Consider the following 144,179-nt stretch of genomic DNA (forward strand, 5'->3'; position numbering starts at 1 on the left):
TAACCTAACCTAACCTAACCTAACCTAACCTAACCTAACCTAACCTAACCTAACCTAACCTAACCTAACCTAACCTAACCTAACCTAACCTAACCTAACCTAACCTAACCTAACCTAACCTAACCTAACCTAACCTAACCTAACCTAACCTAACCTAACCTAACCTAACCTAACCTAACCTAACCTAACCTAACCTAACCTAACCTAACCTAACCTAACCTAACCTAACCTAACCTAACCTAACCTAACCTAACCTAACCTAACCTAACCTAACCTAACCTTTTTTTTTTTTTTTTTTTTTTTTTATAGTGGAGAATGCATTTAGGCATACCCAGAGCGCTCGGGGAAAGGGCCCTGGGTTATGTCGGACTCACACCGCAGAATGCGGCGACTACCGACTAAACTCCACTGTGTTCCGTCGCTCCGCTATATTGGCAGGGTCGCGGGTATTTGGTGTAACCGCTTCCGTAACCCTGTCAGCGGCAGCCTATTTTTTATATAGGCCCATCGCGATTTAGACCTGGCTAGTGTTCGCCAGTTCCTCCTTCCTGGGGGGCGGCGTGAACGGAACACGTCTCACGCCGCCTCACCGCACCGGACGATGGATTATGTCCCCGTTCCACCGTCCGGCACCCAACATTAGGGAAGCAAGTCGCGACCGTGTACAGCGGTCGCGACTCGGCGACTGCGCCCAATAAGACGTCGCCGCCGAATAGGATCCGCGTTGGGATCTCCCTCGCGGACCCGCTCTGCTTCCTCCTTCTGCGACATCACATCTTCACAGAATGTGATAGCCGCGCGCCACGTTCTGTCGCTGCCAACCATTGCGCGAGCTATGGAAGGCAGGGAGAGATCAGGGCCGACGACTGCGACTAGGTGAGCACGGGGCTCGGACCACGCGGGGCACACGGCGAGAGTGTGGTCTGCCGTGTCCTCCGGACTGTCACACCAATGGCAAGCCATTTGCGGCTCCCGCCTGGCGACTTTGCACAAGTACCACCCGAAACAGCCGTGTCCGGACAGCACCTGTGTCAGGCGGAAGGTAATTGCCCCATGCCGCCTGTCGCACCACTCGCGTAGGACCGGTCGAATAGCTTCGACCGTCCTCGCTCCTGCGCTGGGCCTCTCGAGCCGGCGTTCCCACTCCCTGAACCGCCGCTCGAGAGCATCAGCCCTCCATTGCTGGACTTGCTCCAGATATGGATTAATTCCATGCGATCTGGACGCCGTGACGCGGCGATAAACGTCCGCCAGCATCTCGGCATCCAGGTCCCACGGGGGCGTCCCAGCCATGACACACGCGGCCTCGAAGGACACTGTGCGATATGCCCTCACGACTCTGAGCACCATGACCCGCTGCGGTCTACGCAAGTATGGTCTGGTACGGACGCTCAAAGAGTCGGCCCAAATGGGCGCACCATAGAGGGCCATGGAGCGAATGACGCCGGTGTATAGACGACGACACGCACCCCCAGCCCCTCTTAGATTCGGGAGCAGACTTCCAAGTGCCCCGGCCACCCCAACAAGACGGGGGGCGAGGCGACGAAAGTGCTCCACAAATGTCCACCGGCTGTCCAGCACGATGCCCAGGTAGCGCAAAGTGGAACCGACGCCGATGGACGTGCCACCCACCTGGATAGCTGAACCAGCAGCCTGCGCCCTTCGACGGCCGCGAAACAAAATTGCCTCTGACTTGTTCAGAGCGACCTCTAAGCCAAGTCGTTTGATTCGGCGCACAACATCCGCCACACCAGCGGTCGCAATGAGGGCTGCCTCCCTGTACGAGGCCCCGCGTGCAGTTACCAGGGTGTCATCCGCGTAGCAAAGCACGCTGACACCCGGTAGATAAGTGGCACGCAGGACCCAGTCGTAGCCGATGTTCCACAGAAGGGGCCCAAGAACCGAGCCCTGTGGAACACCGCACGTCACTTCCTTTTCTAGCCACCCACTACGCGCGGGGTACGCCACAGCCCTCTCCGATAAGTAGGACTGCAACAAGCGCACCATATACCCGGGCACGTTGTGATAGCGGAGCGCTTCGATCACGCAACTCCACGGCAGAGTGTTGAATGCGTTGGCGATGTCAAGGGACACCGCCAAAAGCACTCCGCCTTCATTATCTGCATGATCAGCGAGGTTCCGCAATTCAGCAATCGCATCGATAGTGGACCTTCCCCGGCGAAATCCAAATTGGTTCTCGCTTAGGTCCGGCCCCACTCCCTCCAGATGGTCGATGAGGCGAGCTGCGAAGACGCGCTCAAAGAGCTTGCTCACCTCATCGAGCAGCACGATCGGCCTATAAGCCGAGGGCGAGTCGCGCGGGCGTCCCTCCTTCTGCAACAGGACCAAGTTCCCGGTTTTCCACCTACGGGGAAATTGGCCCTGTTGGAGGCATTTTGTGAACAGCTGTTCCACCCTGGGTCCAAGAGATTCTAGCGCCAGCACCCAGGCCCGCCCGGGAACACCGTCAGGGCCGGGGGCGGCATTCTTCGCCTTAAGGCGCTCTACTGCCACAGCGAGCTCGTTGCGAGTGACTGGAGGGACATTTTCGTTGTTGAGCTCCTCCTGCGCAGTCATCGTGGGTGCCATCGGTGGGGGAGAATGTCTTCCCCGACTTGGAAACAAGGACGTCACCACTTGCTCCAGAAATCGTGGCTCGAGACTTTGAGACAAGGGCGGGGCCCAAGGGCGAAGCTTTTGCCTCACCCTCTTATACGGCCGACCCCAAGGTTCGCGGTTCAAACTCTCGAGCATCTCTTCCCATGCACGGGTCTTAGCGCTGCTGATGGCGTGCTGCAGAGACACAATGCAGTCCCTATAGACGGCGTATAACCGCGCTTCCTCCTCTTCGTCACGCCGCCTACGGCGCCTGTGCCTGGTGTACGCCCGCCTCGCAGCCACGCATGAAGCACGCAGCTGGGCAACATCGGCGGACCACCAGTACATTTGGCGCCTACGTGGAACCGACCGCACCCTCCGCATGCTCGCGTCGCACACCTGAGACATAGCTTCGGCAAGCCAAGTGGCCTCCTCCTCTACGTTTTCGCCGCCATTCTGCTGCGACGGGAGCCAAGCCTGCACTAAGGCAGCCTCAATGAGGAGCTCCCTATCGAGGCTACCAAGTGCCCAGCGTGGACGACAATCGCCAGGGGGGAATTGACTGGGAGCCGTCGAGGGCGTGGAGACGCTAAACCGGATATAACGGTGATCCGAGAGCGTCTCCACGTCCAAAAGAACCCTCCAGTCTTGTATACGACGAGCGAGAGGGGGGCTCGCAAACGTGACATCCACAATGGATCCACCCCTCTGCCGAACACACGTTAATTCTGCTCCACAGTTAACAACCGTCAGTCCCGACGCAACTGCCCAGTCAGCGAGTGTCGAGCCACGTATATCACTTGCCACGCAGCCCCAAGACACCGACTTGGCGTTCAGGTCCCCGGCCAGAAGTACAGATTGAGGTTGTGCGAAGTCTAGCAGATCCCTCAGCTCAACCAAGAACTGCTCGAAATCGGCGAGGCAGCGGTTCGGCGAGAAGTACGCCCCCACAACGGTGAAGCCATTGACAACCGCCGAGACGCATCCCCGTCGCCTTATGATTTGCTCAAGCTGTGTGTCGCCTTGAGCAACCAGCGCCACCAAGCCATCCAGATCGCCCACCCAGTTATCCCGGGGGGGCAGATTGTATGGCTCAGACACTACCGCCACGTCAATCTCCCACTCTGCCAGACTCTGATGTAAAAGGTCCTGGGCCCTGGCACAGTGGTTGATGTTGGCCTGTAGAAAACGCAGTGGGGCCATTACTGCGTTTCCATGGCTGCCTCCGTTTGCGGTACCTCATCAGGCACCGGAGCAGAGCGTGATGGCGTTGGAGCGCCATCTTGCTTCCGCATTCCACCTCTTTTAGGCTTCGGGGCCTTACAGGCTGCGCTTCCAAGCCGATGCTCTGCCGGTAGCTTTGCCTCCGTGCATAGGGCACAGCGAGCGGAGGCGGCATCGCATCCACCAGTTTTATGGCCTGTTTCACTGCAGCGGAAGCAAGTGGCACTCCTGTCCGTCGGCGAGGAGCACGTGGCGCTGACATGGCCCACCTCCAGGCAGCGGTAACAGCGCAGGGGCTTCTGCTCGGTGAGAGAGACTTTCGCCGAAGCCCACCCAACCATTACGCGCCCCGCCTGCGCCAGCTTCTTCGCCGCAGTCACCGGGCAACTAACCCAGGCTGATACAGCACCTCGGGGGCCCGTGCGCAGGCCACCACACTTCACATGCTCCGCGGTACACTCCCCTGCGCGCGATACCGCAGCCGCAATGTCCTCGACTGTGGCCGAGTCATCCAGGCCAGTGATTCGCAGGTCTGCGCACTTGACCGGCCTGGACACCTTAACGTTATCCTCACCGAGGACCTCCCGCAATTTGGCGGCAAGGGAGTCCGCTTCCTTGGTGCTGGTAGCACCGGGGATCTCTAGTATCCTGGCACCAGTGACAGCGCGCTTAAAACGCATTGCACTGATGCCAATTTCGGCGAGGTCTATTCCACGCCGCGCCTCCGTTAAAACACCGGCGTAGGTTACGCCACGCTCCTTCGCACTCGGCTGCAGGGTAAGGACGACAGCCGAGGAATTCGGAGCGTGGAGCTTTCGCGACTTCTTCTTGCGGGACTTAGCCGCAGGCTTCTTCCCTTTCCCCTTATTTTCTTTTCCTCGCTTTCCGACCACAGTCCACTCTCCGACCTTTGACGGCTGCTGCGGGAGGCCGGATGACGTGGCCAGCGTATCTTTTCTGGGGGGCTTTGAACCCGCCGGATCAGGCTGCACGGGGACCCTTTCCTTCCCCTTCGCCAATTTCTTTTTCCTCTTCTTCGAGGTTGCCTCGATCTCCAAAGCTGGGACCGCCGTCTGCTTCGCGGTTTTCTTAATTGCGGGCCCAGACACCGATCTACCGGGTTGCGATGAAGCCGCAACACCTGCATATGTCCTCGCCTTTGATGGAGGGGGCGGTGCGAGGTCATCAGCCATCGCTTGTTCAGCCGCCTTTGCCGCTTTCCTGCTATCTGCCGCCAGTGGAGGTCTTATGCGCTTTTCCGGCAGCAGACGCTCCTCTAGAGCCTCAAATCTCGCGTTAATCATTGCTCCGACCTGGCGCAAGATATCCGAATCTTGGGGCTGAGCAGGCAGCGACGAGCCCTGAGAGGCCTTCACCTCTTGGAGTTCCCTTTTCAGGGAGTCGAGCTCCGCCTGTAGGCGGGAATTGGCTGCCTGCAGCAATCTCGTCTCCTCAGAGACAGTGTGTTTCTCTAAAAGAGCTACTGACTGCTCAATGTCATCGTGGGCCAATTTCAAGGCCTTTTTGAAAGTGCCCTTGAGATTTGATGACTTGGTCATCACCTTCACGATTGCAGCCAGGTCATCGGCAATGCGGCGACTGAGAGCCTCCGACGTGTTTGTCTTTGCTGGAATGGGAGGGAGAGGAGCGCTAGCTTGCGCCACTTCAATGCGCTCGGCGCACTCAGCAACCTCCTTCTCGGCCTGCGCCTCCAACTCCCTCTTACGCAACCTCGTCATATCGAATGTGGCCTCGCGCCGAGTGGCGCTTGAACCCGATGGGCGGCCCTTCCCTCTTTTTGAGGTGGTCTTAATAAATGGGGATGTAAAAACCCCTGTGCCATCCTCTGTGTCGGAACCAGAACAGCTGGTGTCCAGCGTCCGCTTCCGCCACAGCCTGTCTTTTCCATCCGTTTCTATGATGCTGTTGACAGAGCTGGAGCTTGAACGCAGCACAGCCCTGCCCCGCCTTGTCTCGACACGCGCCGGAGACATACTTCCGTCAGTGTCTTCGAGGTCATAGAAGTTTTCAGTGTCCATAATTGTGTGTTTGCTAAAGTCGTCGTTGATCGGTTCAGAGTTAAAGGACATTTTTGTTCCCACGAGTATGGGGGATATAAAACGTCCATCCGGGCGGTGCCCCCTGCACCCGGATAACCCTTTTACACCATGGAGGTCGGGCGGTATCCATGGGTGTACACAGCTAAAAGCTCACGCTCTCCCGAGCCAAACTGTCCAGGAAGGACAGGAAATCCACGCCGCTGGACTACAACGCGGATTTGAGGGTTTTTGATGAGGTGTCCTTCCTCTCAGGCCAGCCGATTAAGGCAAGCCTCCTGGTCCGTCGTAGCTGCTAGACGTGACAACAACACTACGACGGATAACAGGTTGCCCGACGGGAGGCCGAAGCCTCTAACCAGGCGACAGAAAAGCCTGCCGCCCAGCCCGCCGCGCCGCGATTGATACAACCGCCATCCATCGCTGCAAAGCAGCCCGTCGTCCAGTAGGACTAAATCGTCCGCAACCACTGGTCGCCATACCTCGCCGCAAAAGCAGCACTGTTCGAAAACAAACCCAGCAATTTCTCTGCAAAGCAGAGATTGCAACGAGGACGTGGTAGCCCTCGAGTTCCTCCACGCTGATTTTGGTCCGCGCCGGCAAGACCACCGGTACCCCCCATATCTGGGAGGCCTTCCCCTATCCGCCACCTGAGGACGCGCCCGATGGGAGACCAGAAACTCCACACGGGAACCTAACCTAACCTAACCTAACCTAACCTAACCTAACCTAACCTAACCTAACCTAACCTAACCTAACCTAACCTAACCTAACCTAACCTAACCTAACCTAACCTAACCTAACCTAACCTAACCTAACCTAACCTAACCTAACCTAACCTAACCTAACCTAACCTAACCTAACCTAACCTAACCTAACCTAACCTAACCTAACCTAACCTAACCTAACCTAACCTAACCTAACCTAACCTAACCTAACCTAACCTAACCTAACCTAACCTAACCTAACCTAACCTAACCTAACCTAACCTAACCTAACCTAACCTAACCTAACCTAACCTAACCTAACCTAACCTAACCTAACCTAACCTAACCTAACCTAACCTAACCTAACCTTTTTTTTTTTTTTTTTTTTTTTTTTTTTTTTTTTTTTTTTTTTTTATAGTGGAGAATGCATTTAGGCATACCCAGAGCGCTCGGGGAAAGGGCCCTGGGTTATGTCGGACTCACACCGCAGAATGCGGCGACTACCGACTAAACTCCACTGTGTTCCGTCGCTCCGCTATATTGGCAGGGTCGCGGGTATTTGGTGTAACCGCTTCCGTAACCCTGTCAGCGGCAGCCTATTTTTTATATAGGCCCATCGCGATTTAGACCTGGCTAGTGTTCGCCAGTTCCTCCTTCCTGGGGGGCGGCGTGAACGGAACACGTCTCACGCCGCCTCACCGCACCGGACGATGGATTATGTCCCCGTTCCACCGTCCGGCACCCAACATTAGGGAAGCAAGTCGCGACCGTGTACAGCGGTCGCGACTCGGCGACTGCGCCCAATAAGACGTCGCCGCCGAATAGGATCCGCGTTGGGATCTCCCTCGCGGACCCGCTCTGCTTCCTCCTTCTGCGACATCACATCTTCACAGAATGTGATAGCCGCGCGCCACGTTCTGTCGCTGCCAACCATTGCGCGAGCTATGGAAGGCAGGGAGAGATCAGGGCCGACGACTGCGACTAGGTGAGCACGGGGCTCGGACCACGCGGGGCACACGGCGAGAGTGTGGTCTGCCGTGTCCTCCGGACTGTCACACCAATGGCAAGCCATTTGCGGCTCCCGCCTGGCGACTTTGCACAAGTACCACCCGAAACAGCCGTGTCCGGACAGCACCTGTGTCAGGCGGAAGGTAATTGCCCCATGCCGCCTGTCGCACCACTCGCGTAGGACCGGTCGAATAGCTTCGACCGTCCTCGCTCCTGCGCTGGGCCTCTCGAGCCGGCGTTCCCACTCCCTGAACCGCCGCTCGAGAGCATCAGCCCTCCATTGCTGGACTTGCTCCAGATATGGATTAATTCCATGCGATCTGGACGCCGTGACGCGGCGATAAACGTCCGCCAGCATCTCGGCATCCAGGTCCCACGGGGGCGTCCCAGCCATGACACACGCGGCCTCGAAGGACACTGTGCGATATGCCCTCACGACTCTGAGCGCCATGACCCGCTGCGGTCTACGCAAGTATGGTCTGTTACGGACGCTCAAAGAGTCGGCCCAAATGGGCGCACCATAGAGGGCCATGGAGCGAATGACGCCGGTGTATAGACGACGACACGCACCCCCAGCCCCTCTTAGATTCGGGAGCAGACTTCCAAGTGCCCCGGCCACCCCAACAAGACGGGGGGCGAGGCGACGAAAGTGCTCCACAAATGTCCACCGGCTGTCCAGCACGATGCCCAGGTAGCGCAAAGTGGAACCGACGCCGATGGACGTGCCACCCACCTGGATAGCTGAACCAGCAGCCTGCGCCCTTCGACGGCCGCGAAACAAAATTGCCTCTGACTTGTTCAGAGCGACCTCTAAGCCAAGTCGTTTGATTCGGCGCACAACATCCGCCACACCAGCGGTCGCAATGAGGGCTGCCTCCCTGTACGAGGCCCCGCGTGCAGTTACCAGGGTGTCATCCGCGTAGCAAAGCACGCTGATACCCGGTAGATAAGTGGCACGCAGGACCCAGTCGTAGCCGATGTTCCACAGAAGGGGCCCAAGAACCGAGCCCTGTGGAACACCGCACGTCACTTCCTTTTTTAGCCACCCACTACGCGCGGGGTACGCCACAGCCCTCTCCGATAAGTAGGACTGCAACAAGCGCACCATATACCCGGGCACGTTGTGATAGCGGAGCGCTTCGATCACGCAACTCCACGGCAGAGTGTTGAATGCGTTGGCGATGTCAAGGGACACCGCCAAAAGCACTCCGCCTTCATTATCTGCATGATCAGCGAGGTTCCGCAATTCAGCAATCGCATCGATAGTGGACCTTCCCCGGCGAAATCCAAATTGGTTCTCGCTTAGGTCCGGCCCCACTCCCTCCAGATGGTCGATGAGGCGAGCTGCGAAGACGCGCTCAAAGAGCTTGCTCACCTCATCGAGCAGCACGATCGGCCTATAAGCCGAGGGCGAGTCGCGCGGGCGTCCCTCCTTCTGCAACAGGACCAAGTTCCCGGTCTTCCACCTACGGGGAAATTGGCCCTGTTGGAGGCATTTTGTGAACAGCTGTTCCACCCTGGGTCCAAGAGATTCTAGCGCCAGCACCCAGGCCCGCCCGGGAACACCGTCAGGGCCGGGGGCGGCATTCTTCGCCTTAAGGCGCTCTACTGCCACAGCGAGCTCGTTGCGAGTGACTGGAGGGACATTTTCGTTGTTGAGCTCCTCCTGCGCAGTCATCGTGGGTGCCATCGGTGGGGGAGAATGTCTTCCCCGACTTGGAAACAAGGACGTCACCACTTGCTCCAGAAATCGTGGCTCGAGACTTTGAGACAAGGGCGGGGCCCAAGGGCGAAGCTTTTGCCTCACCCTCTTATACGGCCGACCCCAAGGTTCGCGGTTCAAACTCTCGAGCATCTCTTCCCATGCACGGGTCTTAGCGCTGCTGATGGCGTGCTGCAGAGACACAATGCAGTCCCTATAGACGGCGTATAACCGCGCTTCCTCCTCTTCGTCACGCTGCCTACGGCGCCTGTGCCTGGTGTACGCCCGCCTCGCAGCCACGCATGAAGCACGCAGCTGGGCAACATCGGCGGACCACCAGTACATTTGGCGCCTACGTGGAACCGACCGCACCCTCCGCATGCTCGCGTCGCACACCTGAGACATAGCTTCGGCAAGCCAAGTGGCCTCCTCCTCTACGTTTTCGCCGCCATTCTGCTGCGACGGGAGCCAAGCCTGCACTAAGGCAGCCTCAATGAGGAGCTGCCTATCGAGGCTACCAAGTGCCCAGCGTGGACGACAATCGCCAGGGGGGAATTGACTGGGAGCCGTCGAGGGCGTGGAGACGCTAAACCGGATATAACGGTGATCCGAGAGCGTCTCCACGTCCAAAAGAACCCTCCAGTCTTGTATACGACGAGCGAGAGGGGGGCTCGCAAACGTGACATCCACAATGGATCCACCCCTCTGCCGAACACACGTTAATTCTGCTCCACGGTTAACAACCGTCAGTCCCGACGCAACTGCCCAGTCAGCGAGTGTCGAGCCACGTATATCACTTGCCACGCAGCCCCAAGACACCGACTTGGCGTTCAGGTCCCCGGCCAGAAGTACAGATTGAGGTTGTGCGAAGTCTAGCAGATCCCTCAGCTCAACCAAGAACTGCTCGAAATCGGCGAGGCAGCGGTTCGGCGAGAAGTACGCCCCCACAACGGTGAAGCCATTGACAACCGCCGAGACGCATCCCCGTCGCCTTATGATTTGCTCAAGCTGTGTGTCGCCTTGAGCAACCAGTGCCACCAAGCCATCCAGATCGCCCACCCAGTTATCCCGGGGGGGCAGATTGTATGGCTCAGACACTACCGCCACGTCAATCTCCCACTCTGCCAGACTCTGATGTAAAAGGTCCTGGGCCCTGGCACAGTGGTTGATGTTGGCCTGTAGAAAACGCAGTGGGGCCATTACTGCGTTTCCATGGCTGCCTCCGTTTGCGGTACCTCATCAGGCACCGGAGCAGAGCGTGATGGCGTTGGAGCGCCATCTTGCTTCCGCATTCCACCTCTTTTAGGCTTCGGGGCCTTACAGGCTGCGCTTCCAAGCCGATGCTCTGCCGGTAGCTTTGCCTCCGTGCATAGGGCACAGCGAGCGGAGGCGGCATCGCATCCACCAGCTTTATGGCCTGTTTCACTGCAGCGGAAGCAAGTGGCACTCCTGTCCGTCGGCGAGGAGCACGTGGCGCTGACATGGCCCACCTCCAGGCAGCGGTAACAGCGCAGGGGCTTCTGCTCGGTGAGAGAGACTTTCGCCGAAGCCCACCCAACCATTACGCGCCCCGCCTGCGCCAGCTTCTTCGCCGCAGTCACCGGGCAACTAACCCAGGCTGATACAGCACCTCGGGGGCCCGTGCGCAGGCCACCACACTTCACATGCTCCGCGGTACACTCCCCTGCGCGCGATACCGCAGCCGCAATGTCCTCGACTGTGGCCGAGTCATCCAGGCCAGTGATTCGCAGGTCTGCGCACTTGACCGGCCTGGACACCTTAACGTTATCCTCACCGAGGACCTCCCGCAATTTGGCGGCAAGGGAGTCCGCTTCCTTGGTGCTGGTAGCACCGGGGATCTCTAGTATCCTGGCACCAGTGACAGCGCGCTTAAAACGCATTGCACTGATGCCAATTTCGGCGAGGTCTATTCCACGCCGCGCCTCCGTTAAAACACCGGCGTAGGTTACGCCACGCTCCTTCGCACTCGGCTGCAGGGTAAGGACGACAGCCGAGGAATTTGGAGCGTGGAGCTTTCGCGACTTCTTCTTGCGGGACTTAGCCGCAGGCTTCTTCCCTTTCCCCTTATTTTCTTTTCCTCGCTTTCCGACCACAGTCCACTCTCCGACCTTTGACGGCTGCTGCGGGAGGCCGGATGACGTGGCCAGCGTATCTTTTCTGGGGGGCTTTGAACCCGCCGGATCAGGCTGCACGGGGACCCTTTCCTTCCCCTTCGCCAATTTCTTTTTCCTCTTCTTCGAGGTTGCCTCGATCTCCAAAGCTGGGACCGCCGTCTGCTTCGCGGTTTTCTTAATTGCGGGCCCAGACACCGATCTACCGGGTTGCGATGAAGCCGCAACACCTGCATATGTCCTCGCCTTTGATGGAGGGGGCGGTGCGAGGTCATCAGCCATCGCTTGTTCAGCCGCCTTTGCCGCTTTCCTGCTATCTGCCGCCAGCGGAGGTCTTATGCGCTTTTCCGGCAGCAGACGCTCCTCTAGAGCCTCAAATCTCGCGTTAATCATTGCTCCGACCTGGCGCAAGATATCCGAATCTTGGGGCTGAGCAGGCAGCGACGAGCCCTGAGAGGCCTTCACCTCTTGGAGTTCCCTTTTCAGGGAGTCGAGCTCCGCCTGTAGGCGGGAATTGGCTGCCTGCAGCAATCTAGTCTCCTCAGAGACAGTGTGTTTCTCTAATAGAGCTACTGACTGCTCAATGTCATCGTGGGCCAATTTCAAGGCCTTTTTGAAAGTGCCCTTGAGATTTGATGACTTGGTCATCACCTTCACGATTGCAGCCAGGTCATCGGCAATGCGGCGACTGAGAGCCTCCGACGTGTTTGTCTTTGCTGGAATGGGAGGGAGAGGAGCGCTAGCTTGCGCCACTTCAATGCGCTCGGCGCACTCAGCAACCTCCTTCTCGGCCTGCGCCTCCAACTCCCTCTTACGCAACCTCGTCATATCGAATGTGGCCTCGCGCCGAGTGGCGCTTGAACCCGATGGGCGGCCCTTCCCTCTTTTTGAAGTGGTCTTAATAAATGGGGATGTAAAAACCCCTGTGCCATCCTCTGTGTCGGAACCAGAACAGCTGGTGTCCAGCGTCCGCTTCCGCCACAGCCTGTCTTTTCCATCCATTTCTATGATGCTGTTGACAGAGCTGGAGCTTGAACGCAGCACAGCCCTGCCCCGCCTTGTCTCGACACGCGCCGGAGACATACTTCCGTCAGTGTCTTCGAGGTCATAGAAGTTTTCAGTGTCCATAATTGTGTGTTTGCTAAAGTCGTCGTTGATCGGTTCGGAGTTAAAGGACATTTTTGTTCCCACGAGTATGGGGGATATAAAACGTCCATCCGGGCGGTGCCCCCTGCACCCGGATAACCCTTTTACACCATGGAGGTCGGGCGGTATCCATGGGTGTACACAGCTAAAAGCTCACGCTCTCCCGAGCCAAACTGTCCAGGAAGGACAGGAAATCCACGCCGCTGGACTACAACGCGGATTTGAGGGTTTTTGATGAGGTGTCCTTCCTCTCAGGCCAGCCGATTAAGGCAAGCCTCCTGGTCCGTCGTAGCTGCTAGACGTGACAACAACACTACGACGGATAACAGGTTGCCCGACGGGAGGCCGAAGCCTCTAACCAGGCGACAGAAAAGCCTGCCGCCCAGCCCGCCGCGCCGCGATTGATACAACCGCCATCCATCGCTGCAAAGCAGCCCGTCGTCCAGTAGGACTAAATCGTCCGCAACCACTGGTCGCCATACCTCGCCGCAAAAGCAGCACTGTTCGAAAACAAACCCAGCAATTTCTCTGCAAAGCAGAGATTGCAACGAGGACGTGGTAGCCCTCGAGTTCCTCCACGCTGATTTTGGTCCGCGCCGGCAAGACCACCGGTACCCCCCATATCTGGGAGGCCTTCCCCTATCCGCCACCTGAGGACGCGCCCGATGGGAGACCAGAAACTCCACACGGGAACCTAACCTAACCTAACCTAACCTAACCTAACCTAACCTAACCTAACCTAACCTAACCTAACCTAACCTAACCTAACCTAACCTAACCTAACCTAACCTAACCTAACCTAACCTAACCTAACCTAACCTAACCTAACCTAACCTAACCTAACCTAACCTAACCTAACCTAACCTAACCTAACCTAACCTAACCTAACCTAACCTAACCTAACCTAACCTAACCTAACCTAACCTAACCTAACCTAACCTAACCTAACCTAACCTAACCTAACCTAACCTAACCTAACCTAACCTAACCTAACCTAACCTAACCTAACCTAACCTAACCTACCACCTAACCTAACCTAACCTAACCTAACCTAACCTAACCTAACCTAACCTAACCTAACCTAACCTAACCTAACCTAACCTAACCTAACCTAACCTAACCTAACCTAACCTAACCTAACCTAACCTAACCTAACCTAACCTAACCTAACCTAACCTAACCTAACCTAACCTAACCTAACCTAACCTAACCTAACCTAACCTAACCTAACCTAACCTAACCTAACCTAACCTAACCTAACCTAACCTAACCTAACCTAACCTAACCTAACCTAACCTAACCTAACCTAACCTAACCTAACCTAACCTAACCTAACCTAACCTAACCTAACCTAACCTAACCTAACCTAACCTAACCTAACCTAACCTAACCTAACCTAACCTAACCTAACCTAACCTAACCTAACCTAACCTAACCTAACCTAACCTAACCTAAACCTAACCTAACCTAACCTAACCTAAACCTAACCTCACCTAACCTAACCTAACCTAACCTAACCTAAACCTAACCTAACCTAACCTAACCTAACCTAACCTAACCTAACCTAACCTAACCGGAGTTTTGCCGGAAACAGGATAGGGAGGGGGTCTGGGAGGGCATCTACAGGGTGCTTAATAGAGCCACAGGGAGAGAGGAGGATCTGCCCCTTTCGAGGGGCGGTGAGACCCTCGATGCCCGAAGCTCGGCAGAACTGTTGGCGGAGACCTTCTACCCCGAGGACCAGGAAAGTGGTGAAAGTGAGGGACATCGTCGGGTGCGCGGGTGTGCGGAGTCCTTGGACACCGAACCACCGGCGGGCCCGGATGACCCTCACTTTCACCACTTTCCAGGTCCTTCAACCCCAAGAAGGCCCCCGGGGCGGATGGCCTCACGGCCGACATCTGTCAGCACGCTGTGGATTGTAGCCCGGGATGGTTCCTTGCCTTGCTCAACAGATGCCTCTCTGCCGCCTACTTCCCCGCACAGTGGAAGTGGGCGACCGTGGTTATACTGCGAAAGCCGGGCAAGGAATCATATCGGGTACCGAAAGCCTATCGACCGATCGGCCTCTTACCTGTTCTCGGCAAAATCTTCGAAAAGATGCTGGTCGGCCGACTCAGGTTTTACCTGTTGCCCAAAATAAGCCCCCACCAGTATGGTTTTATGCCACAGAGGAGCACCGAGGACGCCCTCTATAGACTAGTGAACCACATCAGAAATATGAGGGAGGAGAAGAAGATTTCTGTAATTGTGGTATCGCTGGACATAGAGGGAGCCTTCGACAGCGCCTGGTGGCCAGCCATAAAGGTGCGGTTGGCTGAAGTTGGGTGCCCGGGGAACGTGAGGCGGGTGATCAGCAGCTACCTGAGTGAAAGGGGAGTGAAAGTTAGATATGCGGGCGTGGAAGTGAGTAGGGGGACCAGCAAGGGGTGCGTGCAGGGATCCATAGGTGGACCAATCCTGTGGAACCTCTTGCTGGACCCTCTGCTATGGATGCTAGAGGAGATGAAAGTATTCTGTCAAGCGTTCGCCGACGACATTGTGTTGGTCTTTGAGGGTGATACGGCCCTTGAAATAGAAGGAAAAGCGAACCGTGTCCTAAACGTAATACACGAATGGGGTAAAGATAACAAATTAAATTTTGCACCACACAAAACTTGTGCCCTCCTTTCGACGAGGAGGTTAAAATATGACGTGCCACGGCTCGCTATGGGGAGTGTGGAAATTAAATATTTTTCACATATAAAAATACTGGGCCTTACAATTGACAGCGGCCTTACTTTCAACGCCCACGTCGGGACGGTATGCCAAAAGGCAATCGCCCGGTATAAACTCTTGGCTAGGGCAGCCAGAGTTGGTTGGGGACTTAGCCCAGATATTATTAGAACTATTTATGTAGCAGTTATCGAACCGACTATTATGTATGCATCGGCAGCGTGGGCACCCACCGTGGAAAAGATGGGGGTCCAAAAAAGGCTGAACACCGTGCAACGGGGTTTTGCCCAAAAAATCTGCAGAGCATATCGGACCGTCTCCCTGAACTCAGCTATGCTGTTGGCTGGGATACTCCCCCTTGACCTCAGAATACTCGAAGCCTCGAGATTATATGGGATCAAGAAGGGGGTGTCGCACCCAGCGTTGGGAGACAGGGAGGTGGAAAGAATGGCTCCGGCGATTGAGGACCCACATCCGGCAGAGCAGGAAGGGCTGGGGTTCGGGCTGGTGGACGAGGACTCGTATTCCGACGTGGCTAATAGCCACGTACATAGGATCTACACGGACGGCAGCAAGATTGAGGGTCGAGTCGGAGCCGCCCTTTCCGTATGGGAGGGGGAGGCCGAGACGAAGGCCGTCAAGCTTGCTTTGCCGCCGTATTGCACCGTCTACCAGGCCGAACTCCTAGCGCTCCAAAGAGCAGTAATTAGAGCCTGCAAGAGTGGAGTGTCGAAGGTCGGCATCTTCAGCGACTCCAGATCGGCCCTCCAGGCAGTCACACTCGGTTCCCCCCACCCCCTTGCTGTGCAAACAAGGGCGGCCCTCCGAAAAGCTGCTTCGCAGAGGCGGGAGGTCGCTCTGTTTTGGATCAAGGCGCACGCAGGGCTAAGGGGGAACGAAAGAGTGGACCAGTTAGCCAAGGAGGCCGCTCTGGGGTCGAAGAAGAAACCCGACTACGATCTGTGTCCTGTTTCATTCGTCAAGCGTATCCTGAGACAGGATACGATCGGGGAATGGGACAGGAGATATGATGTGGGGGAGACGGCTGGAGGCACGAAGCTCTTTTTCCCAAGCGCTGCTGCTGCATACAAAATAGTACGGAAAATAGACATCACACACCACACCACACAAGCACTGACTGGACACGGTGGATTCGCCTTCTACTTGAACAGATTCAAGCTGAAGGAGAATCCATCGTGCCTGTGTCAGCCCGGAGTCGACGAGACGGTTTCTCACCTGTTGCTCGAGTGTCCGATTTTTGCAAGAGATAGATATGTTATTGAGCAAAAATTGGGCATCGCGATGACGGGTGAGAATCTGCCTGCGGCCCTGGGGGATGAGACGAGAACTGAATTCTTGGAATATTGTAAATACATTGTTGGGGTGGTTAACAAACGAAACTGTGATAAGCTGTGATGTTAGGGTTAAGTTTTATTGTTGTGCCGTACTGTTTCAATTGTATTTTATTGTAATGTCTTAATTAATGTAAGTTTTAAATGTACTTTTAATTGTATAAATTTATTTTATTTCTATTTTATTATTTTCTTTGTAATGTTTTTAATTAATGTAAGTTTTAAAGGTAATATTTAATTTTAGTATTTTATTATTAATTTGGAAATGTTATTGTAAATTGTTAAATTGTATTTTCTATTTTAAATTGTATTCATTTAGGCCTAATGTATTAATAAATAATAGTGTGGTAATTATTTGATTAAAAGCAAAATAAACATCTCTGGACAATATTCCAGAGGAAAGCACACAACACCCTGTGATGGCGGGTGCTTTTTAAAAAAAAAAAAAAAAAAAACCTAACCTAACCTAACCTAACCTAACCTAACCTAACCTAACCTAACCTATATTCTTATAAATTTTGTTTTCATAATTGAACACCAATCAAGCAAACACGTGTTTACGTGAGTCATAGATTTATTATCGTATACTCCTAAAATGTTTTCTAAGAAACAATAGTGTACTTACATTGTCTTAAAGGCGGTAACTTATTTTTGTTCGAACAATAAATTCCTAATGATCAAGTTGTAAAGGTTGTAAAAAAAAAAAAAAAAAAAACAAAAAGATGGCGCGTAATGCAAAAACGTTACACTAAATTTTTTTTTTTTTTGTCCAACCCCGATAAAGAAGTTTCACTTCAAAAAATTTTCGCCGGCGCCATATTGGATTTTAGTTTTGATCTCATATTGCTTAATAGCTACCCCAAAAACCATGAAAATGACACCCATGACGAAAAGATGTAAAATTTTCGCCAGCGCCATCGTGGATTTTAGTTTTGACCTCATATTGGTTAATAGCTACCCCATAGAACGGAGAGAAAGCAATAAAAGACTAGCGTGTCGTTATCGGTTTATTGGGGCCTAAATAAAGTTTATTTACAATGCGAAGTGTTCGCGGGGCATAGGGTCACAGCGCCAACGCGACGTGGGGCGCCCGCTGGTGGTGCGGCGCTTGCTGTTGGTGCGGCTGGTGCGGCACGTGCGGCTGGAGCGGCACGTGTGGCTGGTGCGGCAAGTGCGGCGGCGGGTCGGGCTCGTCCAGGTCGAGCGCGGCGTCGATCATGGTGGTGTCATGCAGCAGGCGCAGGCGCGAGGCGCTCAGCGCGCCGCCGCTCGCCACCGCCGCGCCGCCCGGCCCCGCGCCGCTCACGCACACGTCTGCGGGGAGACAGGGTTCGCGTGTCAAACATATTCGCCAGACATCGGACGAAACATTCTCCGTGGATACTTTCGGCGGATACGAACCTTGCAGGGGCACGGGGTCGAGATCGAGCGAGCGGTTCATGTAGGCGTGCCGCGCGTTCTCGCTCACTTCGAACAGGTTCGTGTAGCTGCCGGACACGGAACCTGTGACGGACGATAAACTCATTAATATCGAGTCGAATATAAAACAACAAAATGGACGATAACTCGATCGGAGTAGATACCGTGCGAGTGGTTCGCGAAGGGTTGCAGCGCCCGCGCGGCGGCGGCGGGCGAGTGCGGCTGCGCGCCGAGCGCCTGCGCGCTGAGCGGCTGCGCGGGTGTGAGCGGGGCCGCGCCGAGCGGGGCCGCGCCCGCCGCGCCCGCGGACAGCGCCACGGCGAAACTCGGCGGTAGTTCATCGCGACCGTCGCCGGAAACTACGCCTCGTCTGCTCGAATCACATTAAGATTATTTATATTTTTGACTCTCTTCCAATATGTGCGAAGATCTGGGTTTTACAAAAAAAGATAAAATTGTTCTATCAAACGTTCAGTAAAATTAGTATATTAATAATGTCATCCGAGTTTTCTTTTCCACACCGATCCTTAACTTGAAAAAATCAAACAAAATAACAAAAATTAACAGAGCGTGTGTACCGAGCACACGTGTTAGAAGTGAAACTTCTTTGGCAAGATTCAATGATACCAAAATCGTCGCCTTACTCCATGACGTGACGTTATTGCCATGACGCGACCTTGAAATTTTACTCTCAAGTAATGAGAGAAGACAGACGTTTCACTTCAAATATAATTAAGTATAGACATCGGTCCAGACGTCCACGCGTGATGCTGTGCCCGGAGGAAATAAGGATTAATTTTTGTATTAATCTTCTTCTTCTTCTCTTATATATAAAAATGAATCGCAAAATGTGTTGGTAAGCGCATAACTCGAGAACGGCTGAACCGATTTCGATAATTCTTTTTTTATTATATTCCTTGAAGTACGAGGATGGTTCTTATGTAGAGAAAACGTAAACATGTACTACGGGCGAAGCCGGGGCGGACCGCTAGTGTATAAATAAAAAATATTTTATACAAATAAAATAAAATAAAAATTATATCCGTCGAATCCATCCATCGAGAGATGATGATGAAAATAGCATCAAAATGCGTTTCATAGTAAAGAGAAAGCCGTTTCTCTGTCAATTTTAATTGAAATTAAAGTGAAATTAAACTAATCATTGAGTCAAAATTGTCATGTATGACTTAAAGACTCATTTCATAAAGGATGTAACTAACGCTATTTCTGGTGGTGAAAGTGCTTAATATAATTACGCGTGCAAATGTTTTATATATTTAAGAGAGTATGTATTCGGGCGTGGCAAGAAAACACAACTAGACAAACGAAACGGACGCGATGGCGCCCGTGCAGCGAACTGACCGGTCGATGAGGCTGGGTGCGAGCGGGCCACACAGCACGTACCAGCAGTTGGCGCACGCGTTGCCGCGCGAGTACGGGTTGGGGTTGGCCACGCCGCGCCGCGACGAGAACGAGCCCTTGATCTGCAACACGAGCGGCGGTGAGTGCGGGGCGGAGCGGGGAGGGGCGGAGGGGGAGGGGGAGGGGGAGGGGGCAGGCGACACTCACGTCCTCGTTCGTCGTCTGGTCCGTCGACGCCAGGTACGTGTGGAAGCCGGCCAGCCCCAGCACGGACCACACGGACAGGAAGCACACGGCGGCCACGAGCGCCGAGGCGGGGCTCGCGCGCAGCGCCGCCGCCAGCCCGGCGCCGCGCGCCAGCAGCGCCAGGTGCGCCACCGCGCACGCGAACACCCACACGGCCAGGAACGACAGCGACACGACGAACGCGTAGAAGTAGCGGTAGTTGCGCTTGCCCACGCAGTTGCCCACCCACGGGCAGTGGTGGTCGAAGCGGTCGACGCAGTTGTCGCACAGCGAGCAGTGCGAGGCGCGCGGCGGGCGGAACATCTTGCACGTGAAGCAGTACTTGAGCTTGACGGGGCGGCCGCGCACGAGCACCTCGCGCGCGCGCGGCGGCGGGCGCGCGGCGCCGGGCGGCTCGGGCGCGTCGGGCGCGCCGGCCGCGCCGGCCGCCGCCTCGGCCGCCGCGGCGCGCGGGATGATGCCCGGGTCGGACAGCGCCGTGCGCAGCAGCGCGGCCAGCGTGCTGGCGCACAGCGCGGCGCCCGCGGCCGGCACGGCGGCCGACACGCGCGCCGCCAGGAACGGGCAGTCGAAGGCGAAGTGCAGCGCGCACGTGCCGCAGATGAGCGCCAGCGTGAGCAGGAACACGCCCGGGTGCGGCGCCGTCATCAGCCGCCCGTCGCACCAGAAGCGGTTGCGGCCCGCGAACACCTCCCACTTGCGCGTCACGCGCCGCGATGCCATCGCCGCATCACCGCAGCCACGAGCGCTCTTCCCCTACGCCCGAATACGCGACGTTCAATGCTTCTTGCGTGTCTCCTTAATGCGTTTAAAAAATAAATTAGAACAATTAAAAATAAAAATACAACATATAACTAATAAAAAGTAATAAAGAATTGGTTTGTAATTTGAACTCAATAAAAATTTTAATAATAAATATTATAGTTTAAAAACAAACTCTAAAACATGATTTATGATGATGAAATACGGTCAATATTTACTCTAAAGGAGCTGGTTACATACAAACAGATGTTGCTAATATCAGTATGTTAAAAAAAATTTACTCCGTTTGTAAATAAAGCAGTTTCCACTAAATGATGTGGTATTACAATATATATTATTATATAACATGTCATGTGATGATATCGCAAGAATATTAGAGCAAATTTCAGATATGCATTTCCTTTTTTTTATGTTACTATAACATACTCATACAAAGTCAAATTTCTATGTATACTACTTATTAGGAAACTATAATAATACCAGCCACATCCCCAGTAGGTACTGAATTAAGTCCTTAACCGCCAAATTTAACTATGGCTCAACATCTTTACAAACACTTCCAAAGTACACAGGACCTCATGCCGCAATAGGACATTCATATTCAATTTTAAGTAAAAATTACCGAAATTATCGGTAAAATAATATAAATGCTGACAACACTGATTATAAAATGGCCAAATTTAGTCAAAATTTATAGTTTTCTGACAAGAAATGAAGATCCTTAGTATCCAAGTTTCCAATTTGGTGAGAAAAATTAACATTTTTAGGAAAATTTAAAATAATCATGAAATGTTGTTATTTTTTATTAAAAGACCTTAAAATGTCCATAATTCTTCCATTTACAATATCACAAAATTCTCCATAGATTTTGAGATATTTTATGCAATATCAAAGATCCCTACACTTTGTTGATGTGTGTATAATTTAAAAGTTATCAATGATATTTTATGATTTTATTATACACTAGCTGTGCTCCGCGGTTGCTCCACTAACACCGGATAAATGGGCTATCTAACACCGAAATAATTTTTCAAATCGGAACAGTAGTTCCTCATTTTAGCGTGTTCAAACAAAACTTTAACTTTTTTTTTCTCTGAATGAGCTATACTTGCACCCCTTTAAAACTGTTACACCTATATCAAGTCACCTGTATATTAACTGTTTTCTGCTAATACACATTTTCTGACTGATGTTCAACAAAACACAAATAAAGGTATGAAAATATAGAAGATCATAATATTTTTGGGAAAGGTGGAAATTATAATACATAATTTTAAAATGGGTTAGCCTCTAGTGTTCAAATATGTTTATCATGACAAAAATTAAATGTTGAAAACAGGAAAGAGTGCCACTGTTTTCTCAAAAATTAATTTGATTCAAATAGCCTCTAAAGTTCTTTAACATGACTACTACCCCAAAAATTACAAATGACAACAATAATTTAGTAGTTGAATACTTGCTTAATTATCAAACTAATACAGTGAAACGAAAAACTTCAAAGCTAGCTAGTAGTCTAATAACTTTATTAACAACTTTGATTCTCACTTCCGCTACTGGATCCGTAGAGGTTCTCCTTAACTGATAACACTTGCTTCATAAAATCTAATGAAGAATATCAGAGATAATGTCTTATATCCTCAATTATAGTGAAATTTTGTAATGATTTCCATATCCACTTATGATTTAAAAGTCACAAAACCTTGAAAATGTTTTTTGGGTGTATTTAGGAATTATTTCATAAACAAATAAAAAATAAACTCTTAGTTTTGAAACAAAGTATTTCTTTAAAAACTTTCTCTAATACTACTAAGTTTGACAATTACATCTGTGTAACTTCACAAATTACAACTTACAAGACACAAAGTGACATGACATCATTCATCATTGATCATTTAATATCTCTATGGGCATTGGGCGAGTTTACACTGTACATTAAATTTAAAAAAAGTAAAATAATGTCAAATATCGTAGACTCTTGAAATATCGTTTTTTTTTTTAGTTTTAGAATAAGTCTTTTAAAATAATATAGGAAACTACAAAATCGTAATCGTAATAAGTGTATAATTCTAGCTAAGAATTCAAGCATATGATTACATTGCGATAATATATTATAATATACGTGAGTCGTGACTCTTTCATTGTGTGCTTATCAGCTTGCAAAGGTTGTTAAAAATTGTTAATAAAAGGCTCATATTATGTGAAAGGCCTATAAAAGGTATTTTCCTTCACTTGGTCCACCATAAACTACACCCCACAGCTACACCCCTACCAGTAAAATATCCGGAGTATCCATAGAGCATTAAACCAACGGAGCACCTTATCACCATCGTAGAGGGAGAGTTCATTCTCCCTCTACGATCACCATAGAGCATTAAACCAACATCACTGTCAACTGCATGACGTTGTCGTGATGTTTATGTGACACTTGACAGTTGACACTCGTTGACTGCCTGAAACTGAGGCCTGAAACTCAGAGGAATAAACCTTATTCCTCTGAGGCCTGAAAGGCTTATTAGACCACCCAATTTTTAGGGACCCTAACCCTAACTAAGAGTGGTGTAATAAGACTTAGGGAGTTAGTGTCCCGATTTAGGGCGATCGGGTCTGCCCGATCTGCCTAGCTCCCTAAGCGCCCTGCAGATTGGGTAATGTAATAACGTTTAGGGCGGTTAGGGAGCTCAGTTGCCGCGCGACTGTTGCGTGGAGTGGCTGCTTTTGTATGTAAGGTGTCACCAAACTTCCCTACTACAGGTTTATATAACTTAAAAAGGAAGTTCCAAATGTTTGTGATCACACCGCCATGTTAACAAATAAATAAATTGTTTAAATCAATTGTTTATTTAATTGTTTTAAAACTCAACAAGTGTTCAAATTGTTCTGCACCTACTCTAATTAATTCATTAAAACTCCCGGTTCAAGCACGCTTAGTATTTGCATATTTGAAAGCTTTTCACGTAACCGCAAATACTCTTTCACCCAGATCTTTCTCTTCTTTTTTTAATATTTGTTATTGCGTCAACAGTTGCCACTGCTACAGCAACTTTTTGAAGTTTCGATACTGACGGCGGCATAATGTAAAATGCAACAATACGTTTATCTCTCCAGACATGCGCGTATAAACTGAGTTAGGGCCCAATTTGCAGAGAAGTGTAATAAGCGCCACACTAACTAGGGAACACGCCCACCCTAGATGCAGGGCCCTTCATATCGGGTAGTGTAATAAGCCTTTGACTCTCAGCCCTCACTGACTCTCTAAGAGCGAGCGCCCACGAGAAACTTAGTTGCCCGGCAACTATTTTGTCTCTGTCGCTGTCTCCTCGCAAAGTTTTGAACGATGCGCACACGAAAGCGACAGCGACGCAACTTTTTCTTTAAAATTTTCTTCATTTATCAACATGGTTTTCGAAGAGACGGTTGTGGTCTGTGCTCTTGTCCCGCATAGTTCCCATTCCCATGAGATTTCCGGGATAAAACCTATCCTATGTGTTAATCCAAGTTACTCTCTATATGTGTGCTAAATTTCATTGTAATCGGTTCAGTAGTTTATGCGTGAAAACTGAAAACCATACATACCTACAAACCTTTCCTCTTTATAATATTAGTATAGATATGTAATCGTAATTGTAAATAATTTGGAAAATCCAAAAGTGCACGCCTCATAATTTTTTTTTAATAAATATTTATTAATTATTATTTTTGTTTATTTAATAACAATTAAACCACATCGAATCAGACCCTGAAAAATGAAAGGGTTCTATTCCTGAGCATACTCAAGCGTAAGAGAAAAAAAAAGACTCGATTAGTAAAGTATTTCGGTCGCTATCGTGTTAACAAGAAAAAGGATCCGCACATACAGACACACGGACGTCCAAGACAGAACTTTTTTAAACTGTTTTTTAACTAGTTTAAATCACAAAAATGACATCAAAAATATCATGAATGTTAAAAATAGTGTTTTTTCTTAATATGTGTGTGTATGTATTATCTTACAAGTGCAATGTATGATACATAAAGACATTTTAAGTTTGAAAAATCAGATGTTTTGCGCGAAGTGACAGTAGTACCCACCTCAACGCTTCGCTTATGAGGCGTGCAAAAGTAAATTAGTTTTTATTTAATACTTTTTAGTGTATTTTTCAACACGAATCAAACGAGCTCAAACTCGATAAAGTTGAGTCAATATATTACTAAGTTCCTATGGCCACCTTCCGATTCCATCATCAAATCAGCGCTATGTCATAATAATGTTTCATCGCTATCCAATTTACATACGTATACAAAATTTCAGCTCAATCGGTTACCTGGAAATGAATCAAAGTTACTTGCTACATTTCAATTAAGTCATCGAGACCAGACGAAAATGCTCATAAAATAAAAACTACTGGGCTTATCCGAATAAAATTTATGGGACCAATTCCACACCATTCCGCATCAAAAAAAAAAGAATCACGTAAACCGGTTCAGAAACCTCGGAGTAATCGGTGTCCATACTTAAAAAAATATACCGGCCGAATTGATAACCTCCTCTTTTTTTTGAAGTCGGTTAAAACTTAAAACTACTGTGTACGAGAATAAATACGTTGACATAAATAGGTATTATCGCTACGCCGGTTACGCGGCAACTGGCCGGCGGCCGTCGCCTGGCAACATTTTTGTCGCCGTGCGCGCACTTGCATTGAAACCAATAGATAGGGCGACAGTTGCGTCGCGGGCTTGTCTCCGAACCCGCGGACAAAAAAGTCTCCCGGGAGTTGCGTCGCTACGTACGCGCACTTTCAGAGCGAGCGCCCACGAGCAACTTAGTTGCCCGGCAACTATTTTGTCTCTGTCGCTGTCTCCTCGCAAAGTTTTGAACGATGCGCACACGAAAGCGACAGCAACGCAACTTTTTCTTTAAAATTTTCTGCATTTATCAACATGGTTTTCGAAGAGACGGTTGTGGTCTGTGCTCTTGTCCCGCATAGTTCCCATTCCCGTGGGTTTTCCGGGATAAAACCTATCTTATGTGTTAATCCAAGTTACCCTCTATATGTGTGCTAAATTTCATTGTAATCGGTTCAGTAGTTTATGCGTGAAAACTGAAAAACCTTTTTATAATATTAGTATAGATATGTAATCGTAATTGTAAAAAGTAAAGTAGTTTTTATTTAATACTTTTTAGTGTATTTTTCAACACGAATCAAACGAGCTCAACCTCGATAAAGTTGAGTCAATATATTACTAAGTTCGTATGGCCACTTTCCGATTCCATCATCAAATCAGCTCTATCTCATAATAATGTTTCATCGCTATCCAATTTACATACGTATACAAAATTTCAGCTCAATCGGTTTCCTGAAAATGAATCAAAGTTACTTGCTACATTTCAATTAAGGGGGCGCATAAAGCAAAATAACCAATCTTCTATTAGATGATACGTGTAATATGCAAGACTAAATCTAGTTAGTTTTGGTTTTATCTGCGATAAACCACTTTTGGCGCTCTTTTTTTCTCGAGATAAACGTTTGATTTTGGTTTGTGGTTTATCGCAGATAAAACCAAAACTAAAAGTAATTACACAAAATGCTCTGACAAATATCTTGCAAATGTTTTAATATAATTGTTTATGAAAAAAAAATCATAATAAGTATTACCATGTCAAGTAGAAAACGTAAAAGTGTGAAAATTAGAGCTAACTTGGTGATTTTTTTTTATCGAGTAAATTTTAATATTTTATGTTTTTGATTAAACAGAATCGTTGAACATATCATCTAGTTTGATATATATTTTATTTTTTAGATTTGGTCTTGCATATTACACGTATCATCTAATAGAAGATTGGTTATTTTGCTTTATGCGCCCCCTTAAGTCATCGAGATCAGACAAAAATGCTCACAAAATAAAAACTACTGGGCTTATCCGAATAAATTTTATGGGACCAATCCCACACCATTCTGCATCAAACAAAAAAAGAGTCACGTAAATCGGTTCAGAAACCTCGGAGTAATCGGTGTACATACATACAAAAAATATACCGGCCGAATTGATAACCTCCTCCTTTTTTTTGAAGTCGGTTAAAACTACTGTGTACGAGAATAAATACGTTGACATAAATAGGTATTATCGCTACGCCGGTTACGCGGCAACTGGCCGGCGGCCGTCGCCTGGCAACATTTTTGTCGCCGTGCGCGCACTTGCATTGAAACCAATAGATAGGGCGACAGTTGCGTCGCGGGCTTGTCTCCGAACCCGCGGACAAAAAAGTCTCCCGGGAGTTGCGTCGCTACGTACGCGCACTTTCATACTAGCCCATGGCTGGAGAGACAAAATAGTTGCGGAGACAAAATTGTTGCGGAGACAAAGTTGCTCGTGGGCGCTCGCTCTCATACTAGCCCATGGCTGGAGAGACAAAATAGTTGCGGAGACAAAATTGTTGCGGAGACAAAGTTGCTCGTGGGCGCTCGCTCTAATTCGTAGACAGCTGTAGACAGCTAATTGCTCCGAGGCCTGACTTGACAGCCGACAGGCTGCTGGCTGCAGGCTGACAGCTGATGCTTGATAGTTGGCAGTTGCCGTTCGTGTTGCGTGTCGTTTTATTTTTAAATACATATACTGATCTTTATGAATGAAAAGTGCTATAAACTGAAACATGCCTTTTTACTTCTTTAGTTTAATTCGGAGAGTGGCATAGCATTATGCAACTCATGTCATCTTACAGAGATAAAATTTATTTTAGAAGATTATTGTGTAGCAGCAATGAAACGTGATAGACGCAGTAGGTAGCAGTAAAGAAAATATATAGTACTGTGTGCAAAATGAGAGCCAGGCGGGAGACAGTGGTCGTGGGTGCGCTGTGCGCAGCGTGGTACACCCTGAGCTCGGCGAGCAACGTGGTGGGCAAGCTGGTGCTGACGGAGTTCCCGTTCCCGGTGACGGTGACGTTGGTGCAGCTGCTGTCGACGGTGGTGTACAGCGCGCCCGCGTTCGCGGTGGCCGGTGTGCGACGCGCGCCTTCCTTCCCGCTACGTTTCTACTGGCGCGTCCTGGTGCCCTTGGCCTTCGCCAAATTCCTTACCACTATGTTTTCACAAGTCTCCATATGGAAAGTGCCTATCTCGTATGCTCATACAGGTGAGGATGTACAGTTTACATATTTCTGCCATATTAGGGACTAGTTTTTCTTAACACACATTTCTAATTTCTCATATTATGTATGGTAAATATTAAATTCTTTAGATATGAATAACAATGACAATATTACTCTGACACTGTTGTTATTCCAGTCGAAACAGATTTCAATATCCAAATGACAAACATTATACAGTATAATTTTAGTCACAGACTTTCTTGATGCACTAAAAAAACAAAAGGTCAAATATTTCAACATTCATTTCATGTGTTAAAAAAGTTGTCAAGGTCAACTAATTTTAGTTTTTAACGTGATAACGTTTTTAAAATGGTTTTAGTCGGGTGACATGTTCAGAAACTTGTGTCACACCAAAACCTCACGAGCGCGATCGCAGATATAACGAGAGAGAGACGGACCGATCTCCCGTCTCATCTCGAGCGCTGCCACTGCATTATGTTATCACGTAAACATCTCGATCGTAAACCTTCTTTACAAACAACCAATTTTTTTTATCTTACTAATGCTATTAAAAAGTTTTTGAGGATGGAAGGATGTATTTGATGATACTTGGCAGTGTTATGTACTAGAATAACACAAGCTATATAAATACTTGCTTTTGCCTGTGGGTGAAGCGCTACAACTGTAATAGTAAAAAATGCTTAGTTCTATCATAAATCATAGATTACACATTAATAAATTCCAATGCTGAATCTTAAACGAACAGCATTTTATATATGCGCACAGATTTTTATTGAGTAAGCAATAGAAATATCAATCAAAATCAGATTGTGTCATTCTGCATTCATCATTATTGAACTATTTGTATTCAATTCAATATACAAATTAATGTTGTTAAAGAAAAAGTTGAAATCTGACCCTTATGTTAGCTCGGTAGCCATTTTGTTACTTTTATACGCCACATAGACACGGGAGAGGCAGGGTACTCAACATATAATGGTGCATGTCGGGGACAGTGAAAGCGACGACGCCGCTGTGGACGGCGGGGCTGGCCTACGCGCTGTTCGGCGAGCGCGCGCCGCGCAGCGTGCAGGCGGCCCTGCTGCTGCTGGCGGCCGGCGTGGCGCTGGCCTCGGCCACCGAGCTGCACTTCGACGGGCTCGGCCTGGGCGCCGCGCTGGCCGCCGCCGCGCTGCTCAGCCTGCAGCACCTCTACTCCAAGCGCGTCATGCGCGACACTGCTGTGCACCACCTGCGCCTTCTGCAGGTCAGAGCTTCTTAAAAAAATACTTGTTTTCTTATATTCAATAATTATCTTTGAGATTCTGTGAATATTTCAAGTGTCTGTGTGTTATATTTTGTTTTCAATATCGAGTAAAAAAATTTTTTGTGTGAATTTTTCGAATGCTAGCTTATATAATATTTATTTTATTCTTTTTAGTACTTGTTGACCGGGAGATAGTGACAGAAATTATTGGGTCATATTTTTGGCGGTAGCGAAAAATATTTGCTCATTTTCGGCGGTATGGCGGCCATTAATTAGGGCTAAGTTTAGGACCGTCCAAAGAGTATATGTATAGTATAGAGATTTTCGTAAATGGCTGCACCACGCGACGACGCGACGATTAACTGTGTAAAAATTAGCGTGGTACAAACATTGAGATATTAATACTACGTATGGAGACGACACCGCCTACATCACATATGTTCCGCTCAACATAGGTCATATGGCTTATCTGCACTCAGTCGCTTTAGCGCGATGGTCGCGTTCATGTCTTGTTTGTTTAAAAGCAAAAAAACCAAGAAACTCATCAAATATGCCCTCGAGTGTGTTGCGATATTGCACTAATAATAATTAAAGTAATGCGGCAAAGTGCAAAGAAATAACTTTTCATGGGTAATTAATTAGATAATCATTTTTAAAACTTGGTTCGAGCAAAATTTTTAGCGGGCGCAATTTTGCGTCATTAGTCATAAACTAAAAATTTAAGAAACGGCATTGGGTATGAACTTAGATGGTACGAAAGATGTATAGACTATAGATAGTAATATTAGATGATGTAAATTTTTATAGTGGAAAAAAATAATTTTACACATTTAGAAAATATTGTACTGTGGATATTATTTGAAAAAAGGTGAAAGATGAAAATAAATTACCTAAGTATGTATCAATTTTTTTTTGTTACATTGATTGATTTTAATTGATAAGTTTATTAATCATTTATTTATTATTATATTTTTTTAACATTGATTGTTCTTAATTGATAAGTAATAGGCAAAATATTTACAAAGTTTCGGCTCTATAGCTAATGTAATGTAAAATGTAACTATATAAATTATGTATTATATAATTAAATTATATAGGTAATAAACGACTAGTTTTGATACGCACTCAAGTACTGGCTTTAATCTTATATATAAAATTTAATCGCAAAATGTGTTGGTAAGCGCATAACTCGAGAACGGCTGAACCGATTTCGATAATTCTTTTTTTATTATATTCCTTGAAGTACGAGGATGGTTTTTATGTAGAGAAAACGTAAATATGTACCACGGGCGAAGCCGGGGCGGACCGCTAGTATTTTAAAAAATTCTGGGCATACACATTTTTGTACGCGAGTGTACATCTGCGCAAACATCCTCTCCACTTTTGCCGAGCTCTCATAAACCGTAGCGACAACTATACAGTACGAATGACCCAATAATTTATGCCACTATCTCTGTTGTTAAACCGGAACAGAAATACATAATATTACATATTCCAACGACATACTTATTCGCTTCAATTTTCAAATCTCTTGCTATCATGGTTCATGAGATAAAGCCTGGGTGGAAACCAAAATAGGGTCCCGATTTACTCATCGGAACGGATCTATTGAAATTGGAACACTATATGTACTTAATACTTAACACTAACTACTTAAATCGGAATTTGAAACCCGGAAATGTTGCCCATGAAGGTCTCGAAAGTCGGAGTGTTACGGAACCCTAAAAATAACGTTCCATACATATGTTATATTACTCATACTCGTACTCATAAAAAAAATGTGTGCGTGTAGTGTACACACGTAAGAAGTGACCTTATTTTTTAAAAAATAATTTACTATTTATGAAACTTTACAGAAATTAATGGGATAAGAAAAAGATGGCGCGTAACGGAAAAATGTCACGCGTAACGAAAAAATGTACACTAAATTTTTTTCCAACCCCGATAAAGAAGTTTCACTTCAAAATTTACAAATATAAAATAACACTATTCTTTCACTATGAAAGCATACCGATCGAATCGCATCACCATCACACCCCTAAAACTTAACTAATATACAATTGCAAATGCCGGCAGATGCTGAGCGGCATCGCGCTGGTGCCGGTGGTGCCGGTGTGGGCGCTGAGCGAGGGCGCGGGGGCGCTGGGCGCGTGGGGCGCGGGGGCGCGGGGCGCGGGGGCGTGGGGCGCGCGCACGGCCGCGCTGCTGGCGGCCGACGGCGCGCTGGCGTGGCTGCAGGCCGTGGCCGCCTTCAGCGTGCTGTCGCGCGTGTCGCCGCTGGCGTACGCCGTGGCGTCGGCCGCCAAGCGCGCCGCCGTGGTGCTGGCGTCGCTGCTGCTGCTGCGCAACCCCGCGCCGCCGCTCAACCTGCTGGGCATGGCGCTGGCGCTGCTGGGCGTGCTGGCCTACAACCGCGCCAAGCTGCGCCACCCCGCGCCGCCGCTGCTGCCCGTGTGACGCGCGCCGTCTGCTAGTTTGCTCAATAGATATCTCTATAAATTCCACAATTTTAAACGAAAACGAATATAGTTTTTTACTAGAGAGAAGCGGCGCCGACGGTTCACGTATTAGATAGATAGATTAATGATAATTGTTGCGAATCGATCGTGAAAGTTGAGACAGTCCTATGTTCTATGTACCTACGTTATAATATTTTCTTAAAAGATCGCTCGGAGTTGAACGGGAATTAAATTTTGCGGAGTTTACTGTGAGATCAATGAACTTTTTATTTAAATTATTTCTGTATGTATTTCAATGAACTGTTTATTTAAAACCTTCACTTTCTCTTCAATAGTAGGAGAAATTTATTAATATGTTGAATGTTCCTACACAAACGATAGATTTACATATTTAAGTAGAACTTAAATTGTAATTTCTAACTATATTATAACAATGATCGTAAAACGATGGCAGATTCGCAAGTTATAATAAAAACCAGTCCGAGTGAGACTCGCCAGCCTTGGCGCCGTCACCGGCGAGGCGGCCGGTGTCAGACGGACCTCTACATATATTATATCAATTATAATAATCATTCAAATACATACTTACCTATGTATCTATTATTTAAAAGTTTGAATTTAAATTAGTTTTATTTTCTCACATCTTGTTAACAGCATGTTAAAAAATATTATTAAAATACGCGTTAGTAAACCACTAAGTACAGTATTTTATTGGGCATCATCATCGCATCGAAAAATATTCTAGCTGGTTTATTTGTGTCGTCCTGAGGTCCTCAGCGCACAGCTTCATATTATACAATATATTTTTATATATTTATATGTATAATATATTTTTTCAACCGACTTCAAAAACAAGGATAGGTTCTGAATTCGAATACATATTATGTGTATTTTAATTTTTAAACTTCTGATAAATAGTACAAACCCTGCATTTTTAGAAACTAGATTTCACAATTAAAGCTTTAAAATAAATTTTCTTCGATCTTATAGCGGTTAATTAATAATAATTAGCCTCCTTGTAACAACTCCATTAATTATTAGTGAAATTATATAGATAAGCCGAAATGGGTTTTGTAAATTTTTTATAATGAAATATAATATAATTTTGTTAGAAACTTGTTTTATCTTGAATCCTCTTTTTACCTTTGATGACGGACACAAAAGTTTAGGGTGCGAGCTGTCAACTCGAATCGAACAACTATATAATGAAACCATGTCTAATTTAAACTCATAATAGTAGGGGAGAAAGGATATTTTGGAATTTACTCGAGCGCGTCAGATAAATATAAGGGACGGTAACTTAGCTACTGATGTCTAGTCAGTATGAGCAGTTAATATTGGTGGGTGCGCTTACTGCAAATCTTGAAAAATCCATAATTCTCTTAAGGTTGATCTCGAATCGTATAATTAACCCTCCCATGACATATCTTAATATGACACGCTCGAATAATATTACTTAAATTTTTTACCCTTTCTTTTATCATCAGATTAATACATAATATTTTATATCAGTGACGTCCTGGAGCATGCAAAGTATCAATGTCTAACGCGCTTAAGTATCTCCATGCCACTTTCTGTCTTTTTTAAATTAAAAAAAAAGTCAAGAAACCTTTCCCCACCGTTAAAAGTGAAAACTTTATAGGTCCTTTTTTCTCACTATCTTCTAATGAGGTTTAATCTACCAATTCTAATAGGCTCCTGTGACGCTCGAGTCAATCAACATATTTTAGAATCATGGGCTCCATGGCTCCTACTATAATAAACATAATATTACTACTCTGGCTCCTGAAAAACAGTTTCTAACTATGTTAGGAGCCTGGGTTATTGAATATTTGCAACAAGCAATGGTGTAATTATTCATTTATTTTTATTTATTTACTCCCAAGCTACTTCTACTAATAGCTTGTCGCCCCAGTTGTATTTTTTTTTAATCCTGCTCCTTCTGGTTCCAAGCTCCTTCCCACCCATTTTCAAATAAATCGTTTCAGCTGTTCTTGAGTTATAAGTAGTAGACTGGACTCTCAGTGGAGTTTTGCTTGCAAAAATAGCGGACCTAAATCTGACTTCTAATATATTTTTTAAATTATTATTTTAAATAATTAACAATAGTCCATTGTTTACTAATAATTTAAAATAATAATTTAAAAAAATATATTCATGAGTTTTCAATCTATAGTGGTTTAAAGTTAACTCAAAAATGGAGCATTTTCGTAAATTTTCTAAAAAATGTTAGAGAAAGTGTAAGAAATGTTATAGTATGCTATATATTCGTGATTTACTCAATAAGCTCTTTCATTTGATTGATTCAAGATGATTCAAGAAAAAAATAAAATTTTTTATTTTTTTCTTTGTATGCCAAATTTAATTACCGGGGTGGGGGGAGGGGGACCACTAAACTGGTTGGCAACATCTGTCTATAGGATGTTTGGGATCTATACAATTCAGAAGTCAGATTTAGGTCCGCTATTTTTGCAAACGAACATCTCCTTGGAGCCTGCCTCTAGAGTATAAAAAGACTGTTCTCTATAGTGTTAAAATATCTATAATAATTGCATATCAGATTTCATTGAATTTTTCTCGTTCATTATTTGAATGGTTGTTTTATGTAGTCAATTCCACCAACAGTGATTTTAGGTTTAGGTCTTTCATATTTTTTTTCTCCCTCCCTTAATTATTCCGGTAGTTAATTAAAACAAACTATTAATAAATTATAATAATTTATTTACACTTCACAAGTTTCTCAACTCGTGCACACTAATATAAAAAAAAATGCAGTCTTCACAGCGACATAATTAATAAAGTCGTAAACGGACGTACATCCTTCATCTCAAACACTCGGCGAAACTAAAACATACGCGATCGTTAGGTACATAAAAAATAATGCAGTTTGAATTGAATATTGCAAAGTTCAAAGGGGCCGTCTCGTGAGGCGTATCACCGTTCGATCCGTCGACATCGTGCGGCTCACAGCTCGTCGCGGTCGCCGTCCCGCTCGGCCTCCCGCTCGTCGTCCCGCTCGGCCTCCTGCTCGGGCTCGTCGTCGGGCCGCGCGTCGGGCGGCAGGCCCAGCGCGCGCTGCAGCATGCCGTCGACGGAGTCGGCGAACTCGCCGGCCTGCCCCTCCTGCAGCAGGTAGCCCGAGCGCAGCGCCGCCGTGCGCAGCAGCGTGCGCGCCGCCTGCAGCGCCAGCGGGTCGTCGGGGTCGTCGCGCACGCGGCGCAGCAGCTCGCGCACCACGGGGTGGCGCGGGTTGATCTCCAGCAGCTTCTTCTGCGACAGGTGGTGCCTGCGCTGCGCGTCGTCGGCCTTCTGGTGCGCGTTGGAGAGCGCCAGGCGCTCCATGTTGCCGGTCCAGCCGAAGGCCGTGGCGGCGAGCGCGGCGGGCGAGCGCGCCAGGCGCCGCGACACGGCCGCGCGCGTGATGTCGGCGCCCAGCTTGTCGCCCAGCCACTTGGTGAGCGGCTCGAACTGCGCGCGCGCCGCCTCCAGCTGCTCCTTCTGCGCCTCACCTGCCGCGACCGATCTCGGTTACCGTACGTGTCGAACGCGTCCGATCGACTGTTATAGTGGACTCATTTCGATAGGCGACATTGGACAGTTCGACGAAATAAAATAATGCATTATTTCGTTACGTCACTCGTTCGTTTGCTGAACTTTTGAACAGGAATGATGACCGATTCGACTAATTTGAAGATTTGATTTAACTAATAAACCATTTTATTTATTTTTATATTAATTACCTATAAAGTACACCTTTTTAAATAATATATTAGATACCTTTCTTATTCGCTCCTTTATTTTACGAAAGAAAATGTATTACTGGGATTTGCTTGATGATTTTTAAAATTGACATATGTTTCAAATCGATCGATGTTTTTAAGCAGGTCACCTCTCTATATACATAAAACTTATAGATGTCAAATGTTGCCTGTTAAAATGACTCCACTATTAGTGAGAGAGCAATAATTTGGAGGATAGAGAATAAGTGTCGATTGTGAGTGAACGATACGAGTGAATATGATAGTTTTCAATATATCTTAGCAAAATCGACTCCGGCACTCGAAGCGATTTCTTGATGCAAAACTTATTTTTGCTCGCCCTAGACGAATCGGTAATATAGGACGCGTCGGACGGGCGTCGCGGAAGAGAACTCACCCTCCTCCAGGTCGAAGATCTCCTTGGCGATGTTCTGGAACTTGTGTCCGTCGAACTCGGGCAGCGACGAGAGGCAGTACTCGTCCACGGCCTCCGTCAGGTACAGCACCTCGTAGCCGCGCCGCACCAGCCGCTCGGCGAACGGGGACTGCTCCACCTGCACACACCGCACGTTACGGGCCTCGCCCTCACCGGACCGCGCACACACACACACCGCGCGTTACGGACTCGCCCTCACCGGAGCGCACACACACACCGCACGCACGCACCGGTGCACACACACACACTGCACGCACCGCACAGAGCGGTGCACACACACACACACACCGCACGCACCGCACGGAGCACACACACAAACACACACACTGCACGCACCGCACGGAGCGGTGCACACACACACACACACACACACACACACACACACACTCGTCCACGGCCTCCGTCAGGTACAGCACCTCGTAGCCGCGCCGCACCAGCCGCTCCGCGAACGGGGACTGCTCCACCTGCACACAGGGCACGTTACGGACTCGCCCTCACCGGAGCGCGCACACACACACACCGCGCGTTACGGACTCGCCCTCACCGGAGCGCACACACACACACACCGCGCGTTACGGACTCGCCCTCACCGGAGCGCACACACACACCGCACGCACGCACCGGTGCACACACACACACTGCACGCACCGCACAGAGCGGTGCACACACACACACACACCGCACGCACCGCACGAAGCACACACACAAACACACACACTGCACGCACCGCACGGAGCGGTGCACACACACACACCGCACGGAGCGCACACACAAACACACACACTGCCCGCACCGCACGGAGCGCACACACAAACACACACACTGCACGCACCGCACGGAGCGGTGCACACACACACACACACACGCACGCACCGCACGGAGCGGTGCACACACACACACACACACACGCACGCACCTCTGCGCGGCTGGCGCCGGCGATGTAGTAGATGTGCTTCTGGCCGGGCTTCATGCGCGCCACGTAGTCGGCCAGGAAGGTCTGCTCGGCGCCGCTCGACGTGTGGAAGCGCAGCAGCTTGGCTAGCCGCGACCGGTTCGACGGGTCCTCGATCACGCCCAGCTTCACGCTGTCGCCCGACAAGTTTCATGTTAATATGCGATTTTTATGGGACGATTAAAGATTCAGGAATAAAAACCGGAAATTCCATTGCTATTTTAGATAGCGAGGAGTGAATAATTTCCGGGACGGATGGCGGCACTCACTTGGTCGAGTACTCCTTCCAGAAGTGCTGGTACTCGTCGTCGGGGATCTTCTTGAGCATGTCGAGCGCCTTGCGCACGAGCTTCTTCTTGATGATCTTGACGAGCTTGTGCTGCTGCAGCGTCTCGCGCGACACGTTGAGCGGCAGGTCGTCCGAGTCGACGATGCCCTGGATGAAGGCCAGGTAGTTGGGCATGAGCTCGTTGAACTCGTCCGTGATGAAGACGCGGCGCACGTAGAGCTTGATGTGGTCGGTCTTGGTGCCGTAGCGGTTGAAGGAGTCGGCGGGCTGCGCGCGCGGCACGAACAGCAGCGCGCGGAACGTCACCTCGCCCTCCGCCACGAAGTGCGCGCGCGCCAGCGGCGCGGCCGAGTCCTTGGTCAGGCTCTTGTAGAACTGCGTGTACTCGTCCTCCGCGACCTCGGCCGGCTTGCGCGTCCAGATGGGCTTGTTGTCGTTCATCAGCTCCCAGTCCCATACCGTCTTCTCCGTCTTCTTGGGCTCGCTCTTCTCCTCGGTGGCGTCTTCCACCTGCACGTAAACATATCGATGAGTTAGTATTTATCACTAAAACAGTAGCCGCCCTGCACGACATACGACGAAATGATAATGGCAGATTGAGAAGGTAATATTGTTATGTTCCATAGTTATTTGATGTTAGTTAAGACTCAAGTACATACTTATCATAATATATCTTCATAATTGAGTTTTTATATTATATTCTATTATCAGTAATTTTACTAACTTGCTTTCCGTCCGCGGTTTCGCCGATTAGAAAAATAAGATAGGATTATTCTGAAAAGCAGAGTAGAATAAGTAAGAAGATAAGAACCTGCGCGTCTTCATCGGCGTCCGTTCCGTCGGCGGGCGCCTCGGGCTCGGGCTCCTCCACGGTCTCGGTGCGCGAGGCCCACAGGTAGATGGGGAAGTTGATGAACTGCGAGTACTTCTTCACCAGCCCGCGGATGGTGTCCGGCTGCAGGTAGTCCGCGGCCTCCTCCTTCAGGTGCAGCCTGACGGTTGTACCATTGCACATTAACGATACGAGACATGCTCGATCTCAACTAACACTAATAGGCCAAATACTTTTTAGGCAAGTGATTCTGGCCACCTCCCTTAGCTAGAAACAGTTTGAGTGCGAAGGCAAAAAGAATAAGCGAAAACACATAATAGGGTTCCGGTCCCAAAGGGTAAAACGGGTATTACTAAGACTCTGCAACCCCAGTCACTCCAAACAAAATTATTGTTTTGACAGTAGCACTAGCATTAGACATTTGTACAGAGTGCAAATGTGTGTGTTAATGCTTTAGGGTTAGCTGAAATTTTCACAAATGATGTATTTCCGTTGCTGCATAACAACGAATACTTACTATAAATTTAAAAAAATATTTAGGGTCCCCATACAATAAACGTGTTTTTTTTCGAATATACCTACAACAAACGTGATTTTCTATTACGTGCACGAATCCGACTCGCACTTGGCCGGTTTCTTGTAGTATAAAAGGTGTGAAACGAGCGAGGAGCGCGCGGAGCTAAGAGCGAGCGAGCTAAGAGATTACTGTTCTAACATATCAATTGTGTCTCATCATATTTCAACTGAATTGATAATAACATTTTTACAGTGATTGAAAATTATTTTTTAAGTGAAACAGTTTTGAAGAGAATATTATGAACATATAAGAGAAACGTACGTGATGTGCGTGCCGCGCTTGAGCGTGTCGCCGCGCGGGTCCTCGGCCACGCTGAAGGCGCTGGCGTCGGACTCCCACACGTGCTGGCGGTCGTCGTTGTGCTTCGACACCACGGTCACGCGCTCCGCCACCAGGAACGCCGAGTAGAAGCCCACGCCGAACTGGCCGATCATGTCGTTCATCTCCTGGCTGCTGCTCTGCCTCTCGTCGTCCTGCATCTTGGACAGGAAGTCGGCCGTGCCGGACTTGGCGATCGTGCCGAGGTTCTGCACGAGGTCGTTCTTGGTCATGCCGACGCCCGTGTCTATGATGTGCAGCAGGCGCTTCTCGGGCTCCGCCTTGATGCGGATGCTGAGGTCGTTCGTGGCGTCCAGCACGTCGCGATTCGTCAGCGACAGAAGACGGATTTTATCCAACGCGTCCGAGCCGTTCGAGATTAATTCTCTCAAGAAAATCTGAAAAATGTTATAAACTGAGTGAACGAAGTGGGGGAAAGCGTCGCTTCGAGAGAAAATAATTTAATAAAAAGATTACTACCTCCTTGTTTCTATAAAGCGAATTGATGATGAGCTTCATCATACGGTTGACTTCAGTCTGGAAAGTGAAGTTCTGAGCGCGCTCACGCATCTCTCTCTGCTGCGCGACGCTCAGCGTGTCCGGCGAAATCGCCTCCTCCTCCCGAAGCACGGCTTCCGCATCTGCAATAAATAATCCACATTTAACTTCATTTAATTGTTTTTTTTTACACATTTAATTTCGTAGATATGTCGTCATGGAGACTAATCTTAATAAGTTATCGATCAATCGAAAGCACTGTATCGTCGGTCGGTCGCGTGGGGCTCGTCAGTCGCGATGTCGCGGGAGGCGAGCGAGGCGGTGCACGGCGCGGCCCCGTCCCCCGCGCCCGCGCTGCACCCGCGCTCCTTCAAGCTGCGGTTTGCTGCACAGCGTGAACTCGGCCGATCTCACATTTCGGCCGTTAAACCCCTCGCTTTACGTGAGTTCAACTTCTAAACGGAAATATCTCAGAAACCGTCAGTCTGTTCTGAATAATGAGACCAAAAAAAAAATTGCTGCATATTATAAATACATATAAATAATAATAAATTAATAAATAAATATTTCAGGACAATTTACACACACGGCACAATCTGATCCCATACTAAGCTTTCGCTTGTGTTATGGAAACCAGATGGCTGATAAACATACATATATGTATAATTTTTAAATAAATACTTGTATAGATAATTAACACCCAGACACACTCAGAGCAAACATCTATGTTCATCACACAAATATTTGTATCCCCGGGTGGGAATCGAACCCACGACCTCTGGCTTGGAAGGCAGGGCCACTACCAACCAAGCCAACCGGTCAGTCTATTATGAATAATATTTGAAAAAGCGATGGCAAAGTGTATTGTCGTTTCAGCGGCTACGGTGACGGGCAAGCTGCAGCTGAGCGCGGAGGGCGAAGTGTGCGCGGCGCGAGAGGCGTGCGCGCTCTCTCGTGTCTCCGACATGTTCCGCTTGGGGCCAAGGGACAAGTACCCCATATCACATGTTTCATCAAACGAGTTTGTCCATATTACTTTTCCTTTTGCACACAGAACGTAACAAAAATAAATAACATACTGACTGAGACTTGAAGAAATTTACAATCCATTTTAAAGTGAAACTTTTATTACATCGTCTCAAACTTTTTGGTCTGTGTAGCGCATGTCGCGTGACGGTCAGCTGCCGAGTAGGTATAAAGCAGCTTTCGGAACCGTTCGAACAGTTTCACTTTTACCGTGGTTTCATAAAACCACACAACATTTTTTTTTTAAGTATATGATATAGTACAGATAAGTAGATATGTATATACAATACATATTTATTTAAACTGTTTAATAAGTCCATATAAAAATTCAAGAATGTTCATAGTTCATATTCTTTTTTATTTTTAGATCATTACACATTTTAGTTGCTTTAGATACCATGGCAAAACACATGTAAATGAAGGCCAGTATGGATTGGTTTAGAGATAACAATGAACTATTCATGCAGGTACGGGTGGTGGTGTGAGCACGGTGGGCGCTGGCATGAGTCCAGCTGGCTTCACCATCACATCTGCGACTCCGCCTGGCTCAAGGAAAGGCTTAGAGTGTTGGCTGCAGATGCCAGCTATAAGCGATGTTAACTTAATTTTTTGAATAAGGATAAACTTATCTAGACTATTAAATTCATGTTAATGATGATTTATTTTAATGACATAATATCCAGCTATTTACTATTGATTGATTTTAGAGGAGGAAATAAATGTAGTGTTTCTTTGCACTCAATTAATTTTTATTACCTACCTAATTTTCACACAACAACATGATAAAGTGTCACTTCATGAGATCAGTTTTTATAATTAGTTGAATGCTACAACTCATAAGTATGTACCTTCAATCATTTTCAGAATTTTAATTTCTAAAACATGTTTTTGGGTTTCATCGAACCACAATATATCATTTTATGATATTGTTATTATATAAATCTCTTTAATCCTGATAGATACAGAACCTGATAAGCAATTATCATCACAAAATAGGTATTTCTTCTGAAACTTGACCTACATTCAATCGGTTTTTCATAAGTTTTATTAAAAACAAAATAAAATTGAATGATTTTTCACCAACATTGTAATACTGTATAATTAATATTAACAATAATAGTATTAACAATTATCTATACTAATTAAATTATAAAGAGGAAAGGTTTGTATGTATGTATGGTTTTCACGCATAAACTACTGGACCGATTTTGATGAAATTTGGCACAGATAATCTTTAGACCCTGAGAAAGAACATAGGCTACCTTTTATTGCAAAATATGTACCACGGGCAAAGCCGGGGCGGACCACTAGTAGTTATATATGTTTTAAAGAACATAATGGTGTGCATAGAAAGTCATATAATATAATAGATAATAAGTATACAAATTATAGTAAGTAATAACAATAAGAACTAACCAGTTCTGGATCCTTCTCTCGAAGCGCCGAGATCTGCATCGACAGTAACCTCCTCCACGGTGCCCACCCCGATGCCATCCTCTTGCCCATGGGACCATCCTACACAAAGACAGACATCGTATTGTGTACATTTAATTTAAACGACGATAAAACCATCCCTACGACTCAGAAATGTTCTAGTTACTAGCTAAATCTACAAAAATGTGAAAGTTTAATCAGTTTTATGATATTAATTGTTGAGAATTATGATATTTAGGTTCTTTATTCATTAAACTTATAAATTTTACCAAATCGCTACAAATATCTGTAGAAAATTTGTGTAAGTACATAGCTATTATAATTTATAATAATGATCAACGTAGACAATTTTCTAACTGTATAATTTTTAAATAATGATAACTTACCTGCTAATAACAGGACGCCCACTGCGAGCAAAAGAAAGTACTTCATTTTAAAACCTTACAATCTAAAATTATTATTTGTTAATTTTCATGCAAATATAAAAGCCGGCGACCCAGTCACCGCAAACGTTGAACGACGCACGACGAAAACTTCAGAAATTGACGCTGGTTATACGTTTTGTATGCTATTTCCAGTTTCTTTATCGGATGAACTCGTAGCTTATTGGATAGTACATGAATAAGTTTTTCGTATTAACCAATAGCTCATAAACACGACGAGAATTGTAGCGAATAGGACAGAATGAAATACAAATGTCTCAACCTGATTGGTTAGAGAAATAAAAAGTAGAAACGTCAAAAGGTCATGGTGGATTGGAAACTCGGATTCGAGCTCGGATTGGAAACGTCCGTCTTGGAAACGTCATTACTCATTGGTCATTTAGAATCTGTATCACACTTCCCTTTATTCCTATAAAATATTTATTTCTAAAACTATGCAATAAAAACTAAAAAGGTAAGATACATATAAAAGCTAAAGTTTTTAGTGGATTCAAAAGATTTTTTTATTAATAAGCGAGTCTAAAAAAAAATGTGTTTTAAAAATCAATCCCATCATGACAGAAAATTATGTCAATAATTTTGACATTAGAATTTGAGTTTTGACTAGTAATTCAGTATTATTTAGATACAAAGTTTTTCTAAGCAGTATGCAAAAGATATCGCCACTCATAACAACTTCAAAACACCAAATTGAGTATTGTAAAAGTAAATGGAAAGTACATGATTTTGAAGTATGGAGCGGCGAACTTATATGTAAAGTAGCAGTGCTGTGCATGGAAGGATCACTTTTTGTGTGGGTTGGCGGTGACAAGGCAGTGCTAACTGAAATGGCTCTAGGAATGCCGCAGGAGCGCGGTTCGCTGGTGACTACACTCCTTGGAGAAGAGAGCAGTGCCGCGGGTCTGGCTCGACGCCTTGCCACTAAACTGCAGCGCCCAGTGTATGTGTGTTGTGGACAAACCTTTGATCGCTTTACAGCCCCACTTGTTGAAAAAGGCATAGCTATAGAAATGAAAGAACATCCTGAATGCTTTAGGTGAACAAATCCAAAAATTATTATTGATCATATCAATCAAGTTTCCTGGTGCATGAAGGTTTTTTAAAGTTAACAGGGATATTGACGCTGTGTTTTTAAATAAATGAATATAATGTGCTTTTATAGTTGTGTTTATATATTATATACATACTACAGTCGACTCTCGTTAATTCGAAACTCGAGGGACTCTCAAAATATTACGAATTATCAACAGTTTGAAATATCAAATGGTTCGAAATTTGTGAGAGAAAATAAATAAAACTTCGAATTATTAAGTGTTAATCAATTATTCAAATTCAAATTCATTTATTATTTATTAAATGCTATTCTACAGTAACCGAATGATAACTAAACATAATATATTCACATATTCGTGAGAAGTGTAAAGTCAAACTAATCATAACAAAAACAACGGCTCATTGAACAAGTTTGAACTTGTCGCAAAATGTACCAACCTGACTACCTGCTTACAATCTTTCCGCCTTTTTCTGTCTGCAACTTTGAATTGTCGAGTGTTGGACGCCGATGAGTTCGAATTAACGTGTCGTTTTGTTATATAGACATGGTATTTTCATCGAATTACCAAGTGCACAAAAATGTATGGATTTAGTTCGAAATATAAAGAGATTTTATAGGGACCTCGTGAGAACTTTGAATTATAGAAAGGTTCGAATTATTGCAGGTTTGAATTAACGAGAGTCGACTGTATTTTAAATTAACTCAAAGGAACTAAGTTAACTGCTGCAGTTCAAAGTAATAAGGAATATTAATTAATACAGTGTATATATATATATATATATATATATATATATATATATATATATATATATATATTTATATATAATTATATATACATTTTCTTTTATTGTCAGAGCAAGCAAAGGAGCAGATGGGCCACCTGTTGTTAAGTGGTCACCACCCCCCTTAAACACTTGTAACACTAGAAGTGTATATATTATATAATTATATATATATATATTCAAAATGTACAAGTAAAGAGCTTTCAAATACCAAGATACCAAACATGGTATTTATCTTAACTTTATTTTTTTACTATGTATGTTTTGTCCGCTAGAGGGCGCCACATTAATAATTAGCTTTACGTTAGCTTTTGTAAAACCCGGGGTTTCAAACCCCATATAACCTATAACATTAGAGCATTAAACCATAATGCTCTAAGCCTATAACCAACGGACGCTTCTAATGATACATATGTATGTCATTTGTCGAATTCGGGTAGTTTAGAAGTTACGAGGGAATATCAAGATGAACATACTTAAAATACATACATATCACAGATAGCTGATCAGTGATACAATTGGTTTCTCTGTCTACGGATACAAGTGATATATACAGCCTGTCAAAGTCATAACCCCGAGACGTAGAGTGAGAATGAACTAGCCTCAGAGGAATAAACCTTCTTCTTCTTCTTCTTTTTAGCAAATGGCAACTCCCGATCCCAGTGAGGACGGATTCTGCCAATGTCAAGGAGGAATAAACCTAGCTGTCAACGACAATTATTATTTGACACTTGACAGTTAACGTACCGATGATAATTTCATATGTAGGTATTCCTTTTCTGCCTGTTTGTCACAGGACACAGAGTACTTTTGTATATACTTGCTGTTTGTACACAACGTGTACCTACTCAACCCATTTTTGCCATTTAACAACTAAATTACATACCGAGTTACCCGTTTTATGATACGTCCCAGTTCCTTAACACGATTTATTCATAGCATCGAATGTGTTATTTTCTAATTCTCTAATGATATGCTGTTAATCGGTAATCGGCATATAGATTTCGATGTAGTTTTATTTTCACCAAAAAGGCATTTTCAAGTGGAAGTTACTTAGAGTAATTAACAGTAGTAATGGGTAGAACTGGTCGTTGGAGAAAACATAAACGAGAATACAACTTCCATACGTGCAACGAAAACAGGGAAGTGATATCATTAAATTCTTGGCTGGCACAATGTGGCATTCGGCGAAGTAAAAATCTTAGTTTAGCAGTGTTCAAAGACAGCGATCGTGGAGTGCTGACAAAGAAGAAAATTAAGGCAGGAGAAGAAATAGTTAATCTACCTCTGAACCTCACTATTAATGTTACAACTTTGTTAATTGATGTAGATTTTAATAGTATATTTTTGGATAACGATAAGCAATGTTTAGTGGAATATAGGCAATGTGTAACATTTCAGTCGTTATTAGCATTTTATTTACTGTTTTTAAAGTCGCAAGATAGCAATTCAAAGTGGCATACCTATTTAAGAAGTTTACCACATACTTATACAGTACCATATTTTTTGAAGCAAAATGTACAGAATTTTTTAAATCCTGAAATTTTAACAGTAATTGAAAACCAAAAAAGTGTAATAAATGGATCGTTTGATATTTTTGTGAACATATTGGTTAACACCAAAAGTACTAAGAAAAATGTGCAAAATTTTTCAAACTATTTTACAAAATCTAATTATGAATGGGCATATTTTACGGTCAACACTAGATGTGTTTACATGGATTTATCAAAGTTGATAAATTTAACAAATAAGGAAAATACTATTTTAGCCATTATAAATGATAACACCAGGATCTCACTGTGTCCGTTCTTAGATATGATAAATCATAGTGCCAATTGTATAAATGAAACTAAACTATTAGTAAATAAGGAAATAGAAAACATACCTTTAGTCAATTTAAAAGAGGATATATTTTCAGATGTGCGCTTTTCAATATACACTAAGAATGACTTCAAAGCATATTCCCAAGTGTTTATATGTTACGGGGATAGCTATAATTTGAAACTTATTACTGAGTATGGTTTTTATTTACCTTCAAATGATTTGGATTGTGTTGAATTTGAATTTGAAAAAATTAAATTATTCTGCAGCTCCAGAGATATAAAGCTTTCACAAGAACAGTGTAATTTTATGTGCAATCATGGTCTCAATAAGGATTTGTATATTGATGGAAGGGGTTTGAGTTTTAATTTTTACGGTTTACTTTTAGTTGTTAAATATTTTTATAATGAAGATGTTAATGTGAGTAGGTTGTTGTATTCTGCAGCTATCTGTTCTTATGATAGGGTTTTAATTGATTTCATCAAACCATTTGTTAAAAATAAATTAGTTGATATGGAGTATGCTTTAGATAAATTACAGAATTTTGATGAGTGTATTATACTCAATAACTGTATACAACTTATGTGTCAATATGTTAGAATTTTAGAAAAGTTTATTAAAAGTTAGGTAAATAGAAATATAGCCAATTTTATTTATTTTCCTTTAGTATGAAATCTGTACAAATAAATAAATTAAAAGAGGGTAGTTCTGCAAAACACCACCTATTGAAACCTGTGATTGAAACACTTTACTTCCTTCTCTTTCTGACTGATTTAGTATATTATCTCATAGACTCTTACGATTCAATGATTCGAGTGTTTTCGAAAATACGACAATTAGCGAAGATTTGCATGCGCATTTTTAATTTTGGAGTACTGTAGGTACTAGTTTTAATCCTTTACGATTGGCTCAACTGAAAGAAGAATGGGAGTCATTCATATTATATTATTATATAGACCAGGAGATATTGACACAAAATTTCATTTGTAACAGGATGGCGGTTCTACAGGGGTCTTAGTACGGAATGACAAAAAGAAAAATGATGGTGTGAACGCTGGTACCGGCGGCTTAGTCGCGTGGGCGTTAGTCGAACTCGTCGGAAAAATAGCGAAAGTCAAACGTTCGTCAAACCAGTACACTTTTGTCAATATAATATTAGCTAACCGATTTCGAAAAAAGTAAGAGTTTCTATGCCCGTCTGTAATGATGTGGTAATCCCACTATATAGAATTCTTATTTTTATTTTACAAAAAAAATTAACTAATCAGGCAACAATAATCAAGTGCCAAAATGTGAAAAATACGCAGTTCTAATGTGACATTAGTAATGTCATTTGTCAGCCTGCAACCATGGCGGCTGCATTGCTGTCAAATCGGAGGTTTGATAAAATTTTGAAAAATCACAAAAAATTTATAAAAGCTTTTTCAAGCACTAGATTGTTGATATATAATAAGCCGCAATTAAATATAGTTTGTAAACAATGTGTCGCCTCAAGTTATTATAGGGTACGTTGTGAATAAAACAGTGGATAAAGTCTTCTTTCAATATATTAGCTACTATTTTTAATGAAAATTAGCAGTGGGTTTTTTTTTCGGTTTTAGTACTATTCTTCATCACCTCCAAGTAATGCAGGTGGTCAAGATACAGCCAAAAATGTGCTGGCAGCGGTTCTGGCCAATAAGCCTAAAACTGGGAAAATTCCAGTTGGTAAGAAAACATTAAAAAATATGATTTGCATTTAACTTCTGTATGTTTTAAGGTTCCTGTATGGTTATTCACTTTTTAATCATTAGCTTGACCTGCTATTGCGCAATCCAACTTGACCTTGTAAATATTTATTACATGTTAAAATAACCAAGTCAATATTTGAATACCAATTATTATCATTATAATATTTAAATTACAGTTCCAAAATTGTGTTCATATAAATTTTATTATTATATTGAAACTATACTGATTTATTTTGAAACTATACTGTACTAAAAAGATTTTGGAATAGTGAAAATTGTATATTGAAAAAAAAAAAGGTGAATTACTTGTAAATACACGCTTCATTGTTTTTGTCTGAACCAATGAATATTTATAGCATTTTAATCCATCACACTCGTATAAGTTCTTACTTCAATTGATGTATACATTATTGTAATAACTATGAAGCTAAGTAGGTACTTATATTCTGTAGTTTTATAATCATTAGAAACATTAGTTTGGTATTGCTTGAATAGTTTGTTTCTTCTATTTTTAATCATTTCATGTGTATTGTTATTAATGCCTGGTTGAGCAGATCTCCTCCTGCACCCCTCACATTAGTTTGCCCGCTTTTCCTTCCTTCTATGTTGATTGAATCCATTCCTAAAGGAGTCCTGATGTGGTGTCCCATCCCTAGGTATCCAAAAGAGAGACTGCTTTCATCCAGGTGCTTCTGTTTTGTCTCGAGAAGACATCAACCTGGGAGATGCCAAGCCGGTCACGGGGATGGATATGGTGCGGGGGATGATGGAATATGTGTGGCCAAAGGTAAACTTGTTCTTTGCAAACTATATTATAGAACATGTCCTGTTAATAGCAAAGTATTGGTGGTACAATCAATATGCATATTAAAGTAAACAATTTTTGACTGTACAGATAATATACAGAGATTGTAATTAATTACAATATTTTCATAATCAATTACAATACGCAATCCCGGAAATCCCACGGGAACGGGAACTATGCGGGTTTTTCTTTGAATGCGCGGGCGAAGCCGTGGGCGGAAACCTAGTCTTCTATAAGTTATTCATATGCCATTATCACATTAGCATAAACAAACATGGCTCATATTGTATTTTACATTACCATATATCATTATAAATATCATTCATAGTATAATCTGTTAATCGGATTGTTTGATTCTAATAATAATAATCTTTGGTCGACTATAAAGTAGTTTACATGTGGTCACAGGACAACGCAATGATAAGAAACAGGGTGATGATATCACTTTCGCTGCTCTTCGGAGCCAAGGTGATGAATGTGATGGTGCCCTTCCTGTTCAAGTATGCAGTCGACGAGGTCAACCTCCTAGGCGTGTCTACGGTTCCCGAGGCCATAACCACCAGCGTCATCAGCTTGTTGGTCGGCTGTAAGTTCACTAAAGTCCCATCACCTAGACAAATCCTCCCGCCGTATACGGTAGAGGCGGGATATTACACGTCACGTGCCATGGGAATCGAATCACTCTTCTAATTAAAAATTTTTATTTGCGTTCGATGCGATTGTTTTTTTTTAATAACGTCGAATGAATATCGTCCGTCAGACGGCATAGCGCGCGCGACGGCGGCGGGCTTCAACGAGCTGCGCAACGCCGTGTTCGCCAAGGTGGCGCAGCACTCCATCCGGCGGCTCGCCTGCAACGTGTTCACGCACCTGCACAGCCTCGACCTGGCCTTCCACCTGGGCCGCCAGACCGGCGCGCTGTCCAAGGTGCGCCCCCCCCGCACGTTCTTCTGCATATTATATCCTATATGTTGCTTATACGAACGTCAGAATAGAAAATAATATATGGACGGCCGGTGCAGACGATCGACCGCGGGTCGCGCGCCATCAACTTCGTGCTGTCGGCGATGGTGTTCAACGTGGTGCCGACGGCGTTCGAGCTGGCGCTGGTGTCGTCCATCCTGGGGCTGAAGGGCGGGCTGGCGTTCGCGGGCGTGGCGCTGGGCTGCGTGGGCGTGTACGCGGCCTTCACGCTGGCCGTGACGCAGTGGCGCACGCAGTTCCGCGTGCACATGAACCGCGCCGAGAACGACGCCGGCAACAAGGCCGTCGACTCGCTCATCAACTACGAGACCGTCAAGGTGAGGCCCGCCGTGTGTGCCGAGCTAGATGCTAATAGTCCGGGATACATCGCCCATTTTTGCAAGTGATTACTATCAAGCTAATTTTTCGTGAGTAGCTTTATTTTGATGAGATGCCCAATAATTTCATGTACGAAACTCTCGATTGTGGTAGCTTACAGAGGTAACAAGGATAAAAATTTTTGATTTGACGGTTGTCAAATATTTATTACGCAATTTGTAGGACAATATGTCTGTTGAATTATATAAGTATTAAATAAGTGAAAATAAAAAAATCAGCTGGTTAGTAATCATTTATGATGACTTCGTTATCGATACACATTGGAAAGGCGGACTCTTTGATCAAACCATAGATTTTGTAGGACAAATATTTTTTCGAATAATTTAGATAATTATCTTGAGATTGAACAAAAAAAAAACATTCAGTTAGTAATTAATATTTGAGAACCATCAAATCAAAATATTTTATCCTTATTTCCTCTGGTAGCTACCACAATCGAGAGTTTTGTACATGAAATTATTGGGCGTCTCATCAAAATAAAGCTACTCACGAAAAATTAGCTTGATAGTAATCACTTGCAAAAATGGGCGATGTATCCCGGACTATAATTATTTAACCCGATTTTTTTTACATATAACAAAGTCGTGTACGTGATCTAATTGCATATCAATTTACATTCTTACTTACATTTTAGTAAGGATATGGCGGAGCGTAGCGCAACGCATTTTTCATTGTCAAACTATTATCGACATTGTCCTCATTAAAATATAATTCAAAATAAAAAAACAAAAATTTATTTCTGAGGAGAATATGTGTGTGTATTTGCACAGTCATAATGATATTTATCGAGTTCCGTGTGCGACAGTACTTCAGCAACGAGCAGTACGAGCTGCGGAAGTACGACGAGAGCCTGCAGCGCTACGAGGCGGCGTCGCTGAAGACGGCCACGAGCCTGGCGCTGCTCAACTTCGGCCAGCACGCCATCTTCAGCGCCGGCCTCAGCGCCATCATGCTGCTCGCCGCCAACGAGATCGCGCATGGTCCGACGCTGCGTCTATACTCAGATACCCTCGCTTTACTGAATGCATACACGATACATATAGTGCAAAAATCATTTTTGTCTCTCTGTGTATTCGATCTCTCTCTATTAGTTTTATTTGAACGAATTTTGAACTGATTTTCAGCGAAAACGAAAACGCGGGACGCGGCTAGCTCATTAATAACGAGTAAAACGTAAAAAAAGTGTGACGTGTAATTTTTGTCGAGCTCGGCACTGAGAGGTTGGCGTGTGCAGGGCGCATGACGGTGGGCGACCTGGTGATGGTGAACGGGCTGGTGTTCCAGCTGTCGGTGCCGCTGGGCTTCCTGGGCTCCGTGTACCGCGAGGTGCGCCAGGCGCTCGTCGACATGCAGACCATGTTCACGCTCATGACCGTGCAGTCGCGTGTGAGGGTACGGACTCCACGTTTCTTTCATTCGATCACATTTCTTATACTAAACAAAACACATTTTAAGTTTGGTCAGCGACTTCAAACGCGTCGCTCGTGTCACCACACGTCACACGCCTTACCACACGTCACACGCCTTACCACACGTCACACGCCTTACCACACGTCACACGCCTTACCACACGTCACACGCCTTACCACACGTCACACGCCTTACCAATCGTCACACGCCTTACCACACGTCACACGCCTTACCACACGTCACACGCCTTACCACACGTCACACGCCTTACCACACGTCACACGCCTTACCAATCGTCACACGCCTTACCACACGTCACACGCCTTATCACACGTCACACGCCTTACCACACGTCACACGCCTTACCAATCGTCACACGCCTTACCACACGTCACACGCCTTACCACACGTCACACGCCTTTCCACACGTCACACGCCTTACCACACGTCACACGCCTTACCACACGTCACACGCCTTACCACACGTCACACGCCTTACCAATCGTCACACGCCTTACCACACGTCACACGCCGCAACACACGTCACTCGCCTTCCCCCCACACATCACACGTGATTTGAACAATTAAAAATTAACGCTGGATTTCATTGAAGACTTTTTCTTCAAATTTCTCAAACCTCCATACATACATGTACAATGTACATATTATACAAAATAATAGCTGTGTGAGTATTCCAGGAGGTGGACAAGGCCCCGCCGCTGCGCGTGGCGGCGGACTCAAGCATCGAGTTCCGCGACGTGAGCTTCAAGTACGTGCACGGGCAGCCCATCCTCAACAAGCTCAGCCTCACCATCCCCGCCGGCCAGAAGATCGGCATCGTCGGCAGCTCCGGCAGCGGGTAACGCTTTCGGCTCTATTCGCTCGCCTAGTGTTCACTGACGACTAACTACTAACGGTCGGGGTGTTGCAGCAAGTCGACGCTGGTGCGGCTGCTGTACCGCTTCTTCGAGCCGCAGGCGGGGCGCATCCTGGTGGGCGGGCAGGACATCCGCGCCGTGCAGCTGGCCTCGCTGCGCCGCAACATCGCCATCGTGCCGCAGGTTGCTCTTGTGTTTCACTTCGCGACTCTCACTCTACGTCGCTTTCGTGTTATTGTTAAAGAACGAAATATATAAGAACTGTGTTTATAAGAATCACATATTAAAAATAAACGCCAGGACTGCGTGCTGTTCCACGACACGATATTCCACAACCTGCACTACGGCGACCTCAGCAAGTCGGCGGAGGAGGTGTATCGCGCCAGCAAGATGGCCGAGCTGCACGATTCCGTCGTCACGTGGCCTAAGGTAGCTTATGAAGGAATGTGCATGGCGATTGACATTACGAACGTAGCATATTATTCTGCCGTCGAAAGAAAAAAGGGCACAACTAACATTTATTGAAAAATTGAGTTATATATGTTACAGTAAAACTAGAGATGAAACGGATAGCAGTTTGGCCGGATACCGGATACCGGATATTCGGCCGACCGAGTGGCCGGATAGCCGAATATCCGGCGAAACTTAGCCGTTTGCGTAGGCGACGCGCGAACGATTTTATTTATTTATTTATTTATTTATTTATTTATTTATTCACACACATATATCAATTACCTTTACAGGATTAACCCAATGCGGTACTGACTAAAACTAAAATCCTTATACATAAATTAAAAAAATTTATAGGATAGGATGGACCGGTTCGATTCGGGTCTTTTCGTTGATGAAGTGAAGTTAACAATTGTACAATTTTATTATTGTGTCGATTGAATGCAGGCTTACATCCAGGGCAGACACGTGCGTGATCGTTTTTAGGTTATAATTTTATTTGTGCTCTTATTATTTTAAGTACATTATACATAGGTCTAAAAGATTTAGCAACGAGAAATGGCATCAGTGAAGAAAATATCGTCTTTATGGGAATACTTTGACATAAGCAGTGAAAATAAAAAGTGAGCTCTTTGTTTATTATGCAATGTTAATATTTCTCGTGGCGGCGAAGCGAAAAAAGCAGGTAATGTATCTAATAATAAATAATCAAATTGCAATAAATTTAATACCTATCAAGTAAAATAATATCTTGCAAGTTTCGTAACATATTCAATAATTATTGATTTCGGGGAAATGTGATTCTTGCTAAATAAAGCAAATAATTACTCAAAATCAGGGTTGGGCGTTGGCACGATTAAATCATTTTATTTATTTATTTATTTTGGTCTACCAACGTTTGTTTACATTACATATAACATATCAAAATTCATATACACAATTATAAGGTCAATGTAAAAAAACACTTACAGGTAAACACAACATGCGAAAAATAAGTTTAAAAGTATACAATTAGCGATAAACAGAAAAAAAAACAATGATATATAATTATAATGTACTTAATCTATCCTATTCCTTAAAAAGTGAATTAAAATTTTTGCGGAGCTTGTTGGGGGAATCTACGAATATATCAAAAAACTCACTGTAGTCGTTTACAGTTTTACAAATTCTCAGAATGGGTGAGTTCCGACCCGATACGGTTCTGCGTTGAGGAGGACACAGCGGCAATAGAATCTTACGAGGATATCTGGAAGGGACCTTTAAGTTAAATTTTTGCAGCACTTGGGGGCAATCGATTTTACCATTGAACAATTTTAAGGCAAATAGTAAATCAAGAAGTACCCGCCGATTATCAAGAGAAGTAATTTTGAAATGAGATAATTGCTTTTTATATGATGGTAACTGTTTTTTTGATTTCCCACTAGAATAAACAAGGTGCAAAAGAAATCTTCTCTGTATCCTTTCCAATCGTAAGGAATGGCACGCATAGTGAGGTCTCCAAACTACAGAACCGTATTCTAATATACTACGCACCAGGCTGTTGTATAATGATTAAATTTGATTTAAATCATGATTTAAATCAACCGATTTTTTCAATAAAAATCAATGATTAAAACAAAAAGGTTTAATTTTACTTCCTTTCACAGAAATCAACATAAAACAGATTAAGATATCTTATTTAAAAACTAGGGTCAACAATTCCAAATGTAGAAAACACTCTTTCTACAGCAGCTGAAGAAGCTATCGCTCCAAACAATTGCTTCACCAATGGAAAAAGTTTGTTTGACATTCAATAGCACCTGCACGTTAGACTAAAGGGAAATCCCCGTACTGGCTTTTTAGGCACCCGGCGCGTTCCGTTTCGCACAAAAATACAGTTACTTAAATAATAAATTCAAAAAAGTAATGATTAATTAGGATTTTTTCAATAAATCGTGCTTTATTCGATTTTTCACCACCACCACCATCATCATCATCATCATCATCATCATCATCATCATTATACCGAAAATACAGAAAGATTTAAGTGTTAAAATCTATTCAAACCTACAGTGGTGGCACAGACATGTATGGTGGTCATATATGTAATTAAGAACGCTGATACAAAGGGAAGATTTTTTCAGACTAAGATGCATAACTTATTTCATGTAATTATTTTTATTTTTCTCGATATAGAAATACTTTTCCAACAAATCACTGTATTCATTAATACACGTGATTAGCCTAAAAATTAATAGACAAACTTTTTACACTACTTCTAAACATAGTATTCCTATCTACTAACTACTGGTCACGTAATTAAGAACGCTGAATAGTTTATACTTTTATTCAAATTTCAATAGAGAACACTCGACTCGATTTGTTGTGTGTTGTGATTGTTTGTATAATTTTGGCGCCATTAAGTGTTGCAAAAGATTAAAAGTGATTACTTCTCATAAAAAAAAAATGGAAAAAAATAAAAGTTGTGATAAATCTACTAGGGAAGTTATAATAAAACTTCGCGGGATGAATTGGCCTTATAAAAAGTGCATCTGCAATGTTCAAACTATGGTTTTCCACGCTATAAGGCATTTTGATACGTATCAAACAACTTCAGATGTCCCACGTATGCCAAGGCGGAAAAAACAACTCAAGATGACCGAAACATCGTCCGTATGGTGAAACAAAATCCTTTTAAAGGGTCCAATGGGCTGAGAAAATAATATTTCGGCGAAAATAACCCTTCAGCAATCTCAGCACGCACTATTCGAAGACATTTGGTAGAAGAAAAATTGCACGGTCGGATAGCAAGAAAAGTACCCATGTTGAAACTTTGCCACAGGCAAGCCCGGCTTAGATTTGCAAGAAAATATGAAAACTGGACTGTGCGACAGTGGAAAAATGTACTTTTCTCTGACTAAACGAAAATAAACAGAGTATGTTCCGATGGAAAACGATATGTTGGACGTCCTCCGAATACAGAATTCGACCCTAAGTACACGAAAGTTACATTAAAGCACGGTGGTGGAAATGTGAAAATTTGGGGGTGCTTTTCTGGAAAATATACTGGAAGAAACAATGTTACCTTATGCTGAAGAAGTTCTACCGGTTATTTGGACATTCAAGCATGACAATGATCCAAAGCACACTGCACACACTGTAAAGAAATTTCTAACAGCGCAGTCAGTTTCTGTTTTGGACTGGCCAGCTAACAGCGCTGACCTAAACTCAATAGAGAATCTGTGGTTCGAAGTAAAGAAAAAGGTTTCAAATACACAGTGTCGAAATTTAAGGGAGCTGTACGCCGTTTTCTAAGAAGAATGGAACTCTATTTCTCTAGGAAAATGTCAAAAATTAATAGGGTCAATGCCTCGCCGGTGTAAAGCAGTAATTAAAAGCCGTGGACATGCTATTAAATATTAATTTTAGTTAAAAATGTATTAACTTGCTTTAAAAAAAATTCTCGCAACGTATTATTGTATTTTTTTTTTAATGAAAGTGTCATACAAAACAATTCCCGAGCAGATAAATTAATCGTTCTTAATTATTTGTCCAGCTTCACTATTATTTGAATGTGTTGCTTTGGTAAAATAAATTATTTTTGAATAAAATATTGTTGGCGATTTTATTATTTATTCTTAAACTTAGTTGCTCTATTAATGTGGCTATTTTATGACATAACTAGTTGCTTCTCAGAAGGTGCACATCTCTGTGTATGACTTTATTTAAATAAAAAATTCTAGTACTTCAAATCGTTCTTAATTATATGACCACAACTATATATTGACTGAATGTCTGCTCTATAAATCAGTTAATAAGGTTATTGACTAAGGGTGCCGGTCAATATCCTTATTAACTGATAACCGACGCCCTTAGTCAATAAGCTTAATGACCGTCAATAAGGATATTGACTGGTTCAGGGTTTTGACTGTAGCATATACATATTTGGAATCAAGAAAAAAAGGCGCATCTGCTTAATTTTTTTGTAGAATTTTATCTCTAAGGAATCCGGAGATAAAAAGGCACAAAATATGACACAAATATTGTCGTTTTATGTAATTAAAAGGTGTTAAAAGGCACATTTACTTACCATTACAATGAAAAGGCACATATTATACGTAGATGTGACTTTACTTCATACGGATGTTTACTAAAAACTACTTTCAAAAGGCACATCTACAACATAACACAAAGAAAAGGCTCAAATGTCAGATGTGTGGCCAGATGTGCCCTGTCTACTTAATAAAAGATCCTTGCATGTTTCAAATAATTAACGTAACTATAAAAGGCACAAATAACAATTTTCTTTTAACTATTTGCGATTAGGGGTGAGGAAAGGAGGGCAGGGTTCGGTCGAAACGCGCCAGTTGTGCCCACAGTCAATTATGCCTTTTCTTCTAGTAAGTGGTATCAACGCGGTTTCTACGCTATGAAGTAGAATATGGTAAAAACTTTAAACCCAATTATCTCAGTTCCACCAAAATGCTAGATGAGCCCTTCTCTGATACGACGGCAGTATTGATATTTTGAGATGTTAAGGATTAATGTTATATTGTTTTCTTATACTATATATTTTTAATGAATAACATAATATGAGCGGTAACGCGACGTTCGCGGCGAGCAGGGGTACGAGACGCAGGTGGGCGAGCGCGGGCTGAAGCTGTCGGGCGGCGAGAAGCAGCGCGTGGCCATCGCGCGCGCCATCCTCAAGGACGCGCCCTTCATCGTGTTCGACGAGGCCACCTCCAGCCTCGACAGCCTCACCGAGCACGTGAGTACTACTCCCGTCCCGCGCGCTGTGCTCTGTGTACCGTGTACTGTAACCGCCGTGTGTGGCACTGTGCAGGCGATCCTGCAGGCGCTGCGCGCGGCCACGGCGGGGCGCACGTCCATCTGCATCGCGCACCGGCTGGCCACGGTGGCCGACGCCGACCTCATCCTGGTGCTGCGGCGCGGCGCCGTGGCCGAGCGCGGCTCGCACCGCGCGCTGCTGGCCGACCCCGCCTCGCTGTACGCGCGCCTGTGGCGCCAGCAGAACCAGCCGCCCGACCCGCCCGCGCCCTAGCGCCCTAGCGCCCTAGCGCCTTAGCGCCCTAGCGCCCTAGCGCCCTAGCGCCCTAGCGCCCTAGCGCCCTACCGCCCTAGCCCCGAGACGAGCGCCCCGGGCGTTCGATCCCCGAGATCTGCGACGACACAGGATACCGTATTGTATTGTCGCAGATTTCGGGGACTGCATACGTAAAAAAAAACACAGATTGTTTTAATGAATGAAAAATTCTGTGCGACGGCAACGAGTAGAACGACTTCGTCGCTCTATGAGAAAATTAAAAAAATAATGCATAGATAACAAAATTCATACGTATTCTTTTAGTGCGGTCGCTCTTTTTCTGTTCGGTAATCTCGTTCAAATCTCCAAATCGCCGTTTTCTTATAGAGATTGGAACAGCGTGGAAATTGTAATACAGTAGAACTCCAATTATCCGAACTCCGACTATCCGAATCGCCGATTATCCGAATCACAAAAAATTGTCCAAAAAAAGTCTAAGTGCGCTATTATTCTTCCCCTAACAAGAATATGGAGAGGATGATGATGATAAAGATGCGTTTTCACTAGAGGAAATAAGAAAAATGATTGCAAAAATATTTAAAACATGTGAAAATTTCATGTTTCTTTCATTTAATTCAATAAAAAAATAGTGCAATATCAAAACGTAGCTTTTATTCTCCCCAATGGCAATATTTTTTTTAAATCCGATTATCCGAATATTTGATTATCCGAATGGGTCCCGGTCCCCATTAATTCGGATAATTGGAGTTCTACTGTAATACATTACATTTCCCGCTCAAACGATTGTCATGTACCTGCCAATAGACCACTGGAATATAAAATAAAATCTGAAAATCATTCCATTCTGATATTTCGTACGTAATTTCAAACGACATATTACCACAATTACGGAGTTTGTTTAGCGAAAAACTATACAAAATGATATAATATTATAGTCTACGTCACATCGCTGACCGACAAAAGTTAAGATATGTATATTTTTTATTATACTTATAAGGGATTTTAAATTAAACGATGAAAAAATCACTAACCTGAAAACAAAAGAAACGACATTTAAAGTTTAATTTAACTTAAGCACACAATTTAAACAGATCAAAGATTACTTAACATATTACAATTTTATTTGGCGTCGTTCGCCATTATTAGTTCTCTCGCGACCTCTGTCGTAGGTATGTCTCACTAATGTTATAATATTATCTATGCCGAGCGGCAAAATTAAAATCCACTACTTAAACTTAATACAAAGAAATGAAGTTTCTTTACATACTTTGTTTTTTTGGTATCTAAACTGATTAAAAACATTAAACAATGGAATAAATTCCATGTACATGGACAATCCAACCCCGGCTTTCAGAATGATTTTCAAAACTATAGACTAGATTGATTGCCAAAATAAGTTAATATTTTAACCCTCATACTGCATTGTTTTAATTAAGTTATGGCTTTTAAAAATACCGTTTTATGTTTATGTATTACTTTATCAAGCTAAACATTGTATTACATATATTGAATTATTATCCTTGTTTAAACATTGTCTTTATTTTGATGTCATAAAAATTTAAATAATTAGATGTACATAATATAGGATGTATGTAATTATGAATTTTGTACATTGCAAGATTTGAGCTATAGTTTTTGAAGTGAAAACTTCTTTAGCGGCGTTGGGTATAAAATCTTAAACTCGCGTCAGGACACGTGGCCTGATCGAAAAAGCGTAAGACCACAGAACAGTAAAGTAGATAGAAGTGTGATGTGGGCGTGGCCCACGTGTCAATGATAAGTTTAGATCACCTAACTTGCTCTCAGTTGTGCGCAGAAAAATATTCGAGTCGGTTGTCAGCTGTCAAACCTTTTTTCCATATTTATTCATTAATTAGGACGTGTTGTTCGGTATAAAGAGTGCAAAAATGATAGCAGACGAAATAATATCAGCAATGAAGGCGTTTCATACCGTCGGTAAGTCTTATTTTAATTTATTTTAATTATATTTTATGTTATAACTTCGCTTGTCGTAATTTGTCAAAATTGTATACAAATATCTAGTCAAAATGAACCTTAATCCATAAGAAATTAGTACTATTATAGATTGAACAGCAAACAAGACTTTCTGGAATATTATTGCAATAAACAAACGAATTTCGCTTTAGTGATGCTTGTGGTGCATATCGACAGTATCGATACTTTAGAAAAGACAAACATTATAAATATTAAATTTTATTTTATTTTTCCTTAGCTTTCATTTGTCTAATTTATTTATAGATTTCCCAAAGAGGCTAATTTAAAAGAGAAATGGATAAATGCAACGTGACGAGTTAACTGGATGCCGAACAGTACTAAGCGGTCTAACAAAGGCCACCGATACATCAAACCTACAGCAGTTCCAAGATTTAAAATAATGCATATTTTCTGTTTGTATTTTGTAAATATAGATTTATACTATTCTATTCCGTTTTTTATTTAATAATAATAATATAAAAAGACGTACTTAGTAGTAATAAACATACTCCAAAATGTGACGCATTATACTATACTCATATAAAAGAAAGAAAAAAAAATACACAAAAAATATTTATTTGTGAATTATCGATAACAAGGCTGACATCCCTCAGAGCATAGCATCAGATAAATATCAAGTTAATGTCATTAATGTTGAGTGACACAAATTTCAACCTTATCTCTATGTGTTGCGTTTCAAATTTATATCTATCGAAAACTAACGCCCTCTGTTGTGGAGTAGCTGAATGTTTTCGAATTTGGAATTTCTGTGCAATGAGAAACAAAACAGCTAATATACCTAGGGATGTTACCTATACTAAAATAAACCGTAACATGGTGCGTTAGGGTACATATTGAAATGCTGAATTTATAACCTAAGTCAGTTTTTACTCAAATTAAGCTGTCCAATCAAAGGCATAGTTTACTTGTAGTGTACTGTATAACTATCGGTTTAAATGTGTGGGTTTGGCGACACTGGTTTTCATACTAATTAGACATTACAGCACTTCTATATGTTTTTACTGTTCTGTGCGTAAGACGGATGTTTTTTTTTTTTTTAGCCCTTATATTCCATGCGTAAGACGGATACCATTCCAAAATATCAAACATGCTCAACGTTAATAATCAAGTTTTCTCTTCTGCCGCCACTCCCGGAGTGCAACCCGTCTTTTTTTTTTTAACAGCAATTATATAATATATATTTGTAATAGAATAACAGCCGTACAAATAAAAACTTGCTTATTCAAACCTTATGCAATGCATAGATATGATAAGAATAAATAAAGAATAAGGATGTCATAATTTCTTACAAATAAATTTGGAATAACGTCGATGTATCTATGCTCACGCTATGCAATAGGCGCGAAGCGGCAACGTCGCAATTCATTCACAAAATTATGAAAAACATTGAAATTGTCTACGGTTAAGCCTTGGTGCTGTCATTTTGCTGACGTTTGACTTCGTCGAATTTGTTGTGAAGTTTCATCATACGATGTTCTGTTTATTTATTTTTTAAATATTTATTGGAAATAATTTAAATATATCATTAAATATGCAAGCAAATGATAGATAACGCGATCCGCTATACGAAGATAAACCCACCTTGAGATAGAGAGTTGCCAAATAACTGGTACTCAAAACATACAACTCCAGGCTTAGAAGATTTATATTTTCAACGAAAGTGTAGTTATATATTATTGTGATAAGTTTAGAAATAAGTTTTATGTATGTATGGTTTGGCGCATGTTGTAAATAAATAAATCATTATAAATATCAAAAGGGTTTTTCATAATTTCGTATATTTTGACATTTCATACAAAATTTTCCATTTCATACAAAATTTTTCCAATTTCATTACGTACCTATTGGTACGTAATGAAATTATTAATTTGCTCAACTTTTTCTACTTCTCGTATTACTCTCATTGCTATTATCTCAAATTTAGATTGAAAATTGCTTCTAAAACTTGTAAAACACAGCACAATGTACTAAAAGATATGTTATAATTCGGTTATGTCAGACTTATACTAGGGTGGTAGCCGTAATAAGGACGGAATAGCATTAGTATGAATACTTATTACGAAGTTATACTAGGTTACATTTATTTCGTGTTTATTTGTATGATTTTTCCTTATTCTTAGTTTATTCTTTGCATAAAATGTTATAACTCGTTTATTTGTACGGCTGTAAAAGTTCGGTTTGTTTCAATAGCCTGTTGAAAAAGCAATATAAAAAAATGTAAATAAAAGTAACCTGTACAGTCTGATGTTAAGTATATTATTTTGTTACCAATATTGTTTTTTTATTTCATATCCTTAAACTATTTCCAACTGCACCTGTATTCATATTACCAGTCTGTGAGACCTATGATCACAAAATTATGTCATATTAATTATGTGCACATTGAACTTAACATACTCGGAGAACACTTTGAAAGGCACCCACAGAGTAAGTAATATATTAGTATATTACGTATGGACATATTGGATATCGAATATCACCCGGTTTTATAGAGGAAAGATTTGATTTTTTTGTATGAAACAAACTCTTAAATTAATGGATTACTGGAACGATTTCAAGAAAAAGTATTCGTATTCAGACGACCAAGAATTTCTCTCATCAGAATTTTATGAAATTTTAAATATTTCCTCCAAAATTTATATTTATTTCACTACTGTAGATGAAAAGAATAACTTATCTTATATATAAATAACTAGCGGTCCACCCCGGCTTCGCCCGTGGTACATAATATTTACGTTTTCTTACATAAGAACCATCCTCGTACTTCAAGGAATATAATAAAAAAAATATTATCGAAATCGGTTCAGCCGTTCTCGAGTTATGCGCTTACCAACACATTTTGCGATTCATTTTTATATATAAGATTTAGCCTGGTATCAACCAGGTATTCATAATTCGTATTTAGCACAGGTAATATTTAGCTTGTACATAGCTGGTACATTAAATTTTTTCTACTATCTATTATTGAGGATCTGAAGAGTAATTTTAAAATTATTAAATAGCTGTGCACCGCGGTTTTACCCGCATTATTCCGCTCCTGTTGATCTTAGCGTGATAATGTATAGCCTTCCTCGATAAATGGGCTATCTAACACCGAAAGAACTTTTCAAATAGGTAGGACTAGTAGTAGTTCCTGAGATGTGTAGTTCTGAGCGCGTTCAAACAAACAAACAAACTCTTCAGCTTTATAATATTAGCATAGATTGGTATATAGTGCTGTTATTTTCATGCGAGATGACCACAGAGATGACCTTTTTGCGAACAAAGCCACCAATAAGTGGGTGAGGCATAGAGACGTCGAGGAAAACACTCTTGAACAACTGTCAGCAGCGATTTGACATGTTATTGGTTACCATAGCAACGCAAGCACAACACCAAGCTTTTGCAAACTTTCTGATAGGATTTTTCTAATAACGTGGAAAATGAGGAACTGATAAGATATACAATATGTCAGTGTTAAGTTTAGTGCCAGAAGAGAAACGAAACCAAAGGTTAGCTATTTTTATTGATAGGTATTAAATTTATACAAAATATTAATTACACACATATACCTAGTTAGTTACATAGAATTTTTTTGCGTAAGAAATTGTTATCATTACTTCAAAATTAGTACCTAAGTATCCTTATTTATCATTTTGAAAAAGAGCCGGTTTCATCATTAACTGATAATGTTTTTGATACTTGAGGCTTTAGCTTAGGACTTATTTATTACATTTGACGCACATTAACATACATCATTTTTGTAATTTTAACTCATAGCTTTAGCTAAAGCTAAACAAAATGTATACTGAAGCTGTGAAACATCATACAGACCTATAATCAATTAATGTTGAACTAAGTAGACACATAGAGCAGGCTCCAAGGAGATGTTCGTTTGCAAAATTCGCGGACCTAAATCTGACTTCTGATATATATTGTATAGATCCCAGACATCCTATAGACAGATGTTGCCAACCAGTTTTGTGGTCCCCCTGCCCGCACCCCGGTAATTAAATATGGCATACAAAGAAAAAAATAAAAATTTCCAAAACATGCCGTGTGGGGTATCAAATGAAAGAGCTTATTGAGTAGATCACGAATATATAGCATACTATATACATTTCTTACACTTTCTCTAAGATTTTTTAGAAAATTTACGAAAATGGTCCATTTTTGAGTTAACTTTAAACCACTATAGATTGAAAACTCATGAATATATTTTTTAAATTATAATTTTAAATAATTAACAATAGTCCATTGTTTATGATTCAATAGTTCGTAATATAATATAAGTGAGCTATGTGGTGGATTTGATGAAAATAACTATATACTATATGAACTTGAAAATATACTCGCCATCTTTGAATGTTCCCCCCACTCCCCCATGCAAATATTTCACTGTACGAAATATTGAATCGTAAACAATGGACTATTGTTAATTATTTAATATAATAATTTAAAAAATATATTCATGAGTTTTCAATCTATAGTGGTTTAAAGTTAACTCAAAAATGGACCATTTTCGTAAATTTTCTAAAAAATCTTAGAGAAAGTGTAAGAAATGTATATAGTATGCTATATATTCGTGATCTACTCAATAAGTTCTTTCATTTGATACCCCACACGGCATGTTTTGGAAATTTTTATTTTTTTCTTTGTATGCCATATTTAATTACCGGGGTGCGGGCAGGGGGACCACAAAACTGGTTGGCAACATCTGTCTATAGGATGTCTGGGATCTATACAATATATATCAGAAGTCAGATTTAGGTCCGCGATTTTTGCAAACGAAACTCCACTGAGAGTCCGGTCTAACATACTAAAATGAAGAATATTTTCACTAGTGTTATTCTGTAGCCTTTGGCAGTGTTATAATATGTTGTATATTTTACAAAGAAGTTTCACTTCCGACACTCACGCTCTTTTTTATGCGCATGTCCATTTGAAGTAGATAGATGAAATAGTAACGCATCAGAACATTGAAGTACGTGCGCGGTTGGTTGAAGGGGCTCGGTGGAGAGCGTGTACAGCAGCAGCTCGCGCCTGACGCTGCTGGCGAAGCGCAAGCGTGCGGGAGCGGGGGGTGTGGGGGGAGCGGGGGCCGGCGACATGGCCGCACGCGACCGCTTCGTGGCGCAGCGCGTGCTCTCCGCCAAGACGCACCGCGTCAAGCAGCTGCAGAACCAGCTCGCCGACGCGCACTACCACTTGCAGGTGCGGACCATACACATTGTGTAATATCGCTCGAGATCTCATCCAAACCGTATAGCATTCATGATTCACATAATAATCATAGAGTTTCAATTCATCTTATGGCTTTTAATACCTACATACTAGGTACTAGAATCATGAGATACCTAAGATATAACTATGATTTATCTTAATTAATATACTTATCTACTATTATAATACGTAATGTTAATATTTTACAGGAGCTAAGCAACGAAAATAAAATTCTGCGCGCTCTTCAGAAGAAACAGGAAATAGCTTTACAAAGGTGATTTTGTGTTGTTATAATATGATATTTTCAATACTAACTATCGCTTTTATTTCTTTTTACATAATATACGTCTGGCAGGAATCGCCCTAGAGATGTAAATTTTTGCACGCCTCATAAGCGAAGCGTTGAGGTGGGTACTACTGTCACTTCGCGCAAAACATCTGATTTTTCAAACTTAAAATGTCTTTATGTATCATACATTGCACTTGTAAGATAATACATACACACACATATTAAGAAAAAACACTATTTTTAACGTTCATGATATTTTTGATGTCATTTTTGTTATTTAAACTAGTTAAAAAACAGTTTAAAAAAGTTCTGTCTTGGACGTCCGTGTGTCTGTATGTGCGGATCCTTTTTCTTGTTAACACGATAGCGACCGAAATACTTTACTAATCGAGTCTTTTTTTTTCTCTTACGCTTGAGTATGCTCAGGAATAGAACCCTTTCATTTTTCAGGGTCTGATTCGATGTGGTTTAATTGTTATTAAATAAACAAAAATAATAATTAATAAATATTTATTAAAAAAAATTATGAGGCGTGCACTTTTGGATTTTCCAAATTATTTAATAGGGCTTACGGTTCGGCAACAGGAACGTGCTTAAAATAATGCAGAAGTTATAACGCTCGGTTTGCAGATACGAGAACTCGAACGCGGAGTTGCCGCAGGTGCTGAACGCGCACAGCGAGGAGCTGCGCGTGCAGCACGCCCGGTACAAGCAGCTCAAGGCGCAGTTCCGCGACGCGAGCGCGCGCCTCAAGGAGCGCGACCTGCAGCTGCAGCAGCTGCGCGACGAGCACCAGCACTTGCTCGACCTCAGCAAGGACAAGTGCGTCTACGTTGCTGACACATTTACAATTTAAATACACTGCACATCAAATTATTGCATTAGGAGGAAGCATTATTGCATAGGTAACAACACCACATTTATTTTCAACTTTATGACTTCATTTTTAGAAATCTTCTCGAACGTGAGAAACTCCAAAGTCAAGTGGCAGACCTGACGGCGAAGGTCCAACAGCAGAATGAGACCATCAGCATGTTGCAGCGACGCATCGCACTCGAGGCGAAGAATTTTAAGCACCAACTTCAGAACGAGATCAATAAACATAAAGACACAAGACACGATCTCGACCTTGCCATAAGCAACGCTGATAAGCTATCGACTATAATTGAGGTGTGTTTATATTTACTATGTTTGTGTAACGATTAAAATAATTGTAGATATATTTAATTTATTAATAACAATAAATTTTCAGATGAAAGAAAAAATGATCAGTACAGTTGCAAGTCGTGGGGGCGGCAGTAAGTCCCCAACTAAAATGACGGCTATTCATCAGTTCGCTAGACCTCTGAGTAAGCCTTCAAAAGAAGGTAGCAATAGAAGTAACGACGACAGGAGCGTAAGTATCAAAGAAGCATTTTGCGTTACCAGGTTTTGTTGTGCTTTCTGGTTATCTAAAACTTATTGTATTCCAATATCTATTTGTTTATGGTAAATACGGGAAATAATAATTATGGGAATTTACGAGAAATTCCTATATCTTTTATATCTTATTCGAGTTGTCATTATATCTAATGTATGATATCTGGTGGACGTAAAGACAACTCGTTTCATTACACACAAAATTTAATTAAAAAAGAAATACTAACATCGTAGCTACAAATTATTTCGTCGGTTGTCACAGATGGATCAAAGCCTCCTGGCGAAGCTGTGCGAGGGCTCGCGCACGGTGAGCAGCGCGCTGTCGCAGGACGACGACACGGGCTCGTCCCCCGAGCCGCGCTCGCGCCGCGCGTCCTCCCGCGGCTCGCCCCCCGCCCCGCACACCGCCCGCTCGCCCGACGTCCTCGAGCTCGCCAGGACCGTGCGGGACGGCATGGCCGACCTCGCCATCGTCGACGACGTAGACCTCGCGAGCGCTCCCCCAGAAGACGTGCAGAAGAAAATGGAGCTGATGAAAACGCAACTGATGAATCAAATTATAAAGAACGAGCAGCCGCCGTCGCGTAAACCGAGCGCATTGAGGAGAAAGTCGACCGAGGAGGCCATCGAGGAGCGCGTCGTGGAGGATATCGAGCGTCCCAAATCTAGGGGCAGGAGGAATTCGACGGTTTCGTTTATTGAGACGTCGAATGCGGCGACGATTTCGGGCGGGACGAGCGATCGCGGCCCCGGGGACGACGTGGGCGAGTTCTGCCTGAGACGCGAGAGTGGCGTCGCGGAACGGAAGCTGTCTGGAAAATCTGTCGATAAATATTGTAAAGACATCTTTCAGGACATAGAAAAGAGTTCGAAGGTCATCGACGTCCACATGAAGCGGTTGAGTCAATCGAGGTTCGACAGCGACAAACTCGTGGAGCAGCTGCACGCGGTCGATAAGATGAACGAGTTGGTCAACGCTCGAGGCGACATACCGGACGAGGCTCTGTCGGAATTGAATAACAATTTCAAATTATTAACCGATCACGTGTTTACAGAATCTGTACCGATCACGAGAAAACGTTCAGTTTCCGGTCGCCGCAACTCCAGAGTTGAAAGCAGAAGTAATTTACTGGGCGATGCGAATATGAGTAATCAAGATCTTCTCGATGACTTATTGGGAAAGAAATGATATTCATTTTCGAGGCCTGATAGTTCTCAGGTCCCCTTAGGCGATCTCCGATATTTAAATAGAATGTAAAGTTCTGATTTTATATTGATACAATAATATTTCGTGATTATCCTTAGACAATATTAATTTTATAATTAATTAGACAATTATTATTTTAAACGATCTAAATGGCGTGCCTTAGGAGAAGCCTATGTCCAACAGTGGACTGAGTAAGGATGAAGACAGAGAGAGAAAGAGAATATTAATTAATTGTCATTTTTAGATAAATTTATATGGTACAGAATATAAATATTCATTGGAGATACCGTATATGTAAATTAATTCAAAATATCATAGCGTTAAATTTTAACAAGAACTGATAGAGGTACGTTAAATATAAAAAAAATTATAGAGTCTTGCTTTAATAATCTACACTAAAAAATTTTATTGTGCCATTTAAGTGAACTACTACATATACTGTAGTAGTTACGAATTATCTGATATTTATGATTTTTAACTGACTTCAAAAAAAAGGAGGAGGTTATCAATTCGGCCGGTATGTTTTTTTTTTTTTTTTTTAATTGATTTGTTCAACTATAGTTGTTTGTCGATTTCATTGTTTTAATCGAATGGGCTTCAAAGATAAGATAATCGTTTACACAAAGACATAGCAATAGCTCTAAATAACACCTTTTTTGTTCACTATTTCGGTACCGCGAAGAGTGGCTGTCTCGGACAAACGGCACCGAGTACATTTTGTACATTTTGAATCTATTCATGAAATTTATATAAATCGTGATTTGTGTGATTACTGCGTGGAATTTTGTAGCTTTTATGTATCTCGAAGTTATTTATATTCTTGTTGTTATAAATGTTTTACTAATGTGAATGAATGAGATTAAAAACTATTTTCTGATGTAACTAAGTGGTTTTTATTTATTTACATCCTCAATTAATGTTTTAATGCTGCATAAGGCCTGCTACCCACCCACCTGCCGCAGGGGCAATATTGGAATTGGATCCTTAATTGTGATGTGTATAGGCAAGCAGGGGAAATTTAGAAAACAGCTGAAATTGCTCCGACCGCCGCGCCGTCCAACCGTTATTGCCCTTGCGGCAGGTAGCCTGCTTCAAATATCCATGCAATACTGATAAGGGAGTCTGTTAAAGTTTTCTCGCTTATTGAATTTAAATATGTACTGATCTATAGGTCAACAGAAGATGTTAAGTAAACATTTTTACGCACCCACTTGTAATTTAATAGCTATAATTAGCTTGTAATTTAATACAATAGCTTCTGGTAGACCTTGAACTCCAGACTTACCACAAAGGTTGCGTAAAAACGATTAAAAAGCAGAAAATCTAAATAAATTGAACCTAATGTGTTGAGACGGCGAGAGTGCGAGCGAACCGGAATGGAATAAATGACGTAATTTATCTCATGGTCCTGCAGCTCCATGTGGCTGATTGTAGATTTGCTTTAAAAAAAGCTTTGAAAGGGCTTTGTAATTATGAGTTTAATAAAGGTATCAAGAATAGGTAACATCGCCACAGACATTTTACAGTGAGTCTTCAAATCCTACCGAATATTAGTTAGCAGAAGTTTGATAATTTAAAAAATCTTTCAACTTATATAACTACATATTTATATGCTAATCTGGCCTTATGGTACTGTGGTGGTACACTGGTACTACGTATACCAGTGTACCACCACAGTACCATGTGCCGTACGTGATATTCAAAAGTTTTCTGCCGATATTTCTTACTCACTTCAATTCACAAAAATATGTAAATAGGTTTAATTTTACGTCGTTATTATTATTTTTTTGATTCTGTGTATATATATACATATACATCTCTTTAACATATTATGTAATTGGATTTAAGACTTTTTTATTAGGTATATACCTACGTGAAAAGTATACAAAGTGAGATAGAGCCAATAGATAAAACCTCAATTAGCTTTCTTAATTTGCTCTGAATTTTAGTATGTGATCTATCACATACTAAACATCACATACTAGTTCTTGGTTAAACTCTAATAAATTTTATTTTTGTTACCCACAATAACAAAAACACTCGTTCCGCGTTCGCAGTTATACTAAAATTAATATCGATTATTTTAAATAATTAATATTGATTTTGTCTGATTTTATAATTTGAAAAAAAAATTAAACTTTAATTATTTAACGACGATTAACCGAATCTTTTTTGTAGAGTTTTTTCTTATAAAGGTCTACGTTAAGCTTGATACTTAGATAGCTTTTGGTTTGTTTTTGTTCCAAATACAAAGTTGAAGTTGAACAAAACAAATCCTAGGTAGAAGTAGATACCTACATATTTGTTGGTAGGTATTCGCGGGTCTTCATTTTCCCGCGCCTACGCCTTGTTCTGATTGCGAACCAAAGCCTGACTTATAATTATTTTCCTTTTCTTGTTGTTCCTTAGGTCGAAGAACAATTTGTGCAGGAATATTAAACGGGGTCGTTTTAAGTTATTGTTGCAAATAAGGACACGTGGTTGAAGATTTTTATCTTAGAATTTTATATTCATTCCTTTTCTACTTAGGTAGGTACACGAAACGTGGGCACATGCCACATTGCCACATGCCTTTCAACTTTATCTTATCTATTAACACATAATATATGCAATAACTCATATTTTATAATGTAGGTATAGGGTATGTTTCTATAAAAAAACGCGGGCGAAGCCGCGGGCGGCAATCTAGTCTAGTATATTATAAAGGCGAAAGTTTGTAAGGATGTATGGATGTATGGATGTTTGTTACTCTTTCACGTAAAAACTACTTAACCGATTACAATAAAATTTAGCACACATATAGAGGGTAACTTGGATTAACACATAGGATAGTTTTTATCCCGGAAATCCCACGGGAACGGGAACTATGCGGGTTTTCCTTTGCAAACGCGGGCGAAGCCGCGGGCGGAAATCTAGTATATAATATATATATTTATGTATAAAGCATTTGAATGCTATAAAAAGCGAAATATTTTTCTTTTTCAAATCTATATCAAAATATTTTAGACATAAAAATATGCGCAAAGATAGAGATTTTTTGTATTATAATAGTTTTCAAGAGTTATTAATTGTTATCACAGATTATTAAATAGTTACTACGTAATTATTAAGAAAATCTAAGCGTCGAAAGATATAAATAATCAAAAATCCGTTAAACGTGTTTGTATTATACCTATCTAACACAACTTTCTTAGGAGTACGATAACTTTCGAACACTGGTGTGTCTATCGCGTCATACCGTTTCATTAACTGCCCCGTTGTTTAAACACGTTCAGGACAGCAAATAGGTACATATATTTACTTTATTTGGCTTATACAATAATATATGAATCTATATCATACAAAAATACTGAATTTTATTGTAAATCAAAACAATTTGATATAGAATATAAATTAGGATGTCCAAGCTTAGCTACGGGCACTCGAAGCTTCATTTAAATTCTTCTCTCAACTCCTCGTTCCGCTGACCGAGTCTCCTCTTGCCAAAATTATAACATTGATTTCTTTCGATTCTCTGCGCGCCACTATATTATTAAGTTTTGTAAAATATTACGCAATTTTGGTTTAGAATTACCTCCATGTTAATACGAAAACAATGTTTGAATGGTGAATAAATTGTGAAAATTATATTTAATATTATTAAATAATATATTACTGAACTTCACAACATCCAATGTTTACACATAATCTTTTTAATCTTTTTAATTTAGTATTATTAAATAATTAATATATTACTGAACTTCACAACATCCAATGTTTACACATAATCTTTTTAATCTTTTTAATTTAGTATTATTAAATAATTAATATATTACTGAACTTCACAACATCCAATGTTTACACATAATCTTTTTAATCTTTTTAATTTAGTATTATTAAATAATTAATATATTACTGAACTTCACAACATCCAATGTTTACACATAATCTTTTTAATCTTTTAATTTAGTATTATTAAATAATTAATATATTACTGAACTTCACAACATCCAATGTTTACACATAATCTTTTTAATCTTTTAATTTAGTATTATTAAATAATTAATATATTACTGAACTTCACAACATCCAATGTTTACACATAATCTTTTTAATCTTTTAATTTAGTATTATTAAATAATTAATATATTACTGAACTTCACAACATCCAATGTTTACACATAATCTTTTTATAGCAATAAAAACGAATGGTAGATATTAAGAATTGTTTAATACTTTAAGATTAAATATTTTCAGATTTGTTTTACTTAAGTATAGAATGTTGTAAAAGCAAGACGAATGAATAAGTCTCATTACACATTGAATCTGTTTACATTTAAGTACCTATTTGGAGACTTCATCTAATCCCTCTGAGACGTCACATTGTTATTATTCATTAGCTGCTTGGCGACACTTTAATTCCTTAGATTTAAGGTTTCGTAGTTAAATTGACATAATTATTCTTAAATAACTTGCTTATCGTGACAACAATCAGCAAACGCTAGGAACAGTTTCTGCACTTAAACTCTCTAAATTGTTGCGAGAATTAGAGATTTCAAAGAAATGGCACAAGTTATTTTCAGAAAATAATAACAACTATTGTATTTATAATATGTATTGTATTCTGTATTCTAATCACCTGGTTAAATATTTTAAATTAGTTATAAAAAATAATCCAAAGTTATTGTAAATGCGAAAATCTCTCCGTACGTATTAACATGGACTAATAGAATCTAAAGGTATTAATAATGCTTTCACGGCTCAATTGAACACCGATTTTCATGCAATTTGGTACTGGAAATAGTTTAAAACGGTCCTCCGTTTCTTACTTAATTAAATTCTACCCCTAAAGAAATTAAATGCTATATAGTAATAAATAAGCACATTATGTTATACTAGCTTTCCGCCCTCGGCTTCACCCGCGTTTTCAAAGAAAAACCCGCATAGTTCCCGTTCCCGTGGGATTTCCGGGAAAAAACCTATCCTGTGTGTTAATTCAAGTTAGCCTCTATATTATGTGTGCTAAATTTCATTGTAATATTTGCGTGAAAGAGAAAAAAACATTCACAAACATGATACATCCATCCTCACAAACTTTCGCATTTATAATATTATACGATAGGATAGGATAATAAAATAAAAAATAATAATAAAAATTTCTTTATTTGTTTCAAAAATTTTACATAATATTGTTACATATGTTGCATTGAACCCCACACTAGGATCCCCGATAGGAAACGATTCACATAATTATAAAATAATTTGAATTATTTCGAAGAACCAACGAAACACGCTTTGTTTGCACAATGCACCCTTCAGAGTACCTACAGGTAGGTACAGGTATCAAATGAGTATTTAGTTCGAATAGTTCAGAATATAAAATGTGCTCCGAAGTCCGAATACCCGGCCGCGGCTGCTCCACCGTGCTCTATTGCGAGTTGAGATCTAAATACGATAACGTCGTATACTTTCCGCTCCTAACTTCCCCAACATCCATTACGAAGCAATTAAATTCATATTTAAGGAAATTCTGCTCCATTTGTTTCGCTTTCTATTGAAATTTGGAATCTTGTTAAATTAGACTCGGATTTAATTACGAAAGATTATCTTTGTTTATTGCCTGCTCAAAGATGTTTCCTGGAATTGATTGCAATTTACAATTTACAAAGTATTATGTTTAAATGATTATTTCTGGCTGTTGTTTGAGTCATTAGAACTGAAAAAATTGTTGTTGTACAACAATTATTGTTGTACCTGTTATCATTTTTTCGTTATTGATGTATTTAATTATCTAGATTAGCATAATAAATTATTAAATTGAGATGAACTGATATCCAAATATAGAACGATTAAAACACTTAATATGGGCGTAAGAAGTGGTTTGACAATTAATATCCACTCGTGTCGGTGATTGCGGCCGCTCCGACGCGTGACGCGACGAGACAATGTTGACATCACGGGACGTCGGCACAACAACCCTGCACAACGAGCTGTTTAATTACTGATTTTTAAATCAATCTATAGCAAATACCAAAACCGAAATTTATAAATATGTTTGAGTTCGCTTCAAGGTGAGACAGGAGACTCAACAGCTGTGTGTGCTAATATAGGTAACGTTCACAGTTGAGTTGAAATCCATTGGATTTAGTGACAGTAATAATGCTTTAAATAAAACATATAAGAGACATTCTGAATCACTAACTAAACTCACTACTTGTGAAAATTTGGTTAATGCGTAACTTAAGATATTTAAAAATTGTATCAGAAAATTAATAAAATACAAAAGCATAAAATTACAAATTAATCTCTGACAAAGTGCTTGCGTAGCCTCTACGTAGCCTCTACGCAATGTGCTCGTAGAACCACATGTACAATTCTTGTATTTGCTAATTGCGCTTTCGAAACTTTGTTGTTATACATTTATTATTTTGTATTCTTATTTCATGTTACAAATTCGAAAGTGTATTTATTCGTTTGTTTGTTTATTTTTCTTTCACGTCACAACCACTCACAGCGATGCGATTATATGGCATGATGTTTAGGGTATGGATACTACGTGGATACTTTTTCAATGTTTTAAATTGATTTATTTGATATTATTTCCTTAGTTGTGTATTTTCATTTGTTTGTTTTGTTACTGCGTGTTGTGCTTTCCCTGACGAAAACATGTGTATTTCTTTCTATGTGAAGTGATCGTAAGTTTTTATAATTTTATTTCAAATAACTACTTATAGTATCAATTGCATACAGTATATGTAATTGTAGTATATGTCGCGATATTCATTAGTGTAATAGTGCCGATTTCATACTTAGTACACCTATGTAGCACCGACACTTGTAGCATTGAAGATTTAATTGGTTCGAGTTAATTGGGCTCATCATATTGAACGCTACCAAATTCCTAAAAAAATGCAATTCAACAAGCTTTATTAAAAAATTTCTAAATAAATAATACAAAAAACATAATAATGCTATAAAGCTTCAAACCATATCATAAAATAGTTATTCTGATATTTTTTGTAATTAATAATCTAATTTACATGATATTTTGTACAAAATTGCAAATTATCAAGTTATATACTAACTAAAACACATTATATAATAACCCAGTCAGTAGGTGTTTATGCTCTACAACAGGTGGCGTAGAAAATGTTTTGAAACGATATTGTTTAGGTATGAAAGGTTAATAAAAATCCAAGTTCTCGACCTTGACGGACCCAGGCGCTAGGCGCGCGTCTACGAGGGGTTCAAAGAAGACAAAATTACCTAAATTTTTTGCATACATGATTATTCTGTAAGTCTTAAAGGTAAAAAGCTACAAGCGACGGAAATAATAATATGTATTTACAGAAATGATATAATTTTAATTTTGTTTAAAAATTGTACAGCTATCATTTTTTAATACTCTTTGATGGCCCGGGCTGGTTAAAGGTGGCTACTTTATTATCGTCGCTGAAATTTTCTGTTTCATTGTCTGTATTTTTAGTTTCCAACCATGAAATTTCGTCGTCATATAAAAATAAATAAATATCAAACTATAATATTTAAGTATCAGAATTATATTGCATTGAGTAAGTATATAAATCAGAAAAACTGTAAATATCCCAGGCTGCCCACACGTTCAATTTTACGCTGTAGAAAATAAACCGCTCTCACTTTAATATTGTTCCATTAAACACGCGCCAAACATTCACTTAAAAATTAACAGTCTCCTAATTATACTCACAAAATCTAAAATATTATTATTGAAATTTGGAATATTTAGTCATTTAAATATTTTAAACGATTATATAATATGTTTTAGATACGTAATCACGGTGATATCAGAACAAAAGACAATGCGATAAACGGGCTTGTCTTCCCTACACTGTGGGTACACAGAGCAATGTGTGGGCAGCGGGCTGGCGCGTGTTTAGCGAGTCAATATGATTAGTTCCGTTTATTATGATGAGACGGGTCAAGCGATCAATGGTTATAGGTCTCTTTATCTTACGATCTTGTGTGTTTGTTCACAATATTCAATACTTATGAACATACAGCTTAGAGATAATAACGTAATTCGAAGATAAAACTACAAGGACCATAAATATGTAATGAAAAGCATTTATTGCAGAAAAACGATCTATATTTTATGTTTTTATATTGTAATTTCTAGTCCGTTTAGCTCACAGTTAGAAAGCTGTGCCGTGGAGTCTGAGATCGGTCTTGAATAACATAAATAATTTTTAAGTTAAATAAAAATAGTTTCATTTTAAATACGCTTAATGTGGCACTTTACAAATTAATTAAATTTTACTATTTTCAATATATAAAATATTTTTCAAAAAAATCACGAAAATCAAAATATATAAGAGTATATAAAAAGGAGGATGGTTAAAAATAATATATTTCATTAGCTCTCATCGTAATTTGCTATATACGTGAATGCAATAAGTGTGCTTTATCGAAAGCCCCTCACTATACAAACATAATTTGGAAGCAGACTTTAATTTAAAAAATCCCTCGATACAAAGAAATGTTCGAAAGCTTCTTATATGGCCTGCAGACGAGCCGAGTTCCAGCGGGCAGTGAGCGTGGAGCGACGAGCGTGGAGTGAGTGTGGAGCGTGGTGGAGCTTTCAGTCAAAGCTCGTCGGAGCGGGCGCGACCACGTGCCGACTGCGCTGCTCCAAGTCGCAACTTTGCGATGTACGGCGGAGCGAACTATCTCGATTGTGGTTTTTGCAAACAAAATCAAACACGCGCGGTTTGATCAATTGCTGTAAGCTGATACTAGTAAATAAGGTTTTTAATAGTATAAAAATACTATTAAAACCTATAATTATTACAAAAATTTTTGCTCGGTTTATTTCCTTTATAACAAAATTTATCATAATTTTTTTTATAATGAAAATTATGATAAATTATTTAAAAAAATAAAAATTAAATGACATAAGTTCATGGGGCAGAATTTATTCGTGAATACAGTACTTCTTTAAATATAATATTTAAGAAGTATAGCAGTGGCGAACGTTGTATAGAAAAACAACACAATAATACACAGGTTTCTGATTACATTTTTTATTTCATTATGATACCTGTAAACTAAGCCTGTAAAGTTTCTATGTAAATTATCTGTTTCGTTGACTTTAGTGGCAGTCCTTAAATTATCCGCTCGGTTGAGTTCAGCCCAAGGTTCAGCTACAGCAGTCGTTCGAGTTTGACATTTAATTTGCTTTGCGATTGCAAACATTTTAACAGTTTTGAGACTATTCAAGTATTCGCACTTAAGACCAATATTGAATTTGAAAAATTCAGGTGAATTCGCACCTGTAGGTACATTTGTGAATTCTTGTATAGATATATTTAGCGACACCAACTTTAAGTAATTCTGGAATTACAAGATATAAATAATGATAAGAAAATGATTTAAGTCGAGATTTTTTGTTATACTAAGTGAAAAAAAAACGTAACGAATTGAGAAATTCCTCTAACAAGAGATTGATGTAAGGTTCAGTATAGTATTTAAACTAAAGTAATAAATAAGAAGCTTATGTTTAATGAAATAAAATTTATATTTACAAATTACGCACGAACCGCTCTACAATGTATTATTATGAATCTTTCTTATTGTGAACGTTATTTATATTTATTTTGTGCTGAGTTTTACAAATTTCGCAGCTCGTGTAAAAGATGCTTTCGTATTTTATATGAGCTTATCCACAGCCGAGAAAATACGAAGCAAATCAAAACGAAACTCTCGCAAAGTACTTTTATATTTGTCACCTAAAAGGAAATTTAAATAATTTAATTACATGAATAATTGGGAGTACGTTACTAGATTAATTTATAAGTTATTTACTGATTTTTTTTTCGATTATAATATTTATACGTAAAATTTACGATTTAAGCATTTATTCCTTATACGAGGATTATTTCCCACTAATAAGAAATATAGATTTGATATTAATCCTCTATAGTTTTTAAAATGGCAGTAATGTTAAACATTTAGCAGAAATAATTTTCATTTAATTCCTTACGAAAACATTATTAAAGATGAGAAGCGCCATAGTGTCGAGTTAACACTTTCAATTTGATATCGCAATTTGCGAGAGATTCGTTTTGATTTGCTTTGTATTTTCTCGGCTGTGGATAAGCTCATATAAAATACGAAAGCATCTTTTACACGAGCTGCGAAATTTGTAAAACTCAGCACAAAATAAATATAAATAACGTTCACAATAAGAAAGATTCATAATACATGCTAGAGCGTGGTTCGTGAAGCGACTAAAAGCTTTTAAAATGGAATTTAGCCTTTTTATTTCGTTTTTATGTTTGTTTTTATGATCAAAATGCTTCCGTATAGAGATTATAGATCCTAATGACATTTTTATGTTCGAAAGATTATAGGGTCTTTAAAGCCGATTCTAAGAATTATTTTTATTTATGTATCAAATAAGATAAGTGGCTTAGTAAACAAAACATGGGCAACGAAGGCGATGTATTATTGAACATTAAAACATTTAGGTATATTACAATCACATAATATGAAGTTGGCACCCTTTTAGAAAAGTATAAATCAGCTTTTAACTAAATCGAAACTTTCCACTTAACATTTCCACATGAAATGACGTTTATTGTTTAATAATGTCATGTCAAATGTATTCACAGCTTTGACTTGAGATTCATTCTAAGCGATAGATTTAAATTTTATTTCATAAACGAATATTAATTCTATGATGGTAACTCAAGGTGCTGATGAATTTTTTTTTTTTTTTATACTTGATAGGCAGGCGTTTGACCACTATCCCGCCTGATGTAAAGCGGTGATGCGATCTATGTAGGAGCACGTCTGCCTAGAAGAAGCCTATTCACTCTAGACTTGAAGAGCTGCAGATTGTAATGGTCTGGGAATACCGACGATGGAAGAGAATTCCACTCCTTCGCAGTTCGAATGAAAAAAGAGTTCGCATAACGCTGAGTGCGTATGAGCGGTATATCGACTGTGAAGGGATGGAGTTCCATTCCACGCCTGGATGTCCGATAAAGAAATGGAGAAGGTGGAATGAGGTGGTGGAGTTCGTGTGCACATTCACCGAAATGTATTTTATAGAAGACCGACAGACATGCAACTTGCCGGCGATGATCCAGACTTTGGAGTTTACTACGAGTCAATGAGGGATCGGCAATAATTCTGCAAGCTCGCCTTTCAATGGAGTCCAAAGCTCCAAGGTGAGTTTTGGCGGAACCCGCCCAAAGATGGCTACAGTACTCCACACACGACCGAACTTGGGCTTGATAAAGTTTAAGAAGCTGTTCCGGTGTGAAGTAATGTCTCACTTTAGCAAGTATTCCAAGTTTTTTGGCTGCTACTTGGGCTTTGGACTCGATGAATTGGCCGAAATTGAGATTTGCAGAAATCGATACACCAAGTAGATCAAGGCTGTTGGTTAATGAGATCGGTACGCCGCAGAAATCTGGAGTCAGGTGAAGGGAAGTCCGTTTGGCAGTGAAAAAACACGCTTGTGTTTTTTTTGCGTTAAACTCAACTAGATTAGCGTCACCCCAACTAGCGACATCCTGTAAGGCTGAGTTCATACGCGTAACCATGGCCTGCCGCTCGGATTTGGTAATGATTTGGGATGCTTGGGCATTGGATAGATACCTCTCTACAACAGTAGTATCATCTGCATATCCGAACATGTTTGGTTTGAGAAGGTCGTTTATATGCAGAAGAAATAATGTTGCAGAGAGGACGGATCCCTGAGGAACGCCAGCATTAATAGTCATTTCATCTGATGAACAGCCATCAATAATGACACGAATCGTACGTTCTTTCAGGAAATCTTCTATCCAAGCACAAAGAACATTGGGAATACCGTACGCTGGAAGTTTGCTCAGTAAACTAGCATGCCAAACCTTATCAAATGCTTTGGAGATGTCTAGGGAGACGGCCAACGCCTCTCCATGATTCTCCAAGGCTTCGCCCCATTGGTGTGTAGCGTGCGCTAGAAGATCGCCAGTCGACCTCTTTTTGCGAAAACCGTATTGGCGGTCGCTGAGGAGGTCGTTGGCTTCTAGGTGTGCGAGTAGTTGTTCATTCAATATACGCTCCATAATCTTAGAGAGTATGGAGGTTATTGATATTGGCCGATAGTTAGCGGGTTCAGCACGACTACCTTTTTTGGGCACAGGTTGAACATTTGCTACTTTCCAACTCTTAGGAACGAATAGAACGGAATAGAGAACATTTTGAATTTGTCTGATTTTTACTTTCGCTATAGGGGTGAGAGTGTATACGAGTAATGAGGATACATTGTATTCAAAGTATTTATTCAATATTGGTCTAAGATCCGAACATAAGGCGAAATTCAACGGCGTGATAATAGAATGAGACCAATTTTATAATTAATTTAGTCTATTAAAAAATGTATTAAAAATGGGTTGACTGGGAAAATCCTGGACAGGACATTTTTAATGAATTTAAAAAAAAACATTTTTTTAAATTAATTGCAGTATCAAGATAATAAAAAAAAATATAATAGACTTAAAGTATGAAACCTACAGAATGTGCAGTCATAGTTTTCTAATATTTACCGGGACAAACGGCTAGGTTGGCAGGTATAAACAGGTATGTCGGTACCAGTTACTTTCACTTGATAGGATGATGAAAAAAAAAAATTATGTCAGCACTGTTTTATTACAAAATTGTTTTATTATCTCGAAACTGCAATTAATAAAAAATAAAAATAAATAAAAAAAATTTAATTCATTAAAAATGTCCTGTCCAGGATTTTCCCAGTCAACCCATTTTTAATAGACTAAATTAATTATAAAATTGGTCTCATTCTATTATCACGCCGTTGAATTTCGCCTTATGTTCGGATCTTAGACCATATCCATATTTCATTTGTTGCAAAGATGTCATAAAATAAACATAATTTCTAGTAATATTTTCTAGCAGCTTTCTATCTCGCTAGTTTTAAAAACTGTTTTAAGTCGACGCGTAAGTTATAACTGATAAGTATTAAGGCAGTGTTAACCCTGTGGTTAAACTTATGCAAAATTTCCTTAATGAGTGTAATCTCGCGTCGTAGCGGTTGATTAACCCAGCGCGGGTGTGCTGCGTGACGTCACCAGCTATTGTTCACCATTGTTCACCAATCTGCTGAAAATATCATCTCACTCGCGTGAGATTTCGCTTCATTGAGTCAAATATGTTCTGTATATTCTTCGTATTATAATTTTATGCGACTCAAGGATGTAGATGTAAAGATTGTATATTAAAGAAGATTGGATAGGGGTGGATTTCATTTGGTTATTGCTCCATATTGTTTTGAGTTGACTGTCCATTTAAAAGTGGAAAAGGAAAGCTAGAAAAGTATTGTACAAGCTATACGGGAACGAAGTCAAAGAGAAGTGAACATAGTTGAAGTACATATAGATACTTTATTCTTATAATTATTAACTCTGTTAAATTATATACTTTTGAAAGCTGAGAAAAGCTATATCGTTTCATTTTAAAAGCGTATACAATTTATTAATTATTAATTACTTAGTAAATGATACTTTATAAATAAAACTATTTATGTACACTAATTTGAAGTTTCAGACATAAGATCACTCGTATTTATTTCAGATTATCCATGGATCAAAAACTAAACGTAATTAGCACCTTTTTAAAAGTTGGTTGTGCTTGTTGTTGGCAATTTACCAATGGATATGATCGCATAATCTAAATGGACAATGGCTCATGTTTGATTACAATTTGTTAATCATGAGTTCGCGAGTCGAGCAATGTATAGCTTTAACATACAGTTTGCCGAGGGAAAATATGCGTATACGAGAGACATGAACGCTCAAAGTATGCAGAGAAATTAAATTACATCATTTTATATTCATATAAAAATCTCTTTGAACTAAATCACATCAAAGTTGCAATGAAATGTAGTACATATATACAAAGCCAACAACCGAGGCTACGTGCGATTCGGAGCTCTCTGCTCTCACGGCTAAGGCATATGCGTTCGAATGAGATTTTATTTTTGTAAGCATCTTTCATTAACACGACTTTACGATTTTTTCAATATTTGTAGATGTAGCGATTTGCGCTAATTTGTTTGACGAGATATCTTATAAACGTTCCTTCTTTACGAGTGGTTTCAATTACGGAGCGCCGCGCGCCGCGCGCCGCTCAAAGGCAGAAGTAGTAAATATAATTTACAATCTTTGCTACCTATGTATATTTATAATTTTTTAATGAATGCCTTTCTATTAAGTTTGAGACGGTGAAGTTGTATGAAGCTTTCGCTTAAATCTATAGTCAATACATTTTCTCAGCTAACTTCAATGATCATTGAATTTAATTTAATTACGCGTTTTATTACGTAATTATAAATTACGTAATAAAACGCGTAAATTCATAGAAAAATCAAGAAATAATTACTATCATAATCAAATTAATCAAAACTACAACAATAGTCACGCTTTATGGCAAATTTTGAATTCATTAACAGGTCGCTGCAAAAATTCAATAGACAACTGTATCTTAAAAGCATTTCATAAAAATAACATAGACATTAAAACAATTGCTAATAATTTTGCACAAGAATTTTATTATAGTATTAAAAAAATCATTCCTAAATGCAATAAGCGTCTATTATGTGAAAATGATTATTATTATCCACAAAATAAATCAATGCTACTTAAAAAAGCTAACAGAGATAAAGTAAGTAATATAATTAAAAAACTTAATATCAATAAAGCTCCCGGATTCGACAACATTCGATGTATTGACATAAAAAATATATGCACTAAAATCGTAGATATTATAGTTAAATTTATTAATGCATCTATTGTTAATGCTAAATATCCTTTAGAGTTAAAAACTGGAATAATCCGACCTATTCACAAAAAGGGTACGCGAAGTGAGTATGAAAACTATCGCCCGATTACCATTCTTCCGGTATTAGACAAAATCGTGGAAAAATTTATAGCCGAACAAATGCAGAATTTCTATGCCGAAAATAAAATTTTATCTGTCTCTCAATTTGGATTTCAACCGTGTAAGTCAACTTCACAACTTTTGTCAAAATTTACAGATGAAGTAAACTCATGTCTCGATAACAAAAAACATGTACTGCTATTATTTATCGATTATAGTAGGGCATTCGATACACTCAGGCATGACACTCTTATACACAAACTAGACAACTCCGGTATCCGTGGACCTCTTCTGGGATGGTTTAAAGATTATCTTGCTAATAGAAAATTTCGTGTTAAAGTAGGCGATGAAATGAGCAATGAAATGACCATCACCGAGGGTACAGCACAGGGCTCGGTGTTAGGACCTTTTAGACCGGGATCCCTCGCCCTTTTTCGTAAGTGATTACTAACAAGCTAAATTTTCGTCAGTAGCTTCATTTTGACGAGACGCCCAACATTAGCTAGTACAAAAATTTCGTAAGTGGTAGCTAACAGGGGTAATGAGAACATAATTTGTTGATTTAGTGGTTATCAAAAATTCATTACTAACTGGTTTTTTTATTTATAATTCTTATAATAATAATCTAAATTAGCCGAAAAAATATTTGTCCTACAAAATGCTAGGTTTGATCAACGAGGTCCCATTTTTGCAACATGTACTATTTACGAGGTCATGAAAAATTATTACTAACCAGCTGATTTTTTTTTTGTTGGTTAGTTAATAATTATATAATTTAACGCCCACATTGTCCTACACATTACGTGGAACGTTTTTCTAGTCCGACACTCTTAGGTTGTAGTACAAATACTAGATGTAAAAATAATTAGTATCAAGTTGAAACTTCGTGAGTAGCTTCGTTTCAATGAGACGCCCAAGAATTTCCTTTACGAAAATGCTCGATTGTGGTAGCTAACGCTAGCTAGCTAATAATTTAACGCCCACATTGTCCTACAAATTGCATGGTATATTTTGCTGATCCTCCAATGGAATTTGAAATTCATAACAATAAAAATCTATTCAATCTGTACATTTTTCTATTGGAGTTTAGTTATATTAGTACGCATGCGCGCGATGCTGCGTACTGTGTTTAGTTACTCATGCTGAAGCCGACTATAACCGTGCTGTTTTTTTCTGTTGACCACGTGTTGGACGCTCTGAAACATCGACCACACAACCACTAGACGCCTAATGTTAGCTTGTATGTACTAAGTTCAATCTGTCAACAACTTGAGGTATGGTGAAGCGGGGCGCTGCATTCTCATTGGCTAATTCAAGGTCACCAAATGTCCTAGAGATGAGACATAGTAAATTTGTATATCGATATCTTTATCGATATATTTTGTATTCACATACTTTATCGATATAGGTATTTTGTATACACATACTTTATCATTGGAAATTGAATACGATGTTAATACATATTAATAAAAATAAGGCCAGCGTGAGTCGGACTCGCGACACTGAGAGTTCCGTACAAACAGGCTAAAGAACAACAAATCTGCAAAAAATCGGTCACCCATCTAAATTATGCCCCTTGCTTAACCTCGATTTTCATTTTTAGTGTTATAGTATTCATATTATTTTATTACAAAAACTTAACATTTTATATTATAATATAACTATGTTATGCAACGTCATTCATGTCATTAATTATAGTATAAAATCGCGAACCTAAATAGTTTTCGATAATTATTATTATCGATACAATTTACAATCACAACTGGTATGTCACTAGTTACACGTGCCACACCATAGAAGAAAAGGGATGCGTAATCAGGTGCATACGAAAGAAAGAGATGCAAATATAATCGACGCGCTTTGTCAATTGACCAGTACCAGCGTAAAAAGAACTCCGATAAAATATTGTTCGTAATAATATTTAAATTATACGCAAACAAACTATTTAAATATGAAAAGTAATCCCGTCCTTCTGCAAACTTGAGGTTTTACTCGTTTTACCACACCATTTAATACTACAAGGAGCCATTGTTTCTTTTTTTTAAAGGTTTTTTTCGGACGTGTTAACAGATCACGGAACTGGCCGAAACTGATAGTTCATGTATGTTACATAATAAAGTTGATTTATTTCAATAAATATATTTTCACTTTACCTCATGTTGCACATAGGAAAAAGGAAAATTACGATTATTGTAGGACTACGGATGCATACCAGTTTTTTTGTAGGACATTGTTTTATTCGGATAAAAAACACACTAATGTATCACGTGATACTTTTGTCCTACAGTTACTAATAAAAAAAATGGTCCTGTGGTATGGACAACTTAGGAGTCTAGGACTAGAAAAACGTTCCACGTAATGTGTAGGACAATGTGGGCGTTAAATTATATAATTATTAACTAACCAACAAAAAAAAAATCAGCTGGTTAGTAATAATTTTTCATGACCTCGTAAATAGTACATGTTGCAAAAATGGGACCTCGTTGATCAAACCTAGCATTTTGTAGGACAAATATTTTTTCGGCTAATTTAGATTATTATTATAAGAATTATAAATAAAAAAACCAGTTAGTAATGAATTTTTGATAACCACTAAATCAACAAATTATGTTCTCATTACCCCTGTTAGCTACCACTTACGAAATTTTTGTACTAGCTAATGTTGGGCGTCTCGTCAAAATGAAGCTACTGACGAAAATTTAGCTTGTTAGTAATCACTTACGAAAAAGGGCGAGGGATCCCGGTCTATTTATTGTACTTGGCGTATGTAAATGATATGGAACATGTCATCAACCACTGTTCTATCTATCAATATGCTGATGACACCTGTCTAATAGCCTCAGACAAAAATATTAATACTGCAGCTCAACAGTTACAGGAAGATTTTACGCGTATCCTAATGTGGTCGCACGATGCGGGTCTTGTCATAAATGTTAAGAAAACAAAAATAGTACATGTACACTCGAGTCATTTGAAAAACTTTAATAATTTTAAAATCACGGCACACAATCACGTATGTCTTCACAAAGGTACATATTATAACCCGGACTGCTCGTGTGAATGTGTGGACCAAGTGCCTTATTATACTTACTTAGGACTGATTGTTGATAACAGATTTAATTGGAACCATCATATAGACTATCTGTGTGATAAACTTAGGGCCATACTCTCAAAATTATATATCATCAGAAATAAAGTACCATACAAAATTCTTCTCGGTATCTATAGATCATTGGCAGAATCAATAATACAATACGGTATCACAAGTTATGGACGTACATTTAATACTTACATTGATAGAATCACAAATTTACAACTAAGACTAATAAAAAAAATTGTACCTATTAATATTAAAAACAAGTTTAAAGATAAACCTCTCGAACTATTTAGCTATTGTAATGTACTGCCAATAAGACAAATGTTTCAAAAGATTTTTCTCATAGAACAATTTCATAACATAAACTTTCAAAATCCCATTTCGCATCAGTTTGCTACCAGACAAATAACTAATAATAAATTAATTATTCCTAAAGTACACAATCTTTATGGGAAGCGTACGGCTAATTTCTTATTACCCACTATACTTAATTCTATGCCACAAAAAGTCAAGAAGGATGTTAATATTAAAAACTACAAAATAATATACAAAAGATATTTTCTCGAATCAATTAAAACAATAAAATAAACATAAAAAACAACATTGTAATGAACACCCTGTATTTGTATGTCATGAATAGATAAGGAACCGGTTTATGTAGTCACATCTTTTGTCTTCCTTGCGAATAACAAACGGTGTTTATGCGACTGTGAGCGTTGCTACAAACCTCGTAAGGTTTCGCATCGCAAAATTGTTTTAAATAAATGTGAATTTTTGTTGTCTAATAAGTAAATAAATAAAATTAATTAAGGACGTAGTATCGCTAGCGGCTTGAACTTCCGAATAGATCTATTTGTAGAGATCTTCGGCATTTATTTCGACTCAATTAGACAAGAATTTATGTTAAACTGCTATTTAAGTAAATCCTGTACAAATACGGGTTACTTGTTTAAATAATCTCTCCTGAAAGGCATGCAGGCGAGACCTGCGGAATATTCTCAAACTTTTTATTACTACTCAAGTTTTATTAAGACGTTGAACTGCAGTTTAGTGATAAGTAAAAAGAAAATTTTAACTTCGTCGCATTAAGCAGCAAAAGATCTTTAATGTTAGTTCATAAAGTTAACTGTTGAATCGATGTCGTAAATTCTGTCGTGACGTCTACGACGATGAGTAGAGTATCTAGATAATAAATAATTATTTTCTTTATAATTTAAAAGTTTAAGTAATAGTACTCTTATATTGAGTAAGCGCGGCATACCTATAGAAGTTTGAATTCAAGCTCTGATCGGACGCCATAGTTTCTGGTATTTTCAGTATCGCAAAAATTTGATTATGAAATTTCTTAAGAAAACTTTCGCAGGTCTAAGTCTCATTTTAATAAATTTCAGTAAATCATTTAGTTGGAAACCTTTTAATTTTAGGCCTCGTCATGAAAAACAGTGATTAGTGCTCGTGTCCCAAATGTTTGAATTATAGTTGAAAAGGATCATTGTTAACATAATGACTCGAGCCGACACTGTTCTGAAGACACGTCATACGAGTAACTTCGACATGAATTTATTAACAGTGCTCATTGTTCGCTCACTCTACAAATAAATATTTAACAAATTAAGTTTGTTGGCTACATAGTCTATGGTTCGTTTATATAATACTCCGCGCTATATTTGTGTACTAATTCTAAATTGATGAATACTCTGTAAGTAATCATGAACGATGCGGTTATGTTCGAAGCGTACATGGACCATATTCGGTGGTAACTCGGGAGCAGTGAAGTGTACTGTCTAGTGTACGGCGATGTCGCTGGACGCGTTGGGCGCGCACGTGTCGGGCGGGAACGCGTCGGGCGCGCACGCGGCCGGCGGTAACGCGACGGCGCCGCTGTGGGAGGTGGCGCCCATGGTGCTGGACGTGTTCTACCGGCCCGACGTGCCGCTCATCGTGCTGTACGTGCTCGTGCTCACCGCCTCGCTGCTCGCCAACACGCTGCTCATCTTCATCGTCATCAAGTTTCAGTATATGCGCAGGTGAGTGCCATTACGATACTGAAACGTATACTGATATATTGATATTATTATATTAAGGTTCACTGTACTTGTCGATAAGTAGTATATTAATAAATAATAGTTATAATGAATACGTATAGTAAAAAACACACTTTAATAAGATAAAGTCATGAAATTATTGTATTGTCACCGATCCTTGATAAATGTACTAAGTTTGAATTAATAATTTCCGCGTTAAGTGGTTCAAAATCGAGTCTAAAGAAGTTGATTCAATACAATTCAAGAAGCTATTAAAATTGTTTATTTGATTGTGAATTTTAATGGTTGTTGAGACAGAAAAACATGTTTGAGTATACTAACTCAAACATGACAACCTACATCTAGTGTGTTAAAGTTAACACTACTCCCTTTAGTACTAGACACTATGAAATAAAAAAAAAACCGTATTTAAATTCATCGTACTTTGGGAACTACCACTGAACAGACAAAATAAAAGGTTGTATAAAACAAAGGATATTTTAAAACGACCGCCCGATTACATTACCGATGTGCAGGTGAGCAAACATATGGACAGAAAGCAACTTGATTTGCTCTGCGAAGTTTTTACTTTTTACAACAGAATTTGCACATTAGGTATTATTGACTAGATTTCCGCCCGCGGCTTCGCCCGCGTTTTCAAAGGAAAACCCGCATAGTTCCCGTTCCCGTGGGATTTCCGGGATAAAACCTACCCTATGTGTTAATCCAAGTTACCTTCTATATGTGTGCTAAATTTCATTGTAATCGGTTCAGTAGTTTTTACGTGAAAGAGTAACAAACATCCATACATCCATACAAACTTTCGCCTTTATAATATTAATAGGATAATAGGAGGAATAGGACTAATAGGAGACGTCAGATGTTCTAAAACTTTTTAAATTGCAGATTAGATTAAACGTTTTCTTTTATTCGATAAAAGTTTTTTGGTAATGGAAAACTTTAAGGTGAAAGAAAACGTTTGAAGGATTTAAAGCGCGGTTTACATATTATAATTATTTTACCTGACGTTTGGAGCACCCTGCAGTGATCTTGACCACTGGCAATTGGACTGTATGATCAATTAATCGAGTTTGGAATTCGCTGAAAAGTTTGCAATTTATAAACTCACGTAACTCGCGTAAATAAAACAAAACAGATACACAACGGATACTTGTGAAGGTCAAGTTTACTAAAAAAAGTTCATCTTTAGTTTTACAAAATGAAGTTTCGTTGAATTGAAACAAAGTCTACAGTGAGAACATAGGCAGGCCCGTCTTTAATTATAAAATCCTTCAATAGATGTTCAAAGAAGTTCAAATACGTTAAACTAGTTTGAGCGCCAGACATTTAAAATATACAATTAATTTTCAAAGGCTGAATGACCGTTAATTTTGTTTGTTAACAATGTCTAATGAAGTCGCGAACTGCGAAACTCATTAAAGGCAGCTGAATAACGTCCCACCGTTTCACAATTATTTATCGTCACAGTCGAAGTCGCGATCGGATTGCGATTCGTCAACGTGATTAACTCGAACACGGCAGTCACTTAGCGCAGCTTCTGTGATGCCAATTACCGCCCCAACAATAATGCCTACTTACCGGAATACAGCATTTTCTTCACTTAACCTTCATCTAAAAATATAATTATAAAAAAACTGAACTTCTAACAAGAAAAGAAAATCCAACATTTAGTTTTCGTCAATAACGATACAATGGACTCCTTTCCTCTTCCTTCATTGTATCGATTTTTTGTTTCATTTATGGTCATTAAATAGTAGATAAACATTTACTCAGACCTAGGAAATAACAAAGTAAAATTTTATTTTTACCAAAAAAAATCAATGTATGTATAAAATAAAAGATAAATAGAAATAATTGAAAATTAAAATGTAAAAATAACCAGGCGCTTAATTTATTGTATTTAAAATGCTGTATCATACCAACACTCCTCCTACTCTATAGACAGACTCATGTTCCAATATTAGAATTACTTAATGAATGATCTAAGATTAGAATACGTAATCATCACTATCACTTCACTACATAGTATAAAACAAAGTCGCTTTCCCTGTCCCTATGTCCCTATGTCCCTTTGTACGCTTAAATCTTTGAAACTACGCAACGGATTTTGATGCGGTTTTTTTAATAGATAGAGTGATTCAAGAGGAAGGTTTATACGTATAATAACATACATTAAATAGTGGAGAAGTACTGTTATTTTTGAGGTTTCTAATGTGAGGTCGTAAAAAATTACATTTTTTCCGCTTACATTGCAAACGCAGGCTGAACCCTAGGAGTTTTATCAAAATAATGTACTGAGTATTATACACATTGAAAAGGTCGACAGAAAAGTCCGGAATGGTATATGTCTATCTCTTATGGATAACCCACAATAACTTTTTTTTGTCATTTACTTTTTACGACAAATAATGGCTAATTTTCGATGCGATTTTAACCAATACAGCATTAATCCTTAACCAATTAAATACCTTGAATACATTGTTCATTTAATATAGATCTATATGGCCTTTTACACCGTATGATTTAAGTGAATATTTTCGAAGATATTACAGATTTAAAAATTGCGGGACGTAGCGTTTGCGGCGGTACCGTCCGGCCGCGGCCCGGCTATCTATTTTATACCCGTGCGAAGCCGGAGCGGGCCGCTATGTTTTTATATACTATTAGCACAGTATTGCCATATTTCCTAAATATTGTAATACTGTGCTATTAGTATCAGCATTGCACCCGTGCGAAGCCGGGGCGGGTCGCTAGTATCTAATAAATACCCATGTTTCTAGTATCTTAATGTTTTTGTGTGAATTTATTATATTGTAGCAGAAAGATTTAGTATGCTTATGATATGAAAAAATGTCTGGCAAATTGTGTTTATTATTTTAAATTTAAAGTCCGCGACGAATATAATTTTATCGATATCACAGAGATACAAATATCTTACGTTACAATTAAACTATATTTTATAGCATTTTTTGAACAGTGCCATATTTGTGTTTAAAGATAGAATTAAAAAGAATATTAATTCACATTTTGGCTAAAATAGACACATCACAATTCACAAAGGCTAATAGATACCTACACTGAAAATGTGACATTTATTCTTTCTACTTACGACCACTTTGGTACCGTAAACGTGCTTTACTTTACCGGTATCGGTTTGAAAAGCAGTGTCACTGCAAAAACTCACATTTTTGTTCCACTTCTATTGGATTATTTCAAAGATCCTACTAATCACGTAGATGTGGATCAATTCACTTGCATGATTGCGTCAACGTGGAGGTTGTTCCCTAATAACCGAAGTTGGCACGCGGCCATAGTTTCTTGATGCAAGCGCAGTTAGCGGATTGGTTCTGTACACAATTACGGTGCAATGAAAAGCAATGCAGCTCCACTCGCGAGTCGCGGCGAGGCTCTCGACTCATTTTTCGCTTGAATGGTTTAGGATTGCTTTGAATATTTATTCTACAACGGTTGAGAAAAGGTTTTATATATCTTAGTCTTAAAAAATTTATAGTATTCTAAAGTAAACATATGAATACAAATATTAACTTATGCTACTTTGAACTGATGCTGTAATTAAAATATACAAAAATGGCTACATTACTTGTAATTAGGAAATAATAACCGTTTATTACAATTTTTTATACTGTAGTTGAAAATAAAGTTAATAAACATATGTTTATTTATTTATTTATTTAACATATTTCTTACATGATATACCTATAATTTACATTAATGATTTACGTATAATGGATATAATTTAATAAATATGGAATGATCAAACACCATAAGTGAACAGTTTCTGGATAATAAATATAAATACTTAATAGTTTACTGTTACGTTAAAACATAATTTTTTCCAACATTCGAATATCATAATAATAATTATTATCGTTCAGTCTATCGTAAAATCAAATATGCCCAAAACGATTCGTCTTTGTGGCGGCTCACTTCATAATCATTATGCTAGAAAAGCTTTTGATATTATGTAAATATGTACTAGACAATGGATTATGGAATCAAAGTCATGTATAACACAAGTAGCACCCCGCATTATAGGTGACGTAGGTACACTTCTATGTTACGAGATTTATAATACAAAAAAAAATTATGTATAAGTGCAATATAGTGCGATATTTAGGTATAAAAATACATATATTATGTACTTGAAATGAACTATATAGGATGTCATCTGATATGTTTCGTCAAAAATAATAATGTTAAAAAAATTTCAAAGATGTAGATTAATTACGTAACTCTTTTTGTTATAATAATCTGATTAACTTGATAGGTTTTATGTTGATAGTTGCTACTATTTAACGGTATTCAAAAATATAACAAAGTTAATAAATATAGCCTAGTTAGTCTGGACAAGCCTTTCTGTCTGATGCTGTGGTGGGCTGTGGAGGGCACATTAGCATGCAAATTGTCCTGTCGCTGCAGAGTTCAGATGATGTGTCACTCTAATGTTATTGAGCGATGATGTCTGTACTTAATGATAATGTTATTAATAGAGTTCGTATTACAACTTACAAGCGTCTGGTAGACTCGTTTTGTGTACATTTGGTTTATTGCATTTGATAGTGTAGGCATATGAATTATGTGCTATATACCTAATAATAATTAATAATATGTTTTGCGAATTAACAATATTTTTGTAAGTAAATATTTTATTTTACATTGCAGTAATATGTAACAGTAAATAGATACATATTATAGTCACACCCCGGACACTCCATACAAAATTATCGTTTTGACAGTCACACCACAGTATTACTATATCTATACAGTACGGAAGCGAATGTACTTGTGCAGAGAAACGGAGGGGAACTGGCGGGGGGTCGGGCGACGCGGGCCGCGTAAGGCAAACACGCTTAGTTTGCCTTAAGCCGGGTATCCACTTAGGTTCGCCGTGGTTTGCGAACGCGCCCGCTCCGCAAACCAAACATAATGGATACGTCGTGATCGCGGAGCGCGACTGGAGCACGATCGGAGCACGGCGGAGCGCTCTGGAAGCGGTTTTTTGCGCGAACTCAAAGGGGAGCGCAGTTTGTTCGTGGACGCGAGCGTGTGTTTGTTAAGTTCGCGAACATGGAGTGGTCCGATGAAATGATGAATATATGCATTATTTCATTATTTCTTCTTCCCTAATTCATATTACCTTGCCAAAATTGAGGAGGTTGTTTGTATTCCATCACAATATAACGTATCAAAATATAAGCTGCACTTCCTACTAATTCTGGAGGCGGCATGTTTGCACCGACCGTCTGTCGGAGCGCGGAATTTAGCGCTCCGACAGGAGCACTGATGTTGCAGCCTAAGTGTGTACACTATACACGTTCGCGTTCGCGGAGCACACATTGTTCGCAATCCACGGTGAACCTAAGTGGATACCCGGCTTTACCTAGCGCGAAAGGACGACGCAGTCGTATTTTTTGTGTAATAATTTTATTATACATAGGTACTTACATATTCTATTATGGCGCGCACAAACTGTTCCGTTTACGGATGTAAATCTACATTGAAATTCCAGAAGGAAACAATATTTCAGAAAGATTGTATTAATTGTATCTGTTGAATTAAAATCAAAGCTATGTATATGTTGTCCTCATTATTTTCTAATCAGATTGTACATCCCAATGCGAATGCATTTCTTAGTTAAATGTTATAATATACAGTTAAGAATATCCAAAAATAAAGTGTCCACGTAAATAATATTTAGCAGTGCAATATTTATTACATAAATTATATATTATTTATGAACAAATAATTACATCAGATTTAATAATCGCAATTATTTTGGATGTACATATGAATAAATGATTTCATCATAATATTAATAATCACAATTGTTTTATTTCCCATTTGTTGCAACCCTAGCGTATTTTCGTGTGGCAGCGTAAGTACCTACGCTGGCGGCGGCATCGCGCGACATCAAAGGCGTTTCCTTACTGTAGGAATTAATATTGTAATACTGTGGTCACACTGTAGAGACTGCAAAATGTGTGTGTTAACGCTTTATGGTTGGCACATTTTTGACTTGCGTAAAAAAAATTCGCGTTTTTCTGATGAAATACATCCGTAAACAGCACAATATCTAACCATTTTCTACGAAAAACGATAATCACAAATCCAAAATAATAAAATTACTTTAAGTCAATTTGATTATCTAATGTTGTCAATCTTCGTTGCGTATCGTCCCTGTGGAAAAATGTGGACCATTTTTAGACTGATCGTGCGGGGTGAGGTAAGTGTTTAATTTTGGCGGGAGGCGGAGAGTGTCCGTTCTGTAGCGTTTAGCTACTATTATGTATTCTGTATAGTAACAAATTAAGTATATTCAGGCCTTGACATTTCAAATCAATTAGCATCAGAACTTTTCAACGTCATCAAACGTATCTATAATTTGGAAGAAAAACACAAACTTTAGTAATCAGGGGTATCTCCAAACAGAACAAATTTGTTTAAAGGTCGAGTGATCAGTTCTACTCGTAAGTCGTAGGTCCGGAACTGGACATTCCAAACCGAAGTTATGTAATTAAATTGATGCGTTAACCCGGAAATCCAATTACTTACATGCAATACAAAATTATGAGTGCAAAAATTTTAGTTGTAATTTGTCTCGATATTCACATAGTTATTTCTATTGAAAAAAATTGTAGTTACGGATTCGATTGTTTTTCAAATTAAGCCAAGTCAATATACCTTACCTATTCAAAATAAAACAAATCATAAATTCGTTAAAATGTTTATACGCAGTTCTAAAATAACCTATTAGGACTAGTAAAAAGTTTCATTTCCTATAAAATAAGTGATGGCGGCGTCGTAAATGTGGATGTATTTCATTTGTAGCGACTATAAAGTGTCCAATAAACGCGTGCTCAGATCCGATCACCAGACGGCAGACACCAACCAACAACCAGGCGGGGTTTTTTAAATCCATTGTGTGCTTCATGCTGTGCGGTGTACGGTCACAGTATATATTATAATAAATAGTACTACGGTACGGTGGCTATGTATTGCTAGCCGCACTATTTCGTCAACTATTTGCTAACTAATTCCTTTCATGAATTGATTAATAAATGCTTATGTGTTAATTGTTTTTAATGTATTTGTTTATCGTATTTAAACTTCTATCTAAGATAATAAGTAGTCTTTAATGACTTGTTCAATTAAGACACGTTTCACTTGTCTCTAAAGGAGCGAAAATGTATAACTAAACATGTAAAATAAGGGTTAATGACAACGTTACTGGAGCTGAAAATGAGGAGTATCACTGATAAGGACAAATTTCCTGACGAGGCGGCGACACCCGCCAAATTGCTGCGTCACTGCTCTGTGGCGCCGGAATCATCACTCCGATAGCTGGCTACAATCACACCTAACTGGCACACGCAATTCAATTTGTATTCAGCGACATTTAAAGCAATTAGAGCAAAGTAGAAAACATTGTATCGTTAGTAATTAATTTCACCAGTAAGGACGAGACCAAAAATGCAATTCGAGCAAATAAAAATAAAAAACAATAATTTACCTACTAAAAATTTAAGGAAGAAAGAGTACGGGAGTTTTGAGATTTCGTCTAAAAGGACAATGTAACATTTGAAATGCATTTTACGGCTGGGTAAATCCGAGTCATACTTTATGCTACAGCGTGACTCGACTACCAACCTGTCGCCTTATTGTCCCTCAGTACCTACTACAAATTTTATTTATATTATTATTTTGTCATGTTCATGCTAGCCATGTGCAAATGTGGTTCAGTATAAGAAACGAACAATGTGAAGATTCAAGCTTTATTAGGTACATTCAAATCTATCAGAATACAAGATTATTTTAAACAGATAATTTAAAAGTGCGTGCTCGTCGAAATTCTATACTTTAATAAACTATATTTCATGAAGTCTAACCATACGATACCCAATAGGTAAAAGTAATACAATTGAAGAAGATGGTCCTTAAAAAAATGTTGCAGAAAATTTATGAAATATTCCCTCATCTATTACACTGATTTCGTTACGTGGACTACAAAGAGAATAATAATAGAAATTGGATTTTAAAATGTTGGTATAAAGAATAAGGGTGCGCAGCGATAAATCATTTGGGCCTTCCAAAGTGATTTTAGCGAAATAATAAATTCTAAATGTATATTATTCTCAGTTATTCCGAAATAGTATTATTGTCCATTGGCTGGTTTGATTAATTTCACTGATTACAATTTTACATTAAGGCCAAAATCACTTAGGAATTGACCAGGCCTAAATGTTTTTCTATATCCTACAATCGATATTGACTCTATTGAGTAGAACAATTTTGTATGCGTTTAAAAAGCTCGAATATATTATTGGTGTAGATTCTACACTAATAATATAGGTATTTCTATAATGATAGGTTGTAGAATGATAGAGGATATAAACAGAATAATTTACAAAGAATGTAGAAGCGCCCTGCATTGAAGTTGTATGATATGCCTAACTTTTCTTGTTAAAACTCGAAGCATAAAGGATAGGATTAGTTTACATCTCGTCAAAAAGTCTATCGTGAAACCGACAAATGTAAGAAAGGGCAGGTAGACCGCTCTTTAACTGTAAGCAATATTACCAAACCATAAGTTTGCTTATGGAATTGTTCATTAATATATTCTACATACCATACAAAACACACGTTATCCTCTTCAAAATATTTTCGGATATTGGTAAATAAATCTTCAATACATTACTGGCACATCGAATTTAGGAATTTGCGAAATTTTCCGTTGTTTGTGACTTCCCATTTCCCATCGCCAACAATGTGGGTTCGAGAGTAGGCCACGTTCAAAGCTATATCATGTTTGTTAAATATATCGCACGATACTGTCTAGTACATTATTTTTTATTCGTTACAAGTAAATAATGTTATGATACTGATGTTTTTTTGGTATTTACTCTTTATTTGGTATTTTTGTTTTATATATTGTACTTATGTGTTAAATTGTAATTTAGAGGAATTTTTCAGGGGCTTGCTATTCTTTTTAAAATCTACTTTATAAGCTTAGGCAAATTAATTAACTAGCGGTACATCCACTAGATAATTCTATTAATTTTCTTAATAAAAACTCTCTTGGCATAGGAGTGAAGTAAACCCAATCATAAAATCCCTCGTTAAATAAAAAAAAATAGTTTCAGAACCTGAGGTAAAATCTAGAAGAAAGTTTATTAATCTTTTGACAGATTATTACCTCGCAATAGGCATGAGAAATAATAAAGATAACAGTTTCACATCAATGATTTTAATGAGCAATGTTCGTGTCTTAAGTTCCTTCTCGGTTACACGTGAGTCTTACAATGTATCTGGAAAAATACTGCAGTTTGTAGGAAACATATTGTAAAGGTGTATGCCATCTTATGATTTTAAAAACTCGCATGTAATGTGTAGGTATCTTTTCTTGGAGTTAAAGTAATTCAGATATCCAGGCAATTCAAGAATTATGCAAGTGCAGGATTACGGTTAGGCGATTACCGATAACCGATTACCGATGCGTTACACAAATACACACAATGAATAACGCGTCTGTTTGTTGAGAGAGAGCAGCCGGCTGCGTGAATTACACGTTTTGGCAATAACTTTGTTTATTCTGACGAAGAAGTGTTCGTATTTCGATTGTCTACATTCTGCGGCTTCAATGAAAACCAATTTATTGACACGATATCTATAAAAGAGATCCACAACAATGCCGTTATTTGGTGATTATGTTGATTATGATACATAAAAATAACATATTATGAAAATAAACATTCTTCTTTATGGGAGACGAGTTTTTATGTAGGTATTATGTTTCCGACGATCTTGCACTCGTAATTTTTATTGTATTTCATTTCTATTGTTTAATTTCGGGACTGTTTTGAATCTAAGTTATTTATATTTGTGTTTTAAATAAGTAGTATGTCTGTTTCGGACTCTTTCACAATAATAATAAGAAATATGTAAAGTTATTCACAACACCGCCGCGAGGCGAGATACTTGCCCCCCAAAAGAAATATGTAATAATAATTTGTCTATTTTTATAGAAGGTACAAAAATACACTTAATTAAACAAAAACCTATAAACGGGTATTTACCCGTTATAAGTATTATATAAAGCTTTTTGTTTGTATTTGTATTGAAAATATAAAATTATAATAAGAAGAAGAACCATTATCATGAATATAAAAGAGAATTTTATTTTTAAGGATAAATTACTATTACAATTGGTATTAAGTATCAAAGATGGATATTAAACTTTTATTTTGAAAGTTCGAGACTCATTACGATTGAGTAAATATTACTTTGATGGATTCCATCGGATCAAATAGTTTCACAGAGAGTCTACAGTCTACAGGTCATCGTGACTACAGCGCGGTATTTTTACATTTGCGACAATTGAACTTCTAAAAGGGATAACAAAGATGTACGAGCGTGTACCTAACTAATATTTTAATTTTTTTTGTTAAGTATTTAATAATTTGTAGAAAACGTTCACATTGACATGTGAATGCGGTATCATATAATATTTTGCATTCAGTATAGAATTAATTATTATTATTGGAACGAAATGGAAATGGTAATGAGTAATGACCAAAAGCCGATTCTATAAATACAATATGAATATGGAATTACATCGCGCGTTGCCTTTTATTTTTAATTACGTACAGAAAAGATAGTTAAATATTGAATTGCCATTTTGAATAATCTTACAGCTCGTGTTATATTATAATCGGGTACACGCAAATTTTTTCCATATAAGTGTATGTTCATAACTGCTAAGATGCGTTTTGACAAAAAAGAAAAAAAAACTGAAATACAAACGAAAAGCGCTTAACGCTTTCATGAAATTTTCATTGCAATATTTTTGGACGAGATTAAATATTACATATTTCTTACATATTTTTTCTTATTTGTTTCTTTGACACCAATTTGTATCCACTTGATTTCACAGATTATACTTAAGTATGCCTAATTGTTGTTAGATTGAGTGCTGATAGGATCACCTACAAGCGAGTTAGCGCTGTCGACTGTAAGCTGATTAAATTAATATTAAATCGTTTTGGGATAAGTCGGTGCTGAGAATCTTATCTATAATCCGAGAAATCGGGGCTGCTGTAAATACTGTGCCTAGAATTAGACATTCAATTTGAGAACTTGATAAAATTCCCTCGTGGACAATCTTTACTTTAATTTTAAAAGGTTTTCAAATCCTTGAAGTAAATTGTGTGAAGATCGAAGCTGAAGTTAAATATTATTTACGTTAATATTATTATATAGTCCATTATAATATTATATTGCTCTACGCAAATTTTTCATAGATTTAAAATAGTTTTCAGGTTTCATTTTCATTATATCAATCCATCAACACATTTACACATATCTGCCTATAGAGTGTATTACTATTATTATATAGAATACAATATTTATATTCGTATCTGCGAATAAACAAAACGAATGATATTAGTAGATTACTCGCAAACAAACGAGAGGGTAAATAAAAGCAAATCGATAAACAATTGAAAACCTTTTAAATGCTTCCGGGCGGCCCTCGGGCTCAGTGATCGGGCTGGATGTCCAGTCAAACAGTTCCGAGGAGCTTTATTTGGGATCATTCAGAGGACTAACGGGCTCTTGAATGTTCTTATCACTGCGGACTGCGGCGAAACAATCACTTTCACAATGCGACGGATATTACGGAATGATTTGGTATGATAGACTAGAGTAGATAATTTTTGAAACAAAAAAAAAATCGCAGTCGGATGAAACCTATTAGAGAAGGAGGGGAATATGATAAAAATGTAAGGAAAAATAAATTACGGTCAATCCGAGTTCGGGAAGCGGGAGGGGGGAGCTTTTAAGAGAAAAAAATGGTTTCCTCGATTTCCGACAAAACTACAAGTCCTATAGAAAAAAGTTCAATGGCAAAGTTGTAGGTAATTAAAAGTTCTACAACTTTTGTATTCACAATTTTTTCACATAACCTCATAATTTAGGTGAAAAATTCAAAAAACCAAGTTTTTGGTCTTTTATTTTTATCTACTTCAAAATTTATTTTTTTTCTACGAAATTTGGTGGAAACTTACTTTATTATGTCCCAAATACACTGTAATTTTTTTGTTTGAAAATATTTATTTTTTCGCCTTATTTTGAATTAATACCAAAAAAACAACCTAATTTTCAATCGAAAAGTCACCCGTCAAAATACCAGCTTTTTTCAAAAACTTGGGGTGCCTTTTATTCATTGAAATCTCTACTTTCATATGGTGTAAAAAATATAAACACCACCATAGTAAATGTTCTCAGGAAATGCATACAAACAGTGTGAAAATTAGCTTTTACTAAATCAGGCACACTTCTCGAACTACCTGAAATGTTTTTATCGACATCATTTTGCTTTTGAATATGCTGTAAAATATTAAACTTAGAACAGATAATTATTTTTCTTTTGAAATATTACCGAAAAGCCGATACAAGAGAAGATATAGAGTTCAAGAAGAGTGCCTGATTTAGTAAAAGCTCATTATTACACTGTTTGTATGCATTTCCTGAGAACATTTACTATAGTGGTGTTTATTTTTTTTTACACCATATGAAAGTAGAGATTTCAATGAATAAAAGGCACCCCAAGTTTTTGAAAAAAGCTGATATTTTGACGGGTGACTTTTCGATTGAAAATTAGGTTGTTTTTTTGGTATTAATTCAAAATAAGGCGAAAAAATAAATATTTTCAATCAAATAAATTACAGTATATTTGGGACATAATAAAGTAAGTTTCCACCATATTTCGTAGAAAAAAAATAAATTTTGAAGTAGATAAAAATAAAAGACCAAAAACTTGGTTTTTTGAATTTTTCACCTAAATTTTTAGGTTATGTGAAAAAATTGTGAATACAAAAGTTGTAGAACTTTTAATTACCTACAACTTTGCCATTGAACTTTTTTCTATAGGACTTGTAGTTTTGTCGGAAATCAGGAGAAACCATTTTTTTCTCCTAAAAGCTCCCCCCTCCCGCTTCCCGAACTCGGATTGACCGTAATTTATTTTTCCTTTTATTTTCATCATATTCCCCTCCTTTTCTAATGGGTTTCATCCGACTGCGATTTTTTTTATCTTTTCATTATTTTTAAAGGCTTCTACCCCAGTCTATGATAGGAAGTATATAAATATATTATGTAGCCTTTGATTGAATAGTTTATATAAATAAAACTTTCAAGTGATTGGTAGATAATCATTTAAACCGTTTTGAATGTAATACAGCTTGGTCTGTCCTAATGATAATCGTATTAAATTCAATAAAAAATATATAATCTGTTAAAATTTTATAAAACTTTTAAATTAAATTAATTTGTGTTTCATTTCACATTCATTTCACACTTTAAAGTATTTAAACTATGTGTGTGTTAAAATAAATGTACTTTTTATACCTGAAGATAAGATAATAGTAGATATAAACACGGAATTATATAGTTTTTTTCACAAAAACAAAAAATCTGGATTTAAAACACCAAATCTGTACGGGGGTGTTACCGCACCGCCCACGCCTGCCTCCGGGCTGCTATAGAGATTGCAAAATCTCCAACAAGACCAAGAAGCTAGTCATTTCATGAATAAGCTATTTATGCGTGTCTTTGCGTTTGACATTACGAGAGTATTTAAAGATGATAGGCATAATAATAAATCTTACTCCAAAAAGGGAGTCAATAAATGGTTAAATATATAACACGGATATATAATTAAAAAAAAAATAACGAGCGCTAAAATATTATGCGAATACGAGCATTGAACATATTAACATAAGTCTATTAGCTGACCTCGCTGGCAACGTAAAGGTTCACTGTAGTGAGATTAACTTAATGCAATAGAACGTTCACGGTTAAGCAGTTTCACAAGTTATTTCTGAGACTTAACTTTACGCTTACTTAGCGTGGAATTTAATTTAACTTAATTGAAAGCGTTATTCATAACCTGACTAATTGAGGGTAACTTTCGTCATGTTATGAGGTACTTATTGTAGCTTCCTGATACGTATTGTTATACATTATATTTTCTAAATTATTCCAAAATAACCTTAACTGTTAATCTTCTTTCTTATATATAAAAATGAATCGCAAAATGTGTTGGTAAGCGCATAACTCGAGAACGGCTGAACCGATTTCGATAATTCTTTTTTTATTATATTCCTTGAAGTACGAGGATGGTTTTTATGTAGAGAAAACGTAAACATATACCACGGGCGAAGCCGGGGCGGACCGCTAGTAAGTTCATAAAAATATCTATGAATTATGTAATGTACGGGACAAAAGTATTATTATTACATATAATTCAATTTTTTGTTTTTCTGTCAGAGTTTTCCGATTAATTTCCTAAACGGCTATTGGATGAGTTTGACGGACACGTTGAATAATGATAACGATAGAATTACCATAACATTATTGACATATTTTTTCTTCTTATTATCAATCGGATCATTTTTTCTTGTTTCTTATTGTTAGAAGTTTAATTATGTTGGTCCTTAAAATGTGGACTCTGAGATATGTTGCTAAATAAATACACTTGAGAAGGGTCTGAAACCGTAACATAGGTAACGTCATGACATATTAAACTTAATAGGTACTCGCCATTAATATTAATAAGACAAGGACTGGGATATATAATTGTGTGCGATTTTATGGGGAAGTCGAGTGTATATAATAATTCATACCTAGGTACAAGTATTTTAAACTGACTGATGGTCATGAAAGCAGAATTCAAGAAGTTTTAAACATTAAACTTCACTCTCTGTGCGCATAAGGATTTGTACGAAGTTTTAAGCCATCATCCAATGTAGTCGGTTGCAAGGTAAAGTGCAGCTTTTTTATTTTTCACAGACAACTATGTTATTAAAAAATCTGGAGGATCTTTTATTGTTCTAGCCTGCTGAGCCACAATTTATCTAGCTGCATGTACATGTACAGAATAAATATATATAAATATCCCTGGCATGGCCGCATAATATTTTTGAGGAAAATACCCAATTTTGAATTATTTAACGAGTAGCTTTACGAGGCAATAAATAGAGTAAAGCATCACCTTCATAAAATAACAGGAAATTATATCCGTGTCAAAACACGAACGAATGTGAAAGGACAAAAGCCTTTCGTTTGGAAACATGGAAAAGTTCAAAGAAGGCCTTTGTGAATGTCATTGGAAGTTTGCGAATGTTTGCTGTCGCCTGTCACCAAATGATTGGTCATTTTGTATTTTTACCCGCGATTTCGCTGTAAATGAATGTGAAACTTTTTTTTTTCTTGTCATGGCAAGAAGATAATTATATCTATTTGCCAGTGTCAAGTATGAATGTGAAACCTTATATCTATTCTTAATTGACAGCTTAATGCTTCTCCTTGAAAACTCTTTTCATTATCTCTTTAGTTACAAGCAACAAATGAGTTAGAACCCCATTTCCGTTTGATTCAAATGTTTCTATAATCCGTTTAAGGAAAACGAAACTGTTGAATATTTTGCCGTCTCCGTTTGCATAAGCAGTGCAAAACAAAATAAAAATCAAAAGTAATAGCAGATAAAAAGATATTGACATAGCGCCGACGTAGTCGGAGAAACCAAAAAGCACCGAGTCTACTTCTTCTGAAGCGTAAAACGTGTAAACCTCTTTAAACAAGTATATTTTGTGATTTCGGTATTAGCTTTAAACTTTGTTCTAATGTTATTTCATCGGCGTGGGTTCATTAAAACCCTTCCGTGACGTATTCTTATACATGTAATGAAACCTGTCCTTCAAATTGTGCGTAGCCCGACTTGTAAAATTTTTAATTAATTTTCCCGTAATTTGTGCTCACGGAAATAAAGTAAACAACCAAATTATGGTTATAATTTTAACCCTTTCGCTTAAGCCCAGTAATCTGCAACTTTTTTTTGTTTTAAAAATAGCAGTTAAAAAATTAATCAAAGTGAAGGGCCCCATAAATAGAGTATTGTGTAAAATCCGTGTAACGTAAAAACGAAATAGTCGTTACTTGATTTGTATTAGTTAATGGAATAATTAACTACACACGCTAGTTCAGGATGTGATTTGTAATCGAATTCCTTGAATATTTTATAAATTTGATAGTTACTTTAACAAAATAAAATGTTATTGGATTTCTGTGCCTGTAGGCAGGTACATAAAATGTTGAAAAAATTAATACTTTACATTACGTTAAAAGGTGAATGGCCTGATCCTTGAAGGGTCATCACATTATAAGCAAATCAGAGCCAATGCGGAGGTTTTGAGAATCGCTCAACTCGTGATTGTAGCGACACAATGCTTCTCTTGAGAAGTCAAAGCTCTCGCAAATGTTTAACTCACTCGGGTTGGAAATAGATTAACAAAATAGAAGTCAGAGGTTTTATACTTCTACAATTTAACTAAAAGCAACTTTTCTTTTGGTTGCAATTTCAGAAGTAAGTGATGGCAATAAAGCTAAAGCAATTGGTAATGCTCTAACGTTACACGTTTAAATTGGACATTAATTTTAAGTGAAGGGAAAGACAAGTTATTAATTATTATTCAACCCTACGTTTCAAACTTTACAGGGAGTTTACAGATATCAAGTTTAATTATCAATATATAGATATATAAAAAAGTTCAGCTGACCAAATCTTTTTTTATAAAATAGGTAGTAAAGAGCGGAACCATAAAGCGGCTCTATTAGCAGATAAAACTAATTTTCCCATCGAAGGTAATGAACGCCCAAAGTAAAGTAAATATACATTTAAGTGTAAATAATACGATAATGGATTCCACTGAACTGTTTGTTTGCTCTGCTGGGCTTTATATTGTTATTCGTTATCTTACAATCGTATTATAATTAGTAGATACGACAGAAGTACTGACTACGACAGAGCATAACACATAATTATTCTGGATTATAATTATGGAAATAATTAGTAGATTATATATTTTCTTACATATTTACATGATTCTCAGCTCTCAGTCTCAGCCTGACAATGATTTTATATCGAAAAGAAATAAAAAGATAAAATAAAAATTGTATTAGCAAGTTCAAATTAATCTGAACTTGGAAATAAAACGATCTGGAACTTGGAAATAAAACGCAATAAAATAATCGTATTTTACAATTAATTATTTTCAAAGAGCGTGGCTAAAAGCTTTCTCTGGGATTTTGATTTTATCGACTTCGGTCCTACACTTAATTGTATCCAATTCTCTTGAGATTTTTATGGCATCTTTGTAAAAATAATATTTTGCGATTGAAATTTGATATTTTTGCATAAATTGAATTTGTTATTGTAAATAAACCGATTTGAATGTATGTGTTTAAGAAAACAGACAATATGGCCGTTTGTCGTATACATATAATAATATTATGTTTTCACATTAAGCTCCTTGTTCACAGTCAGTTGCTTATGCTTGCAAACCTGAGACTAAAATATCAAATCAAGGTATGTAATGTATTTGAAACTAGTGTTAGGTTCTGATTGTACTTCGATTCCATGTTTCTCACATTTGTTGTTCTCTGATCATATTATTGATTTTGTGTTTGAAATGCACATTGAACATCGCTGTTAATATTTTGTGTTTTTTTTTATTCCTCATCAAAAAGTTAGTTTTTAGCAGAAAGCTTTTAAAATGAATACCGGTCGTGGATTACGAACAGCTGTTGGTTGGATTTACGCTGCTCTTCGCAAAGGGAAACGAGTTGCTTTGGAACTTATTTTTAGAGCTTAATTTAGAGTGTTTTGCGTGAGTTAAATCTGTATGCGAATATATTAATGGTTGAGTTTTAGAGCCAGAAATTATTTTTTTAATTACAAGCTTATTAAATCAAAGCGATTTATAAGCTCGTGATTAAAGTAAAAATAAAAGAAGAAGTTAAGAGTTGTTTTTATCAAATGTCAACGTGTAGAAATACATATCAGCCGACTACATTTAGGCAGAGGATAGAGGTATTAAGTATCATTTCCAAGCGTATGTGATGCATTTGCTCATAAAAGCCAATAAATATGAATTTTATTTATCCATAATATTCTTTCGCTTAATTTGGAGCACACATTATTATCGTCGTAACGTAGCAGATTCCGAAAGATGACGCAGTTAGACGTTACTCTTTATGTTGCCGTTAATTTTATGTGAAAATAAAGCGGAATACTACGTCATTATTATATTAAGGTGCCATCTGCAAGCGTCGTTCATATTGTAGACGTGGTTTCAGATCATGTAGACTTTGTGCAAGCTAGTTTATGTTGAGTTGCATACAATGTAGGTGCGTTGGGAATTTGAAGGATAATTTAATGACGTGCTTGTTTACTTTGCCCAAGTAAAGGTTCCAGTGTACTCTGTTCTCGTATAAAACTTTAGTGCAAAATTTTCTCTCGGATTTGGGAACCTTTTGCGCGTAATATCGAGGGAATTTTTTTATCAATGCTTCGATGCGGCTTCAGGGAGTGATAAATGATAAGCAGGATTAACGACCTTTAGCGATTGAGACAACCGATTTCTTCCAAACTCTTGGGGTTCAGAAGTTTTTTATTACAGTAATGGTTTATTGATATTTTTTCAGACATATAGGTTTTTATCTGTGATAAATTCCTTTCCATTAAATGAAAGGTGAAGATCATTTTTTCAGTATTTTTAACATACATTTTAGACAGAAAAATATGTTAGTTCTGTAAGTTACCTGATATCTACCCGAGCGGATTTTCAAATAATATATCCACCTATATAACTTGAAATGTACCTAGCTGAATAGTTATCATCGTATTCATAATTTTATCGACAAATTTAAATAAACATTAAAAAAATATGATACGAGCTCGGCAATAAATAACGAAGTGGCATGTGAGTGCGCGCAGAGCATACAATACGATATAAAATGCAATTTATGACTTACAATTAACCTCGGATATATTATACCTACTTATTTTAAAAGAGGAATTTTATTAATCGACTATTATTTGTATTATTTGTTTGTCTCAATAATAATTCCAGTATCATTCAACCAATACAACAATATAATGTGGTAGATACTCAGTTTCAACCGCCTGTGATCTTGTATTTTGGTATAAAATGTGGTGATTGCGAATATCCTTCCATGTTTATTGCGTCTTAATTGAAAATTAGTGTGCTACACATAGTCGCTCTCAATGCTCCATTAACCACTTAACAGGAAGCTACTCCACCGGCAAACGCACCGCGCCGCACAAATTAGACCGCTTTCCATTAAATACATAATATTTATAGTATGTGCTGCGTAGTTAACTCCTCCATTAATTGAAAACAAACAAAACTTTTTTCACCTTTAATTTTAACAGAAATCTGAAAATATATATCAGTAGGCTCTTTTTTCATAAAAAGGTTGAAAATGCGTGTTCCGTCTGTTAGTATCTCTACGGCGCGGAGGTGAATTTAGAACATGCTTTATTGTAACAATGATTTTCATACAAAAATGAACGCGAGAATTGTACAAGTTTATTTGAAAACAGTTTGGAACAAAATAAAAAACTATAAAAGGTTTAGTACGTAGTTAATACTCACTAGTAAAATTAAACCTTCGGATTATACGAGAGTGAACATGCAAGTAAGGAACTACATGCATTTCATGTGTTGAATTTGAAATGTAATTAGCAGGATATTCAGATATTAAAGAAACTTAAAATATAATAAATTAACTCGAAATAAATTATCTAGAAATCTGTGATTAGATAAAAAAAATCTATATTGTCACAATAAACATGTAATACAAAATGTAGACGATAAAAACTGTGAGATAATCGAATGAAATTGTTATAAAGCATTCGTTAGTCTTTTTCTCTATTCGTGAATTATATCACAATAATATTTGTGAGAATTGATGAGAGAGATCAGACGCGCTCATCTGTCACTGAACTTCGCTCATTGTCGATCGCTTTGTTCGCTCATCCAAGGGTCTAAACGCTTACAACTATTATTATTAGGTTTTCCGAAGGTGCTAGAGAAATGATAAGTTTATACTTACTATGTTTATCAAACATTTACATTTTCAGGTTAGGCTAGTGCTAAAGCTATAAACTATACTATTATACAGTTCGTATAGATTTAACAGAACCTACTGTTAAGAGAAAGGGGAAACCGAATGGTAAATAAGATAGTGCTTGAGCGTAATACCTGCGGCTCAAATCGAAGCCAATAGCGTGCATATCTACGGATCCGGCAATCACTGCGTAATATTCTCAACAGTTCTTGGCTTTAATGGCATCTACTTTATTTTGCATGAAGGTTTAGGCAGGTATTACAAAGCAAAGTCACATGATTTTAAAATTTAAGACCAACTCATAATCGAGGATATAATTGTAAAGCTACGTTGATTGACAATTATATATCATAAATTGATATGTAACAGCTTTATCATATTTTGAAACAACAAAAAAATCAACTTGTGTCCTTCGCCTTTCAATCCCGGCTCCTAACATCACCAAAAGCTCTTTTTTTAACCAATTTCAAAAATTGGTTAAAAAAAGAGCTTGTGTGCCGAGCAAACGTGTCAAAAGTGAAACTTCTTTGGTAAGATTCAAACATACCAAAATCGTCGCCTTACTCCAAGACGTGACAGTATTGCCATGACGCGGATGACTTCAACATGAGAAGGGCTGCCACGAAAACAAAACTTTCAATGGTATTTTATATGGGGAATTTAATTTCCGCTGCTGACAGATCTCTCATAACGTCCCTTCGGACAATATGAGTGATGGAATACGGCACCTTTGTTGTCGAGTTCATTATATTATTACATACTATGCTCATGTTTTATATCTCCTTCACAGTTGATTAGTCTCCGTCTAAAAAAGCACTGAAATTCGGTTCGTTGGATTTTATACGTCATTTTCATATCCAAAACTACCCACTAAATACGACAAAAGATGCTTAATGGTTTGCTTTATAAAAAATGTCACGCGAAATTAAATTTCTATTTTCATAACAATTTTCTCTCTCGTGGGATTTAAGTTGGAATTGTGATTTGAATAGTTATAATATGATGTTGGCGAGATGAAGAAATTTCTCATAATTATAATTTATTCCAGGTAACTAAGCTTTCTTACTGAAAATACTGGTACATTTGAGACGTTTAACCTACTCCTTTCTCCAAGCTGATATCAGGAAATTGATTTAACGTTATTGACAGAGCACTACAATCTCTATAGTATTATCTATTTATAACCACTATAACACATAATTGAATTTTCCATTCTGCCATAAATGTAATACAACTCACTCCTTGTATTATTAATTTGGATTTTTTACGCTACGCCTTATAGTAGCTGTAATAGCTTTTGGTCCAGATTGTATCGGGATTAAAAGTGTGTCTTAATAGTCGAATTTAAATTAAATACAAACACGAGTGATACGAATAATTAAAGTACATAAGAGTTACGGCCCTGCCTTCATACGAAACTGATGAATACGCCGTTCGCACGGGAATAGAATGTTGGTCCGATTTCCCTGAGTTAGCATCCAAGCTTACGTCTTTATAATTATTAAAATGTATAAATTCATTCTTTAACTCCGGTCTGCATCGTGCAGACATGGGTGTAAAAGTCTCAATTTAGTTATTAAATGTAGTTTTAAGTAAATCTGCGTTTTCTTTTGGGGCCTCCGGCTGCGGGAAATGTAATTTAAGAGTCAACATCTTAAATAACACCTTATGTTTATCAACACGGTGACCTAATTACAGGATGTGATGTAACGACGCAGGTACTTAATGTTCGGCTGTTTAGATGCGTTACAGGCATATGAGGAAGATTCGGGGATCACGAAACGATTGTACGGTTCACGAATTAAGATTTTGTAAAATTAACAATATATTTAAAGCAATATTTTTTTAACAGAGTTGCAGAAGTAGCAGCCAAAAAGCTTAAAAATGTCTGTAAATTTTTTAAACAGAGTTGAAGAGGGAGCAGCCAAATAGCTTAAAAATGTTTGTAAAACAAATCACTTGATTATTTGACGAATGTTGTCTGATTTTAGCGAGAATTATTTTCCGTCATCTGTTTTGTCGAAGTAATTGAAAAATGAAGTCTATTTTATTAATTCAAGTGATTCGAAAAGCAATTGAAAGTCATGTTCACAACTGAATGAAAGATAGATCTCTTGACACAGCTTCGTTAGTATGCTGGAGGATGGAGGCTGGAGCCCGTCGCGGCAGATTGTATTCATCTTCGGAAATTGGGAGCGTACGGCGTACATCACTCTCGCCATTGGGAAATCAAATGGGTTAGCTTACCTTCAATCTTTCAAGCATTGGCTTTGAAATTTTGTCTCATTAATTAGTGATATCGGTTAGACAAGATCCTTGCCTTTCACTCCTTTTATGATAACTTAATGAATATAAGACTTAAACAAAATAGAGATATTGTGTATCAAACATATAAAATACAAAAAATAATTCGGGTTCAAAGGTTATTTTTCACCTCATTAGTTCGAACCCGTAATGACCATAAAAGCAGTGAGCCAGCAAGTTCATTGTATTCAATTGAACAATATCGATGAGGTGTCCTAACATAACATAGTTTGACCCTGAGAAAATAACTTTCCAATTCATATGTTGAAAATACTTTCTTATTTCAGGCGATATTTTGCCGACATAAACAAGAAAAGTGTTTATTTGTCGCGAGTAATCCAAAGAAAATGTATTATAGACAGTAAAAAGAACAAAAATCGTACACAATAACTGAAGATCCTCTCAAAGTAATATATTCTATAGTGTCACCACGGTAATGTAGAGAGTGTAGAGATATCTGTTTTCAAAGATAAATATGTTTTTCAGTTTATTATTCACTAGCTTTCCGCCCGCGGCTTCGCTCGCTTTGTCTAAAACATAATAAATTATATACTAAAACCTCTTGAATCACTCTACTCACACTCACTCACTCTTTTAAAGATTTAAGCATACATAGGGACATAGGGACAGAGAAAGCGACTTTGTTTTATACTATGTAGTGATAACTACATACTATAAAACAAAGTCACTTCCCGCAATCTGAGTGTCCCATGTATGCTCAGATCTTTAAAACTAAACATGTAGATAGAGTAGTTTTCGAGGAAGGTTTAGTATATATTGAGCAATGCGGGCGAAGCCGCGTGCAAAAAAGGGAATTCCCATATCCCCTAGTGGGGTAAGGGGTAGATGCATTATACATCTGTTTCACTGATCGAATTTCTTTAGAGACAAGTAGGTGATCAGCCTTCTGCGTGCTGCCAGACCGAGACATTTTTTTTCTTCGTCTCCACCAGGAATCGAACCCAAGACCCCTCGGTTTTACACTCACGCGTCATCCACTGTACCAAGGAGGCGGTCAAAAAGCTAAAAGCTAATAAATTAAAGTAATAAATTGACACCTTTACCAATTTTTAATGTAATTCGTGTTGGAAGTGGAACTGTGCGACATTGATCTTTATCGGGTGATTCGACTGCGCTTTCGCCAATTTTTATGTTAACACATACAAAACAGAAACTGGAACTGCGAAGTAATGAATATGATCTCACAGCTCAAGCACATTAAACTTCATGTCGCCAATTTCATATCCTGAGTACTTGAGATAATCGAAAACGTGCAGATGCATAATCTTACCTATTTTTGGAGCCACATGTAGTCTAATAACGTCATATTAGCTTTGCTATTAAACTTTTCCTTCACGCGATTTCTTTGAAGTAAGTTTGATATACAGATTCCATCAAAGCGTTGAACTGAACTGAATATTAAGGTAATATGATATGATAGAAAATTATAACGTTACAATATCAAAAACAACTTTATGTTATATTTATTATAGGTTAAAATATGTTATAGATTTAATTCATGGTGCTCTATCGGGAAACTTCAGGATGCATAAAATTAGGACTACGGTATTATTTTAGAATGTGTTCGAACTTATAAAATAAATACTTCCCTACTACGTAAAGATACAAAAAGCAAACACGCAATATATGTGTCGTATCAATCTTTCGCGTTTCGATTCGCGCTCGGATCCTCTGTCCCATGAAACAAGAATTGAGAAGCAATCTAAAGAAGGCGGCATTTCGCAATTGTACAACATAGCGCCGATACAGAACGATCGATTCGCTCCGACGGATTTGCGGGACATTGTTCCGATGTCAATGAAGGCGCGAAATTCAGTTATTGGAATGAATTCAATCATCAGTCTAGGAATTGAGACGACTAATGAGATTTGTATATATTCGGTTACTGAAATTCAATTAAAACTTGAATGCACAATTTTATTATGTTTAAAGAGTGTTATATGATTTAGGAACATGCAGAGATTGATACTTAAAAAAATTAAAACTATCACCGATGATGAGAGAGAAGGTAAGTAAATTAAATTTTAACATAAAGCGAAAACATAAACTGCTCTAATGTAAGTGAAAAATAAAGAATCTAAATCATTCTTGAAGTTCAATTCCTAATAGTTTTTTCCATGAACTGATGTGGAACTTCCCAATAACTTAAGTGAAAACAAGTTGAAAAGTTTCTCTTATATTATCATCATTAAATCAAAACTGTATAACAGGTTTGATTTCAAGAAACTTTCAGACTCACTCTGTGTTATTAAATTTATAAAAAATTTGTAAACTTTTATTTGTAACTTATCAAATAGAAACTATAATGTAGAAAGAAGAAGTATGGGGCCATCAGTTATCTACATCACTTCAAATTTTACTACTATTTCCGACCCGTCCCAAAAAAAGGACACGGCCCACTGTTACACACATTCAAATAATATTATTTGGCCGTGACAATTCCTCTTACAAGAGTTATTCATAGCGAATTTGATGTCACTATTATACAAGAAATTTAATATGAAAAATGATTAGGGTTATTACAATTTTACCATTAGCTAAACTGTAAGAAGAAGGAAAAAAGAAGTGCTCTTAGTATGGGAAAGTTTTGATGGCTTCATATTTCAAACCTTTCCTTTTTTTCAACATGTAACCAAATCTGGAAGTAATGTTTCATTACTTTGGCAATAAGTAAATGCTACCGATAAGGCGGTTGTATGCTTTTCCTTTAGGTATGAATAATTGGAATATTACCCTGTCTGTTTGCTATGTACATATTTATGGTAATTGTAGACTACAGCCTGTCTTCGTTATCGCTAACAAAGGATCTAGTGGTTCAAATCATAAGAATGGATTAAAGAAACATGTTTGCAAATACCCGCCTCAATTTATCGCGACTTAAATCAATTTACCAATCTCATTAAAACAGTGAAGACCGCAGATGTAGAACGAAAATTAATTAGCTACATTTTTTTTTATTTCTCTTAAACCTTTTAAACATTTGTACATAGATACATTATACTTAAATTTATACGGGTGAATAAATTTAAACAAATTAAATCCCTACCTGATGTACAAATGTGGTGATTTGAACCCAAGCAGTGTAATTTGTTTAGGAATCAACAACAACCTTCCTGTTCGTATCCAGTAATCCTATCTCGCTCCCAATCGTTGCTGCCCACACTTCGCAACGTGCCGGTTTACGGACCCTTAACGTCTGCTATCAGATCACGTCTGCCTATTTGTTACAAACCTTTTCGCTGGGAAAAATCTCAACAATCGTTTGATTCGTTGCTTTAAAGTTATTAAGATTGGTATTGTTGATAACCTTTTGATAGTTGTGTTTTAGTACGTTTAGAATAGAATAGAATAGAAAACACTTTATTGTACAATGCACACAAAAACAAAATTTACAAAAAACGATATTTAACTTAAAATAAATGTACAATTTGGCGGCCTTATCGCTTAAAAGCGATTTCTTATATAATAAATAAATAGTATAGGAAAAATAAATCAGTAAAAAGGTAGATAGTGCATAAATACGAACATTATACAAGAAACTGTAATTATACATAGATTACATATACTACAAAAACAAATGAGAAATGAGCAGTATAGGAATACAAATATTAGAAGAGAGGAAAATAAATTTACATAAATAGATAACTAAATCAGCAAAGAACATAGACAAACAGCATTAGAGAGATAGATAGTAGTTCTTAACAAGAGTTTTAAAACTATATAAAGATTGGGCTTGCCTGATCGTTGTCGGGAGAGAGTTCCACAATCTTACGGCTTGTACGGTAAAAGAGCAATCGTAGAATTTGGAAGTGTGAACAGGCATACAAAGCGTAAGATTGTCGGAGGAACGGAGATTGAGTTCATGAGAAGACCCCATAAACACAAATCTTTTTTTCAAGTAGGAAGGAGTTCTAGGATCAAAAAGGATGGAGTATAATAAGGAAAGGATATGCATATTCCGGCGAAGACGGATAGGAAGCCATCTGAGCTGTGAGCGGAAATCGGAGATATGGTCGAATTTACGTAAACCAAAGATAAATCTAATTGCAAAATTTTGAAGACGTTCCAATTTGTTAAGGTGCTCCTCAGTAAGGTCTAAATAGCTTGCATCAGCGTAGTCAAGGATAGAAAGAAGCAAAGACTGCGCGAGCAAAATTTTCGTGGGTTTTGGTAGAAAATTGCGCAGTCGTCTTAACATCGAACCAACCCCAAAGATCTTACGGCTTACCTGTTGTACGTGTACTGTCCACGAAAGAGTTTGGTCAAACCATATGCCGAGATTTTTAACCGTCGGACTGTAGTCAACATCAACACCATCGATAGTAATTGCAGGCAGGTCTTCAAAAGAAACCCTAGATATGAAGTGAGGACTGCCTATTACTATTACTTGCGTTTTCGTTGGGTTAATTTTGAGTCCATACGTTTATTTCACTGTTACAGGAAAACGATAAGTGCAATACTTATTCAATCCTTGATTTTTTCTAGCAGTTAAGGAACGCTGTATCTCTTAACAGTAACGTTCTTTTTAGAATAATAATGGGTAATAATAGGCTCTGTGAGGACCCACATCGAGCGAGCAGCCTCGCTAAGCAACAGCTGAACGAATCTGCTCGATAATCGTGAACGTGGCTCGGTCCGCGGCCGAGAAAAATCCGCAAAATACGCTTTCACTTTTCGCTTTGCGACTTACGAGGCTGCGCACTATTTACATTTTTTGCAAATAATAATGACTGTAAGAAAAAATGTAAGGTAAAAAATTATTTTATTTTTATAATGTTGTTAATTTCAATTTTATTTTTTTTCACTTTGTGACATGTGTGTTATAAATTTACGGATACTGATGTTTATAACGAGTATGATGCAAATTTTTATTTTAGACATTTGCCGTGATTGATTTACGATGTAATGAAAAAGTTTGTAACACATGTTTTGACGGCTTTAACGAAGATTTGAGGGAACGGCGCGCGGTATTAATTTAATATTTTTCAATTTTGTAGGAGTACATGGTTTAATTAAACGTGATATTGCACATTTCTGGATACATGGGTCTTGAAAGGGAATAATATGTTTTGTTTACAAGATTAAGTATATGAATTATTTCAAGTTCTTAGCTTGGATTAATCACAGAAAACTAATTATTTAAATTTATATTATTTAAATTACTGAGGCTTCATTAGGTTTATTAAAAAATTCAATAAAATTAATACGAAATAAAAGGCTTTCTTACACAGACCATCCCTTAATACCCAATAAAGATCAATTTCTTTCAAATTCCATAGACGTAACAGGCATTTTGCACGCCTCATAAGCGAAGCGTTGAGGTGGGTACTACTGTCACTTCGCGCAAAACATCTGATTTTTCAAACTTAAAATGTCTTTATGTATCATACATTGCACTTGTAAGATAATACATACACACACATATTAAGAAAAAACACTATTTTTAACGTTCATGATATTTTTGATGTCATTTTTGTTATTTAAACTAGTTAAAAAACAGTTTAAAAAAGTTCTGTCTTGGACGTCCGTGTGTCTGTATGTGCGGATCCTTTTTCTTGTTAACACGATAGCGACCGAAATACTTTACTAATCGAGTCTTTTTTTTTCTCTTACGCTTGAGTATGCTCAGGAATAGAACCCTTTCATTTTTCAGGGTCTGATTCGATGTGGTTTAATTGTTATTAAATAAACAAAAATAATAATTAATAAATATTTATTAAAAAAAATTATGAGGCGTGCACTTTTGGATTTTCCAAATTATTGAAAAAGTGCTGACACAGAAAGAAGCTAAAGATTTGAATATTTCAAATCGGCTCAGTCGAGCCTTTGACAAAAGTATAGATTGTCGACGTCGTCTTATCGCTTGACGTTGAGGAATTTCAATATGACATTATAATATTGTGTTCGTTATAAGCTTTTTTACGTATTAGATACTTGAATACCTAAAAGCAATCTTATAAAGAGGCACATCATTTGCTTTATTTCACTAAGCAATAAGAGTAAATACAGCGGTTGCAACGTGATATACAGTATCGAAGCTTTTAAGGATTATGCGGATTGTAAAAAGCCTGCAATACGCCCACTGCTCGTTGTGCTTTTGGGAGCTAACGGCTGAACGGGGTTGGTATACCTATGAATCCATTGAATACTTATAATGGATTTTGTACATTAACAAATCTTGGCTCTATATTTCTCTATTCGCTATTGCATTTGCCATTTGAATTTTGGACACAGCATGTTTTGTTGTGAATCACAATAAAATTGTAAAATGTGTGCTATTTTATGGGTAAGTCGTGATGGTGTTGTCCACACAGTTTAGAAACTTTAATATGAGCACCCTAAAATTAAATTTATTATACGAAAGCATTTAACGCAAAAAATATTGCACATTTAGATAATCGTACTTTAATGTCCAGTAATCTAATAAAATGATTTGTTTAAGTTGACCTCTACTTGTAAGTGACTCGCGAGCAGCTGTACGTGCGACATCTGCACCAAAACTTTTAACAAGTCGCGATTTGTTATTCTGATGTTTTAATCTTTTGTTTGTTTTCTGAAAACTTTCGCGTAGCTAGAACTTAAAAGCTGTTTCTTAAATTAACAGAATATTTTTTTGATGAACGTTATAAGAGAATACTTGGAAAAAAAAATACATTCAGGGAATCGATACATTTGATAGCAGATAGCTGCTGATTTATCATTAGTTATTATGCATATAAGGCATTGTTAGATTTTTTTTATAATATTCTCTAAAACATTTTCATAATATTAATGTGGTCTCTTACAGAATCCTCGAATGCCAGATGCAAAAAAAAAATATTGAAAAGGAAGATAGAAGCAAACAGTTTTAAAAATAGTTAGACGAATAGTTTGCCGAAGTTTCTGATCAAATATAGACTTCGGTATTCGACATAGCCATGTCCAAAGCTCACTTTGTTTATTTTACGTGTACGTAAAACTTTTGCGGAATTCAGTTTTGAATCCAATAGATTGTCATGTTGAAATATTCAAATTCTATGAACAAACTGTCGGATTTTTAGAAAATGTCTTTTAGATACTAGATGTTGATAGACTTTTTCCCCCTTTTAAATTATATTTAGACGTCTGCTTCTCTATGAGTTTATTCATCTATTTTGGATTGAAATGAAAAAATATACACATCTATACTAATATTATAAAGCTGAAGAGTTTACTTGTTTGTTTGTTTGAACGGGCTAATCTCGGGAACTACTGGTTTGATTTGAAAAATTCTTTTGGTATTAGATAGCTCATTTATCGAGGAAGGTTACAGGCTATATATCTTCACGCTACGGCTAACAGGAGTGGAGCCACGGGGGTGAAACCGCGCGGAGCAGCTAGTTTGAGATAAATTTTGAACTTTATAACATTTTTCTTAATTTTCTGGTAATTTAGTTGCAATCATAGATAAGCTGTTCCAATAATCCCCAATATAAATTACAAACAATGTAACCAATAGGAAAAGGGTTGTTTTTATTAAGTGTTATGAAATACTAGTTATTAAGGTTTCCGTATTGACATAGGGTCGGCTCGAATCGTGGCGCGTGCCACTGCAGAAACATTTTTCCTGATATCATGCTTCCTGAGGATTACCTAACCCTTAATCTACTTTATTCATGTCATTTTCTTATATAACACTAGCTGACCCGGTGAACTTCCTATCGCTTAACAGACAATAAATGTCTTGTTACTTTTTAGTTTAGCTAATTTAGCATATGACTGCGAAACACGTACTATGAAGTAGGTACGTATGGATTGCACGTAGAAACTACTAAACCGATTACAATAAAATTTCCTATTCTTGGTCTTCTGCTACCTACGATCTACATATCAAATTTCATTGGTATTTCCAGTATTTACAATTAATAAAATCCCCTACGTCATCAAAATTCTGTATTAGTATCTCAGAAAGCTTAGTCGATTGGCTTAAAATATAACAAGCAAATTAATGATATTATATTCGAAGCATATTGTTTGAATACATTTAATATCTCTAAGGCGAAGAACATGCAGATCTTCATACATATCTGGTTTGGTTTCGTTAGTTACATAATATAACAGATTAATTAAATTCAAGATTTATAGTAGATAATATTTGTTAATCGACATTTCTAACCGGCATAAGCTGCTAAATAATTGCTTTTTCTATCAATAATTCTTCGTGTGTGAATGTTTTTATGTTACGATTTGTTTTTATGTTAATTCGATAATCGAGATAATTGATAACATAATCTTATCCTTTTTTAGTAGAAATAATGACATGTATTTTCTGATCCACCTATTAAGTTGATACATTGAATAACATATCTTTCAACAGCTATGCTACAAGGCTACCATATCTTATACTATAAGTAATAAATTATACAATTAGAATTTAAATAGTGCAAACCGAACCTAAACCAACTACATATATGAAAGTGTTCGGAGCAAACAGGCGCGGGTGTAAATATTAGTTATTAATCAATCGCCACGTGTAAACCTCTAGCAATTATATTATAACCTAGTAATTAGATTTTAAACGGTCTTCATCTCAAATGTACTTTACCAATGAGAAGCTCTTGTTCTAGAAGCTTCTGTGGATCACGTGGCGCGATTTAATTTCTTCGGCCAAAGTCATATTATTTTCAGTTATAGCCTTTAAGTAGATTTTATGAAATCCTGTTTAGAGCCCTTCCGAAGGGAATATCGTCATTACGGGTAACGCGCGGGAGACGACAACTTGGTGTCATCCTTTAATAATTCATGTCCAATCTAATATTACAGCCTTAAGCATGTTATCGTTATCTGGAAAATATTACAGACGGTGAATGTTTCGCTTGAATTACTTCAATGGAAAGAAGATACAGATCGGCTCTTTATTTAGCTTATTTCCTCATGACAACCTTTCTCGGTTTATCTCTTAAGAATATACAATATAAGAGATCAGATATCCTATCTATGCATAACTATCACTCGAAGAGTCCGATGTTTAAGGTCGTTCGCGTTCGCGTTGTAATCAACGGAATTCTACAATTTTTAGTCCCGATCCAGGTTGGCCGATATAATAGAATCTGATGGGAGAAAAATAATCTTCATTAGCTTTACAAATAAATCTACAATACTCTTATTTAGTAAAACCATTATTATTATACTTTTTGTTAAAAATATAAATAAGTTTATTCTAGAAATAAGTAATCAGGTTACCCTTATGTTTTAATCTTGATACTCAAATCATTTTATGTGGGATGATAAACAATACCTGCGATGTAGCAATATCTATTCTGTAAAATATACATTATTTTGCACCGTTGTAAGAGATAATTTATGATAATATTTAATGTTAAAATATTTTCAGTGACCGGAAAGTTAAAAACGACGTAAATAAAGTGACCTAATATTAAAGATAAACAAGGCAAAACAACGGCAAACATCCCTGACTTTCGTGGTTAATCAACCGCTTGATTGAAAAATAACGTGAAAAATAATTTTAAGCATCAGAAATTTCCATCGCTTTTTATACAATGTAAATATGGGTTAATAAGAAGGATTACATAGGTAATGGATTTTCTATTTTAGTAAAGTAAGAATAAGATAGGATAAGATTATCGTTTTGGGATGAATTATTTAAGTTTAATAGAAATTGTAATATATAATGTAGATATTGTGCCTTGACGTTGCTTTTGTACATTTTAATATTTTTATCCAACGTCGCGTCGTAATAAAGAAAACATCGTATGAAATCGTAAAGTTCACTTCAATTGAGAAGATTATATTATTATGGTCTCAATATGCGAGGTAATAGTGACAACCTTTTCCTTTTGTCATTGGGCCGTCCCGCGAAGTATGGAGTGGACGGTAATGACTTGCGGAAGTCAACGAAACTCTCGAATATGAAACAAGTCTTTGTTTCGCTGTCTCCGGGGAATTAAGAGCTTTTCAATGACTTTGTGAATTCCGTCCCGAAGAGTTTTTAATCAATTCTTTGATAATTCAATAAATCTTCTTTGCATCCAATTATTTTAAAGTGTATTAATTAGATGATTTCTACTTATATTTTGTTTAAAGTAAAAAAAAAAAAAACAAATAGATTATTTGACCTGAATCTTTTAGTTCAAGATCACGTAAATGTATAATATTGTGTACATGTAGACGAACATCAAATAAAAAAAACTACTTCATCCAATCTTCCGTTACATCTATAGGGGTACATTTTCCAGACGGATGGTCTGCTATAATAGAAATCAGCAAATGAACAACACATCATTAATTTTAAATACTGTAGGTACTCTATGAAAATATTATAATCTATCGAGTATTCAATAAAATGATCAATATTCTGTTTGCTAACATACCAGCTGCAATTCAATGAAAGCAGACAAATTGGCGCGAAAGTATATCGCTCTCCATCAAGCGTGTTAGTTCCGACTTGACTGATGGTCGGCGATGCGATACTCCGCACCCTGGAAACTATTCACTTATGCCATTCATTAAGAAAACACTTTGTTACTATGTGCTGTTGTATGGTGTTAAAATGTTTCTGGTCAGCTTCGATGTTGTGTGTGGACTTAACTTTAAACTACATTGTAAATTTTATAGGTGCAATTATGTCTGTATGTAAGTGGTGTATATGCTGTACAAATTGCTTCATTCAACAAACGGTGGGAATGGTGTGCCGTGTAATTATAAGCTAATATATAACACGATGAACGTAAATTAGGTGGAAATTTAAACTGTTTACCGACGCGATGTAGCTGCTAGCGACAGCTTGCCTATAACCGTTGGATAATGTTTACACTAAACTTGTCGTCTATTATAATGGATAATTATTGTGTCTGTGAACTATACTATGCGTAAATATACTTGGTTATTTTTTTGTAAGATGTATTAATATGATTACTATTTCAATACCGAAGAGCACGAATAAAGCCTTGATTTAAATATAACCAAAAGTAAATAATAATGTATTAACATCTACCAGATTCAAGAAAGCTAAAATTGTACGAGTATATCAGTGAAAACAACATTGATACTGCAGAACATATTTTTGTTTGTGCAAATATAATAATGCTTCATCATATTATCACAGTTCCACGTGTAATTTATTTTCAATTCTGACTTTTCAATTATAATACATATTCTATAGAAGAAAGTATTATAATTGTGTTTAATTGGCAATCCCATATAGGTAGGTAGATCAAAACCAGTTGTTTGCCCTTTGGAGTCAATTTAACATCGGAATTCCCTCCGCGGCGCCCCTGTCGCGGTCGTGGTCCCGGACCCGCGTCACTCGCTTCAGATGACGGTCAGGAATCTTATTAAGCTCTGCATTAAATTGTATGTTAATAATCCAAATAAAAGTATATCAAACTGAAAGGTTTATATATTCAGCTGGACTTATTTAAGCAGCGACATTGAATCATCATTATAATGGAAGTAAATATTAAACACTTCTATGATAGGTTTATAAGTTCCACTGAGTGTTAGGAAACATGGCGTTGTAAGAGTTTCTTGTGCTGGATTATGCATAGTTCGATCATGACCACGATTCCATTTTAATTCCTTAAAATGTTTTGCTATATTTCAGAATATTATTCTTCTCAGAAATAGTTTACAGGAGCTACTACCATATATCAAATATAAAAACATTTATTACATCTATAAATAAGTAATATTCGACAGAAAGGAAAAGACCTGAATTTCAACATCTCGAATAATAATATGAGCAAGCAGCATATACTCATAAGCGATCAGAAATGTCAAAGAAAACATTTATATGTAAAAGAGAAACGCTTTGTTGTTCAAGAGATGTATCATAATAAATTAGATCGGGCGGCGAATTGGTATGTTACGTTTATCGCATTTATTCAATAAAAATCTCATGCCTCAATGTTTGACTATGTAATATTAGGTATTTCGAATATGATTTGATTTTTATGGCTTCAACAACACTTTTTGAAGTGAAAACTTCTTTAGCGGCGTTGGGTATAAAATCTTTAAAACTCGCGTCAGGACACGTGACCTGATCGAAAAAGCGTAAGACGGATGGATATCAAACATGCTCAACGTTAATAATCAAGTTATTTATTTCAATCTATACTAGTATTATAAAGCTGAAGAGTTTGTTTGTTTGTGAGTTTGAACGCGCTAATCTCAGGTTTGTATTGGTCCGATTTGAAAAATTCTTTCGGTGTTAAAGATAGCCTATATTTATCGAGGAAGGCTATAGGCCCATAGGGTATATATCATCACGCTAAGACCAACAGGAGCGGAGCAATGCGGGTGAAACCGCGAGGCACAGCTAAGCTAAGTTAAAAACAAAAAGAAGGGAAGGAAGATTAAAATAAAAATTATTTGTCGACATACACCGGTGCATCTAAACATAACTTATATTGGACATTCACAGTACCTAACATATACAATATACATATTATATTGATTTTTAAAAAATGTACTTATGTATTTATTGGTAGTACACCTGCAATTTATAGACTCGTAGACAATAATATAGTCTCGCTTGTTATAATGTACCTGAATTATATTTCATTTATTTCTGACTGATAGCAGTTTCAGTCTATTATAATAAACATTGTTAACCCAAACAAAGGAATACTAAATAAAAGAAATAGATATGTATAAAAGTGGAAAAGGTATCGTATTTATATTATTTGACAATTCTAAGAAATCATTAACAGGTGTTCGTGTCATAGATATGTTTATGTTGTTCTCATTTCTCTGTCTCGTTATGATTGACTAAATGTAGCAAATAATGTGAATTGTTTTAAAAAAGAGCATGCAAAGGATATTATGTAACCGCTCACAGCAGTAAACGTGACCAGAAAAACTTTGTCATTGTGAGGACATTATCCATGTAGTTTAATAAAGTTTGTTTGCAGGTAGAAAAGTTGCGAATTACATGGATCTTTGACGTCACTTATGAATGTCATATTTTTAAACAGGGCATCGTTAAAAACTTTTACCTCAGTCTCGGTTTGCCTTAGGTAGCTAATTATATCATGTTTTCATATAAAGCGCCAAATATCAATTTGCCTGAAGTCTATAGTTTACAAATTTTATGTATAAAACGCTTCAATGAGGTAGGTAGGTATGCTTTCCAAATAAAATTTTCATAGATTAAGAAATTTACATATCTATTATAATTAAAAATTTAAATCAATAGTAAATAATTTCTGACATAATAATCATTACAATATACATATTTAGTACGCCATACTCTGATTGCTACCACGAGTTTCCTTAAGATTAAAGGTACATAAATAACTTGCGTGCAAGTAATAATCGTAATAGTAAAAGTTTACGTTTATAGTTTTACGTTAACGGCAGTTTGATTCATTTTCTTGTTCTTGTTGGTCTAAAATATATTTCCAAAGTAACTATATACCTATTTTGATCACGAAGCACGAATGTTCGTTTTCGGATGTATATCACGAATTGATTAATATATAGGTCATTAGTGAACCCTTCTCCTAGGTGATCTGAGGGCTTAGTTAGGACAGCTGAACGCAGATGGATGGGTAAAGTTAAACAGTGGTCTTATTTCGTCTCGATGGATGGATGGAGCTATTTAAATGTCGACTTCTTATCCTACATAGGAACTGGTATTCATCAGCAGTAAACTGGTGGTGGTATCAATGTTAAAAAAAAGTTATGACGATTCAAAAGTGCTTTTAGAACAAGGCTAATTGAATAAATAAATGTTTGAGTTTGAATTTTGAGTTAATCCACCATTTTTATTACGAATATCGAAAAAAAACATTACTGTACTTACAATAATGAAATGTTCCAATAATATGGAAAAAAAGAAAATGGAGTAAAATCACTTATATTAATCTTAATACGCCCTGATTATCACTTAGTTTTCCTCCTTGTTTTGAACGTTTTGAATAACAACGACTACCCGCAGCATTATATTATACTACTCTTTGACAGCAACACGGAACAGTGAAGAAAGAAAATGGCCGCTGATTACAACAGCCGCGCTCGTCTCACTTAGCTTTGTTACGTAGACAGAGAAACCAACTGTCTACGCTTTGTTAAATCTGTCGTATATTTTTTTAAATATTCAATTGTCCATAATGTTTCATATCTTTTTTAAATGTGTACAACTTATAATTAAAAAAATAAAAATATTTTTCAGATTCTTATACTTACATAATGCCACCTAGTAATTTAAACAATTAACTTAGGATCTTAATAATTCTGTCACTTCATATATTATCACATAGAAAATAAATTAATTTCCAAATTGCTAAAACTTTATATTTAAATTTTTGCCAATAAATTTAACTTATCTGTGGTGACAACGTGCCACACACAGATCTACTAGATCTGTGGTGCCACATCTTATCTGTATTGGTATGCCGTATGTCTCGCCGTATGTGGTATGGACCAATGAGCAGCTCGGAATCCCTGGCGGCAAACGAATTATAAAAAAAATAAAATTAGAAATTGGAACGGGTGGAACAAGCCTCGCCAAGAGATGTCGTGGGATTGATTAGATTGTGATATTGATTAAAAGAATTTTAAAACTATAGTTAATATTATTTTTATTTAGAAAATGTTTAAAATGCACGTGTGTTTTATGTGTATTATCATAATGAATCATAGCGCCGAAGTCCCTACGTTAAATTTTTCATGGAGAATTCGAAAGTGAAGGTATGTTTTTCTGCGGTTTTAAATGTTATTTGTAAACGTTTTTATTTTGAAGCCTTTTATTGTAACAATAATTTTAAAACTTAATCTATGAATATTTAAAACATGTTATTTTTAATAATAGATGTGTACCTTTCTATCAGATTTTCTGTCCGTGGATTTCCCACTTGGGTGAGATAAAATGTTGTCATATGATCAAATAGAGTACCTATTACCTAACCAATATTTTATTCGAATTTGGAAACAAGCGCTCAATATAATACAATATCCTGTAAATTACAATAATGTATAAATATGGAGTCCATTTCTAGATTGGCGGAGTTGTAGCAAGTTTGGTGTAGTTCCGTGTAATCAGGGAATTCGGAATGTTGACCGCAGGGCTCGGCGGTATTGTTTCTCGGGCCACAGATAATATAATACTCGTGCAAACAAACTTTGGGCGGGAAAACGCTGATTTTGTTAACGCCGCGGCCGTTCCTTATGAGCAAAGAATATACTACTCTCTAACGAGAGTATTGATTGCTTATGAGGGTTTTTTTTGTATGAACCGTTCGTTGTATGTTTGCATAGGATTAGAAACATCCAATAATATTATGTTAACCGTAGTTGAGTAGACGTTGGTATGGTAGGTATATATGGTAGGTATATCAACATTGGTGCGCATATACTGCAATACGCATTGGTGCGCATATATTGCAATACGCATTGGTGCGCATATATTGCAATGCGCATATAGGTATGCAATGTATTATTGCATATTATTTGCAAATTAACTTTTACAGTTGCATATAAAAACATTATTAGGTACTAGGGGCCATATACCTAACCAAAAATAATTCCATATAAATTGTGATCATTATGACAAAAAATAGTCTATAATATATGGCTTTAGTAAACATTCCAATTTGCGTTATTACGAAGATATTAAGAAGCAATCTTGTTTTTAACAAGAGTAAACAAACGAATTTATTTACTTTACAAAGTAAAAAAAAAAATGAGTTCGACATTCTGCTTCCAAATTCCAATAAACATGAAATATCAAAATATTGGCTGTCATTCTTATCTTTAAATACGAGATAAACTATTGGTTGCAAAAACATTTACATGATTCTGTTCTGAATAATTGAGCACGAAAAGGTTTATGGCTTGTATTTGTCAATATAGTAATGCAATACTATGATTGCAAGGCTATAGAAAGATAAATAAAAAAATTATATTAAAAAAAATGTACGTAAGCATTTATTTTGTATAGATGTATGTTTTTGGTTTTGAGAATTAAAGCATATGGCGGACGTGTTTTTAATTTGTGTCATTGATTGGTTGTCTACAGAAGCAGTAGGTGATTATCTCCAATTTGGCAAAACCAGAACCTAATCGTTTCAACATACATACGTACGCTGCCACGAAATTAGTAATCGTGCAAAACCACTTCAAACGCGGTTCTATTTCCTAATGGGGATTAGTAGGAAACCGCAGGCAAAAGCAAGAATTTGTATATCTCATGTCTTAATACATACGCCAAGTATCACTTCCAAATATCATCAAAATCGTTCTAGTAGTATTTATATGAAATAGTAACAAACATAACATTACATACATAGCATCACAAACTTTCGCATTTATAACATTAGTAGGATATTGTGTCACGTTATTAATATGAGCAAACATGTCGGCAGCGTGACGAACATCTTCCTGGTGAACCTGTCGGTGGCGGACCTGCTGGTGACGCTGTTCTGCATGCCCGTGCAGATCTCCAAGTCGGTGACGCTGCTCTGGTACTTCGGGGAGGTCATGTGCAAGACGGTCAACTTTCTGCAAGGTGAGGAAGGAATTGTGTGTATCAATGAGTGTACTAGTGTAGGGCAGTATCAATACTGGGGAAATTGCAAGTTCTAATTGATATTTAAGACGTTCTTATAATTTGTATTGTGATTGGATTTTATAAATGGGCTAAAGAGGTAAGAAAAAATCAATTTTGATCGGTTCAGCAGCTTTTGTGTGAACAAACAAATAAACATACAAGCATTCCCATTTATAATATTAATATGATTTATTTCTCCATAATGCTTTTATTTATTCTAAAGAAAGTAAATTTACATAAGTTGTAAGATGGTGGCACAGTGGAACATACTCGTAGAATGGCTTTCTTTTTGAAGTTATCTAAAAAACTATTATAAATGTATAAATAGATAGGATTCAAAATTTCATACATTAATTGGCCCATTTAAGAGGAATTATGCGAGCACGTGAGGTTTCGTTGACAATAGAACATCCTAGTATTGTTCACAGTAATAAATGTATGGATGCTTGTCACAATATAGCTTGGTAACAGAACTGTTATTGACAAATGCTACATGTATGTAATAAGTATCTAACCGTCAAAACCATGACTACCACAAACAAAAAGTTAAAATACCTATACATAAAATTTTCAAAATAATAAACGATAGGATAGGAATTTAGATGTATTCAGCAGTAATTTCGAACGATTTCAACCTATAAGTTAGAATTCTAAGTATTCCACGAATGGTGTAGACCCAAAATTTGTTTATTAAATTACTTCATAAAAGTTTCGAATTATAAATGATTTTTCCCAAATGTTTTAATTAACCATCTCGCCAATATTTAATTCCGACCACTGGATCATAAAAACTCCAATCAAATATTTGACTTCCAAGTAATTTGAAATGAAACAGACACCAATGACCTTTGGAAAATATTTCTGGCCGGAGAAGTAAACGAGTTAGCGCCAAAACAGGAGTTGTAAAGAATTGGGTATTTGAATAAAAACAATTTTTTGCGCTAAATGGAAAGATTATATATTAGTTTTATAACAAAACCATTTTTTCAAATTTTTTTTTGCAATAATTCAAAAGTTATTTCAAAATAAAAATTAGTCTTTGAATCCAGTACCGAAAACATACCGACGACTCCCGAAGCGTCATCCGAACGCGTGTGACGTCATAATGTTAGTTTTCACTTATTGCAGTTGATAGAAAAACGAATACAACTATAACATTTTGACGTCACATCTATCGTGACCAGTCATGGCGCGTTTATAGTCACGTGACTTTAATTTAAATTTCATCAATCTTTAATTGCTTATAATTAATTGAAAAATATTTTTTTTGAGTTTTTTGCATTAAATATCAATATTATTAATAATAAAGTTTTAAAATACATAAAAAAAATCAATATTTTTTTATTATTCAAATACTCAATTGTTAAACTGTCGCGTTCACAGTCAAATATATATTTTACCATAGTTTCCCATTTTTTGACCTTTTGCTTGCGAGTAATGAAATTATTGTTAATTTGCTTTTTGTTATTCTCAGAAAGATTTATTTCTAGCGAGTGTGATATTTGGCGTAATCATATATTATGTATAGATCTGTGAAAGATAAAATAGCCGTACTATTTGGTGAAACAGTTATAATGTATTTATAGTGAACTTAACGCGATGAGAGGCGATAAATTGATACAATCTCATGTTCGTAAAGCAATTAATGTCGGTTTTAACGGTTTTTATAGTTATCATCGATATTCATGTCAACGTTATATTTCATAGTTATTTTTTGATTGAGGTCAAAGCGAACTATTTCGTCCCATCCAATTTGTATATAGACTTTAGAATTCCGTAAAAACCCGCCGAATAAATTGGGTGAGCGGGTAACAGATCAAAGACTAAGTTTTCTTGTGGAAAAAGGTGGCACTTAAAGTAATCCTTGTAAATATAAAGTATTTTTATTTACACTTTTTCTCCTACATTCAATAAGGGAAACTATTAAAATATTTTGGCCGCCTAAAGTGGATTTCGGATTGCGAAGAAAAGTAATAGAAATACGCATAACAAATTTAAATTTCTTTTTTGCAATATATATTTTCAAACTCACAATCATGCACACTATTCATCAGTTTTGATTTTTATTATTTAACTCATTATTTCTGGCATGATATTGCTAATTGTTATTTTTATTGACTGTTCTATTTCGAGACTTTTCCGCGAAATCACCCGACCCTTACCCAACCTATCAAATATACGAAGTACCTACAATCAAGACGCGGCATACGCCAACATCATTGCACTAAAAAACAGCGTAATTAATACATATATATGTACGATTCATAAAATCAGTATATTATTATTAGTCTGTGATAAAATATAATGCTAACACAATAAAGCACTAAGAAAAAAATTGTAGTTAAATTTTTAATGGTTATTTAAATATTGATATAACTGCAAACTTATAGCTCTACATGCTAATAAGCTTTATTTATTTGTATACCTACTTACTAACGCATGATCACCAATACAGTTGTTCTCTCTTTCACTCTCACGCACGAGACATAATACATATCTCACTCATGTACTTCGTAATAACAACTGCCGATTAAAATATAAAAAGAACGTCCAGCCACGACGCTGAATGGTGCGTGACCAAGTGAAACTCGGGCACTTAGCTGAGTTTTTTCTTGCCAAAATAGAGAGCGGGTAACGTATCTAGCTTTTTTATATATCATAGCCTACAATGGAAAATTTTGCTTATTATAATCGCAATATGCTGAAAATAGATACATATATTTAAATTGTTCAATTTCCACAAATAATAAATAAAAAAACCGGCCACGTGCGAGTCGGACTCGCGCACCGAGGGTTCCGTAAAATTTAAGGTATTCGGAATTTTTCCTTTATGTGTGCTATAAAACGTTGCTTCATGCCAAATTTCAAGATTCTAGGTCGACTGGAAGTACCCTTTAGGTTTTGATTCCCTTGCGAGTGTCGAAAATTTGCGGCATAAACCGCTGTATCTTTTGATTGCGTTGGCTTAGAAGTTTGATTTTTTCACAGCTTCAAGGGACAGTAGACCTGAGTAATTGATATAAATTTCAGCTTCATACCTCCACGCGTTCCTGAGAAAAAGGGTCTTGACAGACGGACGGACGGACAACAAAGTGATCCTATAAGGGTTCCGTTTTTTCCTTTTGAGGTACGGAACCCTAAAAATGATCATCATCATCATCATGCTCAGTTTTTTGATCAGGAAAATTAAGGAAATCGTGGAGGAAACAAAATTAACGATGTACTGAACCAGATTCATTATAAAGGTTGTGATAATGACTAAAAAAATTTTGCTAATTTCCAAATCACGAGATAAATTGCTTTTTAATTGCAAATATTGAACAAAAAAAAAAACCTCATGAATTTTGAATTTTAATCTTTTATAATTTTTTAATATTCCTACCTTCAATTACCTACCACAGCTGTGTAACTGTAATTTCAAGATTTCGACTTAATTAAAAAATTACACCGTGAATGTAATGTTACATGTTAAATAATAAACGTGGTTCAGGCGTGGCGGTGTCGTCGAGCGTGTTCACGATAACGGCGATGTCGGTGGACCGGTACCTGGCCATCACGCAGTCGCTGCGCGCGCCGTGGCTGCCGTCGCGGCGCGGCGCCGTGGCGCTGCTGGCGGCGCTGTGGCTCGTGGCGCTGGCCGTGTTCGCGCCGCTGCTGGCCGTCGCCGCCGTGCAGCGCGAGCGCGTGCCCGTGCTGAGAGCCACGCCCAACGGCTCGGTGAGTGCGTGCTGCTATCCCATCCAGCTCAACCCATTCAAATATCGCCGCTTTCCTCGGCCCAGCCACGTCCGCACGTTAGGTTCTATCTCGCGAGATTAGCTGTAAGTAAAATATATGTACTAAATAAAATATAATATGTCAAAAAAATACTTATATATAGTTTAATAGATTATGTAGATTGTAAGTATATTCACTAAGAATAGTTGTATGCCCATACCAACTGGTATGGGCATACAAATAAATTAATAAAAACTACATAATATTAATTATTACTTCTAATCAGTTGGATGACAACATCTGAAGCTGGATAAACCGTCATATAATAAGAAAATAATTTAATCTTTATGTTGTTCTAATAAACTAAAGACCCAGACGAGAGCTTGTATCAAGTTAACCTTCGATTTAAAAGTCGTCATTGTTCGGACAGCTAAGTGAATAGCAACTGTCTCGCTTTTATTGTCACTAATTTACTATTGGACTCAGCTTGAAAGGGAATTTGTCTAGCTCTTAGTGTTTGTTGATTCTATTATAGGTCACAACTCACAAAAAATTTTGATTCATTTCAAATTAAATTAAATAAAAAAATAAAGCACAAATCGGCGCCATAACAGATATCACAGTTAGGAGTCAAATATTTGTAAACATAAATCAAAGTAATTTATAGAATTTGTATAGTCAAATTTCAAACTTAATTAATAGGTCCGTAATTTTAAATATTTAATTAAATTGTACAGAGGTCCTTCAGATAAGTGGACGCTTTGGATTTATTAACTTAGCTTGATAAATTGCTTTTACTTATTTTTAAACTTGTTAATACAAATTTCTACGGATACAAATGAGATAAGTTCTCGAATCAGTTCTGTGAATAGTATTTACTTAGAGAACAAGTTTAAAAGGTTATTGTTACGCTTAAAGTACAGATTAAGTTTTTCAGGAAGTAAAAAGTAATTTAGTGTAGTTTGAATAAGAAAGTTGTTTCGTTCCAAAGCGACGTTTTGGGATAGATCATTATTACATACTGTGTCACTCATTTTTAGTCGATATTTTTGAAATTAAACTACTTCGTTTCTACTTTGCTTAATAAAGCAAATAGATATATTGTGATCGTTAAGCATATTTGACTCGAACGTATGGAAGCCCTACACATAGAAAATCTGTAACAGCCTGACAACTTGACAATTGTCAAGAATACCTATCCATACTAATATTATAAATGCGAAAGTAACTCTGTCTGTCTGTCTGTTACTCAATCACGCCTAAACTACTGAACCAATTTGTATGAAATTTGGTATGGATATATTTTGATACCCGAGAAAGGACATAGGCTGACTTTTATTGCGAAATATGTACCACGGGCAAAGCCGGGGCGGACCTCTAGTTACCTATATATACGAAAATAATTTAAAGAACCATTATTCTTTTGTTCCTTATAAAAGTATATTTCAAAATACTGTGTTACTTATGCATTAAAATGTAATAAAACTGTTAGCTTACATCTTAGTGCTAGGAAATGCTGACCTTTTCGTGAATATAGAAAGCTTTTTAAAGATCGTCGTTCTTCTTCGTTGCTAATCGTGTAGACATCTAATTAATTATAGCTTAATAGCATAAGAGTACTGTCGTTAGTATTTTGTATCACGAGACTATAAGTCTATATATATAGCACTATATAGTCTATAACTGGAATAAGGAATAACAAGAAGGAACACACGATAACACAGGATATTTTAGATTACATTGCTCTTTACAAAGGCATAATTTCGTTCAACTTTATTTTATTTAAATATTAAACGATGATTTGTAATAATTACAAAAATCTGAAAAAACTCTTGCGTAGACTTGAAATCAGAAAGAACTCGGCGCCTTCTCTTTCACTTAAAATTATTGTCGCGTTTAGATCTGAATATAAAAGAGGTTGATTAAATTAATTCTCTAAACGAATCGATACTGTTACCACAGATTTAACTAAATAGTCACTTCTTTAGTTCGATAGCAATTCAAAAAACTGTTACCCGACCTGTTACTGATATTATATGCAAAATTTTCAAAGTAAATCATTCTGTCAATTAATGTCAATTAACAATAAAAGGTCATTGACCTAGTCTTAGTTGGACCGCAATAAATGGGTTCATAATATTATGAATGGAATGAGTAAAAAAAGGAAATTAAGTATCCTAGCGCAATTCTGAATTTCATTGTGGCATTTATGAGTTGCCCGGAGATTTTAAAGCAATTTATAATTGAGACTGTCCGTTAATTAATTTATATCAATTTAAAATAGAATTCAATGAACGATTTTATAGCTAGTTCGAGTTCATTTGCTTTCAATTTCATATTTGCAATTGGTCGCAAACATTTTTAGGATTTATTATTATTTTTTGTAGTTTATAGTTTAAGTATTTTATGTGAATTAGATCATATAATATATTACATTAGCTAATTTATGATTTAATGTATTTTATATTATGTTGGTGAGATTCAAGTATATTATAAAGAAAAAGTAAACAGAGCATCTGGTAATAATAAGAATATAATCCCCATAGCGCAGATAAATAAAGGAATTGAACCCCACATATTCAGTACCGTAATAAATGCCTATGTCAGTCTCTGAGGTCCTAAAATAATGTATAGAGCGATTTAGCCCATTCTCCATACTCCGAATTCTAAGAATACATTTATGTGAAATAATGTTTTTGTTCGTATTTGTAGTCACTATTTTTTCAGTTGGGAATAATATTATGAGGTCCTAGAAAACTGGATTGAATTAAGTTTTTAGTAGTTTAAACTTTATTAAATCCACATAATATAATAATAATTGATATGCTTACAACGTATACAACGTAACATAATATGTTCAATCTAAAGTTACAATAATTCCATTGTACATAAGACAATCTAGAGCCCACGCGTAGATTAAGTCACAAATTGTAACGTTTGATATCCGATCCATAAGGGTACAAGGTACAAACTACACAATACGAATATTCAGAGGTCGTAACATGAACTTCAAACCCTATAATATACACATACCTATATAGGTATAAATTAGAAACAAAAGGGTTGAAGATAAATTCGCGTCAATGTACTATTTTGAACTTTATTAGTATTTAGGATTATTGTCTCGCACGATATTATTTCATTTTATTTTTAAGTTGTTATGCCAATTGGTCTTTACTAGATTTTAGAAGTTCAAAAACAACAATGACATGAAAAGTTTATATTTTATACAACAATATTGTTTATATATTGTTGTATAAAATATAAACTTATATATAAATCTCTTGTCACAATGTTTGTCCTCAATGGACTCCTAAACCACTTAACCGATTTATAATAAAATTCACACACCATGTGTAGTTCGATCCAACTTGAGAGATAGGATAGTTTAAACATGTAGGTACCACGGGCGAAACCCGGGCGGACATCTAGTAGTATATACTCTACAGAATAAAATAGATTACACATTCAACATGACAAGCTTCTGATGAAATTTCCCGCCGTAGCTGTTAGAGTATGTATAAAATGAACGATTTCATTCCACACATAAAGTAATGAGAATATGATCTGTATGATGAATGTGTAATAAGGTTAGGTTCATTTTTAAATGGCGTTGCGATCCCAAAAGCTCCCTCTGCCTATTAGTTAAAAGAGTAAACCGTTCGCTTTTGATTAACGTTTTTAATGATGAATCATGTCACGTCAGTTTACAGCAAATAAGATTTATTTTCGTAACTCACGTCAGTTATGCAGTAATGAGACAACTCTCGGTTAAAATTAGATCATTATTTGTAACTCGAGTGCTATTTAAACAAGGCAATTGTAATAAAATTCATTAGAAAGTTAAAATGTAACTTTGTATATTTATAATGAAATTAGTTTGACGCTAGGGGCTTTCTGATTCAAATTTAAATTATTAACAAGTGAATATCGCTACTGGAGAACATTAATTTATTAAAATTTATGATGTTTATTAATATGACACTGTTCAGTTCAGGGTTCTTGCGTGATTTAATGATATTTACCAAACTTATAATGAAGTTAATTTTCGAGCACAACAAGTTTGTCTCTACTATAACTGTTAGTGAAGTTGTCTTGACCTTGAACTTCAGTTTTGTGACCCCGTTCTGTAAAACTTTATTTTATCAAATGTTGTCGAAGTGAAGCATTCTAAGTTATCTATTTATCTATAATTTTTTCACAAAAAGATCTAAAAATAAATAAAAATAATACGCATAAATTTTTTAATTCTATTTTGATAGATATCTCGTTTATTACCTCTGACTTTAAAATCAAATCGATGTTCATCATGAAACGCAGTAGTATGGATGATAGAGGTGACTTTTGTACGCAAAACATTTTTTTGTATAGAGTTAACAATGATCATCTTGAAACTTGGGCGTTTTTATGGAAAATGTGTTTTAAAAGAACGGAGTAATATATATTCATTTCGAGATCGTGTTTCATTCGAACGAAGAACTCTTAAGCCATAAAAAATATGCGGTAAATAGAAAACTCGAATACTTAAATATGAGAAATTGCTTCTCTTGAGATAGAAATTTTGTAGATTAAAACTTACGTTTCGAAATTTTACTGAATATTAAAGTATATAAGTAAAAACATTGAATACCTGTTATATTCATATATCAAAGGGTTCAACGACCATTTGTAAGTAAAAAATACGTATAAAATGTAAATTACAATTACATTTTATGTCAAAGGTTCGAATAGCATTTGTATAGAAGCAATCAATATTAGGAAAATGAAGGTATAATTACGGTTCCAAGCTTGCTATAATAACTTTTGGAACCCTTTTTTGTAAGTAAAAGGTGAGGTTAAATATATTGTTCTTTTTATCTTTATATTTGATGGCAGTGGGTCACAAGGGTCTCATCAATCATAATCAGTGCGTTGTGCTTCTTTATCTGCTGTAAATGTTTTGAGTAATATCGCGAAATTTGGTGTAAAATTTTCTAACTCGAAATCAATTAAAGATTAAAACGTTGCCCTTCTAAATCAAATCATTTCCGATTTTCAGACTTTATATTTTTTTAGAAGGAAACGGAAATTATGCAACAGAGACAATTCGTCGTGCGTAACACTAATTTTAATAAAATGTTTCTAGAAATTAAAAATGATATTGTCCCTGAAGAGATACTCAACTAAAATGTATTTTGTATCTTGAAATACTAGGTAATTTATTAGCAAGAATGTAGAAATAATGTAGACTACAATATAATGTTGAGATGAAACTCACCCGCTCGTCTAGTTTAACTAGATTTATTATAGCATGATTTCGCATTTCATAAGAAAATGTGACATTTTTCTCTTATTTCTTTCCTTAAATATAATATTCTATTATAACAGTAAGTTTAAAAAAATCCTTAAGATTTCAAAGAAGAGAAAACTGAGAACAGACAGACAGTACTTTCCTAAAGTTATAACAAAAATATCTTAAAAACAAATGCAGAGTACTCAGGGTATAGATATGTTACTGTTAATACGAATTAGTTAGTGAAGATGTGTCCAACTGTTAGCTCGGCAAACAGGCAAACCTCGTGAGCACGTGTTTGCGTTGGAATCAACTCGATTGCATTCTGAGCTAATTAATCATGCGACTTTGTGCCTAGAGATTATCTAATTATACCTACTTATACGTTCATGCGAAAATAAATCTATCTCTTACGTTTTTACGTAACAAATTTGAATGATCTATAAATAATGGACCCTTGTAAAAGAACATTAACCTTTTGCCTTTGTGAAAATAGTTTAGATAGGAAGGCTATCGTATGATAATGTTGCCGTGGGCGATGATACAAGAAAATTTGTTCTTTTATTTCCAATTTCGCAAAAATTCCAAATTCTTCAAATAAGAAAGATTTCAATAAACACAGTAAGAACATACTGTTTAGACTGTAATAAAACAAGTTTCACAGGCCGATATTATATCTTAGTAAGTGTAGGAGCAATCTCTGTATGGGCGGCGAGTGTTTACTTCAAAATTCAAATATTTTCAAGATTTTTAAAGTGTTCCCGATTTTGATATATTTACATCATACATTGTATTTTTCTTTTCTTTTACAACTCTCATCTTTTGAAAAGGATTTCTTTTTAATATATCAAAATATGGTTTATTTAAAAATGTATTTGTGTATAGAATATCTGTTTACATTTAAATATTGAAAGATGGTGGTTCATCTAGAAAGGATATCTCTGAATTTATGTAGAAATACATTAAATGGCGACGTTTGACATATATTACTTCGTACTATGTTATGAATTCGAGGTAAATACAGAGATTATTTGCTAGAAACATTATAATGTGCAACTATGGAATAATCCATACTAATATACTAATAATATTATAAATGCGAAAGTAACTCTGTCTGTCTGTCAATCACGCCTAAACTACTGAACCAATTTGCATGAAATTTGGTGTGGAGATATTTTGATACCCGAGAAAGGACATAGGCTACTTTTTGTTGCGAAATATGTACCACGGGCGAAGCCGGGGCTGACCGCTAGTTTGATATAAATGACTGACCGGATACGCACATTACTGATTCTGCTTATTTTTGACCATTGTAAATTATGATTATAGGTACCTTAGATTACAAAATAAATAGGTACCTAAGCATATTTTGACATACGCCTTTTGCAATAAGATTTTTTTATTGACATTTTTATTTATTTTTTTAGTTTTATACTTGTAGTAAATTTGCACGGAACTAACATCGTCTAGAAGGTTGGCTCTATTTTCTGTTGCGTAGTCAATATGTACAACAAACTTATCAAACTGCTTATTACTTTAGGTACTTTCGAAGCTCAACTCAAGTGCCCTAGAAAATCGTTCACTCGAAATAATTGAATGAAACGAATAAAATTCAAGTGACAATCAGAATTTGTGTATCAATTCGTGCGCAAAATATCCATTCTTTAAAAGTAGGCAGTGACATGGATGAATTCTACACATACCCGTGGCCCTGTCGCGGCTTGACGGAACACAGTGGGGTTTTGGTCGGTAGGAATCCGACATAACCCACGGCCTCTTCCCCGGAGGCCGTGGGTATCTATGCAAGATTTCCCCACTAAAAAAAAAAAAAAAAAAGGCAGTGACATGGAAACTTCCCAGCCTTAAAGCCCGCACAGAATGAAGCCTAGATCATTTATCGTCTGAGATTTTTTACAATCAATTTAAACAAAAATTTATTCAGTATTGATAAAATAAATCTATATCCAGAAATTTACATACCAGGTATGTATATTTTGTCCAGTTCATATTAGTTCTGTAATATGTCGCTAGTTGGTTATAATTAGCTTTTTAATCGAATTTAAATAATAAGAAGACGTAGCTCTACTTAACCGTACATATTTTTCTTTAGACTCTAGTGTTCTTTTTGTAAAGATTATATCAATCACAGCAACCAGTATAACTTTTGTCGCAACGTGACCACTTGTGAAGTTGGAGTTTTATGTTGAAAGTTCCATGTCATCCAGTACCTACTGGTATAAAGTTTAATGACAAAAAATGTAACGTTATAGCCGAGCCTTTGACCTCGATAAAAGCCACGTTGAGTGAAGCTTAAGTAGTTTAGCGAGAAAATATGTCCTTACATTGTGAACATTTGTGCTGTTTGGTATTTTTTTTGTCGATTCAAATGTTTTTTTTCTTAACACAGTAAGTGTCAACTTGTAATAATGGATATATGTAATGCTACGAGTTATTTTTTTCATCATGCAATATTTAACGAGAATTATTGTAATCATCATAAATACCGATAGTCAGTTCCCTATTTCAATTTAATATCAACTTATACTGAAATGTGTGCTATAATCTAATTTTTATTGTAGATGTTTCATATTTTAATTTCATAAATGCCAATGTCATACATGATTACGTCTTCAGTCGCTTCATACTATTATTAGTTTAATAGATGATACACTAGTACTACTATAAAACGACCATAAAACGATCCATTACAATGATATAACAGAGTTAACATCCACTGTGTTGTATTTTATGTTATTTCGAAGTTGTTAAGGAAGCAAGGAAGCGCGTAATAACAATCTGTAGCTCAAAGTTTGTGCTGAGTTCTAATTGTATAATCGTGTATCGCCAACTGAAAACGGCTTCCAAAACTCCCTGTTGGGACCCGTTTTCAGTTGCCGAATGCTAGATCTAGTTGTAAATCGGACGATTTATTGTTAGTGGATTTGAATTGATTCTCTTTGTGTTTTGACGGTAAATAACTATAAGAAGTCAGCGTACACTCTGTATAACCACAGATATGGATCGAGTAAACACGTATCAAAGAGTTAATATTTTAAAGCTGCGGTTTGTATGTGTATATGTAATCCAAAGTTTACTTTGAACTGCCAGAATATCATGGTAAGTTATTGCGAAGGATTACTAAGATGTTAGTTAGTGAAAATAACATTTTTTATTCGAATCGCATGGCATGAAGTACATAAAGTTAAACAAGAACACGAAGTGAATACTACGTTTACAATTTCCTATAAGCCCGTGAAATTTTTCTAGAACACATTTTGTTTTTCGTGCTGTGAATAAAATTTAAATAAAAAGAATAAGTAAGGTGAGATGTAGCCTCGTAACGATAAACGACATAGCTATGTGGATTAAATGTCTTTCATTAAGATAAGACGGCATTACGGGCCATTCGAATGAATTTTATTTGGGACTGATTGTTCGTCGCCATTTTCTCACTGCAGTATTTAGCAAAAAATATTGTATTTCAATGTTTGACAAGTCTCATCCAAATTTCTTTAGCTGCTTCGACGTTGTTAAGAAATATAATATTATACCTAGAGACATTTCTGTACTGATATAATCGATGGATAATAATTGGATACGTAAGTAAGAAGTTAATATCTAGGTTAGCGAGCTTATATTACCTATATTCGATAACATGTTTAAACAATATTCACGAATTCAGATTTTACTGAAATAAGGTGTTAAAATAGTTCCGTATTTTTGCTACAATTGTAATATTTGAAGAGATATGAATGATAAGTATTTCCGCACACAGAACATGTGTGCGATAAACAATAGGATTTAGGAAATCCGCGGCGCGATGCCCGCTGCTAATGAACGACAAACACGTTGCCCAGTGATGGCTTATTGTGACTGGCTGAGTTATCGCAGCACGACTTATTGGACAGTACAGATTTAATAGGCATTCAGCGCAGATATTCTAGTTTCGTTGTAAAAAAGCAATGAATATATTAGTCTTTTAGCGGTATTTGGACCCTCGTATACTTTAACGATTGCCAATAAGATTACGGCCACATTACGACTTAGGACTTAACGTTTCTATTTCAACGTTTTTAGCAAAGTTCCACTTATTTACGTTTCTTAGAAATAAGTAACCACCGTAATATTTACGTAGTAACTAAATATTTAAAAATCTGTGGTAATATTAACAAAATTAATAACGTTTACAAAATACAATCGTGGTTTTGTTTATGGTTACTATTTCAACTCTATCACTTGAGTCTGAATGTTTTTGATAAATGCTTGATCCACACTTACAAGTTTCTTCGCAGGTTTAGAAAAACAAAGTTGCTTGTCACTAACTGTTCCTTAGTACTAAAACTAGCTAAAGAGCAGTACCAACATAAGTTCACGTTTTGCTAAACTTTTCCAATTAGAGTCGGTTGAAGAAAGAGCAAGCTTCATTGTTTACGTTCGAACTAATGGACTGAAATGCACTTTTGATAAATGAACGAAGTTGGATATCTTAGTCATGCTTTTTTGTAACTGATAACGGTTCATTAACGTTATCACTTACAGAAAAAAAATGATTTTAATTTATATAATTTATGCACAAGACCGTGACGAATTATTTTTTTTTATCATTAAATTTTTATTTGAAATACATTTTATAAATAGAAATCGTTGAAATCAATTTTATTTAAGCTACAGATAATTTAATGATTATCTGTAAAATTATTATTGGGTATAGAAGTAAGATTATCGCCGCGATAGAGGTTTTATTTTTCATCGGTCTAAAGTGATTAGGTGCTATGTATATATTTATAGTATACAAGCGTATTTGATACATTATCTTATATTTATTAGAATAATCAAAAAGATACTACTACTACTACTACTACTACTTAGAGTGTTTAAATTAAATTTGCCTTAACCTGACAATTCGCATTTATATAATTAAATTAGTACGACGACAAGCTTATGGACCTTTGATGAGGAGCAATAAATATTTGTGATTGTATTGTCTACGGTTGCTACGAGGTTGCTACGCCGTAGCGTTCGAACAAAGGGGATTATGGCCCAATGATATTATTTATTACTAATTCCGATATGAAACATTGAACAAATATAATTCAATAGATACAATTGATGGCTTTGTATTATTTAATATATTTTCGTAATTTCCGCTCTCATTGATGCATAATATAAAGCGTTTGGGGACTGTGGTTATTTGAATATTTGATTTAGCAATAGGAACTTTTAATTTCGTAATTATTTTCCCTTATTCAAAATAATGTATTATACTGCCAATTGTTTAAAAGTGTAACACATGTGAAACTGTGGGTAAATAAACCAAAAATATATAAAAATAGGTCCAAAATAAATAGAGATATTAAAATCTAAATAAAATATCGTCTTTAACACGTTTACTTACAAAATAATGAAGAAACAATTTTTAGAATTTGATATTCACATATGTACCAGCTAATAATATATACTTGACGTTCGTTTCAGGTGTGGGTCGAGAGGAGTGTGGAGTTTTGTACGGAGAAGTGGCCCGACTCTATTAGGAAGGAGTTATACGGGACCTTTAGCTTCATTATCGTGTATGCGGTACCAGGTAATAAGTTCATTAAAATAACTAGCTGTGCCCCGCGGTTTTATCTGCTTTACTCAGCTCCTATTGGTCTTAGCGTGAAGATAAGAAGATTTTGTCTTCCATGATAATTTAAATGGGCTATCTAACGCTGAAAGAATTTTTTAAATATGTAGTTAGTAGTTTCTGAGTTTAGCGCGTTCAAACAAATGAACAATCTCTTTAGCTTGATAATATTACTGTTAATTGAGCAGTATATTAATTTTCTTTATAAGGGACAAAGGAAATTCCATATTATTATGTGCGGCACGCGTTATGTGGGGCAGTTTATCAAATCAGGAGATTTAGGTGACATGGGTTATATTTTAGCATTAAGTACATTATTTTCTTCTTCCTTGCTTTTCTGCTAAGTATGGAGGTACAAGGTGGTCGGGTACCTACATTCTGTATACATAGGTATACATGAAAAATCAGATTTTCCTTAAAGTTTTATGAAACGGAAAAATAATATTTTCCACCGATATGTTCATAATTTTATGTTAGTGAACTTAGCAGATCATTTTTAGCAGATCAAAAAAAAATGTGAGTTCTTATCGCGTGCAGTTGAGTTCTACAGTTCCTGATACTTTTTAGAAATACTCGCGTAAAATGAAACACTAGAAAATTTATTTATGTCATATTTCATCACGCCGTAGCACCATGCCGTAGCAGCATGCCGTAGCAGCATGCCGTAGCATCACGCCGTAGCATCATGCCGTAGCATCATGCCGTAGCATCATGCCGTAGCATCATGCCGTAGCATCACGCCGAAGCATCACGCCGTAGCATTACGCCGTAGCATCACGCCGTAGCATCACGCCATAGCATCACGCCGTAGTATCATGCCGTAGCATCACGCCGTAGCATCATGCCATAGCATCATGCCGTAGCATCACGCCGTAGCATCATGCCGTAGCATCACATCGTAGCATCACACCGTAGCATCATGCCGTAGCACATGCCGTAGCATTACGCCGTAGCATCACAGCGTAGCATCACGCCGTAGCATCACGTCGTAGCATCACGTCGTAGCATCACGTCGTAGCATTACGTCTTAGCATCACGTTAAGCCGGGTCCAGGTCGGGTTTTTCAAATGTCGTTTGTTAAGGTAAAAACGCCAGAACTATTTCTAAAAAGTATCAGGAACTGTAGAACTCAACTGCACGCGATAAGAACTCACATTTTTTTTTTGATCTGCTAAAAATGATCTGCTACGGGAAGTTGGCAGATCATTTTTTCAAATGTCGTTTTTTAAGGTAAAAACGCCAGAACTATTTCTAAAAAGTATCAGGAACTGTAGAACTCAACTGCACGCGATAAGAACTCACATTTTTTTTTTGAACTGCTAAAAATGATCTGCTAAGTTCACTAACATCATAATTTTCGCTTCATTTTGTTTGCTTCTAGGTTCTATTACTAGGTCTCAGTTTAAAACAATTGTATTTGAATGCAGAATCTTAGTTAGTTAAGGAAATAAAAAGGATGTATTTTAAAGCCTTACAATTACTTTTTCTTAATTGGAACATTTTTTATCAAGCTTTACAGGCTCTACTTTTAATTAAATCAGAGATGAGAGTAAAGAAGATCGTTCATTATTTGAATCATGTTTGAATCATAATTTTTATTACGTTTTTATTATATTAATGGTCGTATACTCATATTCCCAAGTATGCGTTTCATACGTGAAAGTTAAAACATTTCCTGTACACTTTTGAATAAAACTATTTATAAATATAAATTAAATTTATTTAATGATTCGCTACTGTTCATATTCTGTTTACAGTGGTCATGTCGTGGCTATATCGTAGCTTTGCTCATTTCATGAAACGATTGAATGTCTATTGGCCGCATCATGATGTGGTTTGAGCAGATCAATGATAAGAAATGGCCTACGATATGGCCACGACAGTCACACGTAGATCGAACAATATTCCACATGTGTTTCGTTCGAACTATTGTCCAGTTCGTATCGTATATAATGTGTTGTGGTGTAGTGTAGCGGTGTGTGTGTGTGCGCAGGGTGCGTGGTGGTGGTGTCGTACGCGCTGATGGGGCGGCGGCTCTGCTCCGTGCGGCCGCCCTGCGACCTCGCCGACGGCGGCGCCGCCTCGCACCAGGTATACACGTCTACTACGCGATACAACTAATAGGATCTAATCTTAAGATGTAAACTGTTTTAAAAGAGTAACTACGGAGTTTCTTGACAGTCTCGGTAAGAACTGCTTTCCGAACAGGTGGTAAATCAGTATTTTTCTGCAATAAAGTGTAGTTGAATATTATATCAATGTTGATCGTATCAGCGCAAACGTCGACTGATATTTAACAATAATGGTCTTTTATTTATCAACAGTAGCATTCGTTTTCTCACTTTGATCGCATTATAGATTGTAAAGTTTCTGTATTGATTTCCGTGTAAATTTTTTTGATGTAACGAGAGTAAAATTGAAAAATTGTTTACCAATTGAGGTGTTATTTTCCAGTTCATAATCACGATTATTTTAGAGCATTGGCACAAAAAAATCGTCTAGTTCAGTCGAAGATGTCTGGTGGAAAATTTATATGACGAGTTAACATAAAAACAAGTTGAGAGCTATATTTTATTACATAAAAGAAAATAAAAATTTAATTTAGGTAATTCTAACAAATTTTTGAAATTTTATGTATAAAGTATTATACCAACCGACGCAATGTTAAAGTTTGATTTCACGTTTCTTATAGCTATTTTCATATAGGTACATATATTATGACATTTTAAATTCTGCTAATCAGTCAAGGAGTTAACGGTCTCGGCAGTACTAAAATAGTTTGTTATTTCAGCTTGCAAATGGTTAGTTTTTGTTATTAAACAGGAGTCATAACATATTATTATACCATTATATTATATTCTAAGGTATAAGTTTAGGTGACTTTGAGTGTAATGCAAATGAGATTCCAAATAAATAATAGGCCATCAAAGGTACAAGTAATTATGACAATATCGCCGTGTTAGCGAACCTTGCCTCTTACTGACTCACCGATAGTTGCCAACTTTGTGGCTTACTTCATGAATATTTAACGACAGTTCAACTCTCTAAGGAACCACTCGCTATTCGACTTTTAACCGAGTCACTGATTTCATTTCAAACTTTATGACTTGTGTTTGACGGGTAATTGAAATAGCGTTACTTATGAATTGGAAATGAAATGTTTAACTTCTGTTTATATTACTTACCTGTTAAAAATAAAATTACCTGTTGTTGTTCAATTGTATTAGATATTCAAAATTAACATTCAAATGTGATATGATTATTTAAATCAAACAAAAATATATGAAATTAAACTAAATTGCAATAAAAAAGTTTTTTGAATCAGGAATTTCGTCAAATAAAATAAGTAAGAATGTGATATAAAATTTACAAATAGAGGACTAATAAACAGTATCTACTTAATC

General features: G+C 37.9%; 12 protein-coding genes across 14 annotated transcripts in view; 8 read left to right on the top strand and 4 right to left on the bottom strand.

Moving 5' to 3' along the window:
• Positions 1–2,973: 2,973 nt before the first annotated feature.
• Positions 2,974–3,801, bottom strand: LOC149904289 (uncharacterized; the record flags this gene model as incomplete). Its single annotated transcript, XM_090107020.1, has 1 exon — positions 2,974–3,801. A coding segment is annotated over exon 1 (828 nt), but the record flags the coding sequence as incomplete, so codon positions are not given.
• A 4,842-nt stretch (positions 3,802–8,643) lies between these two features.
• LOC149904290 (uncharacterized) lies at positions 8,644–10,496 on the bottom strand. The gene is made up of 2 exons (XM_090107021.1): positions 9,653–10,496; positions 8,644–8,684 (listed from the first exon to the last, which is right to left on the bottom strand). Exons 1-2 carry the CDS (start codon positions 10,494–10,496, stop codon positions 8,644–8,646), a joined length of 885 nt encoding a protein of 294 aa, XP_089963147.1.
• Positions 10,497–15,097: 4,601 nt separating this feature from the next.
• Positions 15,098–16,735, top strand: LOC149904291 (uncharacterized). The gene has a single exon (XM_090107353.1). The coding sequence runs from the start codon at positions 15,284–15,286 to the stop codon at positions 16,703–16,705; it is 1,422 nt and encodes a 473-aa protein (XP_089963479.1). The 5' UTR covers positions 15,098–15,283; the 3' UTR covers positions 16,706–16,735.
• A 900-nt stretch (positions 16,736–17,635) lies between these two features.
• Positions 17,636–22,304, bottom strand: app (Palmitoyltransferase app). The gene is made up of 6 exons (XM_090107284.1): positions 21,976–22,304; positions 19,630–20,466; positions 19,423–19,544; positions 18,225–18,430; positions 18,043–18,144; positions 17,636–17,955 (listed from the first exon to the last, which is right to left on the bottom strand). Exons 2-6 carry the CDS (start codon positions 20,389–20,391, stop codon positions 17,705–17,707), a joined length of 1,443 nt encoding a protein of 480 aa, XP_089963410.1. The 5' UTR covers positions 20,392–20,466; positions 21,976–22,304; the 3' UTR covers positions 17,636–17,704.
• A 4,590-nt stretch (positions 22,305–26,894) lies between these two features.
• LOC149904293 (solute carrier family 35 member E1 homolog) lies at positions 26,895–31,474 on the top strand. Its single transcript, XM_090107546.1, has 3 exons — positions 26,895–27,540; positions 28,513–28,763; positions 30,840–31,474. Exons 1-3 carry the CDS (start codon positions 27,225–27,227, stop codon positions 31,218–31,220), a joined length of 948 nt encoding a protein of 315 aa, XP_089963672.1. The 5' UTR covers positions 26,895–27,224; the 3' UTR covers positions 31,221–31,474.
• A 2,448-nt stretch (positions 31,475–33,922) lies between these two features.
• On the bottom strand, positions 33,923–41,913 carry Gp93 (heat shock protein 90 Gp93). Of its 2 annotated transcripts, XM_090107541.1 has the most exons (9): positions 41,729–41,913; positions 41,325–41,423; positions 38,865–39,025; positions 38,328–38,782; positions 37,469–37,649; positions 36,638–37,167; positions 36,333–36,501; positions 35,378–35,534; positions 33,923–34,731 (listed from the first exon to the last, which is right to left on the bottom strand). In XM_090107541.1, the coding sequence occupies exons 1-9, from the start codon at positions 41,772–41,774 to the stop codon at positions 34,187–34,189; spliced, it is 2,343 nt and encodes a 780-aa protein (XP_089963667.1). In that variant the 5' UTR covers positions 41,775–41,913; the 3' UTR covers positions 33,923–34,186. The 2 variants fall into 2 exon arrangements, with proteins under 2 accessions (XP_089963667.1, XP_089963668.1); XM_090107542.1 differs by lacking the exons at positions 33,923–34,731; positions 35,378–35,534 and adding an exon at positions 35,543–35,880 and having other exon boundaries at positions 41,729–41,912.
• LOC149904295 (uncharacterized) lies at positions 39,020–40,645 on the top strand. The gene is made up of 3 exons (XM_090107547.1): positions 39,020–39,324; positions 39,759–39,903; positions 40,376–40,645. Exons 1-3 carry the CDS (start codon positions 39,180–39,182, stop codon positions 40,506–40,508), a joined length of 423 nt encoding a protein of 140 aa, XP_089963673.1. The 5' UTR covers positions 39,020–39,179; the 3' UTR covers positions 40,509–40,645.
• Positions 41,914–42,198: 285 nt separating the features above from the next.
• LOC149904296 (uncharacterized) lies at positions 42,199–42,944 on the top strand. The gene is made up of 2 exons (XM_090107548.1): positions 42,199–42,239; positions 42,411–42,944. Exon 2 carries the CDS (start codon positions 42,433–42,435, stop codon positions 42,823–42,825), a length of 393 nt encoding a protein of 130 aa, XP_089963674.1. The 5' UTR covers positions 42,199–42,239; positions 42,411–42,432; the 3' UTR covers positions 42,826–42,944.
• Positions 42,945–44,321: 1,377 nt separating this feature from the next.
• LOC149904297 (SET domain-containing protein 4) lies at positions 44,322–46,629 on the top strand. Its single transcript, XM_090107545.1, has one exon. It carries the CDS (start codon positions 44,696–44,698, stop codon positions 46,067–46,069), a length of 1,374 nt encoding a protein of 457 aa, XP_089963671.1. The 5' UTR covers positions 44,322–44,695; the 3' UTR covers positions 46,070–46,629.
• Positions 46,630–46,752: 123 nt separating this feature from the next.
• On the top strand, positions 46,753–57,873 carry ABCB7 (ATP binding cassette subfamily B member 7). 2 transcript variants are annotated; one of them, XM_090107543.1, is made up of 13 exons: positions 46,753–46,947; positions 47,044–47,149; positions 47,829–47,959; positions 48,386–48,563; positions 48,738–48,904; positions 49,000–49,278; positions 50,145–50,319; positions 50,574–50,731; positions 51,448–51,608; positions 51,681–51,810; positions 51,928–52,056; positions 56,681–56,827; positions 56,903–57,873. In XM_090107543.1, the coding sequence occupies exons 1-13, from the start codon at positions 46,792–46,794 to the stop codon at positions 57,119–57,121; spliced, it is 2,136 nt and encodes a 711-aa protein (XP_089963669.1). In that variant the 5' UTR covers positions 46,753–46,791; the 3' UTR covers positions 57,122–57,873. The 2 variants fall into 2 exon arrangements, with proteins under 2 accessions (XP_089963669.1, XP_089963670.1); XM_090107544.1 differs by having other exon boundaries at positions 47,883–47,959.
• A 5,720-nt stretch (positions 57,874–63,593) lies between these two features.
• On the top strand, positions 63,594–67,736 carry LOC149904299 (uncharacterized). The gene is made up of 6 exons (XM_090107440.1): positions 63,594–64,333; positions 64,552–64,616; positions 65,262–65,453; positions 65,582–65,801; positions 65,884–66,027; positions 66,313–67,736. Exons 1-6 carry the CDS (start codon positions 64,229–64,231, stop codon positions 67,237–67,239), a joined length of 1,653 nt encoding a protein of 550 aa, XP_089963566.1. The 5' UTR covers positions 63,594–64,228; the 3' UTR covers positions 67,240–67,736.
• A 19,234-nt stretch (positions 67,737–86,970) lies between these two features.
• LOC149904300 (QRFP-like peptide receptor) overlaps positions 86,971–144,179 on the top strand; it is a 60,616-nt gene continuing 3,407 nt past the window's right edge. Inside the window, exons 1-5 of the mRNA XM_090107022.1 lie at positions 86,971–87,282; positions 125,979–126,121; positions 129,654–129,880; positions 140,628–140,733; positions 142,769–142,866. Of these exons, the coding sequence (XP_089963148.1) occupies positions 87,053–87,282; positions 125,979–126,121; positions 129,654–129,880; positions 140,628–140,733; positions 142,769–142,866 (804 nt within the window). The 5' untranslated portion in view covers positions 86,971–87,052. The remainder of the gene's footprint in view (positions 87,283–125,978; positions 126,122–129,653; positions 129,881–140,627; positions 140,734–142,768; positions 142,867–144,179) is intronic.

The sequence above is a fragment of the Colias eurytheme genome, chromosome 11 (genome assembly GCF_061535395.1).
Source record: "Colias eurytheme isolate Ceu_HAF_F1 chromosome 11, ilColEury1 Martin Lab GWU primary, whole genome shotgun sequence".
NCBI classification, from domain to species: domain Eukaryota; kingdom Metazoa; phylum Arthropoda; class Insecta; order Lepidoptera; family Pieridae; genus Colias; species Colias eurytheme.

What these genes read in the sequence shown, in the direction of transcription:
- app (XM_090107284.1), bottom strand. Translation starts at nt 20,391, where the DNA reads ATGGCATCGCGGCGCGTGACGCGCAAGTGGGAGGTGTTCGCGGGCCGC. An exon ending in ACCAGACGACGAACGAGGAC is followed by an intron (nt 19,545 to 19,629) that starts GTGAGTGTCGCC and finishes CTCGTGTTGCAG; the next exon opens with ATCAAGGGCTCGTTCTCGTC. An exon ending in CTTCGCGAACCACTCGCACG is followed by an intron (nt 18,145 to 18,224) that starts GTATCTACTCCG and finishes CGTCCGTCACAG; the next exon opens with GTTCCGTGTCCGGCAGCTAC.
- LOC149904297 (XM_090107545.1), top strand. Translation starts at nt 44,696, where the DNA reads ATGGGTAGAACTGGTCGTTGGAGAAAACATAAACGAGAATACAACTTC.
- LOC149904291 (XM_090107353.1), top strand. Translation starts at nt 15,284, where the DNA reads ATGGGGAGTGTGGAAATTAAATATTTTTCACATATAAAAATACTGGGC.
- LOC149904290 (XM_090107021.1), bottom strand. Translation starts at nt 10,496, where the DNA reads ATGGCCCCACTGCGTTTTCTACAGGCCAACATCAACCACTGTGCCAGG. An exon ending in GAGGGTGCGGTCGGTTCCAC is followed by an intron (nt 8,685 to 9,652) that starts GTAGGCGCCAAA and finishes CGCTTGTTGCAG; the next exon opens with TCCTACTTATCGGAGAGGGC.
- LOC149904293 (XM_090107546.1), top strand. Translation starts at nt 27,225, where the DNA reads ATGAGAGCCAGGCGGGAGACAGTGGTCGTGGGTGCGCTGTGCGCAGCG. An exon ending in TATCTCGTATGCTCATACAG is followed by an intron (nt 27,541 to 28,512) that starts GTGAGGATGTAC and finishes TGTCGGGGACAG; the next exon opens with TGAAAGCGACGACGCCGCTG. An exon ending in ACCACCTGCGCCTTCTGCAG is followed by an intron (nt 28,764 to 30,839) that starts GTCAGAGCTTCT and finishes AAATGCCGGCAG; the next exon opens with ATGCTGAGCGGCATCGCGCT.
- LOC149904299 (XM_090107440.1), top strand. Translation starts at nt 64,229, where the DNA reads ATGGCCGCACGCGACCGCTTCGTGGCGCAGCGCGTGCTCTCCGCCAAG. An exon ending in ACGCGCACTACCACTTGCAG is followed by an intron (nt 64,334 to 64,551) that starts GTGCGGACCATA and finishes AATATTTTACAG; the next exon opens with GAGCTAAGCAACGAAAATAA. An exon ending in GAAGTAACGACGACAGGAGC is followed by an intron (nt 66,028 to 66,312) that starts GTAAGTATCAAA and finishes CGGTTGTCACAG; the next exon opens with ATGGATCAAAGCCTCCTGGC.
- Gp93 (XM_090107541.1), bottom strand. Translation starts at nt 41,774, where the DNA reads ATGAAGTACTTTCTTTTGCTCGCAGTGGGCGTCCTGTTATTAGCAG. An exon ending in GGGCGTCCTGTTATTAGCAG is followed by an intron (nt 41,424 to 41,728) that starts GTAAGTTATCAT and finishes GTCTTTGTGTAG; the next exon opens with GATGGTCCCATGGGCAAGAG. An exon ending in GAGAGAAGGATCCAGAACTG is followed by an intron (nt 39,026 to 41,324) that starts GTTAGTTCTTAT and finishes TATTTATTGCAG; the next exon opens with ATGCGGAAGCCGTGCTTCGG.
- LOC149904296 (XM_090107548.1), top strand. Translation starts at nt 42,433, where the DNA reads ATGCAAAAGATATCGCCACTCATAACAACTTCAAAACACCAAATTGAG.
- LOC149904295 (XM_090107547.1), top strand. Translation starts at nt 39,180, where the DNA reads ATGTCGCGGGAGGCGAGCGAGGCGGTGCACGGCGCGGCCCCGTCCCCC. An exon ending in CGTTAAACCCCTCGCTTTAC is followed by an intron (nt 39,325 to 39,758) that starts GTGAGTTCAACT and finishes TTGTCGTTTCAG; the next exon opens with CGGCTACGGTGACGGGCAAG. An exon ending in TCACATGTTTCATCAAACGA is followed by an intron (nt 39,904 to 40,375) that starts GTTTGTCCATAT and finishes CTATTCATGCAG; the next exon opens with GTACGGGTGGTGGTGTGAGC.
- ABCB7 (XM_090107543.1), top strand. Translation starts at nt 46,792, where the DNA reads ATGGCGGCTGCATTGCTGTCAAATCGGAGGTTTGATAAAATTTTGAAA. An exon ending in AACTGGGAAAATTCCAGTTG is followed by an intron (nt 47,150 to 47,828) that starts GTAAGAAAACAT and finishes TCCCATCCCTAG; the next exon opens with GTATCCAAAAGAGAGACTGC. An exon ending in TCGACAGCCTCACCGAGCAC is followed by an intron (nt 56,828 to 56,902) that starts GTGAGTACTACT and finishes GGCACTGTGCAG; the next exon opens with GCGATCCTGCAGGCGCTGCG.